The sequence below is a fragment of the Musca autumnalis genome, unplaced genomic scaffold (genome assembly GCF_047663935.1).
Source record: "Musca autumnalis isolate F117 unplaced genomic scaffold, ASM4766393v1 scaffold_3, whole genome shotgun sequence".
NCBI lineage: Eukaryota > Metazoa > Arthropoda > Insecta > Diptera > Muscidae > Musca > Musca autumnalis.
Window position 1 is genome coordinate 36,158,587 of NW_027411866.1, and position 144,179 is coordinate 36,302,765.

Below are 144,179 nucleotides of genomic sequence, written 5' to 3' on the forward strand. Positions count from 1 at the left end.
TTAAATAAAAGAAGAAGAAAAAGAATTAGAGATATGAAAGATTACTTTATTGAAACTGAAAGTTATATTTGAAGGTGTATAAATTCCAAATTTTATTACACATTTCTATAAAAAAAAATTTAAATCATTTAATTCGGAAGATGAAACGTATAAATAACTTTGAAAAAAAAAAAGATTGAACATTTTTCAAATTAATTTTTTAAGCGGGGAATATTAAAAGCACAGAAGACCTAGTTCGATATTTTTTTACCAGATCTCTAAGGGGACCAATTGGACTCACAAACCCTGCAGCTTTCGGGAAAGTAGTCAGCAGCATAGCAAATCCTTGGAAAGGTGGAAAATTGAATCTGGTGAGAAAGGACGAAATCTATCACCGGATACTCAATTATATTTTAATAAAGGAACCAAAGGCCTAGGTACATAAGCTGCCTCGCTTGCTTGTCTTGTTTGCTTCTGATAAAAGAAAAGAAATCCAAAGTGGGCAACCTAGTTCGAAAATTGGCTCGGCCTTCTTTTTTTTCTTTTATCAGAAGCAAGCGTGGCAGATTATGTACCCATGCCTCAAAGTTCTCGGTACATAATAAGAAGAAAATGGCTACCAAGAAGAAAAGGGCGGCCTAGTTCGAAATTGGCTCGGCCTTCTTTATTCGTTAATTTTTATTATGTCAGAAAGGAAGCACAAAAGCAAGGCAAGTAGACTTGGCTGCCTATGTACCAAGGCCTGAAGAAATTCGCCTAAAGTTCGAAATTGATTCGGCCTTCTTTATTCTTTTAATAAAAATAAGCAACGCAGCCTTGCCTGCCTGCTTGCTCCTGATAAAAGAATATAAAAAAAAGTGAAAGTGAAGGGATGGTAAGGTTTCTGAAGGGAGGAGAGAGAGAACGCCACTCTCATTGTTGTTGTAACGTTATATAATATGTTTGTAAGTCCGTTTCTGCTTAATCTGGCTCTGGGTTTATCTCCAATTCAGGGAAAATTTCGAACTAGGTTGCCCTTTTTTTATTCTTTTATCAGAAGCACGGCAAGCAGGCGAGGCAGCTTATGTACCCAGCCCTTAATTGCGATATACGCGGCCAGTTAGAGACTTTAGGACTTTGTTCCTACATTTCAGGTTGTCGCAGATAGTTATGACATGCGCGGACGACGTGAACATTTTGTCGTATGTACCTCCTAGAATCTTTTGGTAGTTAGTGGTCGCAATTTTTCTACCACCGGCCACGGCATTCAACTCATTGCTCGACTCTGCAGTCAATGTGGTGAAAAGAGTGGCCGTAAATTTTGTGGCGGATATTTGAATATTCCTCGGGTGGAAAAAAGGTGTAAGATCAGTTAAATAGGAGTTCAGCCTTTCACAAATGACATCAGGAAAGGCACCTGACGCCAATATCGACTTATTGTTCCTGAATTCCAAATACGACTGGCGTCCACGCATATAATTGAATATTCAGCGTTCCAAATTTGGCCGGAGGGTAGTCTGGTCGATGTCTTCAAACAGCGTGGAGTGCTTCACATTCAGTAGCGGGACCACCCTACCCATTTTCCAGAACGATGTGGATGGCTAGCGCCTGTTTGAGAACTAAAGCGAGATACTCGACTCCCAGCTAATCCAGCTGTATCAGCATTACCTTGAAGATTCCATCAGGGCCTGACACTTTGGATGATTAAGCGTTCCTGATGACATTAGCAACATTATCCATTGTAAATTGTGGTCGTTCCTTCTTTGGCAGGAAAAGATCTGATGCAACGCAGTACTTTTCTCATCGCCCTGTCACTCGCGGGAAGCTTGACATACTGGTTATTGAAATAACTTGCGCTTCTCTTCGGATCAGTCATCATAACGTCGCCAATTGTATCTGCGGTCCTATCTTCCTTCTTTCCAGGATTCGAGAGTGACTTAACCATTATCCGCAATTCATTTATTTCGGGTCCAATGTTGCAACTCTTCAGATGATTTAACTACTTTTTCCGCTTATGTTATGTGTCTCACGTAGGGTAATCGACCAGCAGGTTAAGGCGAGCGGCGGCAGCAGTCTCGGAACGTCCTTTCTGCTACCCAAACATCAGAAGGGTTGGACAGACTAGTGAACTTTCAGAAACTAGACCAGTGCGTTTTTTCAGAGGTAATACAATCGGGCGACCTGCTAACGGAAACAATTATTAGGAGATAGTCTGACCCAAGAGAAATGACGAATTGCCAGATGACGGGATTTGTCAGACCCGGTAAGACGAAATGGCGAAATGTGACACTCTCCCCACCGATAGTTTTCCACGACCAAATGCCATATATTCCATTCATTAGAGCCAGGTTCAAGCGAGATAGGTACGTATTGAACAGACTCGTCCACTTCTGGTGTGATCCTTCCTCAGTACGTTGTAACCATCACTTAAGTGCTGCTTGTGCGGCTATTGCATCTATTACATCTCTCCGAAGTTTGAATCTGGTGGATGCGGATGTGACAGACTGAGCACATCTATATTGGTCCTGGGTGTTCCTCCGTCCCAGCATGGACCAAAAGAAACCGGAGCAGGCATTCCGGGATGTGCTAAAGCAGATTGAGGAGTGTTTTTAATCGATCCGGTAATCAGCAGTGACGCGGTTCTTTGTACACTTGATAATTTGAGAAGTAACACTTTCTTCCCAAGAGCTTGCCACCAGACCATTCCACCATAGGTAAGTTTGCGCAGGACCACGGTTACATACAGCCAGTGTATGATCGGTGGTCTCAATCCCCAGCTTTTTTTTTTTGAATTCAAAAAAATATGCAATACAATTCATCTTGTGTAGCCCCAGCGCTACCCCAATGGAGTTCTTACAGGGGTAGAGTGCCATTAGTCCCTTCTTTGTTCTCCCCTCTACATTTCTTTTCCATGACAAGCGATGATCCAGAATAGTGCCGAGGTATTTAGCTTCCGTAGAAAGTTCCAGGGCCCCGTCCAGGACTGGAGGCTCAAAATTGGGAATTTCTGGGCCCAATTTGCAAGTTGTACTAAGGTTCTTTGCATGAGCTCAGACAGGGTTGGCAGGAATTTGCCACTTATCAGCACAACCACATCATCAGCATAGGCAACCACCTTGATCTTCAGCCGGTCGAAGCACACAAGTATTTCATTTATTCCCAGAAGCCATAGCAGGGGTGAGAGAACTCTTCCCTGCGGAGTGCCTCTGTTAACAGATTTCCTCACGGAACTCTCTCCTATGCATGACTTGATGATTCTACTCTTCAGCATCTCATCAATCCATTCCACAAAGATGGAGGAAATGCCTGTGTTGCTGAGAGCATTGTGGATTGATTCAAGCTTCACGTTATTGAAGGCCCCTTCTACATCGAGAAAGGCCGCCAGCGTGAAGCCTGAATTTTCCATATGCTCTTCAACATGCCCGACCACCTCATGCAAGGCAGTCTCCACTGATTTGCCTTTAGTGTAGGCATGTTGGGATTTGCTGATGTTAATGGGGTTTAATTGTGTTCTAATTTCAAGATCCAGTAACCTTTCTAATGTTTTTAAGAGAAAGGAAGAACGACTAATTGGTCTGTAGTCCTTTGGCAGAGTATGACTTGGCTTCCCCGCTTTGGGGATGTAGGGCACCTTAACCTCCTTCCACAGACCAGGTATGTACGATTACATTAAACAAGCCTTGAAAATTTCTACCAGAATGTGCTGCTTCCAACACACAGAAACGAAACAAATACGAATATGTCTACAGTGTGTGGTTCCGGGTCAATCCGGTGTCGAATACCTCACCGCCGTGGGATTGATGTGGCGATTTTCGAAGGAACTTTTGTAACGAGACCATAAAGAACGGTAGAATAAAATTCGATTAAGGAGTTTCAATACCAGAAATAACTTAAGCTAAAAACCCAGCCGAGGCCTTAAAAGGCTGGGTACATAAGCATCATCGTCGCCTGACTTTCTTGACTTGCGAAGCCAGGCAACGAGGCTGCTTGCTTCTGATAAAAGAATAAAGAAGGCCGAGCTAATGTTCGAACAACGTTGCCCTTTCCTTTTTTATTCTTTTATCAGAAGCAGGCAAGGCTGCTTATAGGCCTGGGTACATAAGCAGCCTCGTTGTCTTGCTTCAATGCCTTGCCAGGAGCAAGCTAAAGGCCTGCGTACATAAGCTGCCTTGCCTGCTTACCTTGCTTACTTCTGATAAAAGAATAAAAAAGAAAAGGGCAACCCAGTTCGAAATTTGTCCGGCCCTCTTTATTCTTTTATTTTTATTATGTCAGAAATGAAGCAGGAAAGCAAGCCAATCAGGCAGAGCAGCTTATGTACGCAGACCTTTACGTATGAGCAGGGCAATACAGACTTCAAAAACTAGGACTTTAGGCAAAATTTTGTTTGACCATTCCATAAAAATTTGGGTAAGGTTTGAAGTAACTATCGCAGGCTTAACTCTCTGAACGGGTGGATCGAAAGATTCAAAGGGTGAGTCAATTGATCATATTCTGACAGGCCGCATACCTGAAACAAGTGAAGTTGATTTGTGTGGAGTTTCAATACCAGACAGAGATATGTTGATGATGGAATCCTAGCACATATGCTCGCTTAAAGCTCTATACTTTCGCCATAGATTTTTTCGGTAAAAGCTTTTTGTTATAGAAAATTTGTCGATAACTAACTACTTTTCGTTATATAAAAGTCGTTGATAACGACTTATCGTTATAGAAAAGTTGCCGATAACAACTTTTTGTTATAGAAAAGTTGTCGATAACAACTTATAGGTTTTTTCGATAACATTTTTTTAGAGTTTTTTTTTTGATAACAACTATTCGTTACAGAAATGCTATGGATAACAACTTTTCGTTATAGAAAAGTTGTCGATAACAACATTTCGTTATAGAAAACTTGTCGATAATAATTTTTCGTTAAAGAAAAATTACCGATAACAACTTTTCGTTATAGATATTTTTTGGATAACAACATTTCGTTATAGAATTTTTTTCGATAACAACATTTCGCTTTAGATTTTTTTCTGCAACTACTTTTCGCTATAGAAAAGTTGTCGATACTAACTTTGCGATATAAAGAAAAGTTGTCGATAACAACTTATGGATAACAACTTTCGTTATAGAAAAGTTGTCGATAATAATTTTTCGTTAAAGAAAAATTGCCGATAACAACTTTTCGTTATAGACATTTTTTGGATAACAACATTTCGTTATAGAATTTTTTTCGATAATAACATTTCGTTTTAGATTTTTTCTACAACTACTTTTCGCTATAGGAAAGTTGTCGGTACTAACTTTGAGATATATACAAAAGTTGTCGATAACAACTTATAGGTTTTTTCGATAAGATTTCTTTTAAGTGTTTTTTGCGATAACAACTATTCGTTTCAGAAATGCTATGGATAACAACTTTTCGTTATACAAAAGTTGTCGATAATAACATTTCGTTATAGAAAAGTTGTCGATAATAATTTTTCGTTATAGAAAAATTGCCGATAACAACTTTTCGTTATAGATATTTTTTGGATAACAACATTTCGTTATAGAATTTTTTTCTACAACTTCTTTTCGCTATAGAAAAGTTGTCGATACTAACTTTGCGATATAAAGAAAAGTTGTCGATAACAACTTATGGATAACAACTTTCGTTATAGAAAAGTTGTCGATGATAACATTTCGTTATAGAAAAGTTGTCGATAATAATTTTTCTTTATAGAAAAATTGCCGATAACAACTTTTCGTTATAGACATTTTTTGGATAACAACATTTCGTTATAGAATTTTTTTCGATAACAACATTTCCTTTTAGATTTTTTCTACAACTACTTTTCGCTATAGAAAATTTGTCGATACTAACTTTGCGATATAAAGAAATGTTGTCGATAACAACTTATAGGTTTTTTCGATAAGATTTCTTTTAAGAGTTTTTTTTTCGATAACAACTATTCGTTAAGCTGGGTACACATTGCCAGTTTTGAATGACAGCTTTGTTGTTGCTTGCTAGTGTGGCCGTTCATTTTTGTCATTCATCATGCAACCACCAAATATTATCGATAATTTTTGTCATTCATCATGCAACCACCAAATATTATCGATAATTGCAAAAAATCGTCATTCAAAACTGACAATGTGTTCTGTACTTTACAGAAATGCTATGGATAACAACATTTCGTTATAGAAAAGTTGTCGATAATAATTTTTCGTTATAGAAAAATTGCCGATAACAACTTTTCGTTATAGACATTTTTTTGGATAACAACATTTTGTTACCGAATTTTTTTCGATAACAACATTTTGTTTTAGATTTTTTCTACAACTACTTTTCGCTATAGAAACGTTGTCGATACTAACTTTGCGATATAAAGAAAAAATGTCGGTAACAACTTATAGATTTGTTTCGATAACATTTCGTGTAGGACTTCGCTAGATATCAATTTTTCAATGTAATCTCCTTAGGTCATAAAAAAGCTCGATTAATTAAATTAATTAAATCTCACAAATAATGGCCTTCGCCCCTAAAAAGGCAAAAACTTTAAAATTTCGTGTTTAAGTTTTTTTGTTCGATAACAACTCTTCGCTGTAAAAAATTTGTCGATAACAATTTTTCATTATAGATGCCGATAAAAACTTTTGACTATAGAAAAGTTGTCGATAACAACTTTTTTTATAGAAATTTTTTCGATAACATTTCGTATTACTATTTTTTCGATAACAACTTTTCTTGTAGACATTTTTTAATAACAACATTTCGTTATAGAATTTTTGTCGATAAGAACATTTCGTTTAAGATTTTTTTCTATAAAAAACTTTTCGTTATAGAAAACTTGTCGATAACAACTATTTATTATAGAAAAGTAGTCGATAACAACTTTTCGTTATAGAAAAGTTGCCGATAACAATTTTGCCTTATAGAAAAGTTGTCAATAACAACTTATAGATTTTTTCGATAACATTTTATCGTATGTTTTTTCGATAACAAAGTTTCGTTATAGAAAAGTTATCGGTAAGAACTTTTTATTATAGTTGTCGATAAAAACTTTTGGTTATAGAAAAGTTGTCGCTAACAACTTTTTGTGATAGAAAAGCTATCGATAATTGTTTTTTGTTATAGAAAAGTTGTCGCTAACAAATTTTCGTTACAAAAAGTTGTCGATAACAAATTTTCTTTACAGAAAGGTTGTTGTTGTTGTTGTAGCAACGCATATATGTTGGTTCGTGTATTATTTCAGTTAACAAGTTCCTCTGTATCCAGACTCAAGAATTCTGCAACCTGGACTGGTTGCGTCCATAAAGAATGAGGAGACAGGTGAGTAGGGTTAGCTGGGCAGTTGAATAAATGCAGAGTATCGTGTGGTCCCAACCCACATGCTGGGCATATGTTGGGTATCGTGGCGTCAACTCTGGCCCAATACGAATAGAGGCGGCTGCATCGTCCGGATCTTAACTGAGCTAAAACCTCTCGTGTTTGCCTTGGCAGCTGGCGTTCTTCTGCTGCGATTAATGGGGGATGGTCTCCAAGTACGGCATTCACACTGTATCTTCGTACTGCTTGCGCAACCATGTTGTTGTGAATGCGATTCAAGCCTGCCTGATAGGCTCGTTGATCTAGAAGTTCTCTTTTATACCTTTGGACCTCTCTCTTTAGATCATGAAGGTCTCTCCTGACGTGCCTGGGTGGGGGAGCCTGTCCATTAAATCGTGACAGGGATGCTCACTGCGGTAACACCCAAGCAGGTACTGCATCGACAACATCTTATTGTGCTGACGCACCGGTAAAACCTTCGCCTCCTCATGAAGATGGTCCACTGGTGTCATGAGGAGGCACCCTGTAGCAGTCCTCAGGGCGGCATTCTGGCAGGTTTGTATCTTCTTCCATTGCGATGCGCTAACCCTTGCAGACCACGCTGGCGCCGCATAGCTTACCACAGACCGGCCTATTGCATTGTAGGTGGTCAACAAGGTTTCTTTATCAGCAACCAGTGCTGCCGGCCAGCGACTTGAGAACCTTGTTCCTACTTCTGATCTTATTGCAAATAGCTGTGGCATCCGCGGACGACTTGAACATGCTATCGAACGTTACACCCAGTATTTTAGGGTAGTTAGTGGTCGGAATCAGTGCACCATCGACCAATATGTTCAGTGGGAGCCTCATCTCAGTCGTCCATGTGGTGATTTAGCGGCAGATATTTTCATATTCCTCAGATGGAAGAACTGCACTAGGTCAGCTATGTAGACTTGTAACCTATCACATATGTCATCGACGATAGGACCCGACGCCAAGATCGTAAAATCATCCGCATACATCACGATCGATAACAACGTTTCTTCATCTTCATTTAACTAAAATATATCTCTAACTCTTTTCTTTAACAAGAACACACGGCAAAACAGTTATTACAATTATTACTACAACTTTGTCCATATTTACATTAGGCAATTTTCCTTGCGGCAATTGTTAGATTGATGGAGAGAGAGTTGAGGCATACGGTAACCCTTTGCCTCTCAACACCCTCTCTTACCAACAAACTGACAATTGCCGCAAGGAAAATTACCTAATGTAAATATAGTCTTAAATGTTTACCTACGTAAACAACAAAATTAAATTTCATTGAATACCCCCCACAAAATATTTACTCACCTCCAATGATAATTGTTTTGACCTCCATGTTCATAACAAAACGCCCACCAACTTAACTGCCAGCAACTATGACATTTCATTTAAAATGAACACCCAATTAATTGCTACTCAAGACGAGAACATCATTGGCAGAAGGTCCTTTATCTTTTTTGGAGCAAGGGGTGGACAATTGTAACAGCTTGTTGCCATGTCTGATGCTTAAGAATTTTAAGCAGCTTTCAAATTCACGAAATTGCGTTTAATTGGAAATAAAACGCTAATGACAAAGGTATCAAATAAAGAAAAACAAGAAGGTGAAAGGCAAAGAAAGGAACGTAACGTTATGTCAAAACATTCGACACTTGTTTGTTATTTAATACAAAACCTTGATGTTTGCTGTTGGTGCTTCTCTGTTGCTGGTATTTAACATTTGAAGGATGCCTTCAATGGTTTCCGCCATTTAAAATGACTTGTTTTGTCTTAAATGGTCCCTATGGAGGTCGCAGAATGACAGACTGTTGCTTTTGAACGAACACACACACACACTTTTATTTACGGTTGTTTTCAAAAGAATAAAGGATTTACAAATTCATGGACATGAAGACAACAACAACTACACAAAATTGGGCTACAGAGAAGAGAATCTAAAGGGCAGGATGCTTAGCTTTTATAGTTGACAAATTTGAGATTTGAGAGATGATACCTTATCGGACATGCATTACCTATGTTAATAAAATGGAGAAACTTTAATGCGATTAGTAGACAGATAACTTTAAGGCCATTAACTAACAAGGTCAAATCAACTTACCCAACTAACCCAAAAACCTATTTTATGTTTGAAAGGAAGCCTTAGAAAATTGCCATATTTCCTTGCCATCAACAACTTAATTAACCTTTCAACTATCACTTCTTACACTACGAAATGAGAAACCTTCCAAAAGTATCAACTAAAATGTATTTACAGGATTACAGCACACATTGCTTTCTTCTTCTCCTCTTTTGCATATCATTGACTCACTTCACTTTAATTAAAATTCATTGCATTTAATTATATTAAATTATTCTCAACATTAAGAAAGTATTTTTGCAATTTTTACTTCATTGAAAAAAGTTGATAATAGTATTAATTTAAAGTTGTCTTTGTCAACTGAATTCCTTTGCATAGTTAAGTGTATTTTTTTTTTTTTTTTGCACAAGGATCCATCCATTCGCACACTCTTTTTCGTTGTCATTTAAGTTTAATGCGTCTTTTGTCTTGTCTTTACAAGGCAAGGAGAAAACGCACACAAAGTAGAGGAAACAACAAAAACTTGTGAAATATGTAGTATGTACTTCCCAGAAAAAGCAAATGCATATGGATGATGAGATTCGCACTACAACATTCGAAATAGCGAGGTAGAGGATAGTCGTTCTACTAGAAAGTGGCCGATAACTATTTTCTCCAAAATATATTTTTGGTATATACTTTTCGTATAGGAAAGTTGTCAACACAGGTATTTTGTATAGAAAAGTTGTCGATAACGACTTTCTTTACAGAAAAGTTGTAGTTAGTCGATAACAACTTTTCATCATAGAAAAGTTGTCGATAACAATTTTCGTTATGGAAAAGATTGGTCTGTTCCTTTACTTTTAAAAATGGTAACAGTGGCAGAAAATGGTAAAAGTGGTAAACTGCTATCATATAAATTGTATGCTATTAAAAGTAAGGGAACACTTTACAGGTTAAAAATGGTAAGAAATGGTAACCTCAGGCTCGTAAAGGAACAGATCAGATGTTGATAAGAACTATTCGTTACAGAATTGGTCTGTTCCAGAACTACAAGAATCTACTATTTTTTACTATTTCTTTCGATAAAATAAAGGAGAAAATGTTATCGTAGTAAAAAATAGTAGCTTCTTGCAGGTTCTGGAACGGAGCAAATAGTTGTTGTTATCGATAACAAGCTTTTCTTATTCAAAAGTTTTCGATAACAACTTTTCGATAGTCCCAATTTACATTGGGCGAGTTTACTTGCGGCAATTGTCATTTTGTAGGAGAGAGAGGTGAGGCATATGGTAACCCTTTGCCTCTCAGCACCCTCTCTCACCTAGAAACTGACAATTGCCGCAAGTAAACTCGCCTAATGTAAATTGGGACTTACAAAAAAGTTCTTCATAACTATTGCTCTGTTCCAGAACCTGCAAGAAGCTACTATTTTTTATTACGATAACATTTTTTCCCTTATGTTATCGGAAGAAATAGTAAAAAAAATTGATTCTTGCAGTACTGGAACAGACCAATCTTTTCATCCTACAAAAGTTGTCGATTATAGAAAAATTTGTCCATTATAGGAAACTTACCGATAATAACTTTTTGTTATAGGAAAGTTCTCAATAACAAGTTTCCTTTCAGTAAAGTTGTCGATAACAACTTTTCGTTATAGAAAATTTCTTGATAATAATAGAAAAGTTTTCTATAACAAAATTTCATTATAAAAAAGTTATCGGTGGTACTCTTCGTAAAGTATAGTACACATTGACAAGCAAAACTGACAGTCATCGAGGTCTATTTCGTGAATATCAAAGCCTAATTGAAAAATTTCTTTTATAATCTCTAAATAATATCGTAAATATTGTATTCAAACGTTTTTAGCTAAATAAACGTTGTTATTTGCCAGAAAATTGTCCTTAAAGTACGTTGACTGTCAGTTTTGACTGTTAGTGTGTACTCCCCTTAACTGAAAAATTGTCGATAACAGATTTAAGTTATAACAAGTAAAAAAGCGTTAAGTTCGGCCGGGCCGAACTTTTCATACCCTCCACCATAAAATGTTCTGAACTAAAATGGAATAATTAGTTTTCATTCTTGTCCCCAACATTAAGTGGGTACGTTAAAATGTCAGATAATGTACATAAAATGCTTCATTCGGGAGGCAATTTTTTATGGTGCATATATCTAACTATGTACATATGTTGACAATTATTGGTGGGCTAGAAATTGGGAGATACCGTTATATAATAATTGTTCCACAAACATCCCAGATGGGACAAGGGAGACTTCTCTCATATCAATGAGTGCACGCCGATTCATATTGGCTCAATGATATGGGACCTACTTTTTATTGCCGAGTCCGAACGGCGTGTCTTACGACACCACTTGTAGAGAAGTTTTTCATGGCTTAAATACTCAGGAAATGTCGCCAAGCATTACCGAGGGGGAATTTTGCCACCGTTGAAAATTTGATGTTGCTTGGCCTGGGATTCGAACCGCAGACCTTCTGAGTGCAAGGCGGACGTGCTAACCATTGCACCACGGTGGCCCCCGTTATATAGGGGTTATAATAAAACATGGACCTATTTTGACAGTTTTTGATGGGAGCCTTTAATTAAATAACTCCTAATTCGGTTAAAAATTGTAGCTAGAATCCTCAAAATACCGAAAATCGGTACATAACGTGGGAACTTCAAATGTCATTAACAGCTAGTTCGGAGGTATGTGAGCTACACGAAAATATGAACTTAAATGAAAAGTTTTTGTTGCAGAATTTTTGTTGGCTTTTAAATTTCAAATCACGGAAAGTTCGTCCAAAAATAAAGCTAAGGTACGGAAAATCGGGAGGTTTGTTTTGGGGCTATACCAAAACATGGACCTACGTTCGGTTAAAAATTTTAAGTAAAATATTGGGGCTATGTTGAAAATTGTTGATGCAGATGTGTGGTGACCACCACAACCTTCAAATGTCAAATTAGCTAAAATTGCCAAATTGACCACTAAGAACTTCAAATGTCAAATTACTCCTAGTTCGGTTTAATATTGTAGGTAAAATTATCAAATTACTGAAAATCAGGAGGTACTTTTATATGGGGGCTTTATCAATACATCGACCTTTCTTGACAATTTTTGGTGGAGAGGTGTATTGACCACTAAGAATTTCAAATGTCAAATGTTCAAATTACAGATAATTCGGTTAAAACTTGTAAACATGGACCTATGTTCATAATTTTTTCGAATATAAGTTTTTTGGTCCTTAGAACCCTAAATATCAAATAAATGCTCTGTTCCAGAACCTGCAAGAATCTACTATTTTTTACTACGACAACATTTTTTCCTTTATGTTATCGAAAAAAAATAGTAAAAATTAGTATATTCCTGCAGTTCTGGAACAGACTATATATCTAATTCGGTCTAGAAATGTGACTTAAATGGGATGGGGGCTATTCCAAAACATGGACCTATGTCCACTAGTTATATAAGTTTATTGCCATTTAAGAACCCTAAATGTCAAATTATAGCTAAATCGGTCTGAAAATGTAGCTAAAAACGTCAAAATACCGTAAATCGGGGTCACCGTTATATTGCGGCTATACCAAAACGTCGACCTATATCCACAAGTTTTGTTATATAAGTTTATTGACATTTAAGAATCCTAAATATCAAATTATAGCTACATCAGTCTGAAAATGTAGCTAAAAACGTCAAAATGCCGTAAATCGGGGGGTACCGTTATATGTGGGCTATACCAAAACGTGGACCGGTATAGCCCATCATCGAACTTGACCTGCCTGAAAACAAAAGACGCATTTTCCCAAAATTTCAGACAATTTTGTTGTAGAGGTGTGGAATGGAACTTCAAATGTCAAATGTTCAAATTACAGCTAATTCGATTAAAACTTGTAGGTAAAAATCACAAAATACCGAAAATCGGGAGGTACCGTTAAGGCCTGCGTACATAAGCTGTAAGCAAGGTAAGCTGGCAATTACCTTGCTTACTTCTGATAAAAGAATAAAAAAGAAAAGGGCAACCCAGTTCGAAATTTCCTCGGCCTTCTTTATTCTTTTATTTTTATTATGTCAAAAATGAAGCAGGAACGCAAGGCAATCAGGCAGAGCAGCTTATGTACGCAGGCCTTTATATGGGGCTATACCAAAACATGTACCTATGTATGTTCATAATTTTTTCGAATATACGTTTTTTAGTCACTTAGAACCCTAAATATCAAATTATAGCTAATTCGGTCTAGAAATGTGACTTAAAACGTCAAAATACCTGAAATCGGGCGGTAACGTTATATGGGGGCTATTCCAAAACATGGACCTATGTCCACTAGTTTTGTTATATAAGTTTATTGACACTTAAGAGCCCTAAATGTCAAATTATAGCTAAATCGGTCTGAAAATGTAGCTAAAAACTTCAAAATACCGTAAATCGGGGGTATCGTTATATGGGGGCTATACCAAAACGTGGACCTATGCCCACAACTTTTGTTATATAAGTTTATTGACACTTAAGAACACTAAATGTCAAATTATAGCTAAATCGGTCTGAAATTGTAGCTAAAAACGTCAAAATACCGTAAATCGGGGGGTACCGTTATATGGGAGCTATACCAAAACGTGGACCGATATAGCTCATCATCGAACTGACCTGCCTGCAAACAAAAGACGCATTTTCCCAAAATTTCAGCGTTCTATCTCCATTTTTGTGGATGCTAGAGTGATTACCACAGACGGACGGACGGACATGCTCGGATCGACTCAGATCAAGAATATATATACTTCATAGGGTCGCAAATGAGTATTTCAATGCGTTACAAACGGAAAAACAAACTTAATATACCCTCCATACTATGGTGGAGGGTATAAAAGTTATCGATGATAGCTTTTCGTTATAGAAAAGTTATGGATAACAATATTCCATACAGAAATGTTGTCGGTAACAACTTTTCATTATAGAAATGTTGTCGATAACTTTTCGTTTTAGAATAGCCGTCGATAAGAACTTTTTATTAAAGAAAACTTTGCGATAAAAATTTTTCGTTATAGGAAAGTTATCGATAAAAAGTTTTTCTTATAGAAAAGTTGTCGATAACAAATATCGAAAATAAAAATATCGAAAGAAACAAAATAATTTCATTATTCCGAGGACGGATTCTTGGGTTAAACCATGGTGGAATAATAAGGTGTAACGCCAAAAACAGCTGATCTTCATACCAGTTGTCAAAATGAGTTATTGTGAATAAAATCACATACAAAATGTAAACAAGCAGTTCACAGTAATGCATTATTGTGAGCAAATTTGACGTTTGACATGATTTGATCATGATGAAATAATAAGGTGGCGTAAAACGTCCAGCTGATTGGTTTCAATCTGTCAAATTTTTTGTTATTGTGAATAAATTGTATGAAAACGTAAACAAACATTTTGACATATTGAAGAACTTTCCGTCAAAAATGAGTTGTTGTTGTGCTACTTACGTGACCTGTTAAATAGATCTTGGATTTGATGTAACACATTCTTATTCCACCACATTTTGCATTAAAAAACAAAATTACAGCCCCAAAAGTATGCTATTATAATTTGGTGTAACTAATTTCGAAATTTCATCTCCCCGTTTTTGCTGTTCCCGCGTCGTTGAGAATGTGGAAAGCGTGCGAATAGGAAATTTTGATCCCATGGGAAACAGTTCGCATGGGAATGTTCAGAATAGGGCTGCTTATCTTTTGAAGAAATGTTATTGAAAACTGTTTTCTTATAGAGAAGTTGTCGATAGCAAATTTTTATTATTGAAAAGGGGTCGATAACAACTTTTTTGTTATAGAAACATTATCGATAACAACTTTTTGTTATAGCAAAATAGTCGATATGAACTTTTCGTTGCAGATAAGTAGTCAATAATTACCTTTCGTCACGGAAAAGTTGTCGATAACCACTTCGCACTACAGAAAAGTAGTCCATAGCAACATTTCCTTAGAGCAAAGATTTAATAGCTAATGTGTACAGCTGTCAGTTTTGAATGACGATTTTTTGCAATTATCGATAACTGTCCAACAATCACAAAATATTTTGTGGTTGCATGATGAACGACAAAAAAGAACTGCCACACGAGCAAGCAACCGATTATTTGAGCAAAGCTGTCATTCAAAACAATGAGAGCGCCATTCAGCGCCATTTTTGTTTAAAGAGAAGTGAAAATTGTACAACTTTTTGGTGTACGGGAACGGGTTTTCGGGTAAAATGTGTAAAAGTCGTAAAAATTGTAAAATCTTTTTAGTTCTGGAACAAAGCTAATGTGTACACAGTTTTAGGGCCATTATTATATGTGTTCTTTTACTATCTGACGGATTTGAAAACGTAAAATAAACCAATTTGGAGGCATTGAAAATATAATTTTCACATTGAACGTTAATGTCAAGAATCTCCTCCTTGAAATTCAATCATCAGTTTTAACTTTAAGTTAAGCGGAACGCTCTAAATCTAAATCGTTCATAATAACTTTTATTTATAGAAAAGTTGTCGATAACAAATGTGATTTATACAAAAGTTGTCCATAACATTTTTGTTTTATAGAAAAGTAGTCTATAACAACTTTTCAAAATGTTCAAAAATGTTCGTTGCAGAAAAGTTGTCGATAACAAATTTTTGTTATATAAATATTGTCGATAATAACGTGCCGTTAAAGAAAAGTTGTCGACAACAACTTTGTGTTATAGAAATGTCGTCGATAACAACTTTTTGTTATATAAAAGTTGTCGATAACATCTTTTCGTTATTGCCTATAGCATATTTTCGTTATAGAAAAGTTTTCATTTTTTGAGAGTACATATTGGGACTACAAAACCCGTAGTATGGTTTCGTCCTGTCAGATCCAGTTCGGATTTTATGGCCTCATCTAAACCAGGATAAAACTACAGTTTTTTGCATTTATCGGACCTTTATCTTAGAAACGGTTAGGAATTTGGTGTATTTGGCAATATTATAGGTCATTTAGATATGACATCATTAGCCGGATTTAGGCATTATCAGGTTTTATTTGCTAAATCCAGCCAAAATCTACAAGATTTCCCATACAAAAATAAATCCTTTTATTGAATGGATTTGTTTTAAATCCGGCATAAATCCTCGTATACAACTCTGTTTTCTGCAACATGTTGCTAGAAAATACAAAAAGTTGCAAGCTGGCACAAGAAACAAGGTAGATGCATCGATGAATTGCTACAGTAAAAATAATTGGAAATGTCAAAATGTTTAAACAAGGCGGAAAAATTAAATTTGTTTTGATGTACAAAGTTGATTTTAATCAAGCAAGACTAATATTTACGATGTCTAAGCAATAAAATAAATCGTTATTTGCTCTTTAGTTAGCATTAGTAGCATAATGTGCTAACATTTTCAATATTAAACAATAAATTTGTAATTTGGCGTATGTTTTCTGATACGAATTCAAATTACAACAACTTCTATTAACGTTTCAAATTCGATCAAATGGGCTGATGCATCTACCTTGGTAATTGTGCTATGAACAAAAATCAGCTGACAGCCATTTAAAACCTCCAAAAGGTATATCTAAATGCAATGAGATTTGTACTGGATTTATAAAAATCCAGTCGAGGATTTATGGCTAGTCTAAATGAGCTATTAGCTGTGTCTTTTTACGTGATAATTAGTAATAATTTTTACTAATGTTGCAGATATTGACAGTTATACAAAGGAAAACTTGCTGAAAAAATGCTTCAGCAACATTTAGTATGTAAAAAGATACACCTATTGTAGCACTAAACTAGTAAAAGTTATCTGTTGAACAAACCACATAAGAAAAACTACATCTAGGACATCAAAATCTATGAAATATAGAAAATTTTACATAATTGCTGAAATTCTGCTCAGTATCGGCTAAACTATTGGGAGTTGAACGAGGTAACCTTTTGCAAAAACATTCCAAATAAAGTTCTCAACAATTCTTTAGAACATTTCGAAACTCTAAACTGCTTACTTCATGTTGTATCAGCGGTAATTTGCGTCATATCTATTACAAAAATTATTTCAAATAAAGTTCACACAAACAGTTTATTCTCGCATTTCGGATTTCACCACATTATTCACATATTTATGAAATCATCGTTGGAAAATATACTGAAAACAACGTGATAGAGACATTTTACAACAACGACATGTTCTGAAGAGTTGTGTCTTACATTTTAGCCAATATTCTTCCAAAAGAAAACATTAATAGCCCATTTACCCCCAGTTTTTGTAAAAAAAATTGTATGTTCTCACACGAATTGTCAAATTTTTTAGATCGATTTACTCGCCTTAGCGCAATTCTGGAACGCTGATTTTTGAATGAGGAATTCTTAACTATATATAGAACAGGTCTACGAAGAATTAGATCTGTATGTCATCTAGGGGCTGAGCTATGGTTGCCCAAATTATTACGAATATAGACGAACGAACAAAAAATAGTTACAAAAACAGGGGGTTAGATATGACTTCATTAGCCGGATTTAGCACATTATCAGGTTTTATTTGCAAACTCCAGCCAAAATCTACCAGATTTCCCATACAAAAATAAATCCTCGTATTGAGTGGATTTGTTTTCAATCTGGCATAAATCCTCGTATACAACTCTGTTTTTGCAACATGTTGCTAGAAAATACAAAAAGTTCCAAGCTGGCACAAGAAACAAGGTAGATGCATCGGTGAATTGCTACACTAAAAATAATTTAAAATGTAAAAATTTGTAAGGCGTCATCAAACCATCTGCTTTTTCACATGTATGTTGTCACTTTTGGAATACTAATACTACAGAACAGCTGATGTCATACATGTTAAAAAGCAAATGGTCTGATGGCGGCCTAAACAAGGCGGAAAAATTGATTTTAATCAACCAAGACTAATATTTACGATGTCTAAAGAACGAAATAATTCGTTTATTTATTTTAGATGGGCAAACTGCGATAAAATAATTCTTTATTTGCTCTTTAGTTAGCATTAGTAGAATAATGTGCTAACATTTTCAGTATTAAACAATAAATTTGTAATTTGACGTACGTTTTTTGAGACGAATTCAATTTACAAAAAATTCTTTTGACGTTTCAAATTCGATCAGATGGGCTGATGCACCTATCTTGGTAATTGTGCTATGCACAAAAATCAGCTGACTGCCATTTAAATCCTCCAAAAGGTATATGAGATATGTATTGGATTTAATAAATCCAGCCGAGGATTTATGGCTAGTCTAAAAGAGCTATAAGAAAAAAAAATAACGGTTCTGGAGATATGGTGCAAAATGTATACAAATTATGGAAATTTTCGATATTTTATAAAATTTGAGGCAGTAAATGTAGTTTTTCCAATTCATTATTTATCCAAATATTAGTCTTGCCCTTACATACATATTTGGTTCGGAGGTCAGATGAAGATTCACATAAGCTCTGTTCCTTTACCTGCCTGAGGTTATCATTTCTTACCATTTTTAACCTGCAAAGCGTTCCTTTACTTCAACAAGCATACAACTTATATGAGACCAGTTCACCACTTTTACCATTTTTTGCCACTGTTACCATTTTTTAAAGTAAAGGAACAGACCAATAGGTTTAAGATATATAGCCCAGAATTGCATTAAAGAGTCAATATTTAGCAATGTTGGCATGATGGGGCCATAAAATCCATGCTGGGGCTGGATTCTTGTTCTATGAAAATTTGAAATGAACAGTTTTCTCCTTTATAAAATTTTTCATTTCACAATTTCATAGAAACAGAATTGAGCCCCTGGATCTGACACAACAAAACCCAACTAGTGTTTTTGTCGTTTGGGTCTGTACTTTCAAAAAATCCTCAGCTCAAAATGTTTGCACAAGGTTACCTTACCCTGCGTTTACACATGACAGGACAGTTGAGTTCATGTATTGATTGTCAAAAACCCAAAACATGCCTGTGTGACGTAGGCGCCCAATATCGTCCATTTCTTTTTGTTTCCTTTCACATATTTTGTTTTTGTTCATGTTCTTTTGTTTCCAACACATTTCAATTATTATCTCAATTTTTTTTATAAAAAATGTCAAAAATTTGTTAACCCGACTGTCTCCGAAAAAATGATGGACAGACAGCTGGGAGACTGCCGACAAATGTACATATGTATGTGTTAGTAAATCAGAGTTGTATTTGCAGACAGTCTGTCTTGTGTAAACGCCTAGTTAAAACTGGTCCACAGTGTTATTGAAAAATTTCTTTATATTTCTCTAACGAAAATTTGTCGATAACTACTTTAAGTTATGGAAAAGTTGTCGGTATCTACTATCGATAACCTTATTTCTCAAATTCCTTGCATATTTTTCGATTTCTTGTTTCTGAAGTTTTTCTACTTTAAGATTCATGACTTTTTCCAACCAGATATCTCTTCCCCCACTGTTATCAACACTTCGTTGCACTACAACACAGGCCCCACAGGAATAAAGCAATCAATACAAAAAGAATGTCTCAATCGTCTTTAACTGACAGTAACAATGCATTCGTTTCAACGAATTCAATTTGTTGAAAAAATTCTTCAAGCCATTTGTGAAATGTTTCTCCCCATTGACATGAAATGCGGATGGAGTATGAAGGTTTGGTGATTTCGTTCGTATCCATTGAATATTTGAGGTTTCAAATGGAAACAAATACTGGCAATTCAACACAAAAACTCATTTCTATGGGGAAATGCTATCTAAAGGCAAAAATAAATAAATTGAAGATGGGTGAGAGAAAATCGACACTTCTTGGAATGGTTTAACTTTTGACAATTAAATAAATTTAAATTGAAATATTTGAGAGTTTAATGAAAGGACGAAGAACATTTTTGGTTATAAAGAATACGCTGTACATTTCAGTATAGAAAAAAGTTTCTAATAACAACTTAGGTTATAAAAGAAAGTATTCGATAACAAGTTTTTAGCTCTGTTCCTTTACGTGCAAGAATCTTCAAGTTTTGCCACTTTTTACTCGAAAAGCGTTCCTTTACTTCAGACACCATACAATTCATATGGGAGCAGTTTACAACTTTTGCTACTTTTGCCGGTTTTACCACTTTCGAAAGTAAAGGAACAGACCATTTGTTACAGACAAGTTGTTGTTGGTCTGTTCCAGAACTGCAAGAATCTACTATTTTTCACTATTTTTTCTGATAACATAAAGGAAAAATTGTTATCGTAGTAAAAAATAGTAGATTCTTGCAAGTACTGGAACACAGCATGTGTAACATGTTTTCGTTGTAGAAAAATTATCGATAACAATTGTCGTTATAGAAAAGCAGTCAATAACAAGTTTTCGTTGTAGAAAATCAAATTTGCTCCCCAGAAAAGTTGAACATGACATAAAACAACGTCTACACGGAGATAGTTAAACCTAATTCCGTAACAGTACGTTTACATTTACGAAAACCACTTGATTTAAACTGTCAATTACATTGCTTAAACGTCAAATGAAATCCAATGGATTTCAGATTAGTTTTCATTTGAGGTAAACGCAAGGGAATTGACAGTTGAAATCCACTCGATTTCGAAAATGTTAATGAACTATTATAGTAAGTTTACATTTACGAAATCCACTCGATTTCAACATTCAATTCCATTGCTTAAACGTCAAATGAAATCCAATGGATTTCAGATGAGTTTTCATGTAACGTATACGCAAAGGATTTGACAGTTGAAATCGAGTGGATTTCGTAAATGTAAATCAAGCATTAGTTCTTAGAGTGATTTCAATGAAATTACATAGATGTTCTTGTGGTCCCGGACCACACTAAAGCGATTTCAATGAAATAAGGCGGTCTTAGATCGAATTCCGTACTAAAGTAATTTTATATATATAATTTCATGAAAGAATTTCATTGAAATTGCACTAGTATGGGCCGGGACTATGGGACTCCATCTAAGAACGCATAAATATTATTTCAAAGAAATCGCTTTAGTGTGGACCGGGGCTTAGAAAAGTTGGCGATAACAACTTTTTGATAAAAAAAAACTTTTGACAACAACTTTTCGTTATAGTACGTTTATATATAACCGGATTTAACAAACCCACTGGGTTTCAGATGTCAATTCCTTTGCGTATACTTCAAATAAATCCTCATTAAGAAGGTTAACCCTGCAACAGGCTATAATATAAACATGGCCTTATAGAAAAGTTCCCGATAAATGTTTTCTTTACCAGAAAAGTTTGTGAGAACTCTTTTCGATGGACAAATTACAAACTGACTCAGGTTTTTTTCAAATTTCAGATGAATCAAATTTAATTGCAACCTTACCTTTTGTGATTAGAAATAACAACACCATTTCCCCTTTGGGTCATTTTAAAGATGCTTCCATTTCCATTTGTTTTATTGTTATCCAATCTCTGTTCAAAACGATACCCCAATTCAGTGTAACTACATTTTGACCACATTAAATTACCATGAATCTTCCAATCCCAGCATTTGTTTGTTTTTGCTAGTTCTTGTTGTGGTTGGTCTTCCTCCTCGCTGTACACCACAATACCCAAACAAAGACTGCTGAAGGTCCATGTTGTGGGTATTCTTATTTGTCAACGGAAATGGGAAAGCCAAAACAAAAACATGAAATAAAAATAGAAAAAAAAACTGAACAAGTTGAATCTATGCAAAATACCATTAGAAACCCAAAGGCCAGATAAACATTTTTCCGCCACAACTTATTTACTATGCAAAGGATGCCAATGTTACAGTTAACAATTCAGTTGTTCCAATTTGAACTATTTTCCACTTGTTTTCAAGTTAAAGAGGTTAGTTCGTAGGAGTAAAAGTTTATACTTAAACGACAATTAAATATTAAATAAAATTTATAGAAGTCTGAAAAGATCTATTAAAGGCCGACGGACAACATTTTACAAACTTTTATAAAATGCTGTTCGATAAAAAACTTGTTCAGTAAAAGAGAACTGAGAAGTACTTCCAAGAACTTGCATATACTTGCGATGTTATCGAACAGACCCAATTATTAGGTCCCCTAAATAAAATATTTCTCTGTTCCAGAACCTGCAAAAAGTACTACTCATGGCACAATAATACAGGTACAACGGCAAAAACAGCTGATTATCACATTAGCTGTCAAAATGCATTATTGTGAATAAAATTACAAACAAAAGGTAAACGAGCAATTCACAGTAATGCGTTATTTTGACGTTTGGTGTGCTAAATGGACCAATTATTGTTATCGATGTAACACCTTCTTATTCCGCCATGCTACTACTTATTACTACGATAACAATTTTCCCTTTATGTGATCGAAAAAAGTAAAAATTAGTAAATACTTGCAGTACTGGACCAGTCTATATATTAATGACTTTTCCCACCCGGATATTGTTGTCGATAAAAATATACAGTTATGCTATGTTCCAGAACCTGCAAGAAGCTACTATTTTTTACTACGATAACATTTTTTCCTTTATGTTATCGGAACAGACCATTAATATTCAATTACTTACCATTTTCCTTCACAACCTTTCAATTCGTAAAGAAAAATCCCAATTTTTCACGTTTATCCATTTTTTTGATTTTGAAGTATTTATTGAAATTAAGTGAAATATTTTGTTTAGTTTGTATTTGTTTTTTTTTACAATTAAATATAGTTATATCGAATTTATTATTAATATTATTTTCGTTTAATTTAATTTGAAATATAATATTTAAAAAGCCAATTGTGTCAAGTTGGAGCTAATTATTTATGTCTATATTTGTTATTTATCGAAAAGAATAATAATTATCTTAGTTAAATTTAAAATATTTAAATATTCATTCATAGCATTACATTTGATTTCAATACTTGTTTGTTGTTACTAGTTAATGGATTTAATTTATATTATACAAGGATATAATTATTGATTAAAAAGTTATAAAAAATTCTTAGGTTTGTGGGAAAAAAGTTGAATTTCCTTTTAATATTTTGTTTGTTTAGTGTAAAATGTATTGATTTTCTAATAAAGGTGGTGCAATGAGAATTAATAAAGTCTAGGAGTGGTTGATATGTTTCTATAGTAAAGGTTGTTGGAAATATATATATATATATTTTTATATAATTTTTCAAAAGAATTTGCCATTTCATGTAATAAGGTTGCCTATAACAACCTTTCTATACAGAAAAGTTGTCGATAACAACATTTGTATTTAGATAAGCTGTCAATTACAACGTTTATATATAGAAAAAGTGTCGATAAAAATATTTCTCTATAGGAAAAATGTCGATAACATTATTTTCATTGAAAAAAGTTTTCGATAACATATGCAAAAGTTGTTGATAACAATATTCATATAAAGAAAACTTGACGATAACATTATTTAAATTTGAAAAAAGTTGTCGAAAACAACATTTCTATGTAGAAAAGTTGCCGATAACAACATTTCTGGGTAGAAAAGTTGTCGATAACAAAATTTGTATTCAGAAAAGTTGTGGATTACAACGTCTATATATAGAAAAAGTGTCGATAAAAATATTTTGTATATAGGAAAAGTTTTTGATAACATAATTTTCACAAGGAAAAGTTTTCGACAACATTTTTTTATAAGCGGGTACACACGATCACTTTTGCCCAAATAATCGGTTGCTTCCCGGTGTGGTCGTTCGTTTTTGACAGTCATCAGACAACCACAAAATCCTTTGATGTTGCTGGACTGTTTGACACTAATCGATATTTCCGAAAAACCGACAATCTAAATTGATCGTGAGTACGCTTTATAAAAAAGTTGTTGATAACATTTATATAAAAAAACTTGATGATTGCAAAATTTCCATTTGGAAAAGTTGTCGATAACAACATTTCAATACAGAAAAGGTGTTGATAACAACATTTCTATATAGAGAACCTAACATGTCGCTAACATGTTTTCAGTACTTAAAAACTGTCGAAATCAACATTTCTATAAAGATACGTTGTCGATAACAACATTTCTATACAGAAACGTTGTCGATAACAACATTTCTATAAAGAAACGTTGTCGATATCAACATTTCTATAAAGAAACGTTGTCGATAACAACATTTCTATAAAGAAACGTTGTCGATAACAACATTTCTATAAAGAAACGTTGTCGATAACAACAATTCTATAAAGAAACGTTGTCGATAACAACATTTCTATAAAGAAACGTTGTCGATAACAACATTTCTATAAAGAAACGTTGTCGATAACAACTTTTCTATAAAGAAACGTTGTCGATAACAAGATTTCTATAGAGAAACGTTGTCGATAACAACATTTCTATACAGAAACGTTGTCGATAACAACATTTCTATAAAGAAACGTTGTCGATAACAACATTTCTATAAAGAAACGTTGTCGATAGCAACATTTCTATAGTACTATACAGAAACGTTGTCGATAACAACATTTCTATACAGAAACGTTGTCGATAACAACATTTCTATACAGAAACGTTGTCGATAACAACATTTCTATACAGAAACGTTGTCGATAACAACATTTCTATAAAGAAACGTTGTCGATAACAACATTTCTATACAGAAACGTTGTCGATAACAACATTTCTATAAAGAAACGTTGTCGATAACAACATTTCTATAAAGAAACGTTGTCGATAACAACATTTCTATAAAGAAACGTTGTCGATAACAACATTTCTATATATAAAAATTATCGATAACAACATTCCTGTATAGAAAATTATCGATAACAATATTTCTATCAAAAACTTTGTCTTTAACCACATTTCTATATAGACAAGTTGCCGATAACAAAAAGTTATACATAGATAACTTGTCGATAACAACATTTCTATAAAGAAGTGTTGTCGGTAGCAACATTTCTATAAAAAAAATATTGTCGATAACAACACTCCTATAAAGAAACGTTGTCTATAACAACATTTCTATAAAGAAATGTTATCGATAACAACATTTATATAATTGTAAAGGCTTTTAAAATAGAAGTAGAGCGGGGAACTAAGCTTTGTCCAAATAATCGGTTGCTTGCATGTGTGGCCGTTCATTTTTGTCAGTCATCAGGCAACCACAAAAGATTTTGACAGTTATCGATATGTCCAAAAAAATCGTCATTCAAAACTTATCATGTGTACGCCGCTTAAGTATAATACACATTGTCAGTTTTGCATGACGATTTTTTGCAATTATCGATAACTGTCCAACCGTCCAACAACCACAAAATATTTTGTGGTTGCATGATGAATGATAAAAATGAACGGCCACACTAGCAAGCAACAACAAAACTGTCATTCAAAACTGACAATGTGTACCCAGCTTTAAAGGATTAGAGTTTTTAAAGCTTTTTGAAGATAGCTACTAGGAAACCTAAATCTACCGATAACTAAATTTCTATATAGACAAGTTGCCGATAACAATATTTTAATATAGACAAGTATTCGATAGCAACATTTATATATACGAACGTTGTCGATAGCAACATTTCTATATAGGAATGCTGTCGATAGCTACATTTCTATGCAGAAAAATGAAAAGATTGCTATATGGGAAAGTTGTCGATAACATTTATATAGTATAGAAAAGTTATGTATATATATTTCCATAGAAAAAGTTGCTGATAAGAACATTTCTATATAGAAATGTTGTAGATAACAACATTTCTATACAGAAAACTTTTCGATAACGATACGAAAGTTCGATATATAGATTGTCGATTAGAACATTTCTATATAGAAAAGTTGTTGATAACAACATTTGTATATAGAGAAGTTGTCGATAACAAGATGTATATCCAAAAAACATTACCGATAACAAAAATTCTAAAGCGAAGCACACACAATCAGTTGTGAATGTCGAGAAAACTTTTCGATAACGATACGAAAGTTCGATATATAGATTGTCGATTAGAACATTTCTATATAGAAAAGTTGTAGATAACGACGTTTGTATATAGAGAAGTTGTCGATAACAAGATGTATATCCAAAAAACATTACCGATAACAAAAATTCTAAAGCTGAGTACACATTGCCAGTTTTGAATGTCGATATTTCGCAGTTATCGATAACTGTCCAACCGTCCAGCAACCACAAAACATTTTGTGGTTGCATGATGAATGACAAAAATGAACGGCCACACTAGCAAGCACCAACAAAGCTGTCATTCAAAACTGGCAATGTGTATCCAGCTTAAAGCGAGGCACACACAATCAGTTTTGAATGTCGACTTTTCCTCTAATATCGATTGCTTGCCAGCGTGACCGCTAATTTTGCCAGTCATTAGGCAACCACAGAGTGTTTGTGGTTGTTGGGCAGTGTGACAGCAGGCGATATTTCCAAAAATCGACAGTCAAAACATTTATATATAGCAAAGTTGTCAATAACTACATTTCTATATAGAAAATTAGTCGATAATAATATCTTCTTACAGAAAAGTAGTCGATAACAACTTTTCGTTACATAAAAGTTTTCGATAATAACTTTTCATTGTTTAAAAGTTAACGATAACAACTTTTAGATATAGAAAAGTTATTGATAACATAATTTCTATATAGAAAAGTCCTTGATAACATCTCTTCCATATAAAAACGTTATTGATAACAAAAGTTTCTTACAGAAAATTTTTCGATAACAAAATTCTCTTACAGAATTTTGTTATCGACAAGGATTTTTCGTTATAGAAAAGATGTCGATAAAAATATTTCTATTTAGAAAATTTATCGTTAACAACATTTCCATATAGAATAGTTGTCGATAACAATATTTCTATTATGCAAAGTTATCGATAGCAACAATTGACAATTTTTCTATCCCGAAAAATTTGTTGTCAACCACATTTCTAGTGGGCAAAGTTGTTATAAATAATTGGTCTGTTCCAGAACCGCAAGAATCTACTAATTTATACAATTTTTCCGATAACATAAAGGAAAAAATGTTATCGAAGTAAAAAAGGTAGATTCTTGCATGTTCTGGAGCAGAGCAAATATTTCTATAGCGAAAACTTTGTATCATTATAGGTCTGTTCCAGTACTGCAAGAATCTTCTAATTTTTACTATATATTTTTCGATAACATAAAGAAAAAAAAATTATCGAAGTAAAAAATAGTAGCTTCTGGCAGGTTCTGCAACAGAGCATTTATTTTAATAGCTTTTTTCGATAAGTTTCCTCTGCGACTGGGATTTTTAGAGCTTTAAATATGACTGAAAGGCGCCTTATTAGACTAGTGAAGGGTAAGGTATTATAGATAGTAAAATAAAATGGCTCACTGATACGATAGAATTCCCTATTCGTTGCTAAAATCTAAATTTTTTTGAAAATTATTCAATTGAGAATAGTAGTGCGATTTTCTAATGGCTATATTACACCATATGCTTTTTCACGTGTATGTTGTCACTTTGGGTATACTAATATAGAGACCAGCTGATGTCATACATTTGAAAAAACATATGGTGTAATATAGCCATAACTAATATTTAAGTTACCGACAAAAATCGTTAAAATTAAAAATAAAATGTCTAAACTTTGGTTTAATCGAAATTATAAGCAAATAAAAATTTCCAGTTATCGATAATTGTCTGTAATTCCGTCGTTAACTAGTTACAGAATCGCACTACAGAATTTAGTAACTTCTTATGTAGCGTATACGTACCGGCAACGCTAATACGCAGTAGTGAACTAAAATTAAGATTAAACTTTCGAAAATGCAATATGGTTAAGCAATTCGAGGGATTTTTTATTGAAAATCTAAAAGTACTTTTTTTTCCTATTTATTTCGTTATTATGAGAGAGTCTTTTAGAAAAGTTCACACATTATATTCGTATTTTTTGATAAATATTTTTTTCATATTTTTTAACCTGTTTTTCTTATCCTGAAGCTAAGTGTATGTTAGAAAAAAGTTTGTTATATTTTATTTAAATTTTGATTACTTTATTCCATATATTTGGTTTTTGTTATTATGGTGTTTCCTTGTCTGGGGTTTTTTTCGTGTTTAGCATTCTCTTGAATTTAAATGAGTTCTCTTCGTTTTTTTTTTCGTTTCATCTAACCTCAAAATTTATTCATATGTTATGGAAACATTCGATTTTGGTGTTGGCAATGGTGATGTGGTATTCTCTTCTTCCTCGTCGTTTTCTTGAGAGTCTTCAGGTTCGCCCAAGGCATGCACAAATTCATAAAAATCAATACGACCATCACCATCTACATCCACTTCTTTAATCATGTCTTCAACTAGAGAGGGCGGGAGTGGGGGAGGAAACAAATATGCAAAAAAAAAACAATAAAAACTTTATTAGTTTAAAGTTGCAGAAAACTTTATTAATATTCTACATAAAGTGCAAGGTCAAGAATATGCAAATATGTTTTTATTGGTTTATAAAGTAAACGGGGAAGCATATTGGGGTGTTATATTCATTGTATGGAATGTACGTATGTAGTATGGTTTTTAGTTTCTTTTCCCTTACTTACTTTCTTCTTCATCTAAATCCTCTCCCAAACATTGTAGAACAGCCCTCAAATCCGAAGCAGTTATATAGCCACGATTATGTTTATCGAATACCCGAAATGCATCACGCAATTCCCTTTCTTCTTGATCAGCCGAAGGGAGTCCAGATTTATCTTCGTATGCCATATTTGAAAGGATATCCACAAATTCCTCAAAACTAACATTCCCATCACCTATTTGAGAATATAAAAATAAGTTATTTATAAAAAGAAAGTACATAACATAAAACTGTAATCTGGAATCTATCAAATATTTAAAATCAAACGATAGGTATGGCGTATTAGTAGCGACAATACTCATACGCCCAATAGACCTGAGAGTTATTATTGCTAATAAACTTCTGATCTTCTTCAGAATTTCCTCAAATATTCTTTAGGTAATCCACGATTATTCTCGGTAGAATGTCTTAAAAAATTGTTCAGGAAATCCACGATTGGGCGACTGAAGCACGTCCTGAAAAATTCTTTTGGAAATTGTTCCACTGAAGAATGTCCTGGAAATTCGTTAGGGAATCCAAGACAATTGACCGGCTGAATGTTTTCTAAAATTGTTGAGCAAAACCATGATTCTTGGTCGGCAGAATGTCTTCTAAAATTGTTGAGGAAATTCACGATTCTGCGACTGCAGCATGTCCTGAAAAATTCTTTAGGATATTCAAAGTTCTTGACCAGTAGAATATCCTGAAAAATTCTTTAGCAAATCCACGACTCTTGACCGGCGGAATACCCTGATAAATTCTTTAGGAAATCCACGATTTTTGTCGGGCGGCATGCCTGCAAAAATTTCTGAGGAAATCCAAGATTTCTGGCCGGCGGAATGTCTTCAAAAATTTTTGAGGAATTCCACAATTCTTTGTCGGCACAATGCCTTCAAAAATTGTTGAAGAAATCCAAGATTTCTGGCCGGAGGAATGTCTTCAAAAATTTTTGAGGAATTCCACAATTCTTTGTCGGCACAATGCCTTCAAACATTGTAGAAGAAAACCACAATTTCTGGCCGACAGAATGTCTTCAAAAATTGTTCAGAAAATTCACGATTCTTGGACGGCAGAATGTCTGAAAAATTCTTTATGAAATCCAAGATTCTTGGCCGGCAGAATGTCTTCTGACATTGTTGAGGAAATCCACGATTCTGCGACTGCAGCATGTCCTGAACAATTCTTTAGGAAATCCACGATTTCCGGCGGAATGTCTTCTTCTTCGGCAGAATGTATTTGAAAATTGTTGAGGAAATCCAAGATTCTGCGACTGTAGCATGTCCAGAATGTCTTCAAAAATTGTTAGTTCTTTAGCAAATCCACAATTCTTGGTCGGCAGAATGTCTTCAAACATTGTTGAGGAAATACACGATTCTTTGACCGCAGCATGTCCTAAAAAATTCTTTAGGAAATCCACGATTTCTGGCCGGCGGAATGTCTTCAAAATTTTTTGAGGAAATCCAGAATTCTTTTTCGGCAGAATGTATTTGAAAATTGTTGAGGAAATCCACGAGTCTTCGACAGCAGCATGTCCTGAAAAATTCTTTAGGAAATCCACGATTCTTGGTCTGCAGAATATCCTCAAAACTTCTTGGGGAAATCCACGATTCTGCAACTGCAGCATACCCCAAAAAAATTTTTTAGGAAATCCACGTTTCTGCGACTGTAACATTTCCTGACAAATTCTTTAGGAAATCCACGATTCTAGGTCGGCAGAATGTCTTCAAAAATTGTTCAGGAAATCTACGATTGAGACCTCACTTTCTAGATCATGAAGATTCCTGCCTGGGTGAAGGAGTCCTATCCACCATATGGTGATTAGGATGGCACTCACGGTAACACCCAAGCAAGTACTGCAACGAGAGCAAGCCAATTTCTTGCTGTACCGGAAAAATCTTTGTCTCCTCATGTAGATGGTCCACTGAAGACATGATGAGGAAACCTTTTGCAGTTCCCGGGCCGACATTCTGACAGATTTAAGTATTTTTCCGTGTTGCACTTATATTCGCGGACTACACTGGCGCCGTATAGCTTACCGCAGACCGGCCTATCGCGTTGTAAGTGGTCAACAAGGTTTCTTTATCTGCACCCCAAGCACTGCTGGCTAGGGACCTTTTTCCTACATCTCAGTTTGTGGTCGGAATTCCAAATGCTCATATACGCAGTCCATGTGCTGAAGAGAATGAGCGGTGAAATGTGGTAAGATCAGTCAAATAATAGGACTGCAGCCTTTCACAAATTACGTTAGGAAAGGGAACGACGCCAAGATCATACAATCATCCGCATAGGTAATCAATCAATCTCAATGTCGTTTGGAGTGGGAGGAATACAGGAGAGGCAGACGTAAAACAGTTCCGGAGATATCACCCAACCTTGGGGAACTCCCTGTTTCACTCTACGGGGCTTTGACTTCTTCTTCCGACTTTCTGACACTGAAGAGAATTAAAGTCTTTGCTATGTGCGACCATATGGAAACCGTTCTGTACGTTTCACCTTTGCTGGCATCATTATTTGGCTTCAGTTTTTCCAGTCTTAGGGCACTATGTGGGTGGCTAGCAACAGTTTAAGAACTTTAGAGAGTTACTCCACTCTCGCCTCATCCAGCTGTTTCAGCATTACCGTCGAGATTCCATCAAGACCGAACGCGTTCCTAATGGCATTAGCAATATCATCATTTGTAAATTGTGGTGGTTCTTCCTCGGCAAGAAGAGATTTTATGTTCTCTTCTCTTCGCCCTGTCACTCCCGGGGTCAGCCAGCATAACGTCGGCAAACTTGACTCAGGGTTCGAAAGTGCCTAAACCATTGTCCACAATTCATTTATTCTGGCTCCAATGTTTCAACTTTTCAGACGATTTAACCACTATGTAGTTCCACTTATGCTCACCGACCAACCTGTTAACTTACGGTGTCAGCTCAGTGACTCTGGGGTCACTGGGTTCGGCTCGACGAAGATCATCATGCTCATTTACTAATTCCCCGACTCTTCTGGGAAATTTGGTCTCACTTCGGGTTTTCGACCTGCATGTATAAAGCTTGCGGCTGCAGAAGTGATGATGTCTGGGAACGTCCTTTCTACTACCCGAACATCAGAAGGTTTTGGCAGAAGTATGAAGCGGTGATTAGTGGACTCTCTTAAACTAGTTCAATTAGCTTTCCCATGAATGAAGAAAGTGCGACGTTCAGAGGTGATGCAATCGGGCGATCTGCAGATGCAGACAATTATGGGGAGATTATCTGACTCAAGAAAATCGACGGGTTGCCAAGTGGCGTAATTTGTTAGACGAGCGACGCGATGTTTATATATCTGACGAACTGTGACAGTTCGGCGGAATGTACACGTTACGTACCACTAACCCGGCAACTCCACCTCGGCACACCTTACTTGCTACCCATATACATTCCATATAGGGGGGTAATTTGAGACAGGGGGGTAATTTGAACAGACTGAAACTAGTACAATCATCTTTCCCATGATTGCTGAAAGTGTGGCTTTCAGGGGTGATACAATCAGGCGGTCTTTTGATGGAGGTAAATATGGGAGATTGTCTGACCCAAGAGAAACGGCGGGTTGCCAGGTAACGTCATTTGTGAGACCATGTGACACGATGGTTATATATCTGGCGAGCTGTCACAATTTCCGCTGATTCTGTCCGTTGTCCGTGCCAAATGTAGAGCTATCAATCTGCTCAGACAGCGCTACACCACTATGATCATTGCCGAGGATTGAATGATGAGCATTTAAGTCCCCCAAGACCAGACGGTTATGGCATTCCAAAAGTGGGCTAATGTTGGGCCTATAGCCTGAAATATAGCTATTTATCGGCGGGATGTATACTGACTGCTACCCCCATACATTCCATGTACGGGTCATTGGAGCTCAAGCGAAATAAGTCTGTATTGAACAGACTGGTGCAATGGGAAAGCTTATCCCTACCTCCACTTCTGGTGCAATCCTTCCTCAGTACGTTGTAACCATCACAACACTGCAAGCTGCAGCTTGGTTTCGACTATTTCCTCGATCTTACCTCGGAGTCCATTGCAATTAAATTGCAAAAAGAATCCATTTTCAGGGATTGAAACATCCCCGGTTGGCGTAAAGTGCTGTGTATGCGGCGGCTGCTGTTAGGACGCCTGCAGGAGAGTCGTGCATTCAGATGACGACGACTCACTGGGGGCTTTGTTCACGCAGCAACATAGTCCCTCACATGGACGAGCCTAGAACAACCCCTGAGATGCACCCACTCCCGCCATATATTGCATCTCACCGAGGTTTGAGTATGATGGTTGCGAATGTGACAAATCGAGCAAATCCATATTGTTCCTGGGTATTCCTCCGTCCCGGCAAGGACCAAAAAAATCCGGAGCAGACATTCCGCGATATGCTGCTCCCATCACAGAAAAACGATACAAACATACAAACATGTGTACACTGTTAATCCGATATCGAAGAGCCTGCCCTGGGGCCTAATTACGATATTCGATTCGATGGAGTATTTGCTCATGAATGAAAAAATTGAACTATGAAAACCTATGTGCTCTTCAAACAACATTAAGAAAGTAGATGGTAAAAATGTGTTTAGTTTTAAACAAAAATTAAAAAAAAAAAACAAAATTATTAATGAAAAAATTTAAATATTTATTGAAATCGTTGAATAATACTTTGGGTAATAATTTCGGAATGAAGTTGTGCTAGAAAAATGTACGACATGATTTATTTTTGTAAAACTTTTTGACATTTTCGTAGTTCGATTTTTTTCATTCACGAGCAAATACTCGATCGAATCGAAAGTCGTAATTAGGCCCCTGGGTTTGTGATTGTTGATTCACTCAACGGAACCATTTTGCTGAGGCCTTTATGCCGAACGTTTAAGGTCAGAACAGAATCAATCGTCGCTTGCTTCCCAGATGTCAAATTATAAAGGAATGCCAGAGCCTCCTAAAGGGGAACGCAGGCGGATTTGCAAAGAGGCTTTGGCATTCCTTTATAATTTGACATTTGGGGAAGCAAGCAAAGCAAGCGACGATTGATTCTGTTCTGGCCTTTATGTCTTAGTTACAGAGTTGTATTGTAATTTATGATGTCCGCTTAAGTTTCTCCAAAACAAAATGAGTGAGCAAAAAGTGTAGTCTTTCAGCCATAGTTATACTCAGGTAATTGAATTGTACATGGTGTCCTAAAGTGACTGCCAATATGGATTGGACACTATTTGACGGGGCTTTAGAATATATACCATTGGTTTATGTAATATAAAGTTGTCAATAGTGAATCTCAGGAGATGTAACAGAGCACTTAATCTCCCTATTGCCATATATTTTCCTAGAGCTCACAGAATGATGTCCCTTAACTTCTTCTCTTAGAGAAAATGTAAGTCTGCCTGGTTACTCAAAAGTTTGCAACAATTTGTACAAATTATTACAGAAAGTTGTCTGTTAACTCTTTTTGTCTCTGTTAACTCTCTGTTCCTCATTGAGAACTTGCGAATATTTGCTGGATAAATTTCTTCTAGTGAGAACTTGCAAGTAACCAGACACACACAATAACTTACCATCAACATCAATTTCCTGCAACATTTCCTGAAGTTCTTCGACACGTGCAAACTGTCCCAGGGACCGCATAACGGTTCCCAATTCTTCTTTTGTAATACAACCATCACCATCTTTATCGAATAGACGAAATGCTTCACGAAACTCTGAAATAGAGGGTAACAGAAAGAAAAGAACAACAAAATTTAAGCGGTTGAATTAGTAAAATTCCAACTAAAGGCCTAGATACATAAGAAATTTCGCTGTCTGACTTACGTTTTTTCCTGGCGTATTCGTACATGAATAGAAGGAAAAGGGTAACATATTTCTAAAATTTCGATACTGGCTTCTGATAAGTTCCGGTCCCCACTGAAGCGATTTCAATGAAATAATTTGAGGAAATTAGGCGTTCTTAGATCGATTCATACTAAAGTAATTTTACGAAATTAATGTAGTTGGGAACTCGATCTAATGACGGCTAATTTCATGGAATTATTTCATTAAAATCGCTCCAGTATGGATCGGGACAAAAAGAATAAAAAGTAAAATAAAAAGAGAAACTGTAATATATTGAATGATGGCAACCCTAAAATTTTTTGACAGTTCATAATCCGCGTTCTCTTCCTTTTGTGACCGGCTCAAGTAAACAAGTATTTTTCTAATGAAAATTTTGTATTATTTTTAAGGAATAACTGTTGCTGTGCTCCAGAACCTGCAAGAAGCTACTAGTTTTTACTACGATAAATTGTTTTCCTTTATGTTATGAAAGCAGACCATATTATTAACTAAATGAATTACTGAAAATAAAAGTTATGTGCCGATTTTTATTGGGCTAGTTTTCTTGCGGCAATTTTTCTCGTTCCCTTTTGAAATTGTCTCTTGCGTTTATACAAGCAATTCTGTTTCGACAAGTTTTGTTTACAAAACATTGGAAATAATGTCAAAAACGAAAAATATAAAAGTAATTGCCTGAAAATTGCCGGTACGAGTTATTTTTTCCACTTCCATACCCCTTACGTGTCTCTCATACAAACTGAAACTTGCCGCAAGTAAACTTGCCTAATGTGAATTGGAACTATGTTAGAAACTTAGTTTGAAATTGCCTCGGCAAGAAAGTCAACCGGTGAGGCTTCTTATGCATCGAGGCCTTCAGACTGACATACACAAAGCAATTCTTAATCGAAGGACCAACAATCACTTGTGTCTTATCTAAAGATAATGCCGATATTTTCACTCTTTTGAGCAGAGTTGAAGCTTTGTCAGTTTTTCTTACCTCTCATTTGACTTTTTGATATTATTCGTCCACTAGTCGCTTCATATGATTCATTTGAGGGAGTTCGTTGTTTTGAAAATTGACGCGTTTTCGTTTTATGTTTATTACCGGTTTTAATCGTTAGTCTAGGCTTATTTGGCTGAACCATTGAAGTCTCTGCGAAATCATCAGCCACTTCATCACGATCAATACCATTTCCCTCATTATCTATATCATTATCGTCATTGTCGGAATCTGTTGTAACACTCTCCTCGTCATATTCCTCCGAATCGTAGTCATTGCCATTTCCATTGTTATACTCATTGTTATCATCATCGAAAACAATATCTTCGGTACATTCTTCTACGGAAGTAACTGTGGTATTAGGTATGTCACGATATAAACGCCGTTGCCTCTGTCCCTCGCCATGTTGTCGCTGTTGTCGTTGATGACCTGCTGCATACAAATCACATGAAGAATCTGTATCAGGATCTGATGCAGTTCGGGGTGTTCGTTGATATCTACTTGGTGGTCTATTACTACTGCTATTGTTACTGCTATCGAATTCTGATTTCTTTGGTGATTGATTACTGCTACTCGAATCAATATTCACGGGGTGGTGTTGGTGTTTCTTTCGTTGGCGCGGTGAACGCCGTCGTCGTCGTGTGGTCGCCGTTATTGTGTTCGATGTTTCTAGTGGCAATGATGTTGGGGTTGCCACTACCACCATTGATGATGTTCCGCCACTTTGAACGTTGTGTGAAGATTTTGGCAATACTTCGGAATCCTCAGAATGCTGTTGCTGCTGTAATAATTGGCTGTTGTCATCTGTACTGCCGCCGCCGCCCGGTGGAAACTTTTCTTCAACATTTGTCAATACTTCAGAAGTGTCATCGACACTTACAGATGTATTACGTGTCTGCAAAAAAGAGAGGGAGAAAAAGAAAAGTAGAGTTATTAGAGGATACCCAGCAGAAAATTTTCTCGAACACATATGAGTGTTTCTTCCATTTGATTCTGATTCAAAATCCTCTGGATTTCTGATAAGTTTTGACGTTTAACAATTGAAATCTATTTCTTGGTCCGCTTCATATCTGATAAAAAGATAAAAGAAGCCAAGCCAATGATGCGTGAACACAGGCCCCAGTGAATTGTCGTCTGCTTTTAGAAGGTCATAGCCGATTGATCTTGGGGACTTTTATGCTCATCATGAGTTAAGGCATTCGGTTCTCGAAAATGACCAGTAGTGCGATTCTCTAACACATTTTTTGAGTTACCGACAATTGTCGGTAATATTAAAATGCTTATAATTTCGGTAACTACCGATGTTTTTCGGTAAGTTAGCGACGAATAAAAAGCAGTCGTAAAGTTCTACCGATAGCAAGAGTGTAGTCAACATTTATTTGAAATTTTCATTCATAATTTTGCGTTTCATTTTTACCGATGTTTGTCGGTAATTCAAAAAATGAGTTAGAGAATCTCACCTCAGAAGGGTATAGTGCTGGTTGTGCAGATTGATAAGTAAACGTTTTTTAACGTCAATGAGAGTGAGAGAGCGTCACAGTTCTGACAAACGACCTGGCAAACCGTAAATTTTCTTGGGTCCCATAATTGGCTCCATTAGCAGACGGCCTAATTTCATCACCTCTGAACTCCGTACTTTCACCACTCATGAGAAATCTAATTGGCCTAGTTTCAGAGAGTACAATAATCACCTCTTCAGAGATCTGCCAACCCTTCTGCTGCAGCCGCTCGCTATATAAATGCTGGCGAGAACAAATTTTCCAGCAGAGGTGACGGGATTGAGCGATTAAGTGACCCCAGAGTCAGGCAGCTGAACAAGTGGTTGAATCATCTGAAGAGTTAACAAGTTGGTCGGTGAGCATAAGCGGAACAAGTAGCTAAATTATCTGAAGAGTTGCAACATTGAATCCGGAATAAATGAATCGAGGTCAACGGTTAAGTCCCTCTCAAACCCTTGGCGCTATGAAGGCCGAAACTCAATCAGCTCGTTGCTTGCTTCGCTTTGCTCTAGTAAAAGAATAAATGAAAAGGCAACCGATTTCGTCTCGGCCGTTCTTTATTCTCCACTCATTCCGCAATTATATAAATGAAGCGAGAACTTTACGGATTTCATTGTTTTTTTTTTTTTTTTTTGCCACCGCCGTCTTCGGATATGCAGCTTCCAAGGTACCTGTACTCGTTCGACACATGAATTCAAGAGGTTTAGTTGTTCCGTGGGTGTAGAGTTTATTATCATTTCTTTGGTATTTGACGTGTTGATTTTAAGGTCCCCTTTTGTTGATTCTCTCGCAAGTTCATTCAGTTGTTGCTGCATGTCGCAAAGCCAATGCGAGAGTTCGCATTTGTCCTCTGCGTAATCCAGCGGTTCCAATCTTTTGTTAGGTTTAAGCGTATCCCACGCAATGATAAACCTAGAGGTAGGTTTATCGTGGTAGACACGTCTTTCTACGACATCGATCGCCACCGAGAAGAGCAAAGGAGACAAAAGATATCTTTGTTTAACACTCGAGATTGTAGTAAAGGTTTTTGACAGTTTGTGACATCTCCAGTTTTTTTAGTTCTTTTCATAATCGACGAGAAGGATATATGGGATAGCGAAGCGGTTATATAGCCTCTACGTCATCCGTCAACCTTCACCTGCAAGTGGCGTACCCTGCTTTTAACAGAGAAGGTAGTGGAGACCGATCATGAGCGGTATAACTCTAACCATCGTGACCGAGTAATAGGACATTTACATATGACCTAATTAGCCAGATTTAGCGCAGTATCAGGATTTATTTGCTAAATCCGGCGATCAGTAGTGCGATTCTCTAACTCATTTTTTGAGTTAACGACAAATGTCGGTAAAATTAAAATGCTTATAATTTCGGTAATTAACGATATTTTTCGGTAAGTAAGCGATCAATAAAAAGTAGTCGAAAAGTTCTACCGATAGCGACAGTGTTGTCAACTTTTATTTCAACTTTTCATTCATAATTTTGCGTTTTAATTTTACCGATTTTTGTCGGTAACTCAAAAAATGAGTTACAGAATCGCACTTCAGATTTCCCATAGAAAAATAAATCTTCGCATTGATTTGGATTTGTTTTAAACCCGGGAAAAATCCTTTTATACAACTCTGTTTTTTGCAACATGTTGCTAGAAAATACAAAAAGTTGCAAGCGGGCACAAGAAACAAGGTAGATGGATCGGTGAATTGCTACAACAAAAATAATTTAAAATATTAAAATTTGTAAACAAGGCGAAAAAATGAACCCCCTGTTTATGTATTTCGAAACAAAAATATGTGCGCATGCAACACAGCCAAACTTTAGTATTGGAAATATTAGGGGTGTCTTTTTACTTACTAAATGTTGCTGAATTTTTTTCAGCAACTTTTCCTTTATTTAACTATCAAAATCTGCAACATTAGTAATAATTATTACAAATTATCACGTAAAAAGACACAGCTATTATTTCCATTGCTTTTGCTTCAAAACAAAAAACAAATTTGAAAAACCAAAGACATTAAAGCCGTGTTCCAGAACTAAAAAGTTTTTACAATTTTTACGACTTTTACACATTTTACTCGAAAAAGCGTTCCCGTACACAAAAAAGTTGTAAAATGTTCACTTCTCTTTAAACAAAAATGACGCTGAATGACGCTCTCTTTAAAAACTTTTTACACGACAAATTTGGGCGAGTAAAAAAATAGTAACATGGTTGCCGGCGTCTGATTGGCTGATACGCCGACTTTGACATTTGTTCCAGTTTTTTTTGACGTATTTTCCATTTTTCCGTTCCCGAACTATTTCAAAAAACTTGTGTGTGAAAACAAATTTTTTGCAGTTCTCTCTTTTACGAGTTTTACTATTAAAAAGTACGGGAACGAAGCTAAATACAACAAGGTAAGACATTTTTTTGCTATCATTCTTCAGTGAATGGCTTTTGAATTTAACATAATGTTATATTACGATATGGTGATATAACATTTTTTTCTTTTATATATTTTTACGTATTTAACCGAATTTACCGATCCAATTGACATAGAATTATTCTTGAATAGATCCTTGAATTTATAAATTTCGTTTCTGATACCATTACATGAAATGTTCCTCCTTGGTTGCGATTTTGAATTAACTGCAACCTGTTAAGGGTAATGTTTCTATACAAAGTTTCGTAAAATTTTTTTTCTTACATGCATTTTGTCTAGTCTTATAGCTCATTTAGACTAGTCATAAATCTTTGACTGGATTTAATAAATCCAGTACAAATCTCATTGCATTTAGATATACCTTTTGGAGGTTTTAAATGACAGTCAGCTGATTTTTGTTCATAGCACAATTACCAAGGTAGATGCATCAGCTCATCCGATCGAATTTGAAACGTTAAAAGAAGTTGTTGTAAATTGAATTCGTCTCAAAAACATAGGCTAAATTACAAATTTATTGTTTAATATTGAAAATGTTAGCACATTATGCTACGAATGCTAACTAAAGATCAAATAAAGAATTATTTTATTGCTTAGACATCGTAAATATTAGTCTTGTTTGATTAAAATCGTCTTTGTACATCAAAACAAATTTAATTTTTCCGCCTTGTTTACAAATTTTGACATTTTAAATTATTTTTATTACCTTGTTTCTTGTGCCAGCTTGCAACTTTTGTATTTTCTAGCAACATGTTGCAAAAAAAACAGAGTTGTATACGAGGATTTATGCCGGATTTAAAACAAATCCACTCAATACGAGGATTTATTTTTATATGGGAAATCTGGTAGATTTTGGCTGGATTTAGCAAATAAAACCTGATAATGTGCTAAATCCGGCTAATGATGTCATATCTAAATGGCCTATTAGTTGTATGTATTTATGTCTTTGACATATGGCTGTGTGTCAGTATGTTTTAACCCAGCAAACCAATCGTACCGACATCGTAATCGGATAGATTTCCGTCAGAATTCGGAACGAAATCGGTAGAAACTCCTTGGGAAATTCGGAAGTCGAATTTTTTTCCGAATTTTCGTACAGATTTCTGAACGATTTCGGAATAATGTCGTATGAATATCGAAGAAAAAAATTTTTCTCTGACCCTTCTTTTTTATTAATTGATCTTTGTTATGCTTTCATAGGAAGATTGTAATTTCGAACGTTTCGCTAATTATTTTCACTGTAAACTTTGTGCACGAATTTGTTGAGTCTATTACCACTAGTTTGAATTATTATATGTTGCATTTATATTTAAAATATTTGAAAATTGTATATGCGAATTTTATAACCAACCATTTTGTTTTTCGACAACACACTAAAATGAAAGCAACCATCATTTGTATATCGATGCCTAAAGGTCTGGGTACATAAGAATAAAGAAGGCCGAGCAAATTTCGGATTAGGTTGCCCTTTTCTTTTTTATTCTTTTATCAGAAGCAAGCAAGGTAAGCAGCAAGCAACTATCTTGTACTCCGTCCGTGCCCTAATTTTCCGCTCAGAATTCTAACTCTACTCGTTCGCCTAATACGAAAGGTAAAATTTTTTGCATTTTAGTACTCTTCTCTTACGAACACACATAAGGCCTGGGTACATAAGCTGCTTTGCCTGATTGCCTTGCTTTCCTGCTTCATTTTTGACATAGTAAAAATAAAAGAATAAAGGAGGCCGAGCAAATTTCGAACTGGGTTGCCCCTTTCTTTTTTATTCTTTTATCAGAAGCAAGCAAGGCAACCAGGCGAAGCAGCTTATGTACGTAGGCCTTTACACCTCAATAGGAACCCCTACTCAGAATTTGAATATTCTAGATTTAGCCGTTTCGCCTCGACTTTTATTCCAGTAAGTCACACAAATGGTATAAATGTTAGTACATTTAAGCACTTTTCGTTACCTTCTACTATGAATTTTCAAAAACCCAGCCAAATCGACGACCTATGCCCCAAGCCTAACTCTCACCCAAATTCTTGAGATCCTGGCTTCCGCGGTTTTGCCTGGGAATTGATTTTCAGTCAGACATCATTACTCAGGTATTAATATACGAGGCAGTTATGAAAATAGGAGTGAATGAGATACGAGAACATATTTTATTAATATTTAGAGTAACGTGACAACATATTTAGATAATAAGTGGTTGCAGTAATAAAATACAAAAATAGCAATCGTATGATATAAAAAAATATATAAATCTAACAGCAAGGAGTTAGATATATACAAAGGTGGTTGTTGCGCGAAGGGAAATTTGTTTCCGACATATCGATCCGAATTCGTACCGAAATCGGTATATTCGAAGGGAAATTAATTTCCGACATTCTCTCCGAAATCGGAACGACATCTGAACGAATTCCCCTATGAAAAATCGTATAGAAATCGGAACGAAATCTAAACGATTTTGCTTCCGAAATTGTTCAGATGTGTGGGACATCCGACATATGGTTTGCTGGGAATGCACACACGCTACAAAACAAAAACATATAAAACACATTTGCTATGTTCCAGAAATTGCAAGAAGCTACTATTTTTTACTACGATAAAATTTTTTCCTTTATGTTATCGGAAAAAATAGTAAAAATTAGTAGATTCTTGCAGTACTGGAGCAGACCAATTATCTCTCTTTCGTACGCTCTTTCTATGCATTCGGGTCGTATGTGTGTAAATTGCCGAAAAACTCGGCACCGCCGTGCCAAAGAAGAACACATTGGGTCTAATGGCTATATTACACCATATATTTTCACATGTATGACAGCAGCTGGTCTGTATATTAGTATACCCAAAGTGACAGCATACATGTAAAAAGCATATAGTGTAATATAGCCATAAATGAGATATAAGGTCTGTACGATAACCCAAAAGTTTGTGCGAATTTGCACAAACTTTTACAAAATACTGTTCGATAACAAACTTACAAAGTAAAAGAGAGAGAATTTGGAGACAATTGTGAGAGAATATTGGAGAGTTTTGGAGACTTTTGTTTACAAGTTTTTGCAAGGGAAATTTTTCTTGTAAGAACTTGCAAGTTTGATCAGCTGATTTAAATTCGAATGTTTTGTGGCGGACGTCTTGGCAAAAACATAAACAAACGTTTGGCTATTAAAATAAATAGATATAAAAAAGGGAACAAATATTAAATAAATTTTGGAAAACGATAATGTAAGTAAAATAACTTATTTTGTAGCTTGTGGTGACTATTTTATTATTTATTTTATTTAATCTTTTTCCGCCAACTTCTTCTTTTTACAAATTGCTGTTCGATAACAATCTGCAAATTTTTTGCTTCGAGAGAGTAAAAATGGTGGAGAGAGGTTACTGAGAACTTGCTGAGTACTTGCAAGTACTTTTTACTTGCGAAGTTATCGTACACACCTATAAAGGTAGAATTACTCATGACATACTCTAAAGCCACACGTTGAAAGTTTCGTATGAAAGTTTCAACGTGTAGCTTTAGAGATAGCCATAACGCCATTAGACCATATCGATCAGCTGATCGAACAAAACCTATGGTAAACAATGTACAGTGCTGCTCAAAACATTTGCAACTCATATGGCTATATTACATTTAATCTAGGGATACGCAAGTCGATTTTCGAGTAATCGATTCTTCGAATTTTTGATTTGAAGAATCTAAAAATCGAAGTCGACTTTTGACTTCATAGAAAATCAAATGATCGTTTTTCTATTATGAGGCCTGTTCGATAACTTCGCAAGTAAAAAGTATTTGCAAGTTCTTGCAACTACTTGCTAGTAGTTCACATTTCTTTTTGTACAAATTTGTACAAACTTTGAGTTAAGATCGAAAGGTCGATTTTTGAGTTCTAGGTAAAATTAAAAGATCGATTTTTGATTTTTAAGTAATAGTACGGTTACATTAGATTTTTTTTGCCTGGTTAACCCACTTTATTAGGATTAATTTGACGTTTGCGCTATGGAATTGACATTTGACACCCAAACCCACTGGGGCATAAGAATCAAAAGATCGATTTTTGAGTTCTAAGTAAAAATCAAAAGATCCATTTTTAAGTTCTAACTAAAAATCAAAAGATCGAAAAGTCGGCTTTTGCATGGTAATACTTATCCACTTGTAGAGAAGTTTTACAAAGCTGAAGTACTCAGGAAATGTCGCCAACTTTACTGAGGGTGTTTTGCCACCATTGAGAAATTTTTGATGTTGCCAAATCTCTCAGAGGTCATCAGCAGATGTTAAAATAGGACTTGACACCGATAAATGTATACAAACCCCTCCGATACATACAGGTCATGGCGGAATAAGAATAATCGGGCCATTTACCACACCAAACGTCAAAATTTGTTGACAATAACACACTACTGTGAATTGCTTGTTTACCTTTTTTATGTAAATTTATTGACAATAATGAATTTGACAACTAGTGTGATAATCAGCTGTTTTTGCCGTTGTACCTGTATTATTGTGCCATGATACCAAAATAGACAAATTTTGGGAAAACAGTTGGTCTGTTCCAGTACTGCAAGAATCTACTCATTTTTACTATTTTTTCGATAACATAAAGGAAAAAATGTTATCGTAGTAAAAATTAGTAGCTTCTTGCAGGTTCTGGAACAACGCAAGTAATTTCCAAGGAAAATTATTTTTTCATAGAAATTTTGCACAAAATGTGTGGTATTGTTATTGGAGTAGTAAAACCGAGTACTTTTCGTCGATTTAAATCAATATTGAAGTTATGAGACTTGAAAAAATGTACTTGATCACCAGGTCGAAAGATAATAGAACTTTTCCCCTTTTACAAATATGTTGAAGTTCTTATCGGACCCGATCAGCTTAAAAAAAGATAACTTTATGTAATCATATGTCTAAAATTTTTTCTAACTTGAAATGTTTTCAATATATGCTCTGTTCCAGAACCTGCAAGAAGCTACTATTTTTTACTACGATAACATTTTTTCCTTTATGAAAAAATAGTAAAAATTAGTAGATTCTTGCAGTTCTGGAACAGACCAATAAATAAAATGAAAGAATAATGGCTTTACCTAATTAATTGCGTGTTGCGTGTGCGTTCGAAAAAATAAAATACATGCATTTGTTTTTGTTGTCAATTTGAAATACATGTATTTTGTTTTTGTATTTTTGAACGCACACGCAACACGCAGAGCTATAGGTTTGGCCCTTAGAAACGACGCTGGAGGGAATTGTTTTTTTAATTTTATTGAAGCACGTAAATATGGACTTACCCCGTAAATAATGTACCGTTATAGGTGCTCGAGGAGAACCCATGAACAATCCGAGACATGTCCTTAAAATCTACAAAAATATTTGCAATTCAAATCCACAAACTACCTCAGAACCATATAAAATATGAACTAGTCATTCCAGTTGCAAATGTTTTGAGCAGCACTGTATGTGGCAATGACATTATGTGATGTCACTACTAATCGAATACATTGAAATAAATTTCATAAAATAATGCGCTCTTAAGACCGAAACTCAGTCACCTCGTTGCTTGCTTTGCTCGCTTTCCAAATGTCAAAATTATTTCTTCACGACGCCGCTTTTTTGGTACCACAAAAAAGTATTTTGCACATTATTAATTTTTCCTCGTTGTATAATTTTTGTTATTATTTATCGTAAAAATTTAATTTAAAATGAAAACAAGCAAGTCACCGCAAAGTTTTGTTGTTAAAATTGATTGGGTGTGTCAAATGTACTGTCAAATATCAAGGCGAATAAGAATTCCAAAGTAAAAAAAAAATTTAACTTCGGCGCTGAAATCTCGCTTCGTTAAGGGCTGTTCTATTGAAAATAGTACAATTTAATTTTTCGCTTTCACTCCAAGATCGAATACCATACTAGTAGTTTAGTGGGTAACTAGATCTAAGAACACCCATAAAGTGGGAAAGTTTTTAGTGCAAGTTTCAGCGTGTGTCATAAGACTTTGGTTCGATCAACTGATTGATATGGCGTTATGGTTATGTCATGACTAATTGTACCTTAAATATTGTCACAAATCACGCATCCTGTTGACGAAGACGACAGCCCCATCAAGCATTTTAGAATATGATGGGTTGATTCCCCATTCCACAATCACAAATTCCCAGTATGTCTATAAATAAAGCCATACTAGAGTAATATTATGAAATTACTGTAGAAGGGAACTCGATCTAAGAACCCCTAATATTTCAATGAAATCAATCCAGTGTGACCATCAACATAGAGATGCAGATATTCTAGGTGATTAAATATTTCCTTTTTTATTTAAGCGGGCTAATTATGGCGCCCAATCTGGCGTTCTATACAGAATAATCTCGATTTATTTGCGGAAAATATATGAAAATTTTGCCAAACAAATCGAGAAAGATGCACTGGGAGCACACACATTTTCACATTATTCCCCACCTGATTTTATTGATTGATGATTCTTTGATTTTATTTAAATTATATTAAATTAAAATGGAGTATTTAATATATCCCCAAAATACTTACCATTAGATGTTTGATTTCCCTGGCAAATGTTGAACCAGTGAAAAAATTATTAACTGCTGTAAAAAGCCGTTTTCCTTCCAACTTGGCGGTCTAAATTGAATTTCGTGTGTTGATAATGAAATGTCCAATGCACGCGCTGCTGAATGATGTGAAACTTAATGCAATTACGGCAAAAAAGAAATGACAGCTAACGGGGAAAAGCAGCAGCACCAGCAAACGAGAGAAGAGAGATTACTGCAAAAAACAATGTTGTTGACAGTTGATGCCGTCGTTTGGTGGAATAAACCGTCAATTGCTTGTTAAACAAATTTACTTAAATGGTTTTCCCCAAAAAACCACGTCAAGCCGCCACCAAACAAGCAACCAACCACTTGATTGTCAATATAAATATTTAACTAATTGTCAACGGAATCTCTCAACATGTGTCTATGGCCTTGTGGTAATAATGTGCGCGTTTTCACTAGATTTTTCACGCTCACAAGCAACAATTGAAGCTGTTATTCTATTCGAATTTTTACTGTTAATAGTTTTTGTTGTAATGCTGCCGCTGTGATTTTTGTTGTGGCTGTTGTTTCTGTGGAACATTGCTGTCGTTCGTCGTCCTGTCATTCAATTTTCATTACTTTTTAACAAAATTTCAATACGACAAATTTATGCACAACAAGGACACACAAATCGCGGGAGGTAGGAGATCCACTATTAACCACATTCACTCGGTTATGTGAAGGTATGTACATATGTAGGTGGCTAGGATGTAAATGTTTACTGTCGTATTAAAAATTTAATTGAATTCCAATTTCACTTCTAAAATTTGGTTTTTGCAGCCAGAACATTGGGTTTTCATTTTTTTTATTCGATTCGCTGGTGTTGGTTGGGTGGATATTTGTTTTCTCCCAATTGAGGTGTTGAAAAATCCTTGACTTGTTCAATTAAGGATTTGCATATTTTTGATTTATTTTGCTTCCGCTATTCACATTGGGAGTTTCTGAAAAGAATTGGAATAAAGAAAAAAAAAAAACAAATTCAGAGGGAAATTAAGCATGTTTTTATTAAATTTAATATTATTTGTAGTTTTATTTGCATTTGTGCTTTTGCCTGGTTAACTTTCTCTACGAGATTTTATTTGACGTAAGGGATTCTGCACAAGGATAAAACGATGTAAGAATGCGATAGTTCAATGAAAATGTTTTTGTAGAATAGAACAGTCGCTTTTTCACGCTTTTCAGGAACTTTTATGAGAAGCATTTGCTGAGAAAAGATACAGTGAGTGTCAAAAATATTCGGTTTTCAATTTCACCAATAATAACACCTCAGTATTTTTGAAGCCCATGCCCAGTATCCAAAAAACCAAATACTTAAAAAAATGTTGGTCCTGTGGCAATTAAAAAGTGTACGTAACATGGATCCATGGCAACCCTATAAGCGAGAATAACAAAGAAAACGTTGTTAACCCTGTTTTCAGTGCGTCAAAAATATTCGGCTTTTGTAACTTTTGTTAAATATTTTGGCAAAAACAGGTCATTATCGAACTTTTTCTGCAATATTTGTATACATTTTAATAACTGGGAACAGAATCTTTGTTCCTGTGTGCACAAATATCATATTTCTTAGCAAATTATCAAAATTTAGGGCTAATGAAAAACGCTATCCTAGAAAAGAGAAAACTGTTTATATTTCATTATAAAAACTGCAGAAATAAAGGGAATTTTTGCTTATTTTTGAATATTTAGTCGAATATAGTTTAAAGAATTTGCAAAAGTCACGAAGACACAGAAATAATCGATTTCGTGAAACACATAAGCCAGCCAAAACAAGGTCTGGGAGGGAAGGTAGAGGAATCTCCTGAAAAATTACGGCTAAACCACCCTTAATTTTCTTGAAATTGGTCACTGAGTCCTAAATGACTTTCAGAAGATAGAAAATGTGCACTTACATTCCAAACAAATCGTAAGGATAAAGCCTTTCATGACCTTGTAACAGATCACACACCATCGGCTTACATACATAACCAATAATCAAGTATAAATTTCGCCTTGATGTACCTTCAAAACTTGATGTACATCAGAAACTTGGTGAAAAGGAGTTAGTTTTGAATGTCTAAGCAGTAAAATCGGTATACCACCAAGTTTCCGGCCTTTCTGTGTACTCCAACACAAAAAGTACAAAGGAGCTTCTAGGAGACATCTATTTATTAATGACATAAGATGTGTTACAAGGCCATGAAAGGCTTTATCCTTACAATTTTCTTGGAAAGTAAGTACATATTTTCTATCTTCTGAAAGTCATTTAGGGCTCGGTGACTAATTTCAAGAAAATTAAGGGCGGTTTAGCCGTAATTTTTCAGGAGATTCCTCTACCTTCCCTCCCAGACCTTGTTTTGGCTGGCTTATGTGTTTCACGAAATCGATTATTTCTGTGTCTTCGTGACTTTTGCAAATTCTATAAACTATATTCGACTAAATATTCAAAAATAAGCAAAAATTCCCTTTATTTCTGCAGTTTTTATAATAATATATAAACAGTTTTCTCTTTTCTAGGATAGCGTTTTTCCTTAGCCCTAAAGCCATGAAAGGCTTTATCCTTACAATTTTCTTGGAAAGTAAGTACATATTTTCTATCTTCTGAAAGTCATTTAGGGCTCGGTGACTAATTTCAAGAAAATTAAGGGCGGTTTAGCCGTAATTTTTCAGGAGATTCCTCTACCTTCCCTCCCAGACCTTGTTTTGGCTGGCTTATGTGTTTCACGAAATCGATTATTTCTGTGTCTTCGTGACTTTTGCAAATTCTTTAAACTATATTCGACTAAATATTCAAAAATAAGCAAAAATTCCCTTTATTTCTGCAGTTTTTATAATAATATATAAACAGTTTTCTCTTTTCTAGGATAATTTTGATAATTTGCTAAGAAATATGATATTTGTGCACACAGGAACAAAGATTCTGTTCGCAATTATTAAAATGTATACTAATATTGTAGAAAAAGTTCGATAATGACCTGTTTTTGCCAAAATATTTAACAAAAGTTACAAAAACCGAATATTTTTGACGCATTTAAAACAGGGTTAACAACTTCTTCTTTGTTATTCTCGCTTATAGGGTTGCCATGGATCCATGTTAATTAAATTTTTTAATTGCCACATGACCAACATTTTTTTAAGTATTTGGTTTTTTGAATATTGGGTATGGGCTTCTAAAATACTGAGGTGTTATTGTTGGTGAAATTTAAAACCGAATATTTTTGACACTCACTGTATATTTAACTTCTAAATGTTTGGAGGGGGACGACACGTTAAAGCAACCAAATGGTGGAAAGACACTATTAAATACGAAATCAGAGAAAAAAACAAGATGGAAAGCATACTTAACAACATAACGCCTTTCAACTACCAACATTAGAAAGAACAACGAATAAAAGCCAAGAAAATTGTTCGCCAATCAAACCAAAAACCAATAGAGTGTCCCATTAAACTAATCCGAAGCAAATAAGGAGTACTACTGAGGGACGATCAAAAGATAATGGCACGATGGAGAGAGTATTTCAACGAGCTACTAAATGTTGATAGCACGCCCGACTGTACCAAAACCATCAAGGAATATCCCTTTTATCAGCCGCAGGGAAAATCTACTCTAGAATCCTAACGAACAGACTTAGGAGTGAAATCGAAGACCAGTTCGAGGATCAACGGTGTGGTTTCAGACAAATCAAGGTACACAAAATTGATATTCACAACGATACAAATATCAGAAAAAAACATCGAATAAAATAAGGAAACACTCTGTTGTTTTATCGACCAAGAAAAGACTTTTGACTCCGTAAAATGACAAGAAATATGGGATGTGCTGGAAAGAAGAAATATCAACAATAATTTGATCGGACAAATAATAAGTTTCTACAACATATGTATATATGTATTTATAGTTATAATGGGCGATATTATAAGAACGTGTAATGAGGAGTAATTTCGAACGTTGAATATCGGGGATTGTAGTATGCAACCTGTCAAAATATCAATGTTAGCCTATGCAGATGGTTGTCAGAGTAAATAAATATGTTCAAGAACTTGCAAGAATCTACAAAATTTTACTACGATAAAAATGCTTCCTCTATGATGCAAAAAAAAAACAGTCAAAATTAGTAGATTCTTGCAGTTATGGAAACACACATTAAGTGAACACCAAATTTACATTGGTACTGAAGCCCTAAAACATGTTGAATATTTTTGCTACCTTGTTGCGGTATTGAGCGAAGGCGGGAAAGCAGACAGGGATCTTAATCGTACAATATTAGCAACTGCAAGTCTCTACTACAGCCTGACCCGAAATTATATAAACATAAGGGAAGTACCAAAGGGTACAAAACGAACAGTTTTCAAATCAATTTACGTTCCAGCACTCACATATGGAAGTGAATCATGGGCACTCACAACTAAAAACCAGGAGAAACAGGAAGAGATAGGGTTAGAAATGACACAATCAGATCTAATCTAGAAATCGAGCTCCTTATTTCCTTGGTACATAAGAATCCTCGCCGTCCGGCTTTCTTGCCTTGCTTAATTTTTGACATAATAAAAATAGAATAATAAAGAAGGATCAGCTAATTTCGAACCTCTTTTTCTTTTATTTTTATTATGTCAGTAAGGTAAGAAAGCCAAGCGGCGAGGCTTCTTATTTTCCAAGACCTTTGACGACAAAGTCGAGAAATACAGTCTAATACACCGTTTGCATTTAACCGGATTTAATAAATCCACTGGGTTTCAAATGTCAATTCCATAGAGCAAACGTCAAATAAATCCTCATAGAGAAGGTTAGCCCGGCAAAAAGCTCTAAAGGCCTGCGTACATAAGCTGCCTTGCTTTCCTGCTTCATTTCTGACATAATAAAAATAAAAGAATAAAGAAGGCCGAGCAAATTTCGAACTGGGTTGCCCTTTTCTTTTTTATTTTTTTATCAGAAACAAGCAAGGTAAGCAGACAAGGCAGCTTATGTACTAACCCCTTAATGTAAATGCCGTTTAAAATGGTTTGGTCATGTTGCAAGAATCTTACTGGGATAAGAAGCAGAGGAAGAAGAAGGAAAACCTAGATGGACACAGTTAACAATATATTAACAAAACGTAATATAGAACCTAAAACTGCGGCTCAAGATAGATTATACTAGAGAAATTTTACAAAAACCTCTATATTGCAATGTAAAAGACGTTCGGAGTATGTTCATTATCGAGATTTATTTCCTAAAACCGGCCACAATCTTATAACCTATTTAGATATAACTTCATTAGCCGGATTTAGTTCGTTATCAGGTTTTATTTGCTAAATCCAGTCAAAATCTACCAGATTTCCCATACAAAAATAAATCCTCCTATTAGCTGTGTCTTTTTACGTGATAATTAGTAATAATTATTACTAATGTTGCAGATTTTGACAGTTGTATAAAGGAAAAGTCACCGAAAAAAATGTTTAAGCAACATTTAGTAAGTAAAAAGACACCTCTATTGAGTGGATTTGTTTTAAATCTGGCATAAATCCTCGTATACAACTCTGTTTTTTGCAACATGTTGCTAGAAAATTCAAAAAGTTGCAAGCTGGCACAAGAAACAAGGTAGATGCATTGGTGAATTGCTATACTAAAAATAATTGAAAATGTAAAAATTTGTAAACAAGTCGGAAAAATTAAATTTGTTTTGATGTACAAAGTTGATTTTAATCAACCAAGACTAATATTTATGATGTCTAAACAATAAAATAATTCGTTTATTTATTTTAGATGGGCAAACTGCGATAAAATAATTCTTTATTTGCTCTTTAGTTAGCATTAGTAGCATAATGTGCTAACATTTTCAGTCATGGTAGAACAAATACAAGGTAAAGTTAATACTACAACACATACAACTCGAACAACAACCACAAAGGAATTTGTTTTTGTTTGTAACGTTACTGCCAGTTGTATTTGTAAACAAAACAAGGAAATGTCTATTAATTATTGGAATTTAAAAAACTAATAATTTTTCATATTTGGTTCAATATTTTGGAAAACATGAACGAAAATTCGTTACATTTTCAATTTTTATGTTTCCCCATCATTCCACTAAATGCATAAATTCTCGCAGAAAGTAGAATTCTTGCAGAAAAGTTTGGGGTCGCTGGAAATTCATAGAAAAAGGAGAAGCTGTTTCAATGTTTTGTTTTAGAAATCAAAGAAGCACAAGTTTATTAGGGCTTTATTTTTTTAAATTTTAACAAAATACCTCACATATTAACAAACGTTGTATCGCCTCTACAAGCGGGGATTAACTGCGCGGCTTATCGTTCGAACTTGGAGGAGGTTACATATCATTGATATGAAGAAGTCTTTCTGGGAAATGGTTTTTTCCGAATGATATATTTTTTTCTCAAAAAATATATGTCCCTAATATACATGGAAATAGAAATAAATGTATAAAATGTCATATGAAATTTGACACTAACGTTACAACCCAGTTTAGTCAGCTGTGTATTGCTGCTACCTTTTCTTATTCTACCATGATTTTCAGTATTAAACAATAAATTTGTAATTTGACGTATGTTTTTTGAGACGAATTCAATTTAAAAAAAAATCGTTTGACGTTTCAAATTCGTTCAGATGGGCTGATGCATCTACCTTGGTAATTGTGCTATCAACAAAAATCAGCTGACTGCCATTTAAATCCTCCAAAATGTATATCTAAATGCAATGAGATTTGTACTGGATGTATTAAATCCAGTCGAGGATTTATGGCTAGTCTAAATGAGCTATAACCCAGGAAAAAGCCAGAGCCCTGTTCCTTTACGTTCAAGAATCTTCAAGTTTTACAACATTTTACTCGAAAAGCGTTCCTTTACTTCAGACACAATACAATTCATATGGGAGCAGTTTTCAACTTTTACTACTTTTGCCGGTTTTACCATTTTCAGAAGTAAAGGAACAGACCACAGAATGCAAACATTGTTTTATAGTACGTTTACAAGTGTAAACGTGGGTTTATTAAATCCGGCTAAGTGCAAACTGGGTATAATTTTGAAGTTTTGCTAGGCGTTTACACACAGACAGTATGCGTGTTCGTTTACTTACAATTTGTACAAATTGTTACTGAATGTTGTTCGTTTACTCTACAGTACAATGCAAAAGACCTTAAGCTGGGTACACATTGACAGCATTCTGCATGACAGTTTTCTTGTTGCTTGCTAGTGTGGCCGTTCATTTTTATTATTCATCATGCAACCGCAAAATGTTTTGTGGTTGCTGGATGGTTGGACAGTTATCGATAACTGCGAAATATCGACATTCAAGACTGACAATGTGTACTGTACTTTAGTCGATTACAAGAAGTTACTGGACTTGTACAAACTTGTACAAATTATTGAGTAAACGAACACACCTAGTACTGGCAAGGCAATAGCAAAGTTACAAACAATTTTCACTAATACATTCATACTTCTTTCATATATATTTATAAATGTATAAATGATTTGTGAAAAAGGTTCGTATTTTTGCTATTGTCTTGCCAATACTGGCATTTGTAAACCCAGGGTTAGGAACTCAGGACAAGCCAGTGTTCTATAACCCTGCGTTTACACATAACAGGACAGTTAAGTACATGTATTGATTGTCAAAAACCGAAAACTTGCCTGTGTGACGTAGGCATCTAGACAACTGCAAAAAGAGTTGTAAAATATGAATAAAAATCGTCGATTTCTTTTTCTTTTTTGTTCACGTCATTTTGTTTTTAACACATTTCAATTATTATCTCACTTATTTTGTCAATGTCAAAAATTTGTTTTGGGTTTTTGACAATCAATGCATATACTAAACTGTTCTGTCATGTGTAAACACTGGGTAAAAGCTATAATAATCAGACAATTGCCTTTCACTTCGTTCGCCCCGCCGTCTCTGACACTTCAACTTGAAACTTGTGACTGATAACAGACATACCACAGTTCAAAAATAAATAACAAGATGTAGCTCAACAACAAAAGAACAAAGCGCTTTTTTATTTAAAAATATGTAATGCGGCGACATTATACCATGATAATAGTTGCTAAATGCCATCACGGCCATTGTGTTCGAAAATTAATCTGTAATTAGACTTTATTAACAGAGGATTGTTGCTGCCAGCGTTGTTGCATAAATTAAATTAAAGTGCTTCGTAATGAAGGTATTTTTTTGCTTCATTAGCAGCTGCTCGTTTTGTCTCCAAATTGAATTGCTACAAAGCTTGTGAGAGATAACAAAGTGGAATGTTTTAAATTTAGTTTAGCAGGGAAAATATTCATGGGATTTTAGGGGATTATGTTTTCAAAAGGTGAAATATTCCCAACAAAAATGTATGTAAATGTGTTGTCAATGTATGTGTGAATATTTTTTGCAGTATAGAAATAAAAACTATTTTGATTTTGGAAATGAAACCCATTCAATCCGATGAATTTTGTTCATTTTCGAAGTAATCAAAAAACAATCATTGAAAATAATAAATATTGTTTGTGGGGAAATTAACAATTTTTGAAAACTTCAACTAAAAAAATGTATCATTTCTGGAATGTGAATTGAAAGAATGCCACACACTACTTATTCTCGCACGTACACAAAGGGTTCATCGGCAGCAGCAGTTTGGCAGTAAATTTATGGGCCGCATAAAATTTTGCGTAATTTCTGGTAAAAGAATAAAAGATCAAGGGCAATAACAAAATTGTCCAGCAAAAGAGAGCGAGTTTGGAGAGATTTTTGGAGAGTTCTGGGACTGAAAACTTACAAATTTTTGCTGGGAAAATTTGTTCCGCAAAAATTTGTAAGTTCGGCCAGCTGACTTTTAATCAGCTGTTCAATGTAAACAACTTGAAATGTTAACGTTTTTGACCAAGAAAATTTCACATTTTTTTCGATTTTAGGATTAGGATTACAGGTTTCAATAAGACAAATGCAATTTTAAAATGTATGTTTTTGTTCCATTTGGTTTAAAATATCAAAAGAAACAAAAACAATTTTCATACATTTTCGGAAACAGCTGACTTTCTAGCAAGTTTTTGCAAATTGTTGTTTGATAACCTTCTGCAATTTTTTTTTTGATTGAGAGAGTAAAATTGCTGAAAATTGCTGAGTAATTATTGCTGGGAAAGTTATCGTACAGACCTAATATAAACTTTTTGGATTATGAAGCAAAATCAGTGGATGTATAGTCCCAATTTACATTAGGCGAGTTTACTTGAGGCAATTGTCAGTTTGTAGGTGAGAGAGGGTGTTGAGAGGCAAAGGGTTACCATATGCCTCACCTCTCTCTCCATCAAACTGACAATTGCCGCAAGTAAACTCGCCTAATGTAAATTTGGACTTTCATTGGACAGCGGAGAAAGTAAACTGAAGTCCGATTGATTTACTAGGCGTTTACACCAGACAGTTTGTCTTCAAATACAACTCTGATTTACTAACACATCCATACATTTGTCGTTTGTCTCTCAGCTGTCCATCAGTTTTTCACAGACAGCCGGGTTGACAAATTTTTGACATTTTTGTGAAAAAGAAGTGAGATGATAATTCGAATGTTCTGAAAACAAAAGAATACGTACAAAACAAAATATGTGAACGGAAAACAAAAAGAAATCGGTGATTTTCATTCATAATTTTACAACTGTTTTCGCAGTTGTCTGGACGCCTACGTCACACAGGCAAGTTGTGGGACTTTGACAATCAATACATGAAGTCAACTGTCATCTCATTTGTAAACGCAGGGTTATTGGAGACTTTTTATAATTTTGCAATGGCTTTCATTTATAGGTGTGTTCGTTTACTCAATAATTTGTACAAAGTTGTAAAAGTCCAGTAACTTCTTGTAATACCCCGGTTACACCTAACCGGATTAACCCAGTTGGTTTGGCTTTTAAATGTCAATTCCATAGCGCAAACGTCAAATAAATCCTCTCGAAGTGGGTTAACCCGGCAAAAAACTCTAGTGTAACCGTACTATAAACGACTAAAGGCCTGCCTTGCTTTCCTGCTTCATTTTTGACATGGCGAGGCAGCTTATGTACGTAAGCCTTAAGGTCTTTTGCATTGTACTGTAAAGTAACTAGGCGTTTACACCAGACAGTTTGTCTTCAAATACAACTCTGATTTACTAACACATACATACATTTGTCGTTTGTCTCCCAGCTGTCCATCATTTTTTCACAGACAGTAGGGAAGACAAATTTTTGGCATTTTTGTAAAAATAAGTGAGATAATAATTGAAATGTGTTGAAAACAAAAGAACATGAACATAAACATAAACATAATATGTGAACGGAAAACAAAAAGAAATCAACGACTTTCATTCAAAATTTTAAAACTGTTTTTGCAGTTGTCGGGACGCCTACGTCACACAGGCAAGTTGTGGGATTTTGACAATCAATACATGAAGTAAACTGTCCTGTCATTTGTAAACGCAGGGTAAACGAAAAACATCCAGTAACAATTTTTAAAAATTTTGAGTAAACGAACGCACATATTTGGTTTTTCATCACAGATATTCAATGGATTTGACAAGTTAAGTGCTGAATGTTTTTTAAAGCCTGTTAGATGTATATTTGGCTTAAGAACTACAAAAAATAACTATTGTGACTGAAATAATATTTAAGCTGACAAAATATCTGCTTTTGTTTGCATACTATTAATACACATTTACAATTAATTTGACAGTTTGATCAGCTGGTCTTTCCGTACCACCTTCTATACGCACCATGATTATAACTTTACAGACAAAATCTCTTTCTCTACAACTATCTCCATCTTATCTAAGCAATCCATCATAAATTGATTATCAAACATTAATTAAGGCGTTGGCGTTTCTTCCTCGATGATAGACAGAACGAAGATGTCTGTGCAAATACTGTCTATATTTAGTACACAAACATTTTACAAAGTGTCATTTATAGTCATCACTTCATTTATTATCTTTCCCTCATATTATGTCTCATTCAATATATTATCCATGGGATGTTATGACCAAACCAATGTCATCATCGACATAGCCCATCATAATTCTTTATACAAAGAAGAAGATGCCACTGAAGTATCACATAAAATATGTGTTCCCTATGATTCATTAAAAATTTAACTATTAGCTGAGTGTCTTAAAAGCTCTCAATATTTTCCTATTGAATGAAGCAAAAATGGTTGAATGGAGATTTTAAAGCTGTCATCTAAAAACTTAGTTCTCGATACATAAGAGGCATAGATTTTTGCCGGGTTATAGACCATTTAGACATGACCTCATTAGCCGGATTTAGCGCATTATCAGGATTTATTTGCTAATCTACCAGATTTCCCATACAAAAATAAATCCTCGTATGGAGTGGAGAAAACAAAAATTGCAAGCTGCACAAGAAACAAGGTAGATGCATGGGTGAATTGCTACAATAAAAATAATTTAAAATGTCAAAATTTTTTAACTAGGCGGAAAAATTTAATTTCCTTTAATATACAAAGTTGATGTCTAAACGATAAAATAATTCTTTATTTGCTCATTAGTTAGCATTAGTAGCATAATGTGCTAAAATTTTCGCCATTAAACAATAAATTTTGTAATTTAACGTATGTTTTTTGAGACGAATTCAATTTACAATAACTTCTTTTGATGTTTCAAAATCGATTAGATGGGCTGATGCATCTACCTTGGTAATTGTGCTATGAACAAAAATCAGCTGACAGCCATTTAAAACCTCCAAAGGTATATCTGAACCAAATGAGATTTCTACAGGATTTATTAAATCCAGTTGAGGAGTTATGGCTAGTCTAAATGGGCTAATAACCTATGTTTTTGAGGTTTTATTTGGCGCCACGGAATTGTCATTTGAAAATGCATTATATGACAGATATTCCCTGGCATTGGAAACTTAATGACGTATGTTTTATAAAGCGTGTTATATGTAAATTGGGCTTTAAATGCATTTTAATCTATACACTTATATTAAGTTTACACTTACGAAATTCACTCGATTTCAACTGTCAATTCCAATGAAATCCAATGGATTTCAGATGAGTTTTCATTTGGCGTATCCGCAAATGAATTGACAGTTCAAATCGAGTGGATTTCAACTGTCAATTCCCTTGTGTACTTTTTGTTTATCAAAAAAGAAGCAGCAAGGCAAGCAGGCGAGGCAGCTTATATACCCAGGCCTTTATAGCTTCAGTTGAAAACGGCTGTACCGATTTGGATAATTCTTTTTTGAAATGTTCGTCATACCCCAACAAAGGTTTTTATGCAAAGAAAATTTGACCACGCCCACTTTTTCCAATATTCAATTTTAATCTTTTATACAAAAAATACTGAACTGATTTTCCTGAAATTGTCAGGGAATGTACAGCGATGGCCCCCGGTGAAAGTAGGCTACATATGTTGTTGAATTTCGGAAGGGGCGGGGTAATTCTCCTATACCCTATTTCTTTAAAAATTCGATATCTATAGGTCTGTACCATGGCACAATAAGAAGTACAGCGCCAAAAACAGCTGATTTTCAGACTAGTTGTAAAAATGCGTTATTGTGAATAAAATCTCATACAAAATGTAAATAAGCAATTCACAGCACTGCATTGTTGTGATAAAATTTGACGTTTGGTATGATTTGATGTAACATCTTCTTATTCCACCATGGTCTGTACGATAACCCAAAAATTTGTACAAATTCGTACACATTTGTACTGAATGCTGTTCGATAGCAAAATTATCCAGCAAAAGAGAGCGAGTTTGGAGAGTTTTGTGACTGAGACCTTGGAAATTTTTGCTATGAAAATTTGTTCCGTAAAAATTTGTAAGTTCGGCCAGCTGACTTTTAATCAGCTGTTAAATGTAAACAACTTGTTTGTGACCAAGAAAATTTCACATTTTTTTTAGATTTTAAAGCGTTGTGGATAGGAATGCTGATTTAAATAAGACAAATGCAATTTTAAAATTTATGTTTTTGTTCCATTTGGCTTAAAATATCAAAAGAAACAAAAACAATTTTCATACATTTTCGGTAACAGATGACTTTCTTGCAAGTTTTTGCAAAATGTTCGATAACTTTCTGCAATTTTTCTTGCTTGAGAGAGTAAAATTCATTGAGAGAGGTTGCTGGAACTTGCTGAGTAATTATTGCTGGGAAAGTTATCGTACACACCTTGCTTGAGAGAGTAAAATTCATTGAGAGAGGTTGCTGGAACTTGCTGAGTAATTATTGCTGGGAAAGTTATCGTACACACCTTATATTAAGAGCAGTACACATTGTCAGTTTTGAATGTAGATATTTCGCAATTATCGATTACTGTCCAACCGTCTTGCGGTTGCATGATAAATGACAAAAATGAACGGCCACACTAGCAGCTTTACCTATCCCTAAAGCCGGGTACACATTGTCAGTTTTGAATGACAGCTTTGTTGTTGCTTGCTGGTGTGGCCGTTCATTTTTGTTATTCATCATGCAACCACAAAATATTTTTAGTTGCTGGATGGTTGGACAGTTATCGATAATTGCAAAAAATCGTCATTCAAAACTGACAATGTGTACTGTACTTAAGTCGACTTTCGATTAATCGACTTTTCAGCCAAAAGCCTAACGAGGGGTACACACGATCAGTTTTGACTGTCAGTGGCCGTTCATTTTTGTTAGTCATCAGGCAACTTTGTTTTTTTTTATTTTTTTTTCCCGACTTACCCCTTGGCGAACAATGCCAAACTTTTTCCTCTAAAAAATTAGTTGTTTTAAAATAATAAAACAACAACAATGGGATTAAGCCAGACTATTTTGAAAAAAAAAATGTATTAGCTATCCCAATAAAAAACGACGCCACCAATGTTCGGTCATCAGGCAACCACAAAATATGTGTGTTTGTTTACTAACTAATATTTTACTAATATTTTGATGTTGCTGGATAGTTTGACCGTTATCGATATTTCCGAAAAATCGACAGTCAAACACGAGTAGTTTTGACTGTCGATTTTTCGGAAATATCGATAACGGTCAAACTATCCAGCAACATCAGAAATCGAGTGGATTTCGTAAATGTAAAATTAGCATAAGAAGGTGTTATATTGATAACAATAAACGGGCCATTTACTACACCAAACGTCAACATTTGTTCACAAATTTTGACGTTTATCTAGTAAATGTTCCGATTATCTGTCATTCCATGCTTACAAAGCTTCATTTGGTCCATGCATTTCCACACAATTGGCCTAAAACGCAAGCAATTCAGAAAAATCGACTTTTTTGTAATTTTCAACTATTAATGAAAAATTTAAACATGCGATAAAATTTTATACCCTAGACAGACGGCAGCGTTAATTTGCATAATAACTGTATTTAATTTTGGCCTGACAGACGACAGTTTCTGCATTTACGAAAGAGCTGATTGCTGTTTTGTTGTTGTTTGCAATGTATTTTTTGTTTTCCTTGTGTCTCAGAGCATGAATATGCTCTCTCCTCCATATGAATATGGGCTCTCTTCTACGGCATTGCCATATTGAAATACCTAAATGCCTTTTAAATGCAGCTCGATTTTGTGCATTAAGAATGTGGATAATGCACGAATTAATTTGAATTAAGGCAGTTAATGCAAATTAACGCTGCCGTCTGTCTAGGGTATTAATCATAAATGTTTTCATATAAGGCCATGTTTATATTATAGCTTTTTGCAGGGTTAACCTTCTGTATGAGGACTTATTTGAAGTATACGCAAAGGAATTGACATTTGAAACCCAGTGGGTTTGTTAAATCCGGTTATATATAAACGTACTATAAAGTTAGGAATTTGTTAGGAATATAGTAAGAGTATTTTCTCAATCAAACACCAAGGGATTGACATGTAAGAATAGACCTATATTACCCTTCAAAGTTTTCGGCACTTTTAAAGGAAGGCATGATTGCAGGAAAACCATACGTATTAGAAAAAAAGCTAGTTTATAAAAAATGCTTAAAAGGTCTCAAAAATATCATTTTCGTACAAAATTTTAAGTTTTCTCTCAAAAAAAAAAAATTCTTGGCGCTAAGTGGGTTAAAAGAATTTAACGATTCAATTTTGAAATTCTACCGTATTTGCAATAGTTTAAGAAATGTAATATTTCCCACAACTTTTTTTTACTAAAAAATGCTTTAATTTCCTTTTAGGGCTGATGTTCCAAACTTTCTTTCCTTTTGTGTGAATTTTTGTCCTGTTTTTTTATTATTTGGATCTTATCTTTTTAATTAGCTGACCATTTGGAGCGTAAAAATACATTAATGGCAATTTTCGGTGTGGGTTTGTGGTGCGGGCGTCGTTCATGTTCTTTTCCTCCTAAAACTCATTTAACATTGTTTTATGTTGTAAAGTGTTTGGCCATTAAGTTTGGTCCAGACTTTTAGATTAAACATTGCAGCGTAACAAAAAACGTTAAAGCTGCCGCTAAAATCCAATTAGTTAAGGGGAAAATGTTGGCATTCTTACATTTAGGAGAATTTTACTTTTTGCCTAATAAATAATTGGGAATTTTAATTTCAAATTTCTAACTAGCAAAGAAATGCATATCTTATGCGCTGTTTTGGTTAATATTAGGTGTTTCTTTTTACTTACTAAAGCTCTGTTCCTTTACGTTCAAGAATCTTCAAGTTTTACAACTTTTTACTCTAAAAGCGTTCCTTTACTTCAGACACCATACAATTCATATAGAAGCAGATTACAACTTTTGCTACTTTTGCCGGTTTTACCATTTTCAAAAGTAAAGGAACAGACCATACATGTTACTGAAACAGTTTTTTCAGTAACTTCTTCTTTATACAATTGTCAAAATCTGCAACATTATTAATAATTATTACTAATTATCACGTAAAAAGACACATCTATTAATTTTAACAGAAATCCTTTTACTTTGTACAATATTGGAACTCACTAGACAGGCTAAAGGCCTGGGTACATAAGCTGCTTTGCCTGGTTGCCTTGCTTTCCTGCTTCATTTTTCACATAATAAGAATAAAGGAGGCCGAGCAAATTTCGAACTGGGTTGCCCTTTTTATTCTTTTATCAGAAGCAAGCAAGGCAACCAGGCGAGGCAGCTTATGTACGTAGGCCTTAACCATGCGTTTACATATGACAGGACAGTTGACTTCCTGTATTGATAGGCGTCCAGAAAACTGCAAAAACAGTTGTAAAATTATGAATGAAAATCATCGATTTCTTTTTGTTTTCCGTTCACATATTTCGTTTTTGTTCATGTTCTTTTGTTTTCAACACATTTCAATTATTATCTCACTTATTTATACAAAAATGTCAAAAATTTGTTAGCCCGACTGTCTGTGAAAAAATTATGGACAGCTGGAAGACAGCCGACAAATGTTTGTGTGTGTTAGTAAATCAGAGTTGTATTTGAAGACAAACTGTCTGGTGTAAACGCCTAGTAAAGGCCTGTGTACATAAGCTGCCTCGCCTGCTTGCTAGATGTATCAGCCAACAACTACAACAAAAGCTACCAGTTCAGTACTGTGAAATGTCAAAACTTTTTTCCAAATAAGGCGATTCACACAATTTTTTCAACAAAATTTCACTAGGCATTAATATGCACATTATTACAAAAATCCATCAAAAATTTAAAATTTTTCATTTAAAGTTTTGTGTTTTCAATTATAACAACTTTTTTGACAGCTCACAGTACATCACATAAGCTACCTCGCCTGCTCGCCTTGCTTTCCTGCTTCATTTCAAACATAATAAAAATAATCGAATAAAGACGAACTGGGTTGCTATCAGTTGGAAATTGGCTCGGCTTTCTTTGTTCAAGCAGGCGAGGTAGCTTATGTACTCAGGCATTTAGTGCTGCATGTCTTTGTAAACTTTTATCCGTGGCCTCTAAACGCCATACGCATTAGAGCTCTTTGCCTATACGTATACGAAATGAAATTGTTATTTGAAATCCAGTGGATTTATTATATCCTTTTATATGTAAACGTACTATAAGAACAAAATCTACTTCTTCAAAGAAACGTTAAACATCACAAATATTAACCCAGATATGCCCATTGCTTGATCGTGATCATTTTAAAAGTATTTTTATATTATTTTAGAAGCAAATGTGAAATAATAACAGTATGTTTATATGTTTTTTAAAAATTGTTTGAAAAAAGTGGTTTTTGAGACCACTTTTGGACACAGGGTTTTATCATATAACTGGGAGTTATGGGACACAAAACATTTGACATATAGTCCAAAGACACCTTTTCGGCATCTAGTTAACGTTTTTTCGTAGTAGGCTCCACATCGTGTATGTTTTCGTTATAAAACTTCCCAATAATTAATCGGTCATAACGCAAATCATTGTAAAAACTAAGCGATAGGTGGCAGCTTCGATGAACTAGACCTCAAGACTCAAAAATAGTAGCTCAAAATAATGGAATCACATAATATCCCAAGAGCTACAGATGTGTACTGAGTATATCACCAAGATAAACGGTACTTTGATAAACATAACATATCAAATTAGCAAGAATTTTGTGTGTCCTATATATAGGACGTTGGGCATATCTGGGTTAAAAGAAAAATAATTATTTCTTGGCAAACATTATCAACATTGTTTCCGTTCTATAAATAAAAAATTGCTGCTAAAAAACGTTCTGTCACCGTGAATCTTAAATTCCTCAAATGTGGTCCCTCTACAAGAAAAACAAAGCAAAGAACACATTAATCACCAGCTCAGTAATTATGAGAAGAATTTGTCATCAAGAAAAAAACTGTACAAATTTCTTAGAAGGACAACTGGACATTGAAGATGACTAATACAAAGGATAAACTTTTTTTAGAAGAATACAACAGTGTGGTGCTGCATTTGTAATTTTGCTAAGTAATGGTATACATTTTCCGTTCCAAATAAACCCAATAAAAATGATATTTTCCTCCAAACACCTTATCTTAGAACAAGAAAGAAAATGGATAGTTTAAATATGAATAGAAGTTTTAACTGAACAAATATGCAAAAAATTTAACACCCGACGAGTTTTATGGAATTACTTAAATCCTTTTTTTGGAGCGCGTAATACTATGTTTACATTTACGAAATCCACTCGATTTCATCTGTCAATTCGTTTGTGTAAACGTCAAATGAAAACTCATCTGAAATCGATTGGATTTCATTTGACGTTTGAGCAATGGAATTGACAGTTGAAATCGAGTGGATTTCGTAAATGTAAACATAGTATTATTTCAAGATACATACAGTGGCACAGGTAAGAAAGTATACGTACACCATACAATAATGAAGTTTAGGCTAAATCGTTGGGTTCTTTATAGCAACAAGTGCACTGTGGGGTTCCTTGGGGACAAAATAACCATAATTACATAAATTTGCATTTTAGTTACACTAACTTAAGGAAACACATTGGGATATGTTAATTTGTTTTGTATTAGGTCAATTTAATACATTTATCATCGAATAGACAAGTTTTTACGTATTTTACATGGCAGGGGATGACATTTCCCCGCTAAGGCTCATTTGAAAGCGATTTTCTATTTTTCAAGGCTTCTAACTATAGATCTTTAACGAAAGCTCCCATTTAAAATACTCATATCGTTTATTTTCGGCATATACTTGCCGACTGGAGTGATAAATCGTGTTTTTTCTTCCAACAAAGATCTTTGTATACTAAAAAAAAATCTCACCTTACTGCTATGTTCGTTAATTTCCGATGCTCAGATGAACAATAAATACATTCGGAATGTCGGAATGATAACCCCGGACCATTCTATTCTTGACGTTAGTTTATGTACAAAAAAATCATGGTGGAATAATAAGGTGTAAAGCCAAAAACAGCTGATCTTCATACCAGTTGTCAAAATGCGTTATTGTGAATAAAATCACATACAAAATGTAAACAAGCAATTCACAGTAATGCATTATTGTGAGCAAATTTGACGCTTGACATGATTTGATGTAACACCTTCTTATTCCACCATGAGAAAAATACAACTTGTAGCACAAATCCCCAATAATAGGCCTGTTCGATAACTTCGCAAGTAAAAAGTGTTTGCATGTTCTTGCAAGTACTTGCAACTACTTCTCATTTCTCCTTTACCCTGCGTTTACACATGCCAGGACAGTTGACTTCATATATTGATTGTCAAAATCCCAAAACTTGCCTGTGTGACGTAGGCGTCCAGACAACTGCAAAAACAATTGTAGAATTATGAATGAAAATCGTCGATTTCTTTTTGTTTTACTTTCAAAGATTTAGTTTTTGTTCATGTTCATTTGTTTTCAACACATTTCAATTATTATCTCACTTATTTTTACAAAATATGTCAAAAATTTGTTAACCCGGCTGTCTCTGACAAAATGATGGACAGCTGGGAGACAGCCGACAAATGTATGTATGTGTTAGTAAATCAGAGTTGTATTTGCAGACAGACTGTCTTGTGTAAACGCTTAGTTACTGAACAAGTTTGTTATCGAACAGCATTTTGTAAAAGTTTGTACAAATTTTTGGGTTATCGAACAGACCTAATGTTTTTAAAAACTATTTTCAAAGAAAAGTGCAATAAATAGGTCTGTTCGATAACCCAAAAGTTTGCTCAAATTTGTACAAACTTTTACAAAATGCTGTTCGATAACAAACTTGTTCAGTGAAAGAGAAATGAGAAGTAGTTACAAGCCCAGCAAACAATTTTGGAAGTTGTACATGTGGAGTTATGATTTCATTACATCCTTCGATTCAGTCCATACGGAGTTATGAAAAATGCACTCCGTTGGATACATTTTATAAGTACATACTTGCTTAAAGATCCCTACAAACAAGCCAGTTTGAAATCTCTACCCGCCGCTGGCAAAACAAAGAAGAGTGTATAAATTTCTAAGAATTTGTTATAAAATAAAGAAATAAAAACTTAAGTTGCGAACATTTTTGCGGTAATTCACGCGACGGAAATTTTTCATGGAGTGAAGTTGGAGTCCATGTCGAAAGCTGAACTAGTGACGGGAAGGCAACATAAAAAATAAAAAACCTTTTGGATGATGAAGCAAAATAAAGCTTGGATTAAATGGAGAACGGTGGAAGTAAGCTCAATTGCGATTGAATTTAATGGAAACTTTTTTAATTTGTGTTTATATATGGTCTGTTCCTTTACTTTTGAAAGTGGTAAAACCGGCAAAAGTAGCAAAAGTTGTAATCTGCTTCCATATGAATTGTATGGTGTCTGAAGTAAAGGAACGCTTTTCGAGTAAAAAGTTGTAAAACTTGAAGATTCTTGCACGTAAAGGAACAGAGCTATAATAAAGTTCTTTGTATTCTTGTTTTAGACAAAAAATAAGTGCACTTTATTTATTCTGGGATATTTTGCAATGGCTTGCATTTTTATTGCATCTTTAGACTGATTAAAAACACAATCCTAAGAATGCATATAAATTAAATACAAAGCTCAACATCAAAAGCCGTGATTTGGATCGAAAATGGAGTGCATCCTAGCTGTGTGCTGTGGTAGCAGAATGGAGTGCATCCAGTTTGACATTTATCGATATTTCCGAAAAATCGACAGTCAAAACTGATATTTTATACTTTGGTAGAATAATACAGGTACAACGGCAAAAACAGCTGATTATCACATTAGTTGTAAAAATGCCTTATTGTGAATAAAGTTACATACAAAAGGTAAACAAGCAATTCACAATAATGCGTTATTGTGAACAATTTTTGACGTTTAGTATGGTAAATGGCCCGATTATTTTTATCGATATGAAAACTTCAAGAACAAACTTAGCATCACTTACATTTTTTCACGCGGTTGTTTTCAACGCGCAACGCGTCGCACAACGAAATGTATATGCCAAGGCCTTTAGGTCCGACTATCGATAGTTTTCCAGCTCTAGTGTCGAGGCCTTAACTAGGCGTTTACACCAGACAGTTTGTCTTCAAATACAACTCTGATTTACTAACACATACATACATTTCTCGGTTGTCTTCCAGCTGTCCTTCATTTTTTAGAGTTGGGTAATCTAGTTCCTAGTTCCTTGTACTACTTCCAAAACGTATGAGTAACATCATGAAATATAACGTGTGATAGTAAGTATACGCAGTTTGTTCAAAGAACAAATGTGGGCCATTGGAACTGCGAAGTGAACAAGATAGTTCCATATAGTTCCTTTGGCACAACTCTATCATTTTTCCACAGACAGCCGGGTTAACAAATTTTTGACATTTTCGTGAAAAAGAAGTGAGGTGATAATTCAAATGTGCTGAAAACAAAAGAATATGTAAAAAACAAAATGTGTGAACGGAAAACGAAAAGAAATCGATGATTTTCATTCATAATTTTACAACTGTTTTTGCAGTTGTCTGGACGCCTACGTCACACAGGGAAGTTTTGGGCTTTTGACAATCAATACATGAACTCAACTGTCCTGTCATTTGTAAACGCAGGGTAATATGAGAAAGTCTGGCTAATACAGGACATTCCATATATCAGACATCAATCTAAGATCCAACAACAACACAGGGCAATAGCATACGAAGTGCTTATATGCGGCGCATTTTATTTCTTTTTGATACAAGTTTGCATGTAGTATTTAGCATTGAAAGAATTCATTAAACAAAATTCAAGCACAAAAAATCTTGGCCGTTGCGATATATAACCCCTTTGTTTTGTCATTCGCTTCGTCGCTCTTTCTTCATAATTACAGATTCCATCTGAAAAACAATCAATTATTAGTGATTGTTAATATCATATTAAGAGAAATACAGTATGCAAAGTTCATATTCGTACAAACTTCAAAAATTAATAAAATCGTTATTAATTCCATGTTTTATATTAAAATATGATACAATTAATGGGGATTACTATAACGAAGAAAGATTTAAAAAATAACAAAACAAATTTTTAATTAATTCCATCATTTAGGTATAGATGGCGCCTGTGTGGGTGGCAAAGTTCGTATTCGTACACCTAGAAGCACTATATATTTGTGGTATTTAAGTATTTTTGAAGCAAAATACCACCAATTTTTTTTGTTTTCTTCTTATAGAGTGTCTTTGCTGTAGAAAAATGTTAAAATAACGATAATTTAATCAAATATTTTGCATGAACAAAAAGTCTTACGAAAATCCGAAATACGTAAGAAAAATGTGATAGATGCGATTAACTATGGTATTTTATTCTCGAATGATGGTATGGTATGGTATTTTATTCTGCAACAATATTTGAGGTCTCCTAGGAAAATAAATGTTGTCAGCGTTCGGAAATGCAACGAAACGTAATCCCGGCTAAGGTAACGTAAAGTCATTTTTGGTTTCTATGTCGTAAAAATCGCAAGTTCTGTTTTATATTTGGCATAAAATGTATTGGAGTACATGGTAGAATAAGAAAAGGTAGCAGCAATATACAGCTGACTGAACTGGGTTGTAACGCTAGTGTCAAATATCATATGACATTTTATACATTTATTTCTATTTCGATGTACATTAGGGACATATATTTTTTGAGAAAAAAAATATCATTCCGAAAAAACCATTTCCCACAAAGACTTCTTCATATCAATGATATGTAACCTCCTCCAAGTTCGAACGACAAGCTGCGCAGTACATACCCGCTTGTAGAGGCGATACAACGTTTGTTAATATGTGAGGTATTTTGTTAAAATTTAAAGAAATAAAGCCCTAATAAACATGTGCTTCTTTGATTTCTAAAACAAAACATTGAAACAGCTTCTCCTTTTTCTATGAATTTCCAGCGACCCCAAACTTTTCTGCAAGAATTCTACTTTCTGCGGGAATTTATGCATTTAGTGGAATGATGTGGAAACATAAAAATTGAAAATGTAACGAATTTTCATTCATGTTTTCCAAAATATTCAACCAAATGTGAAAAATTATTAGTTTTTTAATGTTGTTTTCATTAAATCAAGCTCGAGGTCATTTGTTATTAATAATTTTTATTTATTTTCGATATTTCGCAATTTCTTGAATTGCATCTTCAGGAATTATGATCTACAACAAAGGTAACAAATATAGAAAAATATAAAAAACATGAATATCACAGTAGTTTAATAAGCTATAACAAGAAAAAAAAAACATATTAACAGTTCGCAATAATCACGTAAAAATAAAAAAATAAAACAACACAAGCATTTACTTAAAGCTAGGGTAGCATCACTACCATCGTCTTCTAATGTAAATATTGCACTGACTATTTATTTGAATATTGCGATCTCCTTATGTTCTTAGCTTTGCTAATTAAACCTCTGTAAGTCGATGGTCAGACTAGCAAGGTTTCTTGAAACCAATTTCGTTAAAGTTTCTTTTCAAGTTGCGTTAGTGTCCACACACGTTAATGTGAAATTTAAGATTTTTGCGTGTCCTCTTTATTTTACCATTCGCGTTTGTTGTGTTTCTCATGCCAATAAAAACAAAAAAATACATAAATAAACCAAAAAACAACACAAAATAATTAACATTAATAATTAAATTAATATTAATAGTTAAATTTTCACTATTTCATTAACTGTTTTTATTAAATCTTTTTATGTTTGTTTTGTTGTTAGCGTTTGCTTGAGAAAATAAAAATGAAAGAAAATGGAAGAAAAACTCTTGCAACGAAAAACAAGAAGAGGCAACATAACAAACACAGAAAACCATGTACATGGGTTTCACTACTTCATACCCCTCGCCTATAAACTTGACGGCGCCATGTTGAAATCGTGCTAGTCTGACCATCGACTAAGAACGTTTTCACACGATAAGGTTTGCCTGCTCAAAAATGCGTTGTCCGTTTTGGTTCTCATTCGTAAATTGTGTCAGTGTTGAAACAAAATGTGGAAGTGAACGAAAACGTACATAAAGTACCATACTGTTACGAATGTAACTGATAGGTTTATGTTAGTTTAGTTTAATTTCCGTTAATTTAAAAATTTGAATTGTAACGTAAAGTTTTTATTACGCAGTTACTTTATTTAAGCAACAACAACTACCATGTAGAACTCTCTTCATCATTCTAGTCGTTACATTACCTTTTGTTAATGTTCTTTTGTTTGTTTTGTTTTGCAACAATAATGTAATTATCGTTTAGTTCCTACTTCTTGTATTTCGTGTAGTTGTTTGTTGTTGTAATTACGTCATTACTGTGCTTGTCTACTTGTATGTATGTGAGTATGGTTGTTCGCTTAGTGCGAATGTGTGTCTGTGTGTTCGCTGCACAGATTCGAGAGGTTGCCATATGTTCTAGATATTTCTAGACCAAGGAGATTTTGGGTATAAATAGAGTAACGAATGGCAACATTGAGTTGAGTTGTGTTTTAAGCGTTGAACTGAACAGATCGGTTAAAGAATAGCTGCGTGCTAACTAGAGACTTGCTGTGTGCTTAGTAATTGAAGTCGGTTCTGAATAAGAGTAATAAAGTAAATAAAGCATTGTAGAAACGTAATCTAAAACGAACCCTGTTTTATTTGGTACAAATCGTACTGGGGAATAAAACAACGTCTACACGGAGATTAGTTAAATCTAATTCCGTAACAATACATACAACACTAGCATGTAAGATATTATCTACCTGTTTCATCATATTTTTTACAAATAAAGGTGTTCTTCAAAACATGACTTCTATGTACCTGTTAATAACAAAGGTATTTCCCTATTTCATAAAAATCTTTCTTGAAAAATTTACGCTGGTAACGCAGGTATCATCTTGCCTTCAGGTGGTAAGAATTATTACATTATTTTTTACATGGCATGCGCGCATGAGGCAACAATTTTAACAACGCATACATTTTACCCTATTTTATGGGATTCACAAGAATTACTTTTTTAATTTTCAAATACAATACACACATAAACCTTTTTGGTACATTTATGTAAAACCGTACTTCTTTTTGTTCAAAAAGTACGCTTGTATAAAATGACTTCAAAAACGCAACACTAGATGTGAAAATTACGAATGAGAGTCAAAACGGAAACCACGTTTTTGAGCAGTCAAACCTTATCGTCTGAAAACGTTCTAACAAAGAGCACTGTTGTCGACGTCGCTTTTGAAGTTCATACGCCTTGTTGTTGGTACATTGAGAATATTGGTATGTTCCAGTACTACACATTTCTACACATTTTTGCTCCGATAACCGATTTTTCCTTTATGTTATCGAAAAAAATAGTAAAAATGTGTAGAAATGTGCAGTACTGGAACATACCATATGTAACATCTCCATCGTGTATCGTTTTTTGTAGTGAGATTCGTTTCCTACTACTGTCGCTCTCTCAAAATTGGGTTGGTGGCAATGGTGCACAAGAAGAGAATGCTATTTTGGGTTTTTGTATAGGAAAGAGAGTTGTAGTTATCTTTTTCGTAAAGACGCGTGCATGGCTGGTTGGTGGTTATGTTGTGCACAGTGGGTCACTAGTGCGGTTTTGGGTTTTTCGTGATGATGTCGTAATTTTAGATCTGACTTGTGTGCTGAGATTCTCGTTTTTAGCAGTGTTTATAATCCAAAAATCTTATATACAGAGTACTCACAATAAGCGATGAAGAATTCCACCAAGAAAACATACTCAAAATCAAGAATATTCTACATAAAAATAGTTTCCCAAGAAATTTAATAAACAGTCTTATAAAAGAATATACACAAAGAGCACCAAATGAACAAAATATAGAAGAAAAAACCAAAAAAATATACAAATCCATAGTATATGTACCAAACATATCTGAAAGAGTTGCCAATTCTAATATTTATGACAATAACAAGTATACTATAGCACACAAATGTTACAATACACTGAGCAATCTATTCACAAAAACCAAAACAAGAATAGACAACATGGAAAAATCTAATGTTGTATACCAAATACCATGTGGAGGTAATGACAAAGAAACATGTCAACAACAATACATTGGTACAACAAAAAATAAACTAAAAACGAGAATCTCAGCACACAAGTCAGATCTAAAATTACGACATCATCACGAAAAACCCAAAACCGCACTAGTGACCCACTGTGCACAACATAACCACCAACCCAATTTTGAGAGAGCGACAGTAGTAGGAAACGAATCTCACTACAAAAAACGATACACGATGGAGATGTTACATATTCTCAATGTACCAACAACAAGGCGTATGAACTTCAAAAGCGACGTCGACAACAGTGCTCTTTGTTACAGAGGTTTAATTAGCAAAGCTAAGAACATAAGGAGATCGCAATATTCAAATAAATAGTCAGTGCAATATTTACATTAGAAGACGATGGTAGTGATGCTACCCTAGCTTTAAGTAAATGCTTGTGTTGTTTTATTTTTTTATTTTTACGTGATTATTGCGAACTGTTAGTATGTTTTTTTTTTCTTGTTATAGCTTATTAAACTACTGTGATATTCATGTTTTTTATATTTTTCTATATTTGTTATGTAGATCATAATTCCTGAAGATGCAATTCAAGAAATTGCGAAATATCGAAAATAAATAAAAATTATTAATAACAAATGACCTCGAGCTTGATTTAATGAAAACAACATTGTATAACAAAAAGGTCGAAGAAAATTCAATATTTAACAATTAGTTTTTTAAATTCCAATAATTTATAGACATTTCCCTGTTTTGTTTACAAATACAACTGGCAGTAACGTTACAAACAAAAACAAATTCCTTTGTGGTTGTTGTTCGAGTTGTATTTGTTGTAGTATTAACTTTACCTTATATTTGTTCTACCATGATTGAAGTATAAGAATAGGGTTTCGAAAATCTTGTTCTGTCAAGACATATCGGAAATGACGAGAAAAAATATATAATTAAGGGCGAAAATTTCCGCGAAAATAATGCATTTACTAAAAAGTGGTTTTCACCGGGCTGATTGGGTCAAAGTGGTGATGGAATAAATAAAACTAATTTATTTCATGTTCAACTCAACGTTTCGTTGGCGACTTTCCAACTTCTTCAGGAGTTTTTATTTGAAAATTAATTAGTTTTCTATCGCATTTCCAATAAGTATTATTCTTAATATGTAAAAAAAAAACGGGACTTCACAACACAGATTTGTATAATTTAGAAAAATAATTACTAGTAATGTATAAAAAATATTGCAGCAAATCCTTAACCTAAATCACAGAACTGTATAAACTATACAGTTCTGTGATTTAGGTTAAGGATTTGCTGCAATATTTTTTATACATTACTAGTAATTATTTTTCTAAATTATACAAATCTGTGTTGTGAAGTCCCGTTTTTTTTTTACATATTAAGAATAATACTTATTGGAAATGCGATAGAAAACTAATTAATTTTCAAATAAAAACTCCTGAAGAAGTTGGAAAGTCGCCAACGAAACGTTGAGTTGAACATGAAATAAATTAGTTTTATTTATTCCATCACCACTTTGACCCAATCAGCCCGGTGAAAACCACTTTTTAGTAACAAATCAATACGGTCATAATATCCAGAAAATAATGCATTTCTTTAATAGGTTAACCCACGTTCTTTCTTGGCAAATTTACTGAATTCTTTTGACATTTATGCATTAATGTAGGACCGTTTGGTAAAGAAATATAATTTTCTACAAATAAAAATCAATGTTTTTGCAATTTTATCAATCCTAACCCTCATGATAGTAAGCGTAAAATTTCAGTCGCACGGAGACAGTATAAAGACCTTTACAGTTTAATTGTTCCTCATAATTTCTCACAGTTTTCGATATAAAATGATTTTCGAAACCCTATTCTAAAACTTCAATTCATTGTGTGCCAAATATCAGAGAGAGATATTGCGATCTTTACGACGTAGAAACCAAAACATGTCTTGGCGTTGCCTTAACCCGGATTACGTTTCGTTACATTTCGAACGCTGACAACATTTATTTTCATATAAGACCTTGAATATTATTTCAGAAGGACTGCTATTAGCTATTTCCGTTCAAAATTCGAGAAAAATTTCCATAGTTAATCGTTTCTATGACATCTTTCTTAAGTATTTCGGATGTTCGTCCGACTTTTTATTCATCCAAAATGTTTAATTAAATTATCGTTATTTTTACATTTTTCTACAGCAGAGGCACTCTAAAAGAAGAAAACAACAAAAATTGGTGGTACTTTGCTTTAAAAATCCTTAAATACCACAAATATATAGTGCTTCTAGGTGTACGAATACGAACTTTGCCAACCACACAGGCACCATCTATACCTAAATGATGGAATAAATTAAAAATGTATTTGCTTATTTTTAAATCTTTCTTCATTATATGTTCTGTTCCTTTACTTTTGAAAGTGGTAAAACCGGCAAAAGTAGCAAAAGTTGTAATCTGGTTCTATATGAATTGCATGGTGTCTGAAGTAAAGGAACGCTTTTCGAGTAAAAAGTTGTAAAATTTGAAGATTCTTGCACGTAAAGGAACAGAGCTATAGTAATCCCCATCAATTGTATCACATTTGCATATAAAATATGGAATTAATAACGATTTTATTCATTTTTGAAGTTTGTACGAATATGAACTTTGCATACTGTACATACCGCTAAAAACTCTTTGTTAAGAAGAAATGTAGTTGAAACGTTAACATTTAAAAATCTTAAGGCCTGCGTACATAAGCTGCCTTGCCTGCTTACCTTGCTTACTTCTGATAAAATAGTAAAAAAGAAAAGGGCAACCCAGTTCGAAATTTCCTCGGCCTTCTTTATTCTTTTATTTTTATTATGTCAAAAATGAAGCAGGAAAGCAAGGCAATCAGGCAAGGCAACTTCGCCTGGTTGCCTTGCTTTCCTGTTTCATTTCTGACATAACAAAAATAAAAGAATAAAGAAGAAGAGGCCAAACTAGTTCGAAATTGGCGCGGCCTTCTTTATTCTTTTATTTAATGTTATGTCCGAAATGATGCAGGAAAGCAAGGCAACCAGGCGAGGCAGCTTATGTACTCAGGCCTTAACTCATTCGCAGTTCGTTCATACAAACGACCGGTGTCCACTGAACTATAGTGTGAACTAGGTCGTTCAAACGAACTAGATTTTAACAACTCTACTAAATTAAAATCAAATTTCAAAGTCTACCTAAAGCGGGTACACACCATCATTCAAAACTTACAGTCAACGTACTTTTATGAAAATTTTCTGGCAGATAAAAACGTATGTTTAGCTAAAAATGATTGAAATACAATATATAAAGTATTATTTAGAGATTAGGAAAGAAATTATTATTCGATGACTGTCAGTTTTGTTGGTCAATGTGTGCCATGATAAACGAATACTTGCCGATCAGAAGGGTGGGAATATTAGCGAACAAGTCTCTCGTGAACATTGGGGAAGTTCCCTAAATTACGAAAAAATATACAATTATACAAAACAAACTATGTCGTATCAGTTGAGAACATTCTTTTGACGTAGTGAATACATTGGACGGTGAAATAAACGATTCATTTATCAATGTACATATACTGAGTGAAAAACTGTACTTTTTTATTAAAACAACAAAAAGAAAAATTGTCTACTCATTTGCCAAACACACAGCATTGATTACCTTAAATATGAAAGCCAATAAAGATTTAAAACTTAGACGAGAATCGTTGGCTATATGTCGACTAAATGGTATGTAACAGAATGTGTAAAGATATGTATTTGTATTTAAATAAACTGAATATTGGCGGGGCCTACCTACATCAGTTTTATAATCTCATCATGATGCAATTAATAAGGTGAACCAGTAAATACAACAACAAGACTATTTTGATTAGAAGTATTTCAAGCAGTCAACACTTTTGTTTACGTGTTCATCCGATTAAATCACAATAACCAAGGCACATTTAAATACGGTAGATGCATGAATTACAACAGCTAACAAATTTACAAAAACAACATTGTTGTTATTGAAAATTAAATGTCAACGAAATAATTTGAATAATAGGGTCGTTGTTAAAATTTTCTCAGAAAAAACATAAATACATTTTGAAAATCCTCTAAAATAGAACAAATTTGAATCAAAATGTAAATATGCATATAGGTCATTTATAAATATATATAGGTCATTTTTATTACACTTTTAGGATAAAAAAGTATTTTATGGTAGCAAATTTCGAAGTTTAAAATTTCATGGGTAGACCCTATTACATTTTGAAAATCAAATTTACAAAAAAGTAAAAATTGTCACTTCTACCTTATATAAATGAGCCTTGACAATAACAATGAATGGTTGAAATCAGTACGATTCTCTAACACATTTTTTGAGTTACCGACAAAAATCGATAACATTAAAACGGAAAATTATGAAAGAAAAGTTCAAATAAAAGTTGATAACGCCGTTGCTATCGGTAGAAATATACGACTAATTTTTATTGGTCACTAAATTACAGAATAATATCGTTAGTTACCGAAACAATTTTTTTTTACCGATTTCTATCGGTAACTCCAAAAAAGTGTACGAGAATCGCGCTACAGGCCTCGGTACCAAGATCTATTTACAGGTCACGTAACTAGCACAACAACAACTTTATTTTGATCGAAATTTCTTCAAGCTGTCAAAATGTTTTATTACTTTTTAATATAATTTATTCACAATAACAAGAAAATTACAGGTTGAAACCAAGCTTATAATTGCATCATGCCTCGGTACATAAGAAGCCTCAAGGCCTGGGTACATAAGCAGCCTCGCCTGCTTGCCTTGCTTCATTTCTGACATAATAAAAATAAAATGCTTTGCTTCTGTTTAAACTACGTTAAAACTTATAAATATTATCAATTATATGTAACATACCGCCTGTTCCTTTACTTTTGAAAGTGGTAAAATGGGCAAAAGTAGGAAAAGTTGTAAACTGCTCTCATATGAATTGTATGGTGTCTGAAGTAAAGGAACGCTTTTCGAGTAAAAAGTAGTAAAACTTGAAGATTCTTGCACGTAAAGGAACAGAGCTATGACTTCCAGCTCTGTAATCATCTTGTAAATTTGGCATCATTGTGTACTTATTTCTTTATTCCTTTTTCTCCTTGTCACTTTTATATAAACGTCAAATGTAAATTAATAAAATTCGGACTCTTTTATCCACGGCCACCGAAGGAACCACAACTCAGCTCTAAGGGAAGTAATAAAACACTAATACAAAACTTACTTGGTATTTCTTTTTGTTCAACCCCGCTAAGGTAATCATTAGCCACACTTCGACGGCTTTTGTAGTGATTCTCCTATCTCTGGAAATTGCGTGCCTACTCTTTTCTCTACCAGGTTTTAAAGTTTTCAAACAGTACCAGAAAGTACCCTGCAACTTTCTTCAGCTTCATTTCTGATAAAATGCTTGAGGCGTGAAGTGTGTCTCAGAACATAACATCGATAACTTCGCAAATAATAAGTACTTGCAAAAACTTTCTCTAAACTCGATCTCTTGTACCGAACAACTTTGTTATCGAACAGCATTTTGTAAAAGTTTGATATCACACTTATTTTTACAAAACTGTCAAAAATTTGTTACCCCTACTGACTGTGAAAAAGTGATGGACAGCTGAGAAACAACCGACAAATATATGTACATATGTGTTAGTTAACCAGGGTTGTATTTTAAGACAAATTATCTTGTGTAAACGCCCGGAGTGCCACCGTGGTGTAATGGTATGCACGCCCGCCTTGCACGCAGAAGGTCAGTGGTTCGATTCCCCGACCAGGCAACATCTAACATTTTTCAACGGTGGCAAAATACCCCTCAGTAATGTTGGCGACATTTCCTGAGTATTTCAGCCTTGAAAAACTTCTCCACAAGTAGTCTCTTAAGACACGCCGTTCGGACTCGGCGATAAACAGTAGGTCCCATATCATTGAGCTAATATGAATCGGGGTGCACTCATTGATATGAGAGAAGTCTCCCTTGTCCCGTATGGGATGTTGTGGAACAATGTTTTTTTAACGCCTAGTAAGCAAAAGAGTCAAAACACATTCAGCGAAATAAAAACATTCCATATCTACCCACGCATGCAATGTGGAGACGTAATTTTGTTACAATTTTGCTAGTGTGGACGCACAAAGTAAATGGCGTAAGGAAAATCCCCAATATTGCACATATTAGCGACTACATAATGATGGAAAATTTCATGTCATATGACATTTACATATAGTGTATACTAACGCTTAAGGCCTGCGTTCATAAGCTGACTTGCCTGCTTACCTTGCTTACTTCTGATAAAAGAATAAAAAAGGAAAGGGCAACCCATTTCGAAATTTCCTCGGCCTTCTTTATTCTTTTATTTTTATTATGTCAAAAATGAAGCAGGAAAGCCAAGCAATCAGGCAGAGCGGCTTATGTACGCAGGCCTTAATTCTTCTTTTATCAGAAGTAAGCAAGGTAAGCAGGCAAGGCAGCTTATGTACGCAGCCCTTTAATGTTTCTACTTTGAAAGTTATTTCTGATAAAAGAATAAAGGCCTGGGTACATAAGCTGCCTCGCCTGTTTGCTTCTGATAAAAGAATAAAGAAGGCGGAGTCAATTTTCACACTAGGGTTACCCTTTTCTTTTTTATTCTTTTATCAGAAGCAAGCAGGCGAGGCAGCTTATGTACCCATTTTACCAGTAGTGGGATTCTCCAACGCATTTTTTTGTTATCGACAAAAATCAATAAAATTAAAATGCTTATAATTTCGGTAATTAACGATATTATTCGGTAAGTTAGCGACCAATAAAAAGTATTCGCAAAGTTCTACCGATAGCAATAGTGATGTCAACTTTTATTTGAACTTTTCATTCATAATTTTACGTTTTAATTTAACCGATTTTTGTCGCTAACCAAAAAATTCCCTAGAGAATTCCACAACAGAACTATAAGCGAATAAAGCGAAGCAAAACTTTATTCTATTTTTCCCGTCTCATAGAAAAATCATTTAATTCTGGTTTTACTAAACTGATCTTTTTTATCACATTTTCCTTCTTCTTCTCTTCTTACAGATATAAAAAAATACATTTACATAAATTATCATGAAATGCTGGAGGACGATCCTGATTTATTTTCTAGGTATTTTCACTTTATACACGATAAAAGTTCCGTAATTAAAGCCATAAACAAATATCAAGAAAATCTATTACATATTGCATGCAAAAGAGATCAGACATGCCATTTAATAAGATCTTTAATAACATGCGGTTGTAATGTCATTAAACAAGATATTAATGGTCGTACACCGCTACACGTGGCTCTAAAGTTAAAACAATATTTATGTATTAAAGAATTTCTAAAAATGTTGCAGAGTGATACGATACTGCTACCCAACTATATAATGGAAAATCTTCGAAAACTTTTAACAATATATAATCGTGCAGGCTACACAATCATTCATGAAGCTGTCATACAAAATGAACCCGACATTTTAAGGGACTTATTGAGTATATGTCAAAAATTGCATATTAATGTTTTGGATTATGAAGTGCTGGGTAGTGGAGATTCCATCTTACATCTGGCCATTAAACAGAAGAGTTCAAAAGAAATCGAAAGTGTTATCATTGATTTTATACCGAAGATCTTGAATGTATGTAATTATGGTGGTATGTTGCCAAAGCAATGTGACTCTAGCCAAACAAACATCTGTTGAATAAATGATAATTATGCCTAAGTCGAAGGTCACACTAGCGCTGTTTCAACATGGCGACTTCGAGTTTATAGGCGAGGGTTATGAGGTAGTGAAACCGCTGTACTCGCTAGTGTGACCAAGGACTAATGTAAACCTAGCTGATACAATTAAGAGACATTTTCGTGGCTTAACACAAAAAAAGAAAAAAAGGTATAATATTATTCCGAAAACACAATCAATGTTTCAGTAAAATTTTGCATAATTTCGGATAAAAGAATAAAAGACAAAGGCCAACAAAGTTGGAATTTTTCTTTATTCTTTTACCAGAAATGACGCAAAACTTTACACAAACGTTTATTGTGTTTCGGCTTAAGTCAATCATAATGAATTGATTGAATTAACTGAATCAAAAAAAAAATAAATAAATAAAAATACAAATATTTTGTATTCCCGTATACAATAACCGTTTTTTATTTCATATTTAGACTTGATCTTTGCCTTAAAAGCCTAGGTACATAGGCTACCTCGCCTGCTTGCATTCCTTCTGAAAAAAGAATAAAAAAGGAAAGGGCAACCTAGTTCGAAAATTGGCTCGGCTTTCTTTATTCTTTTATCAGAAGCAAATTAAAGACATAATAAAAGTAAAAGGCAGTAAAGGTGTGAACATAATGAAATACGCCGCTTTTCCACGCTCAGTTTCATGTAAAAGACTAAAGGCCAAGTACTACCTAATTCAAATGAATTAGGCTGCATTTGAATTAGGTAGTACTTGGCCTTTAATTTTTTACATGAAACTGAGCGTGAAAAAGCGGCGTATTTTAATCTGTTCACACCTTTAAAGGCAAGGCAGCTTATGTACCCAGGCCTTTAAAGTTCTAATAGAAACTTTGTTTAATGCAACGGCCTTTTAATGCTAAGTTTACATTTACGAAATCCACTCGATTTCAACTGTCAATTCCATAGCTCAAACGTCAAATGAAATCTCATCTGAAATCCATTGGATTTCATTTGACGTTTAACCTATGGATTTGACAGTTGAAATTGAGTGGATTTCGTAAATGTAAACCAAGCATAAGTCGCATTTGCATCAAACAGGTTTAAATATCAATGTGTCATTTAAGTTGTCAATTCTGTCAAATAAATTACGTATTTGACTCGATTTAGGTGCAAGTGTAACATAGTAAGTACAATGTTGGTATTCATGGTAGAACAATATAAGGGGGATCAGCATCACCAAGTTCCCTTGTCACATGTGTGTGTAGTGTTTGTGTTGTATTTGTGTTTGTTTCTCATCCCCCCTTTAATTGTGCATCCCCGTGTGCTTGGTGGTAGGGTTGGAACCGGCCCTGGGAAGAGTTCCACGAGCTATGCTGGCCACCACCAGAGCAGATACTAGGCGGTATGTAACAATATGGTCCCAGCTGACTGAACTGGTCTGTAACGTTAGTGTCAAATTTCATATGACATTTAATATATTTATTTCTATTTTCGATGCACATTAGGGATATATAGGTTTTGAGGAAAAAATATATCATTCCGAAAAAAACGTATTTCCAATAAAGACATCTTCATATCAATGGCATGTAACCTCCTCCAAGTCCGAACGACGTGCCGCACACTAACACACCGCTTATAGAGGCGGTAAAACATTTGTTAATATGTGTGATATTTTTTTGAATTTCAAAAAATAAAGCCCTAATAAACAAGCGCTTCTTTGATTTTAAAAACAAAAGATTTTCAATGAATTTCCAGCTATACCAAACATTTTTGCATGAATTCTATTATCAGTGAGAAATTATGCATTTAGGGAAATGATATGGAAACAATCAAATTGAAAATGTAACGAATTTTCATTCATGTTTTCCAACATATTCAATCAAATGAGAAAAATTATTAGTTTTTTTTAAATTCCAATAATTTATAGACATTTCCTTATTTTGTTTACATATACAGGTGACACTAACATTACAAACAAAAACAAAATTCTATGTGGTTGTTGTTGCGTTGTATTTGTTGTAGTATTTACTTTACCTTATTTGTTCTAGCATGGTTGGCATTATAAAGTGTCGTAAAACGGCGGCTTGGTTGGTTTATTTTATTTTTGTGAGGAAATTGTATGAAAACGTAAACAAACATTAGGGCAGCAATTTTTCTCGTTCCTTTTTAAACTTAACTCTTGCGTTTATAAATGCCAATTCTGTTGCGACAAGTTTTTTTTCAAAACAATGAAAATAATGTCAAATACGAAAAATATAAAAGGAATTTCCGTTTACTCAATAATTTGTAAAAATTTTTACAAGTCCAGTCAGTACCTTCTTGTAAACGGCCAAAGTCTTTTGCATTTTACTGGAGAGTAAACGAACAACATCCAGTAACAATTGGTACAAATTTTGAGTAAACGAACACACATATAGTAACATGGTTGCCGACTGCTGATTAGCTTGTAGGCCGACTTTGACATTTGTTCCAGGTTTTTTGACATTTTTCCGTTCGCAGAGTTTTTGAACAAACTGGCATGTGTATCTCATTTTTCACAGTTCGCTCTTTTACTACTTCTACTACTGAAAAAGTACGGGAACACACATATTAATTAATTATTAATTATTAATTATTATTATTATTATTATTATTATTATTATTACTATTATTACTATTATTATTATTATCTTTATTATTATTATTATTATTATTATTATTTTTTATTGATAAACAAAATGTTTGTTCTAGATCTGCAGGAATCTACTAATTTTTACTATTTTCACGATATTATCAGTTTTGACTGTCTGCTTTGCTCAAATAGTTGGTTGCTTCTAAAGCGGTGTACACACGATCAGTTTTGACTGTTGATTTTTCACAAATATCGATAAATGTCAAACTGTACAGGTACACACGATCAGTTTTGACTGTCAGTTTTGCTCAAATAATCAGTTGCTTGCCAGTGTGGCCGTTTATTTATGTCAGTCATCAGTCAACCACAAAATATTGTGTGGTTGCTGGACTGTCAAAACTGATTGATTTTATGTATCGATTATTGATTCGGTTTTAGGTGAAAACATTTTTATCGAAGAAATGATCAATAGATAACTCTTCTATCAAACAGACTTTTATTAGAAAACTGTTATCGAATGGATTTTATATATAAAACTGTGTTATGGAACATATTTTGTATATAAAAGTCTGTTATCGAACAATTTTTTGTATAGAAAACTGTGCTATCGAAAAAAATTCAATTGAAATTCTGTTATCGAACATACTATCATTAGAAAATTGTTATCGAACAGATTTTCTATATAAAGCTGTGTTAAGCGAGGTACACACGATCAGTTTTGACTGTCAGTTTTGCTCAAATAATTGATTGTTTGCCAGTGTGGCCAATGGCCATTCGTTTTTGTCAGTCATCAGGCACAACATATTTTGATGTTGCTGGACAGTTTGACAGTTATCGATATTTTCGAAAAATCGACAGTCAAAACTCATCGTGTGTACCCCGCTTTAGAGAAAATTTTTCCATGAAAATGTGTTATCGAACAGGTTTTTATATTGAAAGTTGCATTATCGAACGAACTTATTTAAGTACAGTACACATTGTCAGTTTTGAATGACGATTTTTTGCAATTATCGATAACTGTCCAACCGTCCAGCAATCACACCATTATTCAAAACCGAAAGTCAGCGACTAATTTTGAAGTAATAGGAATTCAGGAAAAAGCAGGCTCTATTGATTGTTTTCATTTAAACCTACCTCTTTACTTATACCATGATTTTTAAGTATAGTACACATTGACAAGCAAAACTGACAGTCATCGAGGTCTATTTCGTGAATATCAAAGCCTAACTGAAAAATTTCTTTTGTAATATCTAAATAATACCGTATATATTGTATTTAAAAGGAAAATTGTCCTAAAAGTACGTTGGCTGTCATTTTTGATTGATAGTGTGTACTCCCCTTTACTATTTTTTTCGATATCATAACGGATAATTTGTTATCGCAGTAAAAAAATTGTAGATTCTAACAGGTTCTGGAACAGAATTGCAACTTAAATTCACTGGATTTGTTCAATCCAGCATAGTCTAAACGTACTGTAAAGTGGATTGAATAATGAAAGAATTTTATATAGCTATGATATGTCTTTAAGCCTGGGTACATAAGCTGCCTCGCCTGGTTGATTTGCTTTCCTGCTTCATTTCTGACATAATAAAAATGAAACAATAAAGAAGGTCGAGCAAATTTCGAACTGGGTTGCCCTTTTCTTTTTTATTCTTTTATCAGAAGCAAGCAAGGTAAGCAGGCAAGGCAGCTTAGGCCTTCATTCTTGTTTCTATGAAAGAACTATAGTCAGTGGTTATGACAGACGATTATAGTACGGTTACCTTAGAGTTTTTTTGCCGGGTTAATCCACTTCATGAGGATTTATTTGACGTTTACGCAATGGAATTGACATTTGGGCTAATCCGGTTAAGTGTAACCGGGGTATTACATTCATATGTGTTTCTTCGACAAATTGAAAAAATCTTTGTTATGATAAGTTTACATTTACGAAATCCACTCGATTTCAACTGTCAATTCCATTGCTCAAACGTCAAATGAAATCCAATGGATTTAAGATAAGATTTCATAAGACAATTACCTGGAAGTTAATAGAGTTTGTTTAGTTAAAAATGTTTGAAATACAATATGTAAAGTTTTATTTATCCACTCGATTTCAACTGTCAAATCCATATGTTAAACGTCAAGTGAAATCAAGATGAGATTTCATTTGACGTTTGACACCCCGGTTACACTATTGAAGGTTAACCCACTGGGTTTAATAGATCCAGTGGGTTAATCTTTGCTGGTTACACTTAGCTTTTCGAGGATATAAACTGTCAGCTGATGTTTGTTTACATATACATACAAAATAACTAATAAAGTCGTGTTTTACACTTTTACAATTTCTCGTATGAGATATCGTCCCCTCTTTGCTCATATTGGTATATTTTACACACAGGGATACATTTTTTATCATGGTATCAAGCGTACTTTCTGTTAAAAAAAGTGTCTAATGTAAAAAAATAAATAATTTAATGATTTTCAAATAACTTTAGATTTAATCTCATGCGACCAATCGTAAACCTGTAAAACACGACAAACTCTGTTGCAAAAACAGTTGCAACTTTTGGTACTTTTTGAGTAGAGTTGGATTTTTTTCCACAAATACCGAATACAACACTGTACTTTTGGTGGATTTGTGCCGGATTTAAAATAAACCCAGTCGTGAGAGGATTTAATTTTTGTATGGCAAATCTGGTCAGATTTGACCAGATTAAGCAATAAATCCTCATGAAGTGGGTTAACCCGGCAAAAAACTGTAGTGTAACCATGGCATGACTATGGAATTGACAGTTGAAATCGAGTGGATTTCGTAAATGTAAACCAAGCATAAGAAAGACATTTTTATCTAGACTTTGATATTAACGAAACAGACCTCGACGATTGAGAGTTTTGTTGGTCAGTGTGTTGCTTTACACAAATATGTTTTTTGCAACGATTATTCATTCGGTTTTGGGTGAAAAGATTTTTATAGAAGAAATTGTCTATATAAAACTCTCTTATAGGACAAACTTTCATTAAAAAGCTGTTATCGAACAGATTTCTATGTAAAACTGTGTTATCGAACAGATTTTTCTATACAAAACTGTGCTATCGAACCTATTTTCCATCGAAAACTGTGCTATCGAACAAAGTTTCTATTGAAAATTCTGTTATCGTACAGACTCTTATTACAAAACTTTTATCGAACAGATTTTCTATATAAAACTTTGTTGTCAAATAGATTTCCTTTAGAAAACTAATTGCGAATAAATTTTGTTAGAATTTATTATTTATTCCTCATTCTGGCATATGTGACTTTCCTTTTAAAATATTCATATACACTCCATGTCGATGAATGGCACTTGAAGTGATTCTTTGAAATTCATACATACATTTGTCTGAATGAAAGTTCAAATATTTATTTATGTGGCATGAAGCTGTCTATCTGTATGTGAGCATAACAATATGAAAATGTAAATATTTTATTCTTGGTAACAAATATGTATGGGTGTGTGGATGCAGGAGAAGACCATATTATATCGTACTCTGTGACATTTTGTTGTATGTAAATATTTACATAACTTAAAAATACTTATGTAAATATGTATATGGAAGGAAACATGAAGATTGTTATTTTTTTCTGTTAGAATTTGAGACATTATTAAAAACACTTGGAGTTACCGAAGAGTTCATGTTAAGTTTCATAGATAATTGAATTTTGAAGTACTGACAAAACAAAATTGCAATTATTTCTAATAAAAATTTATGAGTATTTTTTAATATATTAAAATCTTTAATATACAGATTAATATAATTTGACTCTTGTCTGTTGGAATGTGGAAGTCGTATATTTCTCTCTTATGTAAGGGTTTTTATTTAACGGACCCATATTAAAGATGAAGAGCTGTTAAAACGGCTTTTATGGGTACTTAGCACGATATGTTTTTTACATATTGGTTGTCACTTTTTATATGCAAAATGTATACGCAAAGTGACAAAATATATGTAAAATAACATATCGTGTAAAGTACGCATTAGACTATACACATATATGATGATTAAATAGATAATAGCTCCTTAAGACTAGCCATAAATCCTCGACTGGATTTAATAAATCCAGTACAAATCTCATTGCATTTAGATATACATTTTGCAGGATTTAAATGAGAGTCAGCTGATTATTGTTCATAGCACAATTACCAAGGTAGATGCATTAGACCATCTGATCGAATTTGAAAACGTCAAAAGAATTTTTTGTAAATTGAATTCGTCTCAAAAAACATACGTCCAATTACAAATTTATTGTTTAATACTGTAAATGTTAGCACATTATGCTACTAATGCTAACTAGAGAGCAAATAAAGATTTATTTAAATCGCAGATTGCCCATCTAAAATAAATAAACGAATTATTTTATCGTTTAGACATCGTAAATACTACTCTTGGTTGCAACTTTAACTTCGTTCCAGAACTAAAAAGTTTTTACACATTTAACACATATTGAAAATTTTTTCCCGAAATGCGTTCCCGTACACCAAAAAAGTTGTAAAATGTTCACTTCTCTTTGAACAAAAATGGCGCTGAATGACTCTCTCTTTAGAAACTTTTTACACGACAAATTTGAGCGAGCAAAAATGTGCAACAAGTTTGCCGGCTTCCGATTGGCTAACACGCCGACTTTGACATTTGTTCCAGTTTTTTTTTTTGACGTTTCTGTCATTTTTCCGTTCCCGTACATTTTGGAAAAATGTGTGTGTTGGACTCATTTTCAATAGATTGTTCTTTTGACACTTTTATCATTAAAACAGTACTGGAACGAAGCTTTTGTACATCAAAACAAATTTAATTTTTCCGCCTTGTTTACAAATTTTTTACATTTTAAATTATTTTTAGTGCAGCAATTCACCTATGCATCTACCTTGTTTCTTGTGCAAGCTTGCAACTTTTTGTATTTTTTAGCAACATGTTGCAAAAAACAGAGTTGTATACGAGGATTTATGCCAGATTTAAAACAAATCCACTCAATACGAGGATATATTTTTGTATGGGAAATCTGGTAGATTTTGGGTGGATTTAGCAAATAAAACCTGATAATGTGCTAAATCCGGCTAATGAAGTCATATCTAAATGGGCTATAATACCCCTTTTGCACATAACCGGATTTAATAAACTCACTGGGTTTCAAATGTCAATTCCATAGCACAAACGTCAAAAATCTTCATAAATAAGGTTAACCAGCCAAAAAGCGTTAATGCAAACGCTGTTGTATCTCGATTTATTTGACATAAACATATTTGGCCTCTTCCAGAACTGCAAGAATCTAATAATTTTTACTAGTTCGATATCATAACGGATAATTTGTTATCGCAGTAAAAAAAAATATATCATACGGATAATTTGTTATCGCAGTAAAAAAATTTTAGATTCTAACAGGTTCTGGAACAGAATTACAACTTAAATCCACTGGATTTATTCAATCCAGCATAGTCTAAACGTACTGTAAAGTGGATTAAATAATGAAAGAAATTTTATAAAGCTATAGCTTCGTTCCCGTACTTTTTAATAGTAAAACTCGTAAAAGAGAGAACTGTAAAAAAAATTTTCTCACATAAAAGTTTTTTGAAATAGGTCGGGAACGGAAAAATGGAAAATACGTCAAAAAAACTGGAACAAATGTCAAAGTCAGCGTATAAGCCAATCAGACGCCGGCAACCTCTTTACTATTTTTGCACGCTCAAATTCTTCGAGTAAAAAGTTTTTAAAGAGAGCGTCATTCAGAGCCATTTTTGTTTAAAGAGAAGTGAACATTTTACAACTTTTTTGTGTACGGGAACGCTTTTTCGAGTATAATGTGTAAAAGTGGTAAAAATTGTAAAAACTTTTTAGTTCTGGAACAAAGCTTAAATTTTTATTCTTGTTTCTATGAAATAATTATAGTCAGTGGTTATGATAGACGATTATAGTACGGTTACATTAGAGTTTTTTGTCGGGTTAATCCATTTCATGAGGATTTATTTGACGTTTACGCAATGGAATTGACATATGAGCTAATCCGGTTAAGTGTAACCGGGGTATTACATTCATATGTGTGTCTTCGACCAATTAAAAAAAAATCGTTGTTATGCTAAGTTTACATTCACGAAATCCACACGATTTCAACTGTCAATTCCATCCATTGCTCAAACGTCAAATGAAATCCAATGGATTTCAGATAAGATTTCATTTGACGTTTAAGCAATGGAATTGACAGTTGAAATTGAATGTAAACCTAGCATTAGTTCCTAGTCCCTTAAACATTATTCAAACATTTATGATCCTTGCAGTGTTTGCCAAGGTTTCTATTACCTACTACATGGCGTTGTTGACTTTTATGTTTATTTTGTAATATAACGGTACATTAGATTTGATGAGATCTTTCAATGTTTATTGTTCCCCAACGAAAAAGATGTCGAACATTCACAAGTTCAGACCACGGAGAAGAGATAAATACTTTTGCTTACAAAATGATTAGTAACAATGTATTTATGTACATGTAAATATTCGTTATTGTCCTAGGATATTGGTTACAAGAATCCATTAGATGCACATACAACAAGCACACGCATGTTTGTGGCCTGACCATTATATACTAAACCACAACAATGGACTATTGTTTTTTTTTCACATGAAACCAAAGCACCAAAAGAAAACGCATTATTTAAAACATTAACAAACACGAGTACCTGTAATGTTATAACATTTTCATTGTTCTAGCACGTTCAACTTATTTTATGTTAGAAACGTGTTGTCCATACATAAAATTATATATTAAAATCCAAGGGAAATTACATTTCGTTTTTTTACATCACATAATCATTAAATATGTAATTGAATATTGTACAAAAAAAATGTATATTAAAAATTTGCAAATTGTTCCCTGTTTGTTATTATATAATGAGGTATTAATCGCATTTTGGAGTGAATCGAAATATGTAATGAGATCATGTAATACTATTAAACATAATTTTAAAAATTTTAAAGGTTAAGGCCTGGGTACATAGCCCTGCGTTTACACATGACAGGACAGTTGAGTTCATATATTGATTGTCAAAAACTCAAAACTTGCCTGTGTGACGTAGGCGTCCAGACAACTGTAAAAACAGTCGTAAAATTATGAATGAAAATCATCGATGTCTTTTTGGTTTTCCGTTCACATATGTATATTGTTTTTGTACAAACAGCTGGAAGACAGCGGACAACTGTAGGTATGTGTTAGTAAATCAGAGTTGTATTTGAAGAAAAACTGTCTGGTGTAACGCCTAGTAAGCTGCCTCGCCTGCTTGCCTTGCTTTCCTGATTCAATTTCGTGACATAAATAATAAAAGAAGGCCAATTTCGAAGTAGGTTGCCCTTTTCTTCTTTACTCTTTTATTTTTGTTATGTCAGAAAGGAAGTAGGGAATCAAGGCATGCAGGCGAGGCATCTTATGTACCCAGGCCTTTATATTGGAATTTTTTGCCGTGTCTTTTATGCGGATTTATTTGACCTATATGTAATGGAATTGACAATTTAAATCCACTCTATTTACTAAATCTAATACAATATAAACGTATTGTTATGGAATTAGGTTTAACTAATCTCCGTGCAGACGTCGTTTTATTCCACCAGTACGATTTGTACCAAATAAAACAGGGTTCGTTTCAGATTACGTTTCTACAATGCTTTATTTACTTTATTACACTTATTCGGAACCGACTTTAATTACTAAGCACACAGCTTGTCTCTAGTTAGCACGCAGCTTCTTCTTTAACCGATCTGTTCAGTTCAACGCTTCAAACACAACTAACTCGCCGTTGCTGATTCCACCTGTATTTATCCCAAAAACCCCTTTTCTAGAGTTATCCAGAACATCTGGTAACACCCCGAATCTGTGCAACGAACACATATGGTCTGTTCCTTTACTGGTAACAGTGGCAAAAAATGGTAAAAGTGGTGAACTGCTCTCATATAAATTGTATTTATTCTAAAGGGGAGTACACACCATCAGTCAAAACTGACAGTCAATGAACTTTTGCTACAATTTTCTGGCAAATAAAAACTTTTGTTTAGGTAATAATGTTTGATATACAATATGTAAAGTCTTATTTAGAGATTTGGAAAGTAATTATTCAGCTAGACTTTGACATGAACAAAATGGACCTCGATGACTGTCAGTTTTGTTGGCCGGTGTGTACTATGCTTAAAGTAAAGGCACGCTTTGCAGGTTAAAAATAGTAAGAAATGGTAACCTCAGGCAGGTAAAGGAACAGAGCAATAGACGCACATTCGCACTAAGCGAACAACCATACTCACATACAAGGACGAAGATCAATACAAGTGGACAAGCAGACTACTGACGTAATTACAACAACAAACAAATGCAAGAAATACAAAAGTAGCAAACTAAACGATAATTACATGATTATGGCAAAACAAACAAAATCACATTAATAAAAGGTAAAGTAAGAACTAGAATGATGAAGAGAATTCTACATGGTAGTTGTTGTTGCTTAAATAAAGTAACTGCGTAATAAAAACTTTACGTTACAATTCAAATTTTTAAATTAACGGAAGTTTAACTAAATTAACTTAAACCTATCAGTTACATTCGTAACAGTGTACTAAAGCTGAAAACACATCCAACGTTTCAGTAAAGTTGGGCCTCATTTCTGATAAAAGAATAAACAGCAATTGATTGAGTTTTTCTTTATTCTTTTATCAGAAATGACGCCAAACTTTACTGAAACGTTGAATGTGTTTTCGGTTTAACATATGTTCATATGTAAGGGATATTTAAGTGTTCTATGTCAAAGGTCACACTAGAGTGATTTCAATGAAATAATTTCATGAATTTAGGCTTTCTTAGATCGAGTTCATCACTACAGCAGTTTCACAAAATTACTTTAATATGGAACTCGATCTAAGAAAGCCTAATTTCATGAAATTATTTCATTAAAAACCCTCTTGTGGGGACAGGGACATGTCGAAGATCAAATTTTCGGCTAAGAAAAGATCTCCAATTCTCTCTATTTCCCAGCAAAATTTGACGGAAGGGGTTCTTTGCGATGACGTGATTTCATGTCATCTTTTGCATTGGTTCAAAGGAAGTCGTGAAAGATCCGATCTTTTCATTAGGATTTGAACCAATGCAAAGGAAGTCGTGAAAGATCCGATCTTTTCATCAGCATTTGTACCCATTCCATCGATCCAATAGAGATGATGTTTGTGTTTTTATTTACACACCTGTTTATTTTCATTTTGGTATGTTCCAGTACTGCAAAAATCTACTAATTTTTCCTATTTTTTCCGATAACATAAAGGAAAATTGTTATCGTAGTAAAAATAAGTAGATTCTTGCAGTTTCTGGAACAGACCAAAGTTGTTAGAACTGTCGTCGTGATGTTGTCTTACATTTCCTGCATATCAAACAACTAAAACTTCTAAACAATTGGTATTATATGAAGTCCCAACCATCGAGCTAAAAATAGAATCGGACTGCACACATTGCTATATTAAAAGTTCCCTTCTCTGTTCTAAATCTGACATAGAATGAAATCAATCAAATCTCGCTTCTTGGAATTTGAAAAAAAAAAGTCCGAAACGAAAAGGAACAAGAATCTGAAAATAAAGAAGAAACTACTTTTGGAATGAAACATTAAAAAAAAAATTAATTAAGCATAAATGGTATTTTCCATAAAAAGTCTCTCCTCCCCGTTCGTTACATTTTGTTCTTAGAGATCCCTAAAGCAAGCCGGGTTGTAGATCTCTACATATTTCCGTCACTAAACAAAAGAGTATAAATTACCAAAATGTTGTTATAAAATAACAAAATTATAAAATAAAAGTAATTTACGAAATAAAAATACTTAAAGGAGTGCATTTGGAGTCCATGTTGAAATCTGAACTGGTGATGGGAAGATACTTGAAAAAACCTTTTCTAAGATGAAAGAATATCAGTTGCGGAGAACGGAGGAAGTAATCTTTTGCGTTGCAGCGGTGGTGATAACATTGCAATTTTGGATGTAAACTTTTGAAAAACTAAACTGATAAATTAATTGTAGCTATTTCATGAATTCGTTTGAATTAATAAAGAGTTTTGTTTTTCATGAAAACCATATTTCAATACAGCATTTCCATTTTCCAAACAAGACATGAAAATTTCATGCCAAAAGGTTGGTGAAAATGACATGCCAAAGCATTGGTTAAAATGACATGTCAAAGCATGGGTGAAAATGACGTTTCAAAGCATTGGTGAAAATGACATGTCAAATCATTGGTGGAAATGACATGCCAAAGCATTGGTGGAAATGACATGTCAACGCATTGGTTAAAATGACATGCTTAGGATCCAGAAAAGAACGTCATCTTTTGGGGTCCACGCTCATATAAAATTCATCGATGAAGATGCTAAAAAGATGACATGCTAGATCACTTGCACCCATGATTGAATGTCATCTTTGGCATCGAACATTTTGCTGGGTTTTGCTTCGCTCTGGATTACCGCGCCTTTTCATCTCTTCATCCACTTGTTTGCGCCATCTATTCCTTGGCCTACCAATTCTGCGTGCACCGCCAAACGGTTCGTATTTATGCGCCTCTTAGCGGGTTCATCTTCACCCAATCTTATGATATGGCCTAGCCAACGCAATCGCTGCATCTCGATACGTTTAACTATATTGATGTCGTTGTATAGCAGATACAGCTCGTGGTTCATGCGACGTCGATATTCACCGTCAACGCACATTGGTCCGTATATCATTCGAAGAATTTTTCTCTCAAACACACCAAAAACTGCCATGTCTGCTTGCGCAAGTACCCAGGCTTTATCAAAAATAACGCTCTAATTTTTGTTTTTATATGCCGTTTACATATAACCGGGTAACCCAGTTGGTCTGGGTTTGAAATGTCATTTCCATTGTGTATACTTCAAATAAATCCTCATAAAGGAGGTTAACCCTGCAAAAAACTATAATATAAACGCCGTATTAAACTTCTTACTTAAACCAAAGTAGCATCTGTTGGCCGATACAATTGTTCTTTTTATTTCACAACTGATGTCGTTTGTTGTGTTTACGGAGGTGCCGAGGTAGACGAAGTCTTTTACTACCTCAAAATTATAGGAACCAACATCCCCACATATGGTCCGAGGTCAATGGATGCATTGCGCGTCGACACCATCAACTTGGTCTTCTCACCGTTTACCGCCAGACCAACTTTAGCAGATTCTCCGAAGGCACACAAAAGGCTGTCTCCTTGCCTGAAACCTCTTTTGGTACAAAACTCTTCGGAGAGGTTCTTTCCTACTTTAACTGAGGATCTCGTGTCAGTTAAAGTCTTTTTACAAAGCCGGATGAGCTTTGCGGGGATACCAAATTCAGACATGGCTTGGAATACCTTTGAACGCAGCGGGCTGTCGAAGGCTGCTTTACAATCGACAAAAAGGTGGTAGGTGTCGATATGCATCTCTTGGGTCTTCTCCAGGATTTGCCGCAGTGTAAATATCTGGTCAATGGTGGACTTGCCAGGTATAAAGCGGCATTGGTATGGTCCAATTATCGTTCGAACAATATCCCTGACACGATCTTGTAGGCAATAGGGAGTAGACTTATGCCCCTATAGTTGGAGCATAAAGTCTTATCTACTTTCCTGTGGACGGGACACAGGTTGCTCAGGTTCCAATCGTCGGTACGTGTTTTTCCTCCCAGATGGAGCTAACTAGCTGATGCATACACCTTATCAGTGTGTCGCCTCCGGTTTTAAACAGCTCGGTTTATAGGCCATCAGCTACTGCTGCCTTATTATTTTTCAGCCGGTTTATTGCTTGGTTTACCTCTTCTTGGCCGGGTGGTATACATTCAATACCATCTTCTGGAATTGGATCTGCGGTATCTTCGTCGTCTTCGCTGCTATTGGATACCAACAGTTTTGAAAAATGTTCTTTCCATATCCTGAGTACACTATCTGTATCAGTTACCAAATTACCTTGCTGGTCTCTACAGGAGGATGTGCCTGTACCAAAGCCATCAGTTTGATGCTTGACTCTTTGGTAGAATTTTCGGACTTCATTCTGTCTCCTGTACACACTCCCGCTTTTCCATCTCTCTCTTTTTCCAGCGGAAAAGACGTTTCTCCTCTCTCCTTTTCTCCCGATACCTCTCTCGTGCGCTACGCATTGCTACTGATTGTAAAGTAGCCCTATATGCCGCATTTTTCTCTTCGGTAGCAGCAAGACACTCCTGGTCATACCATGGATTCTTTGGAGAAGGTCGCTGGTATACAAGTACTGATTTTGCGGCTGTTTGCATGGAGTGGACAATATTTTGCCATTGTCCTGATATGTTATCTGGACGAGGAGTGCTTTGATTAAGCAGTTGGGGCAGTTGAGTGGAATATGCTGTGGTCATCTGTTGTGATTGCAGCTTACCGATGTCCAACTTCCGTGTTGTGTCTGTTCGCACTTTGTTTGCTACGTTTTATCTGGTACGCACCTTGGCTGCAACAAGGTAATGGTCCGATTCTATGTTTGCACCTCAGAAAGATCGTACATCCAACAGGCTTGATGCATGTCTTCCAACGTGATCAATTTGATTTCTTGTTCTTTGATCTGGCGACAGCCAGGTGCCCTTATAATATCCAAAGTTTGAGTAAAGTTGGTCGTCATCTCCGATAAAAGAATTAAATAACAAGGGCAACATTGCTCGAATTTTTCTTTATTTTTTGAAATGACGTCTAACTTTACTCAAACTTTACTCACACGGTGAAAATTTCCCTAAAACTATTTCTTCAATTCTCTTTTGAACTTTCACAACCATCTACACGCAGAAAATTTCATGCGAATGTTTTGATTGTATTTTTTTTACTTTACATTGTCATTCTTTCTCTATTTTTTATTGGATATCAAAAATTCAATACAAACCTTTCAAAAAATATCAAATAACATTGGATTTCTACAAAAAATACATAATTATAAATAAATACGTGTGTATGTTACGAATAGTCAACAAAACAATTTCAGAACATTTGCAATGGCGTACCCAACCTCTTGCTCTTCTATTCTACACGTACTATTAAGAAAATTTGTTTCATCAGGCTCTTATGTAAACGTACCCTAACTCAGATAAGAAATTCACAAACATGTATTGTGGTGGGTGAGTAATATTTTCAATGAAAGCACATTACTCATTTTCTTACATGTTAATGATTCATATTTTACAAAATATTACGTAATTAATTAAAAATGTGATTGAATACTAATCATCACAATCAAGACACCCAACTATTTTAGATGGAAAACTTTATAATTACACTAAATAAAACACATGTTTGCCCAGTGCCTGTGATTTACACAGGCCCGTAGAATTGTGATTATACATTATTTGCCAAACCGCACTTATTATTATCACTCTCTGAACAAATGACAAGCTAAATGGAAGCTAAAAATATTCCATTGTGTGGTTTTATTTATCATTTTTAAATATTATATTGTAATAGAATAACTTACGTTTACAATTCACCATGCATAAAAATTATTTTTGGGATTATGATTACTGCACACTTTTTTGAGTTCTGGGAAGAACTAACTTTCGGTTTTTTTTTTTAATTAAAATATTTTCTAATTTTTCATAATACCTAACTTTTCTCATCTTGAAACGGATTAATCTCACACCATTACTCATAAAAGATTTGTTGATATTCAAATGACAAAATTAAAATTTCATAAAGTTTTAAAATACTTCTCACGTACTATATGACGTATACGTGCTACCCACACTCATACGCCATGCTAATGGGGGATGGCGCCTTATGGATATGCTATAGTATTTGCGTGTAGAAAAACGTATTTTTTGTGTAAATAAAACAAAATTATGCCTTTAAATATTTATTACCTTCAATTGATATACACTGTAAATGTTTTATTTCATATGCCATAAAGAGAATTTTTATTCGTGTTAGTGTTTTAAATAATTTATATCGTCATCTCGCCCCTCTCAGTCTAAACCTGTTGCCATACATATGTATGTTGTTGCTGCTTATTACCTATAAATCCCCTTAATATACAACATCTGGTGTTTGTGCAAATTGTTATACAATGCCACAAAAATTATTGAAATTTCAATTATAAAAAGCAAATAGCCAAATGCCAAGGAATTTTAAGAGGCATTTAATACATATCAACTTTAACAAGGATAAAGTTAATCACTCTGACAAAGTTGTTTTCGAAATGAAAATACGGATTTATATAATAAAATATTGCAATGATATTTCGTAATGGATTTAAAATAATTATAAAGAAATTTAAATCAGTGTAGATAACAGAAAACAAACTTTGATGACAGAAAAATGTTTAACTGTATTGGTCTTCTTTGCTCGAACCTTGCCGTGCATTTACAAAGGAGTTTATGTACTGATTGTCGAAAACCCAAATTTTGCATGTGTAACGTAGGCGTCCTGACTACTGCAAAAGCAGTTGTAAAATTATGAATGAAAATCATCGATTTCTTTTTGTTTTCCGTTGACATATTTTATTACTAGGCGTTTACACAAGACAAATTGTCTTAAAATACAACACTGATTTACTAACACCTGCATACATTTGCCATTTGTCTCCCAGCTTACCATCATTTTTTTCACAAACAGTAGGTGTAACATTTTTTTATATTTTTGTAATAATAATTAAAATGTGTTGAAAACAACAGAACATTAACAATAATTTAAGAACTGTTTTTACTGTTTTCGGGACGCCTACGTCACACAGGCAAGTTATGGGTTTTTGACAATCAATACATGCACTCAACTGTCCTGTCATGTGTAAACGCAGGGTTATTATTCATGTTCATTTGTGCTCTGTTCCAGAACCTGCAAGAAGCTACTATTTTTTACTACGATAAAATTTTTTCCTTTATATTATCGGAAAAAATAGTAAAAATTAGTAGATTCTCGCAGTACTGGAACAAACCATTGTTTTCAACACATTTCAATATGGTCTGTTCCTTTGCTTTTGAAAGTCGTAAAAGCGGCAAAAGTAGCAAAAGTTGTAATCTGCTTCCATATGAATTGTATGGTGTCTAAAATAAAGGAACGCTTTTCGAGTAAAAAGTTGTAAAACTTGAAGATTCTTGCACGTAAAGGAACAGAGCTATAATTAGCTTCGTTCCCGTACTTTTTAATGGTAAAACTCGTAAAAGAGAGAACTGCAAAAAAGTTGTTCTCACACACAAGTTTTTTGAAATTGTTCGGGAACGGAAAAATGGAAAATACGTAAAAAAAAACTGGAACAAATGTCAAAGTCGGCGTATCAGCCAATCAGACGCCGGCAACCATGCTACTATTTTTTTACTCGCCCAAATTTGTCGTGTAAAAAGTTTTTAAAGCGAGCGTCTTTCAGCGCCATTTTTGTTTAAAGAGAAGTGAACATTTTACAACTTTTTTGTGTACCGAAACGCTTTTTCGAGTAAAATGTGTAAAAGTCGTAAAAATTGTAAAAACTTTTTAGTTCTGGAACACAGCTATTATCTAATTTATGTTTACTAGGCGTTTACACAAGACAAATTGTCTTCAAATACAACACTGATTTACTAACACATACATACATTTGACGGCTATCTTCCAGCTGTCCATTATTTTTCACAGACAGTAGGGTTAAAAAATTTTTGACATTTTAGTGAAAAAGGAGTGAGATGATAATTCAAATGTGTTGAAAACAAAAGAATATTTACAAAAACAAAATATATGAACGGAAAACAAAAGGAAATCGATGATTTTAATTCATAATTTTACAACTGTTATTGCAGTTGTCGGGACGCTTACGTCACACAGACAAAATTTGGGATTTTTACAATCAATACATGAAGTGAACTGTCCTGTCATTTGTAAACGCAGGGTTAGACAAAGTTAGCAAATCAGGGTTGTATTTTAAGACAAATTGTCTTGTGAAAACGCCTATTGAAATGGCAATTTCTGAAAACTTACTAGGCGTTTACACCAGACAATTTGTCTTTAAATACAACTCTGATTTACTATATTTTGGGGAAAGACACTAGTTCTTTTCGTTCCAAATAGTTCCGAGACCGAAATAGTTCAACTAATCTTTCACTTTCATCGTTCTTTTTGTTTCCTTTGTTCCGAGACCGAAATGTTTTCTTGGTTTGGTGGATGAATTGACATAAAAATAAATTGCAGCGTATAAACAGCAACGACGAAAGATCGACGTAGGCGTTAAATTAAAGGAACGAGAAGAACGAAAGGAATTATATGAACAAAGGAACTATATAAATGCAAGAGCTGGATATAGTTCCAATAGTTACTCGTCCGGAATAGTTCCGTGGAACTAGTTCGTTCCGGAACTACGTCTTTTCAAAGTAATTTAGACATCGCCTATGTAAAGGGTATAAAGGAATATATATGTCCCATAATAGATTGGTATGTTCCAGTACTGCAAGAATCTACTAATTTTTCCTATTTTTACAATATCATAAATGAAAAATTGTTATCGTAGTAAAAAAAAGTAGCTTCTTGCAGGTTCTGGAACAGGCATGATGTTTCTACGCAAAAATTATCTAAAACGATGTTTTATGCAAAATATCTTTGACTAGCCGAGTTTTACGTGATACTTAAAAGATGTTTTATTTACAAAATAATTTCAATAGTATTAACAATCTTCAATAACAGTATTTCCATTAAAAATCTGTTCAAAAATAACATATTTTCATATAATACACTTTTATAAGTATAAGGTTAACGTAAACAAAATTTAAAATTATTATAAATCAAATGGTTGATTGTACAACTCAGAGAATTAATAATGTAAATAGAATAGTCATTGCATACTTACAGGCGCTTAGAAAAAATTCTGCAATAATTCCAGCTGTTTGTTTAGACGTGTTTCAACAAACCATCAATGAAAACAATACAATTAAACGTCATCGTTTAACGATGAACGACAAAACGACAAACAGTAAATAGAAAAAAATATTAAATAACAATAAATCAATTAATCACTTTAACACTTATAATAACACACACATACACTCTTCATGTATATTACATTTCGCTTCTCATTAGTTCTACAATTGATTGTTATTATTGTCGTTTTTGTTTGTTTTTTTCTTTATTGTTTATTGTAAACTATATTAGTTACAAATGAACATAAGGAGGAAAAAAACGATGTTAAAACAACACTTCATCTTTATCAAATTACATGAATCTCGGTACACACTTAACACACTTGGTGTGAAGATAAAAGGGAAAATATCACAACCGTCACAAGTCGCTGGCTGTAATTACATCCGCACACACACACACATGCTGCGATATACACGTTAAAGACTCTAATTACAAACACCTAAACTCATTTAATTAATTGGTGTTCTTTTCTGTGATTTGGGTTAACCAAAGAGAGTTGTGTCATGTACTCACATTACCTACTTCGTTCGCAGCAGAGATCCATCATAAGTGGCCAAAGAAAAAAATGAAGAATGAAAAAAGAAACAACATCCGCAACTCTGCAAGAGCCATATTAAGGGGCAGCATTGCCGTTTTGGTTCACTTTCGACCAAAAAATTAGTCAATTTATTGAATTTTGTTACTATGCCACTGATCCGGCTCGAAGGATCTATGTGATTGCAAGCCAAGACAAATTGTCATTTTGTGAGTGATAGTAGTCCACTGTTTTATTTAATCGAAAACTTTTCTTAATAACTAACGGACAACAATCAAGGCCTCGGTACAAAAGAAGCATCTCTACCTGGTTTTGTTTTACATTTAACATGTTTTATAAAACGTGCATCATTTAAGTTGTCATTTCCACACAATAGCTTCGTTCCAGATCTAAAAAGTTTTTACACATTTTTCACATTTTTCACCAAAATGCGTTCCCGTACACCAAAAAAAGTTGCAAAATGTTCATTTATCTTTGAACAAAAATGGCGCTGAATAGCTTTCTCTTTAGAAACTTTTTGCACGACAAATTTTAGGCGAGCAAACATGTGCAACATGTTTGCCTGCTTCTAAATAGTTGATTCGCCGACTTTGACATTTGTTACAGTTTTTTGACGTTTCTGCCATTTTTCCGTTCCCGTACATTTTGGAAAAATGTGTATGTGAAACTCATTTTCGACAGTTTGCTCTTTTGACACATTTATCATTAAAAAAGTACTGGAACGAAGCTAATATCTGTCAAATAAATGACGTAAACTCCCAAAACACCTGTTTAAGTGCAAGTGTAAAATGCGTTCTTGTTCGAAATTGAATCGGCCTTCTTTAATTCTGGTTTACATTCGTCATCAGTGGGTACATTTGTGATATAAAACCCCTTTCCTAAAAAAGTACCAAAAGTTGCAACACTTTTCACGTATCACAATAATCAAGGTAGATGGCGAATTACTGACACAAAAAATTAATGTCAAAATTTGTAAACAAAATGAAGAAATTAAATTACTTTGTTACAATGCTAATTTTTCATTGCGTATTTCATGTTTTTTATGTATTTTTCATTTTTTCATTTTTAGCAAATGAGCGAAATGTCAATAAAATGCCGGCGAATTAATATATGTCATAATATGTCAACATTTGTAAACAAAATCAATTCACATTGGCTCTTAAATTTGCAGCGAATTTGCTTCGACCAATCAGAACCAGATGTTTGTTTACATTTCACAATTACAACAATTTGTTTTGACATTTCATGTTCAATCAGCTGGCGTAAGTCGCCTTCAGTGTGCCTTGGTTGCAACACTTTTCACGTATCACAATAAACAAGTTATGCCCGGTGTTATCAAGTTGGTGTAATAACACGACCGTTTTCGACCCGGTAACGTTACCTATGGATTGAAATTATGAAATTTTGCTTACACGGGGGATATCTATAAACTCATAGATAACTACGCGTAGAAATTACGGGCATAATGGTGCGGTCACACTATAGTTTTTTGCCAGGTTAACCCACTTCGAGAGGATTTATTTGACGTTTGCGCTATGGAATTGACATCTGAAATCCAAACCCATATCAAAATTCGTAAACAAAGTTATAAAAAATTAAATTACTTTAGCTGTGTTCCAGAACTAAAAACTTTTTACAATTTTTACGAATTTTACACATATTTCTCGAAAAATCGTTCCCGTACACAAAAAAGTTGTAAAATGTTCACCTCTCTTTAAACAAAACAGTGCGGGAACAGAAAAATGGCAGAAATTGCAAAAACTCTAGAAGAAATGTCAAAATCAACGTATCAGCCAATCAAATACCAGCAAACAAGCTGCGGCCAAATTTGTATAGCAGAAAATGTTATTCTGCTCCATTTTTGTTTAAAGAGAAGTGCAAGTTTAGTACGGCAACGCATTTCTAGAACGGGGAAAAATTGTGGAAGTAGTACTATTTTGCAAGTTCTGGAACACAACTTTATCAATCAAAAATTCTAATTTTGATGCTTCAACGATAAAATATTTTTTTGTACATTTGTTAGTATTGTACAAAGGAATTATGACACATGATGCCTGTTCCAGAACCTACAAGAATCTACAATTTTTTACTACGACGTCAATTTTTCCTTTATGTTATCGAAAAACTAGTAAAATGTTGTAGTTTCTTGCAGTACTGGAACAGGCCAATGTAAATATACGCAATTTTACGATGAATTTCGAAATTAAGCAGTAAATTTCTATATTGTCGTATGTCCCAATTTACATTAGGCGAGTTTACTTGTGGCAATTGTCAGTTTGTAGGTGAGAGAGGGGGCTGAGAGGCAAAGGGTTACCATATGGCTCACCTCTCCCTCCATCAAACTGACAATTGCCGCAAGTAAACTCGCCTAATGTAAATTGGGACTATATTTTCAACGACAAATTAAATTTGCAAAAACTTGTTTTGAAAATTCATGTTCGATCAGCTGCACATATGCATCTACCTTGATTATTGTGACATGTTTGAAATCTACAAAAAAATAAGTGGAAACAACGGGGTGCATTTCAGGATTTAGTGAAATCCAGTAGATTTACATTTTACATATAACCGGATTTAACAAACCCACTGGGTTCCAAATATCAATTCCTTTGCAAATACGTCAAATAAATCCTCATTAAGAAGGTTAACCCTACAAAAGGCTATAATATAAACATGGAATAATACCCTGGTTACACTTAGCCGAATTAACCCAGTCGTTTTGGTTTTCACTAGAGTTTTTTGCCGGGTTAACCCACTTCGATAGGATTTATTTGACGTTTGCGCTATGGAATTGACATTTGAAATCCAAACCCAGTGAGTTAATCCGGTTAAGTGTAACCCGGGTATAAGTGCAAACGGGATATAATAGGTTTTAGGTTGTCAATTCCATAGATTATATGCCATATAAATAGGTTATTTGCCACAAATACTTGTTTTAGGTACCATTTTAATTTGCAGTTGCGTTCCAGAACTAAATTTTTACCACTTTTTCACATTTTGTGTTCCCCAAGCCATAACAAAGCACCTTTTACGTAGGAGACGTTCAACATTTTTACCATCTTTGCAACTTTTGTTATTTAAAGACTTACGGAAACAGCGTTCACTATTATACATTTTTTGGACGATTTTGAAGAAAAAAACTTTTGGTACAACAATTATATCCGAAATGGCATCACTATCCGAAGGAAGCTGGGCATAAAGAACGATTGTTTAAATGAAAAAGTCCCAGCGTAGAAGAATGTTAAGGACTTTATCATGTAGGTATATAAGACAGACAATACAGTTTGTAAGGCAGGCTCTTGTGTGTTTATACGTGCGTGTATACACTCACAAACATAAGGTTTATTAAAGATTAAAAGGAATATTAAGGATATTAAACATTTGAATTTTCAAGACTTCAGTTTATGTAAAGCAATGTTGATTGTCTGTGTAGCACTAAATTATTTACAATATTGTCTTTCAGTTTTTATAGTTTTTTATGCAAAAGTATTACTCATTTAAGCATCTTTATATACCACTGGTTGTTATTCCAAAAGAAAAACACAATTTTTATTAGTTGTGCAACATCAATTATGTTATATACTGTTTAATTTATTTATATAAGTATCTCGTATGTGTGTACAAATGTGTCTTTTAATCGTTCACAAGTAACACTTTAATTCGTTAGAGATTTATTACTTAAAACAGGAAGAGGAAGCTAATTTTTTCACTGTTGTTTTGTTTTATTTTTTTACTCTAAGTTGAAACAACTTCCGTTTATCTCGAATATCCACGCGCTTTGTTTGCTAAACTTTGCCAAGTGTTTAGATTCACAGTTACAATAATACTGATGCTGCGAACTTAAACATCTCAATGACATTGTCCTTTTTCTGGCATCGACACACAGCTATCTTTGTAGGCGTTAATATTTCTCTCTTTTTAATATCTCTCTCGGAGAGGGGTAATAATCTGCGCAGTAGTTGTAATTGAAATAATTGCAAAAGTAAATTGAAGTTGCTACACAACAAAATTGCATCTGCTTACTCTCTTTTGCAATTGCAACTTCCAGGATATGGTATCAATAAACGCATAACAAAGAATATGGGTCACAAATTTTTGTGATATATCCCTAGTTGATATAATTGAGACACATAGTAAAAGGGAGAGGAACATATTCAGCAAGCTTGAAGGTGGTGATGAAGACGAAGTAAGATGCATAAAATGAAAATCAAATGCACAAGTCTAACCAAACTGTCCCGCACATTGCAGCGAACATAGAAAAGTATATGTTTAAATTACAAAAGACCTGTGTAAAGGCCTGAGTACATAATGGCCTGGGTACATAATGGAAAAGGGCAACCTAGTTCAAAAATTGACTCGGCCTTCTTTATTTTTTTAACAGAAGCAGGCAAAGTCTGACTACATAAGCTGCCTCGCCTGCTTCATTTCTGACATAACAAAAATAAAGAAGGCCGAGTCAGAAATGAAGCATGCGAGGCTGTTTATGTACCCAGGACTTCAAGGCCTATGTACGTAAGAAGCCTCGCCTTTTTTGGTAGCATCAAGCATTTTCGATCAAAATTAAATTGTTGTTGTTCCATGAAAATTTGAAATGAAAAATATTTTCTTTATATTTTTCATTTGACGCTTAAGGCCTGGGTACATAAGCAGCCTCGCCTGTTTTCCTGCTTCATTTCTGACATAATAAAAATAAAAGAATAAAGAAGGCCGATCAAATTTCGAACAGTGTTGTCCTTTTCCTTTTTATTATTTTATCAGAAGCAATCAAGGCAACAGGTGAGGCAGCTTGCCTTACTTGATTCTGATGCGCCTGGCTCCCTTGCCTTGTTTCATTTCTCACACGATAAAGGCCTGGGTACATAAGCAGCCTCGCCTGATTGCCTTGCTTTCCTGCTTCATTTCTGACATAATAAAATTAAAAGAATAAAGAAGGCCGAGCAAATTTCGAACTGGGTTGCCCTTTTCTTCTTTGTCCCTGTTTATACACACACCTCTGTACTGGCAAATTCTGTTTTGTTTCGTTTTTCTTCGTATACAACCTGAAGTTGGCTGCAGATTTGTTTTTGCATTTTCTTTCATTTTATTTTCTCTGCCGAGAAACAAACAACAGCGGAGACAATTGGAAAAAAACCATTTGGAGGAAAAACTATTTTTTTAAGCAAAAACAATTCGAAATAAGTGGAAATATCAAAATTAAAATGCAATTCAAGGGTTCCTTTAATAATTAATTGTTTATCACACACGTCCATTTTTACTTTTCATTACAATTTTGCCTTGGCTTTGTTTTTGAACGGCGCAATGAGAAAATGAGTGTGAAGAAGAATAAGAAAAATTATAAAATTGACACAAACATGATTTCCGTGTCTAAACAACAAGGAAATTTTAAAAGAAATTGAGAAGAAAAATTTTCTTTCCAGTTTGAATGTCTAAACACGGTCTTTATGTGTATTGCTGCAATAAAAAATTTTAATATCAAAATTCTGTAAAAAATTTGAAAAAAAACGAAATAGTTTGTTACAGAGTTAAAATTTCATTGTGTTTCTGTACTTTTTTCATGGTAAAATTAGCAAAAGAGCAAAGTGTCAAAACATAATTTCCTATACAAATATGCCCAAACAGTGCGGGAACGGAAAAATGGCAAAAACTGCAAACACTCTAGCAGAAATGCAAAATCAACGTATCTGGCAATCAGATGCCAGCTAACAAGCTGCTAGTTTCTACTCGGCCAAATTTGTATGACAGAAAATGTTATTCTGCTCCATTTTTGTTTAAAGAGAAGTGCGAGTTTAGTACAGGAACGTATTTCTAGCACAAAACAGGAAAAAATTGTGCAAGTCATACTATTTTGCAAGATCTAGAACACAACCTTTATTAATCAAAATTTTTAATTATGATGCTTCAACGATAAAATATTTTTTATTTGTACCAAAGCATATTCATGGTGTAAAGTGTGTTGCAGAACAGCTTTAGGTGTGTTCAATACACGTCAGGTGCAGATGTGAATGCTAGAACATGCCCGAATATGATGATCAGCTGTTTTTAGCGTTGTACCTTTATTATTGTGCCATGGTTCTATGTCTTTGGTCGTGTTTAATCAATGTGTCAAACAATTTGTTTTGTTAAGTATACCCAACATTGAATCCTTATGAAGAGAATTTCGATACATATTTCGTTTTGTGAAGATTTACTTGGCTGAAAAAATGTTTAACATTTGCTGACGAATGTGGTAATACCTACCATTATCTTCTTAAATGTTGTTACGAATGTAACTGATAGGTTTAAGTTAATTTAGTTTGATTTCCGTTAATTTAAAAATTTGAATTGTAACGTAAAGCTTTTATTACGCAGTTACTTTATTTAAGCAACAAAAACTACCATGTAGAATTCTCTTCATCATTCTAGTTCTTACTTTATCTTTCATGAATGCGCTTTTGTTTGTTTTGCCTAAATCATGTAATTATCGTTTAGTTTGCTACTCTTGTATTTCTTGCATTTGTTTGTTGTTGTAATTATGTCATTAGTGTGCTTGTCCACTTGTATTGATCTTCGCCCATGTATGTGAGTATGGTTGTTCGCTTAGTGCGAATGTGCGTCTGTGTGTTCGTTGCACAGATTCGAGGTGTTACCAGATGTTCTGGATAACTCTCGAACAGGGAGATTTTGTGATAAATACAGGTGGAATCAGCAACTGCGAGTTAGTTGTGTTTTAAGCGTTGAACTAAACAGATCGGTTAAAGGATAGCTGCGTGCTAGCTAGAGACAAACTGTGTGCTTTGTAATTAAAGTCGGTTCCGAATAAGTGTAATAAAGTAAATAAAGCATTGTAGAAACATAATCTGAAACGAACCCTGTTTTATTTGGTACAAATCTTACTGGGGAATAAAACAACGTCTACACGGAGATTAGTTAAATCTAATTGGAATGTTCCTTTACTTTTAAAAAATGGTAACAGTGGTAAAAATGGTAAAAGTGGTGAAATGTTCTCATATAAATTGTATGCTTTTGAAAGTAAGGGAACACTTTGCAGGTAAACAGTGGTAACCTCTGGTAACCTCAGGCACGTAAAGGAACACGACTAATATGAACTATCAACACGTACAAATGCGAAATAAATTTTCTAAATGTTCGGGAACGCAAAAATGGAAAAAACGTCAAAAAATGTGGAACAAATGTCAAAGTCGGCATACAAGCCAATCAGACGCCGGCATCCATGTTAATATTTTTTACAAGCTCAAATTTTAAAGAGAGCGTCATTCGGCGCCATGTTTGTTTAAAGAGAAGTGAACATTTTACAACTTTTTTGTGTACGGGAACGGGTTTTCGGGTAACATGTGTAAAAGTCGTAAAAATTGTAAAAACTTTTTAGTTCTGGAACAAAGCTTGTATATAAAAAGTGACAACCCATATGTAGAAAACAAATCGTGTAAAGTACCCATTATCTGTAGTGGAATTCTGCAATTTTTTGAGTTACCTACAAAAATCGGTAAAAGTAAAACGCAAAATTATGAATGAAAATTATCAATAAAAGTTGATAACACTGTTGGTATCGGTAGGACTTAGCGACGACCTTTTTTGGTTATTACGTTACCGACAAATTTCGTTAATTACCGAAACTATAAGCATTATATATATATATATATATATATATATATATATATATATGTGTGTGTGTATGTGTGTGTATATGCAAAGTGACAGCACGTATGTAAAATAACATATCCAGCCCAATCATGAATGAAAATTTCGTGCGGAATTTCTCTCGTATCTTTGCTATCAGAAACAAAAAATCCGCACGGTGGAGAAAAAGTAGGTATCGTGAACGCTTACAAACATGTGTTTTCCTCCAAAAAAAAATCTCCCTTGCAAAACTGAAGGGAGTTTACAAAAAATCTTAGTGTTTTCTACAAACTTTGTACAAAACATGCAAAATAAACACTTTTGTTGGGATTTTAAACTAAAATATTTTACTTGTGTTTGGAAATTTATTAAAAATTGAACAAATTTTACAAAATAACATCACTTTGGAAACTCAGTCACTCTCCACTTTTTGTACCGTTCAACGATGGGATGAGAGAATTTTGGACATACAAAATTGTTGCACAACAATTATTGAAAAAACACTGGATAAAAGCATATTTTCCATTATTTTTATTTTAGAATTCGTATTTTTCAATTTTTGCCATTATTTAATTAAAAACTCTCGTTTCTAAAACATTCATGATAGTGTCAGTTCCATAGCACAGTGGAGTCAATTGCACTGTCTTCTTAGAAATTTCCAACCACATCTGATGTTTTTCATAATTAGTAACATCTTCTGAATGTCTTTGATGTATAAAAGTGTAATTTATTTGATTAAATTTGTTGATTTTGTCTAAAAACACACATAAAATTGTCTCTTTGTTTTCACAACAATTAGGGCAAACAAGGTATGAAGAAGACCCTTCAGTGCTGCCAAATTCAATGATTATTTTTCTCACATTATTCATGATAGGAAGAATGTTCTCTCGAGAAAAATCTATTCAGCGAGAGTTGTGTTAAGCAAGAATATTCATGATTGGGCTGATCGTGTAAAGTACCTATAATTGAAAAAAGGGAATACGAACAACAATCTTCCCTAATAATAGCTCATTTAGACTAGCCATAAATCCTCGAGTGGATTTAATAAATCCAATACAAATCTCATTGCATTTAGATATATATTTTGGAGGATTTAAATGGAAGTCAGCTGATTTTTGTTCATAGCACAATTACCAAGGTAGATGCATCAGCCCATCTATTCGAATTTGAAACATCAAAAGAATTTTTTGTAAATTAAATTCGTCTCAAAAAACATACGTCAAATTACAAATTTATTGTTTAGTACTGAAAATGTTAGCACATAATAGCTTTGTTCCTTTACTTATTTAATGGTAAGGGTGGTAAAAGAGAAAAGTGTCAAAATTTCTCTTTCATGAACATTTTTACCAGAAAAGTAAAGGAACGGAAAAATGGTACATCTGGCAGCAATGTCAAAAAGAAACATAAAAAATCAATTTTCGTCTTTTATTTCACAGTTTCTAATTTAGTTTTGTCAGCGTTCAACTTTTTCTTCTGTTTTCTTTTCAATTGTGAAATAATCGTCAAACAAAAGTCGAAAAATCAGTTCTGCCATTTTTTACCTGCAGAAATGTTGCTGGTAGCCTGTGGTAGAAGAGAAAGCCATTTTCGCTCTCTCTCCACTCTCACTCTCTTAAAAATTTCTTCCAGTTTTGCCACTTTTCGGGGTTAAGGAATGCTTTGCAGGTTAAAAATGGTAACAAATGGTAAAAATGGTAACCTCAGGTAAGTAAAGGAACACAGCTTATGCTACTAATGCTAACTAAAGAGCAAATACAGAATTATTTTATCGCAGTTTGCCCATCTAAAATAAATAAACGGATTATTTTATCGTTTAGACATCGTAAATATTAGTCTTGGTTGATTAAAATCAACTTTGTACATCAAAAAAAATTAGTTTTTCCCGCATTGTTTTAAAATTTTTACATTTTAAGTTATTTTTAGTGTCGCAATTCACCGAGGCATCTACCTTTTTTCTTGTGCCAGTTTGCAACTTTTTGTATTTCTAGCAACATGTTGCAAAAAGCAGAGTTGTATACGAGGCACAGAATAATAGAAAACACATCAAGTCATCTGAAAATAAATAGTTTTTGTAAATAATAGCTCATTTAGACTAGCCATAAATCCTCGACTGGTTTTAATAAATCCAGTACAAATCTCATTGCATATAGTACATTTTGGAGGATTTAAATGTCAGTCAGCTGATTTTTGTTCATAGCACAATTACCAATGTAGATGCATCAGCCCATCTGAAAGAATTTGAAACGTCAAAAGAATATTTTGTAAATTGAATTCGTCTCAAAAAACATACGTCAAATTACAAATTTATTGTTTAATACTTCAAATGTTAGCACATTATGCTACTAATGCTAACAAAAGAGCAAATAAAGAATTATTTTATCGCAGTTTGCCCATCTAAAATAAATAAACGAATTATTTTATCGTTTAGACATCATAAATATTAGTCTTGGTTGATTAAAATCAACTTTGTACATCAAAACAAATTTAATTTTTCCGCCTTGTTTACAAAATTTTTACATTTTAAATTATTTTTAGTGTAGCAATTCACCGATGCATCTACCTTGTTTCTTGTGCCAGCTTGCAACTTTTTGTATTTTCTAGCAACATGTTGCAAAAAACAGAGTTGTATACGAGGATTTATGCTAGATTTAACACAAATCCACTCAATACGAGGATTTATTTTTGTATGGGAAATCTGGTAGATTTTGGCTGATTTTGGATTTAGCAAATAAAACCTGATAATGGGCTAAATCCGGCTAATGGTGACATATCTAAATGGCATATAACGTTAGTATTCGTTGATTAGCGCAGTACCAAAGTTGACACTTTTTTATGTAAAAATAAAACAGACTGCTGTGCTGTAAAATATACAATTTTTGTTGTATTGCGTCGCTGCATAAATATACAGAAGTGAGGCCAAAGTTATTATGAATCGGGAAGCTGTTAATGAGTACTTTCATAATATTTACAAAAAGAACGATGAATTTTGTAAAACTAGCGTAATAAAATCAATGTTTTTATATATATTAAAATTTATATTTTACAAATATTTTTTAAATACACTTAAACTTTTAAAGAAATGTCCAAATATGTCTACCTCCAAATCGAATTTGGAAGATAGCAGGGGGTCTGTACTAATAAATTCAGAAGTCAAATGGTGCTCAAATTTGCCACAGTTAAAATAAAGTGGATTTTTCTATTTTAAGATGGGAGAATTTTTTATAAATACTTGTTGTGACTGTACGTAGTATCCAATTAAAATAGAACGGTAATACCCACATCTATCAACCGATTTTCCTTAAAATGCATATTTAAGGGTTTCAGAGTGTAGAAAACAAGTATGTAGATTTTTTTTTTTTTTTTTTTTGAAAATAGGTACCGTCCGATTTTAGATATTTCGTGGATTTTAGCGACACTTTATGACCGATTCGGCTGAAATTTGTTATTTTGACCTCTTGAAAGATATGAATCCTTCGTACCAAAAATTATTAACATAGGTCAATGTTTTGGTTTAGACCCCACACAACGGGACCACCCTGTTCAACAAATTTTGGCAGTTTTTGGTCATTTTGGTCCATAAAACGTAAGAATTGCTGTTTGTACACATTTATTATAAATAATAATTAATTTCAATACAAAATGGACGTTGAAATAGTTTTGGCCAGAAAATTTGGATTTGGGACCATTGTGCACTAGAGTAATTTCAATGAAATTTTGAATTTTTTGTGAAAAACGTATAATTTCAAGAAATTAGTATGAAACAATCCGATCATTTTAATTTACATTGTGCCTGTTCGATAACTTTGCAAGTGAAAAGTTTTTGCAAGTACTTGCAACTACTTCTCATTTCTCTTTTACTGAACAAGTTTGTTATCGAACAACATTTTGTAAAAGTTTGTACAAACTTGTACAAACTTTTGAGTAATGGTACAGACCTATTTTCTTTTACTTTTATGTCAATATTTCAGTGAAATAACTCATAGTGTGAACCGCCAAATACATACGGAAATTTAACACTTGCCACATGTTTTGCTTCTTTGTTTAAGAACCACATTTTATTTAAGCACAACACTCAACATACCCTTCAATCAATTTTTGTTTTTAACTTCTTTCTTCTATCTCAAATTGCACATTCCCTTTGTTGCTGCTTTCTAAACTTTATAACCTCCTTGTTTTATTATTATTTGGAATCCAGGAAATGTTCAAGAAAGTGGTAGTAGGCATATCTGGAGGAGTTGACAGTGCCGTCAGTGCATTTCTCTTAAAAGAGAATGGTAAATATGAAGCAAATAAGTAGTAAACTGAAAGCTTTCATTCATTACAAGCAGTTACATGATTGTTAATCTCTTAATCTCACTATGATGTATTGCTATTTCCGTTTCATTGTTGATTATTTGAAAGGATATGCGATTTTTATTGGTTTTAACCCTTTCAGTCAATAATAATTTCTGTCCATATTTCTGGTTGCTGCCGAATAAAATCAAAAAGTGGACTGGGAGGATTAAACATTCTAAATTTCTATAGGTTTCAAAGTCCTGGGCGTGTTTATGAAAAACTGGGATGAATTTGATGAAATGGGAAGATGCTCCGGGGAACAAGACCTACTGGATGCTGAATATACCTGCAACAAGTTGGGTATTGAATTGAGACAAGTGAATTATGTCAAGGAGTATTGGAATTCGGTGTTTACGTAAGTTTCATTGGATCTATGATTAAAGAGACCGTAGTTATTACTTTTTGTATTTTTAGGAGTTTCTTGGAAGACTATCAAATGGGTTTAACACCCAATCCGGATATTTTGTGTAATAAACATATAAAATTTGATTTATTTTATAAACATGCTCTGGAACGACTACAATATGATGCCATTGCCACGGGTCATTATGCCAAGACAAATTTTGGCGCATTTTTGGAAAGCTATAAGGAGCATGAAGGTATAGAATAAACAATTTTGTAATCAAATAAACATAATTTCCTACAGTTACTTTTAGATGTCCGTTTACTCATACCAAAGGACACATTTAAGGACCAAACATTTTTCCTTTCGGGAATCCACAGGGAAACCTTGAGAAAGACGATGTTTCCCTTGAGTAATTATTTGAAATCTGAAGTTAAGGAAATGGCAAAAAAATGTGGCTTAGAAAGATTAACCCAAAAGAAAGAAAGCACCGGGATTTGTTTTGTGGGTAATCGAGATTTTAAGGAATTTATTAAGGAGGTGAGACATATGGAATAGTTATAGTATATAAAGTCATTAAAATATAGAAACCTTCTAAAGGTTTCCTGTATATAAAATACCTTCTGAATGGTTACTATGAATGCACAAGCTAACCTGAAGGTATTTAATAGATAAAGAACCTCCTGAACACCATATTTTCAAATTAAATATTTAACAGACTTTATTCATTCTAGTATATTGCCTCGAAGCCTGGAGATTTTGTGGACATTGATAGCAATGCAGTGGTCGGCCAGCACGAAGGCATACACCAATGGACTGTGGGACAACGTTGTCGCCTAAAATCATTTCGTAAACCCTATTATGTGGCACAAAAAGATGTTGCCACAAATACCATTTATGTTGCCTATGGTCATGAACATCCCAGCCTTTATGCAAATCATATCTACGCAACAAATTTAAATTGGTTGTCTTCCCAACATCCATTTGAAGTGGAAAACGCCGGTTCCCCGCTAAAATGTCGTTTTCGTTTTCAACACACAAAACCTTTAGTGGATTGTACAATATATCGAAAATCATTAGATAATACGAATGATGTTATTGTCGTATTAGATACACCCTTAAGAGCTGTTACACCCGGCCAATATGCAGTATTTTATAGTGATACAGAATGTTTGGGTTCTGCAAGAATTGTTGAGGCCTTGAATGATAGTGGAAATAAGTATGTGGAGAAATTAAAAAGTATTTTGGAAAATTCATGACGGTTGGTAGATGTTTAATTTTTTTAATTGTAAATAAAAGTTAGAATAATTTATAAAAATTTGTTAATAAAATGACTTACCTACATACATATGTATATTGCTCCAACACGACAACAGATTTTAATAATGGCAGATTTGATGAGTTTAAAGGCAGCTTTGATGAAGACATTTGTCAAAATTGTGAGTGGTCTCTAGCCACTTTACCCTCTTATACTCGCCTGACGACTTCAAGAGTAAGTTCCCTAACTCTTGGGTAGGGTCCGTACGAAGAAGCTCATTCACGCTCACAGATCGACCCGAAACCTAAAGCGTTGTGCCCAGCGGTTGCCACCAAGCTATAACAATAACACTCATTTGCTAATTTCGGGTATTCGACCAGCAGTTATGTAGCAACAGGATGCAGCGGTGATGATGTCCCGGAAAATTCTCTGAGCTACCCGTGGATCTGTGGGATTGGGTAGCTCTCTGAAACGGTGATTGGTACATTATGTGAACCCCTGACAATATGAAGCCAGATGGTCTATTATCGGAGATGATGATCGGAAGATGGTCTTAGCCAAGGGAAATAACGGTTTACCAGGACAAAATATGGAGCTTCAGGTCATTGCCTAGAATGGAATGCCACAGCTTATGGTGATCATTGAAGTCCTTAGAACCAGAGGGTTATTGCTTTCCAAAAGCGAACTAATGTCCGGCATATAACGCAAGGCACAGTAATTCATCTTCTTGTTGTTTATGTCACTTGTCCCTCCTTTAATGTTGGCAGAGAATGTCTATCTTTGATTGTGTGGAAAATTGTATCATCTATTCCTCACGTATGTTAGGATAGAATAAAAAGTGAAGAGTAAAAAAAGGAGGGCATCATTGAAAGTTAGAGGCAGGCTCGTTACTTGATTTCAGGCCAATTTAATATTTTCTTCATTGAAAGTGTTGAGGTGCAGGTTCTTGTCGCTCCTAAAGTTAAGCCTTATACGACTAGGTCCTTCAGAGAAGTAATTGCTAAATGTGGTAGATTTGAGGAATTAAATTTTATCTGGTGCTGGTTTGGGTATCGGTTGGTTTTAATGCGCAATTTTCTAGACGGTCTGGTGCGCAATTTTCTAGACGGTCTGGTTATCCCGAGTTGTACTCCATATGTTGGAACAGCAAAGGTTGGACCCATCTATAAAATCTTCTTTTAAAAACAATCTTTCAAAATCCTTGAAATTAAAAAAAAAAAAACAAAACAACAAAAATTATGATGATATAATGATAAATTTGTAAATGTGTGGTTTGTGTATTTTGTTTCGATATATGAATATAATATTTTGGTTCTTAGATAACATTAAAAAAAAAACTTCTTATATACTATTCTATTAAATTTTGTAGTTATTTTTCTTATTTTACAAAAAGTCCTATATGTAAATATGTTAACAATTTGTATTGAAGTGTGTTTGTCTGTTTTTAGTATTACATTTTTTTTGTTTAAACTAAACATTAATAATATTGAAAAATTATAAAAAATCGTTAATATTTTCAAGAGTCCTAAAACACATTTATATCGAAATTCTTTTATAACAAACATCTAAGTTTTCATTATTATTTAGTTGTTGTTTTTTGTTAGTCTATAATTAAACTTAAGAAGACACATGAAAATGGAATACATAAATATACTAACAACTATGTCTAGAAGCTCAAGCCAAAAACAATAACATAACCTATCCTAACTATCTTAAAAAAAGACTATTAACTCAATTCGAAAAACTCAAAACTATGTTAGCAGCACGGTCAAGGCATCCAAAAACCGCGTTAAATCATTTTGTCGTATTTGTATGAGCGATGACTCAAAATGATCCTGTAAAATGGCGGCATTACATTTCTGAGCAGCCTGTTCAAACGCCTTGCCAAAGAAATTTTTTGGTGAATCTTCACGTACCGGCGGTATACCGACCAATAGGCATAGACCATGCTCCGCATCTATGGGACAGCTGGCAATCAATGGCAAATCTGGTGCCTGGCGACTACGCGACACAGCCACATGACCATGCAGAAGAAATTTAGCCAACATTGATAAACCATAAGGATAGGAGAAGAATGTGTTTTCCTCATTGAGTATATAATAGAAAAATGATCCAGTCGAATGGACCTGATGAGCTTCTAAACTACTTTGTACTTGTTTAAATATGGCTTGATGCAACAGCTTGGAACCCTCAATGCCAGCATTAAGTATATCCTTGTGATTGCGTCCCAAACCATCCAGGGCCTCTAAGAAACAATCTTCAGGAGTTTTATCTTTTTTCACCGATTCCAATATGGACAACAGGGCGTAGACATAATCGGCCGCCGAATAACGATTACGATAGCCATAATGCAGGGTAAATGAACCATAAATTACATCTGGTATGCCATACTTTTCAGCCAATCCCTCAACCATGGAATAGAATTCTTGTTTCAAAACCAAATCCATTGAGCTAAAGGTTTGGCGGGCATGTATCAGCGGCAAACCCATTTCAACCAATAACTCATGCAACTTCTTTTCGCCTTTAAGAGTCCACAGTTTGAGTTTACAAGCAACATACATGGAATAACGCATTGATTCGGTAACACTCCAGTGGCGATATAATACCAAATGCAAATCATTTTCAAAATTTATTTTCGATGCACTCATATTACTTTGGTCGTTGACTTTGTTGGTGAGACGCGACACATGAGATTGTATGTTATCAATTTCCAGAGTATAGGCACTACTTTCAATTTTTCCCAATATCAGTTGTTCGGTAATGCCAACAATGGCCCACCACAGTAGATCCATATTATCTTTGGATAGTTTCCAAGCCAGTTCAAATATAGCCAGGGCTGAGGAGCGTCCATAAAAACTATATTGGGTATATTCAAACATTATGCGATCTCTTTCGTTTTCCCAGGCACGCCGCTGACGCTGTTTAAGTATGCGCTGTTCATGTTTTTCCATGCGGCTAAGTTTTTTGGGGCGTTCGGCTCGTGCATTGCCATCTTCATTCTCCGCATCTGATTCTCCGGCACCACTGTCGTTTATCTCGTCTTCATCATCTTCTTCATCCTCATCTTCGGATTCACAGAAAATCGATTCAAATGGTGGTATATTTTCCTCGGCGGAGGGATCACCCAAAATGCAGACCTGCAAGGGAGAAGAAAATGTAAAATTAAAAAATGTCATAAAAAAGGGAGCGCTACGACATTTCTAAAAAAACTTTTTCCTTCCACTTGAATTTCAGGGCAATTTGTGGCCACGAGCAGTTCGTGCGGCTTCCTTACCTAAAATTTTAATTCGGTCTTCTATGAAGTTTCTAGAATTTTAATCTCTGAATACAGCCATTGAAGATTATAGGATATTGAGTCCTAAATAACGGCAGTCAAGAAACTAAGATACCGAGTACCGCATCGCGCCCTGCTGCCATATTAACCATGCTACCATGTTGGACTTTTTCCAAAAACCAATTTTATGTAATAATGTAATAAAAAATAGTGAATCAAAAACTCTCCGATTTTTTTGAAATCTGTTTCCATAGGTAGATATTGTTAGGCTGATCATGGGTATGTATAATTTTCTTACGGGACTGACCCGGTTATCGGGTTATATGACCCAAAAGTCTGTCCAACAAGTAGTCATACGATGGAATTGGAATGGAATGAAATTTTCAGGTGTTCAGGAGATATAGCCCAAAACCAATTTTTGGACCCGGGTTTTTCCATAATTCTCTCAAAAAGTGGAAAATGGGCCCATTATGTGTGCTCGCAAAATGCATGCCAGATTATAGCTCTCAATTTCACCTATACGTTGTAACACCTTCTCTGGACTCAGAGATATGACCCTTAGAATCTTGACAAACCGGCTCTGTTGGGCTCATTTCTTTACATTATAGGTGCCTACGGAAAATTTTAAAGTTCTAAATTTATCAAAATATTATTATAAATTATAAATTTTTATTTAAATAGCCGGCCGTTTTAGAGACCTTCTCCTATGCACAGGTGCAAATCTCGGGAACGAGAACAACATTTTCTTTTAAATCATAAACGTTTCTCTAAATATCCACTCAGAAAAACCGGGTTGTAAAGAATCTAAGCGCCATATCTGTGGATCCAAAGAAGGTACTACAACATATTGCACCATTTTGGAAAGGTTGAAGTGAGAGCTATAATCTGGCATAAATTAAGCGAGCAACCAAAATGGACTTTCGGTTCAATAACCGAGCAAACGGGTCCGTCCCCCAAGAAAATTATACATTACCGTGATAAGCAGAACAATATCTACCTCTGGAAAAAATTTCAAAAAAAAAATCGGAGAGTTTTTACTAAACTAGAGTTAAGCCTAAATAATTAAGGATATTCAAAATCTTAATTTCCACTTTCAATATCCTTCGATATTGAATTGAGAAATTGGTGATTATAGCGCCTATTATGTTCTTAAATTGGGGAAGGTGCTGTTTTAGGTGGTTAGCAATTTGAGAACCGATTTGGATGGTTTTGGAATTGACAACCCCATCGTTCGTTTTTACCCATATGGCGGACGGAAAAATCAAAAACTTAAAGAACAGGCTTACAACAAATTCATATACGTCACTGGAATGATTAGATTAGCGGATTAAATTTGACCTTATAAACAAATCAACTGACCCTACGACCATCAAACAAACATTTACACACGCACTTTCACACAAACACATGTCATTTCATGCGGAAAAAAATAATTCTCACCTGGCGATCACTGTATATATTACAAACATCTAATGGACGATGCGAATCACAGATAAAAAATGTTACATCTTCTTCAGGTTGCAACAGTTCCACAATATCAACACATCCACCACAATTCAGTAGCAAAACAAATTTTACATCACCCTGATGTTCATTATAGGCTCTTTGCAGACCAGCCAATCCCATTATGGGCACCACGGAATACAACATATGTTCATACTTGAAAAGGGCTTGCAAAATTTTACTGGCACAAATAGCATCAATGTCATAATTGACAATTATTAAAATTCTTTTGCCAATCAGACGACTATAAAATTCTCTTAGATCTTGGACAAACATTTTCAGTTGATGGATGGCTGAGTGCGTGATCTCCGCGTTTCTTTTTGTGGGTTGTTTCTTTTTTTCTATAAAACACTCTCGGCAACGATAAAATCGAGTATCTTTTTCAATAGGACATTTAATCGTAGTTTAACGCGTTTCTTGTAATTATTTTTACATTTTTTGTATTGTGATTATGTTTATATTTATATTTGTTGCAATAAAAGATGGTTTGCGAAAGATGTTTTTAGCGTTTTTAGCGCGGGAAGCAAATTACAAAGCTGCGTGCTTACAACGCCGTCATGTAAATAGGGATCTATGAATATCGTAAATAGGGATCTAATAATATTATTCAAAGAAATAGAACAACTAATAGGCCATTTAGATATGACCTCATTAGCCGGATTTAGCGCATTAACGGGAGCTCTGTTCCAGAACTAAAAAGTTTTTACAATTTTTACCACTTTTACACATTTTGCGTTCCCGTACACAAAATTTATATGAAAATCGTTTACGACTTTTACAACTTTTACCACTTTATAAAGTACGGGAACCGGCCAAGGATTTATATGCGATAATCTACCTTATCGTACGGTTACACTAGAGTATTTTGCCGGGTTAACCCACTTCATGAGGATTTATTTGACGTTTGCGCTATGGAATTGACATTTGAAACCCAAACCCACTGGGTTAATCCGGTTAAGTGTAACCGGGCTATTACTCCCGGTCCACACTAGCGTGAATTTCATTAAAAAATTGCATAAAATTAGGCATTGCTCATTAAATGATATCGTTTTACGAAATCCTAGAAACAAATGAAGTGTATTTACAACTGTTTTTTTTTTTTTTGCGTCATTTGCTTACGCACAAAATCGCACATACACACGGATACAATAACACATACACACGCACGCAATAATTTTAATTCCGAAAAATAAAAATTTCACAACACTAATGTTTACCAAACAACTTGACTTAATTCTAAATTAAAAAATAACTTTTGCAAGTTTTTTTAACCATTTATTTACACTTTTGTCTTCGTTTGAGTATTTTTGTTTTTCTACAACACACACAAACAAACAAAGACATCATAAAACAGTTGCATTTTTTGGTAGTTTATAACTAAAAACGCAGGGTTGCGTATAATAGTATAGTGTTTTCGTACGTTGTTTAGAATAAATGACGCAGCTATCGTCATTTATTTTTGTATGGTTAATGGCGCAAAATGTTGCCTGTTTTAGCAAATAAATGACGAAACAGCCCTAAAACCTGTTTTTCGTGCTAATGTAAAAAGGACATTTGTTTACATTTACGAAATCCACTCGAATTTGTGGGGTGCGCCTCTTAAAGGTTAATTCTTGTGTAATAAGAAGAAGAATGTATGAATGATAACATTCATCATTTGGAAAAAACAGCTGTTTGTATAACAGTTGACAATTCTGACGTAAAGGGGGAAATAAAAGAAAAACAAAGAGGGAAAGGAGAAAATGATTTGACAGGATGATCTTTCCTGCTAAAAAAAGGCCGGAAGATTTGCCCTTTTTGGATTTACCTTTGAAGAAGATTGGATGTGTGGCTCCAACCAACTACCATGAAAAATAATAAGACAGTTTTTTTTTGGTGACGAAGAACTTTATTTAAAACTGAATATCAAAACATCCAGTAATTTTTTCTGAAGTGAAAAACAACACACAAAATACAGCATTTAAATAACATTAAAAGCCTTAGAATGAATTTAAACAAAATAAACCAAGCTTAAGGCTAAAAGATAAAAGAAACTTAAAAATGAATTCAAACAAAAGTAAAAACACTTAAAAGCTAAAATAAGAGGACTTAAATCTAAGCCTAAAAATAAACCTAAAACTAAAGAAAAGACTTAAAACCAAATTTAAAACCAAATTATTCTAAAACTTAAAGCTAAACAAAGTTAAAAAAAGAAACAAATCCGGATCGAGAAATCCAGCGAATTGGAGCCACACCATCACCCATCCAGTCCAACGAGGGAGGCGCAGTTAAGCTTTGCCGTCCGGCAGGCCCTGGTATCATCCCCAATAGACCTTTTACTTCCATACTCCGGACAGACCGACGGACGACAGCAACATAGTTAAATTCCGTGGTTTGCATAAAAAAAGAAGAAATAAGTGTTAGAAGGGGTAAACAAAGGTATTGGGGTTTCATATTACTCACCTCGTTTTGGTGTGCAGGTACTCTGAACTGAGCTCAATCCAGGGTTAGGTTTCTGCTGCTTTTTAGTTTTGGTCGCTCTAATGTATGACGGCCTTTCGTCTTTGTTTGTCCTTTCCTGAAAAAGAAAAAAAGGTAAACATCGTTAATATATAATCCGGAATATAATTATAAGGCTAAAACTTTGACATACTTACGTTCACATTGGGATGAGCCCGCAGATGATAATCGCTGCTGCCTTCAATATTCCTGGCGTATAATATTGCAGCCTGAAAGAGAAAAGAGATTAGAATTGCTTCATAAATCATCATAAATCTTTTTTTTCCATTCCATTAATTATATTCGAATAGTAAATTTATATTTCAATTACGAGAATGAATATGTATGATTTCATTTGATATGTTTTTTTTTTGCTATTTACTAGTATATCCCTTTTGAATGATTTCCTGTACATCAAAATATAGAGATCAATAAACATGTACTACTTTGAATTGAAAATGGTGACAATGTCTTCGGCTTAAAGCCCTATTAAAAAGGTGGTGGGAATGGAATAAAACGGTAAGTAAAGGGTCAAACCTGGGACACGGAAGCAACGGAGGGTGGGCTATCTCCTGGTTGGTCAGCCGCCAGGAGAGCTGTTTCGATAGGCTAAGATAAGATAGGTGAGTTCAGCTGTTAAGATTTGATTTAGGCTAGTTTTTTTCTATTTATAAGCATATTTCAGGCTTTCCCTTTTTATTTACCTTTTTGTCAAGACCGGTATGATTAATTTTTTTGTTGTTCAACCGAACTGTCTGCAAGTGGCAAGAACCACCCCTCATCCGGCGATCCATAGCCGCGCGAAACGCCAGCATACCGGCAACGCCACTCAAAACACAAATCTAGCGATTTTTCGTTCACTTTAGAACCTCGGTTGCTACAAATTCAACTGTAAATTCCTTTGCGTATACGTCAAATGAAAACTCATCTGAAATCTTTTGGATTTCATTTGACGTCTGATCAATGGAATTGGAGTTGAAATCAAGTGGATTTCGTAAATGTAAACATAGTACAAGTTTAGTCCTTTTATTATTTGTTACATTTGCTCTGTTCCAGAACCTGCAAGAAGCTACTATTTTTTACTACGATAACATGTTTCCTTTATGCTATCAGAAAAAATAGTAGATTCTTGCAGTACTGGAACTGACCAATTATTTTAAATCCACGATGTACATAAAATAATTTTAACATACCATTTAATGAATCATGAAATTGTACATTTCATACATTTCGTACATTTTCATTCCCTCCATCACTATTATTTTTTGCAACGCCGCTAAAAAAATGGTGATGCATGCATCAAAAGTCGCAGCGTGTGTACTCACAGAAAATTAAAAACTATGAAATAAAAGACGAAAATTGATTTTTTATGCTTCTTTTTGGCATTGCTACCGTACCTTTACTTTTCTGGTAAAAAATGGTCATGAGAGAGCAATTTTGACACCTTTCTCTTTTACCACTTTTACAATTAAAAAAGTAAAGGAACAAAGCTTATGCCAAGCATGGTATAAGTAAGCCCCGGTCCACACTAGCGTGAATTTCATTAACAAATTTCATGAAACTAGGTGTTCTTAAATCGAATTCCCCACTACAGCAATTTTATAATTTTACTCTACTATGGACGTCGATCTAGAGACGCATAATTTCATATCAAAATTTCAGTGAAATTACTGTAGTGCGGCCCGGGACTAATGTCCAATTTACATTAGCAACTTTTTCGTCATTTGGAGCTGTTTCGTCATTTATTTGCTAAAACCGGCAACTGGTCTGTTCCTTTACTTTTGAAAGTGGTAAAACCGGCAAAAGTAGCAAAAGTTGTAATCTGGTTCCATATGAATTGTATGGTGTTTGAAGTAAAGGAACGCTTTTCGAGTAAAAAGTTGTAAAACTTGAAGATTCTTGCACGTAAAGGAACAGAGCTAACATTTTGCGTCATTTACCATACAAAAATAAATGACGATAGCTGCGTCATTTATTCTAAACAACGCACGAAGACACCATACTATTATACGCAACCCTGCTTTTTCGTCATAAACTACCAAAAAATGCAACTGCTTTATGATGTGTTTGTTTGTGTGTGTTGTACAAAAACAAAAATACTCAAACCATGGTACAATAGGCCATGGTAGGCCACAGCTAACAGCTGATTACAATTTTTTTTGTTATGGCTTAATCTGTCAAAACAGTGTTGACATGCAGAGTTGATATTTATTATTGATCAAAAAATTCAACTCTGGTTTGTTTTCATTTCAACATTTCGTTCTTCTTCTTCTTTGTATACTCATCCGTTATCATTCATCAAAACAATTTTGACGTTTTACGCCATAGCGACAGGGTTGTATTTTTTGGCGATTCTCATACCTGGCCTACCTATGAATTATTGTACCATGACTCAAACGATGACAGAAGTGAAAATTAATGTTTAAAAAACTTGCAAAAATTATGTTTTTTTTTTTGTTTTTAGAATTTAGAATTCGTTTGATGAAAACGCATACTTACACAAATAGGAACAAACAATAGAATAATATAAGCTGTGTCTTTTTACGTCATAATTTGTAACAATTGGTGTATCTTTTTACTTACTAAATGTTGCTGAAACAATTTTGTTCAGTAATTTTTCCTTTATACAATTGTCCTTAATACAATTTTAAACAATTGTAATATTTTGACAGTTGAATAATGGAAAAGTTGCAGTACAAAATGTTTCAGGAACATTTAGTAAGGCCGCAATCAAACCATCTGCTTTTTCACATGTATGTTGTCACTTTGGGTATTCTAATATACAGAACAGCTGATGTCATACATGTGAAAAAGCAGATGGTCTGATGGCGGCCTAAGTAGAAAGACACATCAATAATTTAATTACTCCAGAACAAAAATATTAAATTTAGATATTTTAATTCCATTCCAAATATTGGAATATGTTATGTTGATGGTACGGCCATTGACTTCTAATTCAGTGAACTATTGAGCTATTAGCTCTGTTCCTTTACGTGCAAGAATCTTCAAGTTTTACAACTTTTTACTCGAAAAGCGTTCCTTTACTTCAGACACTATAAAATTCATATGGAAGCAGATTACAACTTTTGCTACTTTTGCCGGTTTTACCACTTTCAAAAGTAAAGGAACAGACCAATTATGAATAATGAACTATATCAACTGATCTAGTTCATACGCACTTTTCAAAGAATCATTCACAGCCAGTTTCTGTATGTCGAAAGAAGAATGTGTGCGAATGAAACACGTCCAAACTCTTGTGTGTTTTTCAATTTTTTGTTTGTTTTGAAGCAAAATCAAAGGTAAAATTATTTCGAAAACTATAGTTTGGGCGTGTTTCATTCGCACACATGCCTCTTTCGACATACAGAAACAGGCTGTCAGTTGAACTAGTTCGTTCATGAACTATACAACTCTAGTAGTTGTGGAACAGAGCTCTAGTTCACTAGATTTAACAACTCTTGTCGTCAATTCACTTTACATAATGCAATGTTTAGATTTATAGTTTAACTACTAGTTTTTTATTTATGTTTTAATTTTTATATGTTCTGTGTTGTAACTAAGTTTTTTTGTCCCCTATTTTTATCTTTTACATTATTTTTACATCAGTGATTAAGAATTGTATTAAATGTTTGTATGGTACGTGTGTTGAATGAATTGAAAATTGGCGCCGAAGTTTGAGCCACCATCCAAGATAGTATTGAATCCAATACATCGTTCGTGTCCATTGTTACTTTCACATCCAAGATAGTCTAGTCCATTGTTTGTTACTTTGCTACTTTTAAAATGGATTTCGATTTATTTGAGCCTGATGAAGATGATGATATATTGTCTATGGTTAATATTGAACCCACGCAAATGCCCAATGATTGTGTGGTCAATGAAACAATACCGGAGTTTCATTGTAACGGCGAAGATTCCATGAATTCTCAATTCTCCACGGAAAGTTTTGTTAAAAATGCTTTTTTGCAAAGCTATTGTAATTCGCGTAGCAAAGCCATTGATGAGGTAACGCTGACAAAATATGATTTTCAAAAAACGAATATGAATTGTGGAGCAGTTAATACATTCGTGTTTGGAGAAGCTTGGTAAGGAAGCTAATATTTAAATTATAAACAATGACTTATAAGCATTATTTTGCAGTATGAATGTCCAACATATGTTGGCATGTTTACAGGGCTCCTTGCCAAATCAGGACGAACAATCTAACTACTTGAGGAGACGTCATATTACACTGTTACTTCATCTTATACTACAGAGCACTCATTCGGAGCAATGGATTTTTCTCAAGCCCCATCTTAGCCGTTTCAGGACCTTACTTAACAACTGCATACAGTTGGATACCTTGAAAAGTATATACTTTGCCAATAGCTGCAAGGGTAATGACTGTAATATTCCAGCTTATCATTTACTCCATGGTCTGTTGGAGTGGAAGTTTTTAGATTTGTGCATTTTGCAAAAATATGATACCATAAATGATGAAAAAGGCATTCATGGAAAGGATACAGAGGATAATAAGAAGGCTTGTAATGTGTTAATCGCACAAATGGAGAATATTATTGATGTTTTGCTTACATGTTCCATATATCTGTTTGCCAAGAAACGTTGTGCTGAATTGTTGTTTACATCGCCATTTCCATGCACTTGCATCAAAGAAATGTGGCTTCTAATGCAGTTTTCAACTGAAAAGTGGGATTTGAAAACACCGGAAGGAGAGCCTTTGACCTTTTGGTGTTTGTTTAACAAAGCAATGCAGAGAATGAAAGGCAATATGGGTAAGTTTTATTAGAAATACATCGATTAAATCAAAACTGATGTGATTTTTTCCAGATAAATTCACCCTTACCAACCTCAGCTATTGTGAGTTCTTCAACTGGCTGCAATATGCCTTGGTGCGGTTACATGGCTATCGTTCCAATGGCCAGTATGAAGGAGCCAATTACACCAGAGCCACGGCTGAGCAGGCCCAAAATTATGAGTTTTTTGAGCGTATAACGCAACAGTTTCTCAATGCAAATCCCAATGAGGAACAGTTGCGTATTTACATTGGTTTGCAGACCCCCATATTGCTTGAATGGTGGCCAGCCAAAGTTAATATTGCAATGGTATTGTGGGAACATTTCCATAAGAAATTGAATTCATCATTTTTCATTGCCGGCTCAGCACCCTCGAATTTGGCAGTGGCCTGTGCCAGTGGCCGGGCCTATGTGGATAAATATCGTTCGCTTCTGAGTAAACCACCTGATCCGAATCTTAGTAGTTACACGCTTTTTGTACTGCTAATGGGTAAAACTTTGCAAAGGTTATTGGGTAGCCATACCCAACATCAGGCCCAAAAGTTATTGGGTCGCATCTACACCAAGTTTAGTGCCCAAAAGTTCTTGGCACTTAATGAGACGGGTATACATCATTTGATAGAGTTATTTTTGGTTTTGGCTTTATGTGGTGATTTCAGCGATTTATCGGGAAAGCTGAAAGATAAGCTGCTCTCCATTGCCTTGGAAAAAGTAACAGGCCCGAAGCAAGTAGCCGTAACCAAGGGTCATATGGCATTGTGGATATTGTATGCTGAGCATCAATATGATTTAACCGACTATATTAAGAAGGTACTGCAACAACTAACCACCATACGTAACGATTTGGCGGTGTCTAAAATAATTGCCGATACCCTGCTTGATATCTTCGACTATGCCGATACATTTCAAAGGGGAGAAAGTTTATTGGTGGGTTCATGGATACCCAATTTTCTGAATAATTGCACCCCAGTGGAACAGGAACGTACGCTGGAGGCTTTGCACATGATATTTGTAAAAATACAAAATTGTGAGCAACATTTTCTGGAGATTAATAACGACTTGATGCGGGCTTTAAATACCTCCATTCTGCCCTTTGTTAAACAGCAATATGTCAGCAATTTTAGTCATTGGTTGCCCGTACTTGCATCGGACTTTTGTGCCCATTCTTTTGCTGTTACAGATACACAAAACTTCCAGAAGTTATTTTCCTATTTCACCGAACAACAACCCACCAATCGTTATGCTGTAACCCAATTTTTATTGCAAGTACTTGAATCTGATAGAAAATCTCTGGTGGATCACACAATCATCATGCAAATATGGCTAAGAAGCCTGGTATTGTTGACGGCCAACAACGAAGATGTCCTTAAGCTAACGAAAATTGTGGTCAAATTATCCGAATTCGCCTTTATGACAAACATCAACGATGAAGATGAGTTACTCAAGGCAAAGGAGCCATTGTGTATATTTGTTGCCGCCGTGGGTAAAACGTATGAAGCCACCATAGACTTTGGCAAACGTTCGGCGATTGCCAATAATTTTAATGGCTACATAAAGAATTTTGAAAAATGGTTGAATCCCGACTTAAAACTGGAAAAATCCGAAGTAACATTTCGTTTCTTTAGCTTCATAGCCATAGTCATTTTCAATTGCCCCACAATTGTTTATAGCAAATCCAAAATAACCTGCTTCTTTCATGTTGCATTTACGCGCTATATTCTACCCACCAGCATACAAATGGGCAAACCTCCAGAGGGTAAATTGGCTCAATTTGTACATAAAATATGGCCCGTCTTAGTGCAGGGTATAGGACGCTTAAACTTCAAATCAGATGCTTATATAACTAAAACTCTAACTGACTTAATACAAAAGTGGACACCTCATTTTAAAATCTCCACAAATCCGAAGCAAGTTGCCCGTCCCTTTATCAATTGCCTGCAAAGTGATAATCAAGACATCTCTTTATTTGTTTTCGAAAAACTCACAGCCTTATTTCTATCCACCCAACGTAGACAGGCCGATCCAAATGCTTGTCTTGTTATTACCATTTATCAGGAAGTTGTGGATGCCATATCCTCCTCGACTGGCAATGATGAAAATGCCACTGGAAGACTTCAAACATTCCTCAAAGGTTGTAGCTTAGCCACCCTGGAACACATTATGATGGTAGATGAAATTGTTCCCAGCCGCCCGCTGTTGCTGGACTTATTTAGACGCATTTTTAACAGTCCTGTTTATCAAAACTCCATTGCCATACAGGAATTGATAAGAGAACATCTGCGCATCTTAACCAAGAAACATTTATCCTATTGTACATTCTTTTATTTTGAATTACTCACGAAGCTATGTTCAATATCGTGGAAAGTGGTAGATGACATTTTACCCTTTCTAATGGAAGAAATACAAATTGTCGAACAAAAACGCGGTGGTGGAGAAGATAATCGTATACGTAGCTGTTTGCAGAAACTTCAACAAAATATTCGTTTGTCTAAGCAGAAGTTAGTTTAAAGGATTATGTTATTTAAGAAGTTGTTTTTTTTTTTTTTTTGTTAAGAATAAATTTTTTTTTACAAACCTAACCTCAATCTGGATATTTTTCCCCTTTTTCACGATTCGTGAACTCAATTCAATAGTTATACTCCTTGGCAAATCAGGATGAACAATCTAACTACTTGAGAAAACGTCACATAACCTTCTTTCTACATGTTATACTACAAAGCACTCATTCAAAGCAATTGATTTTCCTTAAGCCCCATAGTATTTTCAGAGCTGAAAAAAATTATAGAAAGGATATAGAGGATAACAAGAAGTCTTACAGGGTGTACTCAAGTGGAGAATGTCTTCGATGTTTTGCTTGCATGTTCCACATATGTTTCCCCAAAAACGCAGTGCTGAATTCTTTACTTCGCCATTCCCTGCACTTGTATTAAAGAAATGGACAAGTGGGATTTGGGGGAGCCTTTGACCTTTTGGTGTTTGTTTAACCAAGCAGTGCTGAGGATGAAAGGCAATCTGAAAAAAAAATATTTGCTTTACAAACCTAACCTCAATCCGGATCCACGATTCGTGAACCCGAATCAATAATTATCCCATTCTCCTTTTTGGAATCTTTTACGGCTTTTATCAACAAATTATATGCAGATCTACATATATTTGGGGTTATGGCCCAAAAGGGTCCGCACATTCGGCGCGTTGAGCGCCGCGTTACAACAACCACATGAAAACTTCAAGAACAAACTTGGCATCACTTACACATTTTTCATTTGATTGTTGTTTTCAACGCGCGACTCGACTCAAGCCCCCGGCACATACGGTCCGTTGTGCGTCGCGTCACGCGTTAAAAACAACAACCACATGAAAAAAGTGTAAGTGATGCCAAGTTTGTTCTTAAAGTTTTCATGTGGTTGTTGTAACGCGACGCACAACGGACCGTATGTATTTGGCCCTTCACAACGGACCGTATGTATTTGGCCCATATGTGCTTAAGGCCAGAACAGAATCAATCGTCGCTTGCTTCCACAAATGTCAAATTATAAAGGAATGCCAGACCCTCTTTGCGAATCCGCCTGCGTTCCCCTTTAGGATACTCTGGCATTCCTTTATAAATTGACATTTGGAAAGCACGTTTTGCAGTTTTTCTAAAAATATTTGGGTTTTTAATAAATTTTTAAATTTTATATTTTTTCTGTCATAATTAATTTATTTCGATAAATTCTCTCATTTGTTAGAGATGGGACATATTTTATCGTCGTTCTGAGAGTAAAGTATAGTACACATTGACAAGCAAAACTGACAGTCATCGAGGTCTATTTCGTGAATATCAAAGCCTAACTGAAAAATTTCTTTTGTAATATCTAAATAATACCGTATGTATTGTATTTAAAAGGTTTTTCGCTAAATAAAAGTTGTTATTTGCCGGAAAATTGATCTAAAAGTACGTTGGCTGTCATTTTTGATTGATAATGTGTACTCCCCTTAACTCAAATTGAACAATGTACAAAAATCGCTGTTCATTCTCAAAATTTTGTATGGGAAATGAAGTAATTATATCGTAATATGGGGTCGAACAACGAATAGAGAGCGAATTACCGTCAGTCTGAACTAGAGTTGTATAGTTCATGAACGAACTAGTTCAATTGAACGATTCATTGAATAGATCGTATGAACTAGATCAGTCGATATAGTTCATTATAGTTCACTGAACTATAATCAGTCGGCGACCGTACGATCAACGAACGAACGATTCACAATCTAGTTCAACAAGTCGTTCACATATGCATAAAGTTACTCCGTCGTCAGTGTTAAGTGATGCCTTCGTAATGTGATGAGTTTGTTTACGTTTTGGATTAAGGTACAATGAATAGCTATTCGAAAGTGAAGATTTCTTCAAAAACTCAACAAATTCCACATATTCCCATATTGAATGTGCCTTGTTCTGGATAGAAAAAGAAAAGAAACACACACGCACAAAGCTTTTTGGCATTGACAGTTTCTACACACACAACATAAGATTTTTGCAATTGTTTGTTTCTATTTCGTGTATGTATGCGTTTGATTGAACGATTATGATCCGAATGAATGAACTGGATAGTGAAATATGAACTATATTACTGAACTAGTTCAGTTAAAAGAGCTGAACTATTGAACTAGATTCTTCAAATGAACTAGATTGTACCACTCTAGTCTGAACAAGGCATAACAAAGTAATTTAATATTAGGTCTGTACGATAACCCAGAAGATTGTACAAATTTGTACAAACTTTTACAAAATGCTATTCGATAACAAACTTGTTCAGTGAAAGAAAACTGAGAAGTATATATATATATATATATATATATATATATATATATATATATATATATATATATATATACATATATTTTATATTAAATTCTATTCTTTTGATTCATGTTTTCCATTCTGATGTTTCCAATACATTTTTAAAATTTTCTATTTTTTTATTAATGAAGGAGAGAGACCTGCCAAAATATCTTTTTGGTATACAGACTTTCAGCAGGTATTGCACTTAACAACTACGAAGCTACGTGTTTCTTAACGTCGAAAAAAGTTTTTTTACGCATGTAGCAAGCAAACAAGTATCACTTTGTTTTCTGATGCATTCCCATGATGTGATTTTGTTAATTTTGTAATTAAACAAAAAATATATAATTAAAATGGATAATTATCGAAGGTAAGTATATACATATAAGCAATAAATAATAGCAATTATGTACAAAAATGTTTTTTATTAAAAGTGATTATAGCTGGAGATACGAGCAAAATATTGCTTCTCACAACAAGACTGCGTAATGAACCAGATTTCTTTTTATTGTGTTTATCATTCACGCACTGTGATAAATTTAAAAAAATGTTCAAACGATCGCACAAATTTCGTTCTTTGTTTTCCCTATTAACATCTGTCAACTGTTCCACATCGTCAATGTAAACAATGTTCACAGTTGCATTGTTGAGTAAAATGCATGAGTGTGCAACTGAAATATTTTAACAAAGTTAAAACAACACAAAGCAAATGACGATACGGAAGCTAGCTTGATTTCGATTTCGCTGAAATCACGAAATGCGATGATTTCATTTTTGTATGCGAAATCATGATAAATTTTGCTTGATTCCTCGCGAAATCACGAAACGACGCCAAAAGTAAACCAAGCATTTGTCGGGTTAACCTCCTCTCTAATGGCCCGGCACATACGGTACGTTGTGCGTTGCGTCACGCGTTAGAAACAACAACCACATGAAAAAATGTAAGTGATGCCAAGTTTGTTCTTGAAGTTTTCATGTGGTTGTTGTAACGCGACGCACAACGTACCGTATGTGCCGGGGCCATTAAGGTCGAAACAGAATCAATCGTCGCCTGCTTTGCTTGCTTCCCAAATGTCAATGATAGACAGACGGCAGAGTTAATTTGCATTAAAAATTCCTTAAAAAGTTAATTTACCCTGACAGACGATAGTTTCTGCATTTATAAAACAGCTGTTTGGATTGTTTGTTTGCACCCATCAGACCATTTCATTAAGTTTTACAAAAGTTCGCCAAAATATGCGAAATAAATATACTTTCTACCATTGACAATTTCACCACGATAATGCAAAAGTATATTAAATTTATCCGCGATATTTTTGAGTCCTTTTAATATTAAAAAATGTCGCAAGCTCTAACTAGGCGTTTACACCAGACAGTTTGTCTTCAAATACAACTCTGATTTATCAACACATACATACATTTGTCGTTTGGCTCCCAGCTGTCCATCATTTTTTCACAGACAGTAAGGAAGACAAATTTTTGGCATTTTTGTAAAAATAATTGAGATAATAATTGAAATGTGTTTGAAAACAAAAGAACATGAACAAAAACAAAATATGTGAACGGAAATCAAAAAAGATGTCGATGATTTTCATTCAAAATTGTACAACTGTTTTTGCAGTTGTCAGGACGCCTACGTCACACAGGCAAGTTGTGGGATTTTGACAATCAATACATGAAGTCAACTGTCCTGTCATTTGTAAACGCAGGGTAAAGGAACATTTGAAGAAGATATTATTTTCGATATGGTGGGTGGGTAATGAAATGCTATTCTATTCGAGAAAGACCACTACTTATTTGAAAGAATCGCGAAATTTTCTGATTTGTTTTCCTTTTTTATTTTCTTAAACATGGAAATTTGACAAAAGACAATTGATTTTCAATGCAAATTGTGTCTCAGAGCATGAATATGCTCTCTCTCCTACATGAATATGGGCTCTCTTTTACTGCATTGCCATATTGAAAAACCTAAATTCAGTTTAAACTTCCTTCGATTTCATGGTAGAACAAGAAAAGGTAGCAGCAATACCCAGCTGACTGAACTGGGTTGTAGTGTTAGTGTCAAATTTCATATGACATTTTATACATTCATTTCTATTTCGATGTACATTAGGGACATATATTTTTTGAGAAAAAAATATATCATTCGGAAAAAATCCATTTCCCAGAAAGACTTCTTCATATTGTTACGGAATTAGATTTAACTAATCTCCGTGTAGACGTTGTTTTATTCCCCGATACGATTTGTACCAAATAAAACAGGGTTCGTTTTAGATTACGTTTCTACAATGCTTTATTTACTTTATTACACTTATTCGGAACTGACTGTTATAGCTAAGTACACAGCTTTACTTTACTTCTTTACTAGTCGATGTTTACACTTCGGTATAAAATTCACAACTGCTCACTGTTTGGCCGGAATCTCATACTTATACCCAAAATCTCCTTGGTCTAGAATTATCTAGAAATCTGGCAACATCTCGAATCTGTGCAACACACAGACGCACATTCGCAATAAGCGAACAACCACATTCACATACATACATGGGTGAAATACGAGTGACGTAATTACAACAACAAATTTAAGAAATAAGGAAGTAACAAACTAACAATAATTACATGATTGTTGCAAAACAAAACAAACGCACATTAATAAAAGGTAAAGTAACATCCAGAATAATGAAGAGAGTTCTACATGGTAGTTGTTGTTGCTTAAATAAAGTAACTGCGTAATAAAACTTTACGTTACAATTCAAATTTTTAAATTAACGGAAATTAAACTAAACTAACTTAAACTTATCAGTTACATTCGTAACATTGCCTCCCGCTTAAGCCTGTTCGTCCCGAATAGGCACAGTTCCCTCTCTGTGGTATGGGCATTGGTAACACACTGCCTCCCGCTTAAGCCTGTTCCTCATGACCTGGCACAGTTCTCGTTCCATAGCGGGCCAACCGTTCTAGATGTACCACCTTCATCTTTGATCTAGGGCTGTCGCTCTTCTGTATGCGATACACGACGTCATTTATTTTTGTGACTACCTTGTAGGGGCCTTCCCAGTGCGTTTGTAATTTGGGGCATAGTCCTTTTTTCCGTTGTGGGTTGAACAATAGTACCAGTTGCCCTTCTTGGAACCCATCAGTATTTGCCGCTCGATCGTACCTCGCCTTCATGCGATTGCTGACCATTTTTATCCGATGGCGTACTGCATCGTGGACTTCACTGAAAGAGTTTTGACTGTTTTCATCGTTATCAATTTCGGGGTTTGGTGTCGCACCGAAGATCAGGTCACCAGGCAGCTTCAATTCATTCCCGAACAAAATTTTGGCTGGGGTTCGAGATGTGGAGTCATGAATGGCCGACCTATAGGCTAGTAGGAATTTTGGAATATGCTCATCCCAGTCTCTTTGGCCGCTATCTACCACCTTTCGTAGATGCTCTTCCAGGGTGCGATTAAATCTTTCCACCATGCCATCTGATTGTGGATGCAGGGGCGTCGTCCTCGTTTTCTTGATTCCGTAGGTGTCACACATTTCTTTGAAGATCGCTGACTCAAAATTTCTTCCTTGATCGGAATGAACCTCGGATGGGACACCATAGCGACAAATCCAATTCTTGCTGAACACATCCACTATTGTCTTGGCTTCCTGGTTGGGAATGGCATAAACCTCTGGCCATTTGCTGAAGTAATCCATGACCACTAAGACATACCGGTTCCCAGAGTCGCTTATTGGAAACGGTCCAGCCACATCCATTGCGATTCTTTCAAATGGAGCTCCTGAATTATACTGTTGCATGTGGCCTCGACTCTTCCGGGTTGGACCTTTAGCTCTTATACACCTCTCACAATTGGCAATCCAGTCTGCGATGGATTTCTGACAGCCGACCCAGTAGAACCTCTGCTTTATCTTTTCAGCAGTCTTTGTCACACCAAGGTGTCCCCCACTTGGCCCATCGTGAAACTCTGACAAGACATCTTTTATTTTGGAGCCTGGTACGACAATCAAGTTGCGGTGAGTTTTTCCATCGTCGCTCTCCCACTTACGATGTAGGCACCCATCTATTAGAAGTAGACTGTTCCACTGGGCCCAATAAGATTTCAAAAGTGGGTTTTCGGGCGCTATTTCTTTGCGACTAGGGCGTTCGCCCGTTTCCATAGCAGAAATTATTTTGCCTAGGGTGCGATCTTTTCTTTGTTCCGCCGACCAATCCTCGCCGGATTCAACCTGCAGTAGCCGGACATCGACGATACTTGCTTTGGCTTCAGCCTTCGAGCAATGTCTACATTCAATTCTGCATGGCCGACGAGACAGGGCATCAGCATTACCGTGTTTTCCACCTTTTCTGTGCTCGATACTTAGGTCATAACTCTGAAGCCTCTCGATCCAGCGGGCCAATTGACCTTCCGGGTTCTTAAACTGGAGCAGCCATCGCAGAGCGGAATGATCGGTTCTTAGCAGGAAGGGCTGTCCATACAGGTATTTGTGATAGTGTTTGATACTCTCCACAACTGCCAGCAGCTCTCTCCTCGTCACACAGTAATTCCTCTCAGGCTTTGACAATGTTCGGCTGTAGTACCCGATGACTTTCTCTTGGCCGTCTATTTCCTGGGAAAGGACACCACCGATCCCGTATGCACTGGCGTCAGTGTCCAACACAAACTTACCGCCGGGTACAGGATACGCCAAAAGAGGGGCTGTGCAGAGCATGTCTTTGAGTTTTTGGAATGCCTCTTCCTGATCGTTGCTCCACAGAAATTTCTGCCCTTTTTGAGTCAATCGGTGTAAGCTTGCGGCAATGCTGGCAAAATTGGGGACAAACCGACGGTAATAGGTACAGAGACCCAGAAAACTTCGCAGCTCATGGAGGTTTCGAGGCTGCGGCCAGTCTCTGACGGCTTTAATCTTCTCGCTATCCGTCGATATGCCCTCCGTCGTCACATGGTGCCCCAGGAACTTCACCTCTCGCTGGAAGAGGTTACACTTCTTCGGGTTAAGTTTTAGACCCGAAGACGATAGCTGCTGGAGTACATTCCTTAAATTCGTGAGGTGTTCGTCGAAGGTCTGTCCCATGACTATGATGTCATCCAAGTATATAAGGCACGACTTCCACTGCAACCCTTTCAGCACCCGCTCCATCAGCCTTTCAAAGGTGGCCGGGGCGTTGCAGAGCCCGAATGGCATGACATTAAATTGCCAGAGACCGCCGTTAACGCCAAACGCTGTCTTTTCCTTATCTTTTTCGGCTATCTCTACCTGCCAGTAACCACTCTGCAGATCGAGGGTAGAGAACCATGACGTCCCGGCTAAGGTGTCTAGTGTGTCATCAATTCTTGGGAGCGGGTAGCTATCTTTCTTGGTGACATCATTTAGTTTTCTGTAATCCACACAAAATCTGGTACTTCCATCTTTCTTCTTGACCAGTACTACTGGGGAACACCAGGGACTCGACGATGGTTCGATCACACCACTCTCCTCCATTTCGCTTATCAACTTCTGGACTTCGTCCCTTTTCGCCAGTGGAACACTTCTTGGGGCTTGTTTTATTGGTCTTGCGTCTGCCGTGTTTATTTCATGTTTCACCACCGATGTTCTTCCTTGATGCCCTTTTGTAGACGCAAAGGTAGAGGCATGTTTCCATAACAGCTGCTTGGCCTTGTTCTTCTCGGAAGGTGATAAGTTGTGTGTCCACTCTTTGATGTAACAATCGAGGTGCTTCTTCTCCATGGCTGCCGATTTTTCGGTGTTATTTTCCAAATTGATTACAGCTTCAGCCGGTGTACATTGCCCAACATCGGAAAATTGACAAATTTGTTCTTGTTTGTCTGACAGATTCAAAACTCTAACTGGAATCAATCCATCATCGTTGCTTTTCACCAGGGCATTCGCTATTAAGATGTTACTATTTTTGTTTTCTGCTGGTCCCACCACCCACAATTTTCCGACTCCACAATCTCCATCCATTGGTACCCATATCAATGTTTCGGCACAAGGCGGTATAATCTCTGGATGCTCCGTAGTCAGACGTCTAATAGGTGTGTTTTCCTCGTAACCCATATTTAATGGAATTTCCACATTGGACCATGTCATCACACGTTCTTTCATATCCAGATTAAGACCAAAGGCAATCATAAAATCTGCGCCTATTATAACTTCGTCTACGATATCAGCAACTATAAACTCGTAATCGACCGATTTATTGGCAATAGTAAGTCTCACGGTTATCTTTCCATGTACTGCCGCAGGCTCCCCTGTTGCTGTGCGCAGTCTGACTCCATTTAGTGGCGTTATCTTTCCCTTGGCCAGATCTGATCTGATGATGGACTTTGATGCGCCTGTATCCAAGGTCAGAATTCGCTTGTCGCCATTGATATAACCAGTTGTTGTAAGGTTGTGGTTTCTCTGTTGTACTATCGCTATGGAGATTGTGGGGCCGTCGTCGATGGGAGCCAGTTCACGCCCCGCTGGACTGGCTCGATTTAATTTAACGGTGACTCATTTGCAGAACGTTGAGCCACTCTTTTACTTTCTTTTGACGGGGATGGTGACGATGACCTCGATCGCTTGCGCTTCGCTCTACATTCACGCGCAAAATGACCCAGTTTGTCGCAATTGTGACACCTGCCCTTGGCCTGAGTTGGTGCTGCCGTATACCTTCCTTTTAATAGCCGCTTCATTGCTGCCTCGATCTCGTTAACACGATATTTGGGTTCATCGAACTCGGTATCCAGTTTGCGGACCTTGTGAGTCTGGGGATTGGTGATTATTCTTGCCGTCTCTTGTGTAAGGGCGTACGACACGGTTTCAGCAAATGACGATTTTGGTGACGCATACGCTGCACGTTTGATCTCGGCGTCACGTATACCATTCACAAATGTTTCGATTTTCATACGGTCCAACAATGGATGGTTTTCTCCTGGATACGTCATTAGCACCAAACGTTCTACTTCCGTTGCGAAGTCCTGTAAAGTCTCATTTGGCTTCTGTACTCTTCCCCTTAATTCCATTAGGTAGATGTTTTGCTTATGCTCGCCACCGTACTTGCGTTCAAGAGCAGCCATTATATCTCCATAACTGTTTCTAGAAGCGGCGGGAATACTCTGTAATACGTCAGCAGCATCACCCTTCAATGCCATAAGGAGTGATACCGCCTTTTCGTTGTCGTTCCAAGAATCTCTAGCAGCCACTGTCTCGAACTGTAATTTGAACACATTGAAAGAGGTTGAGCCGTCGAACACAGGAGGCTTGATTTTTAACGTGTTATGAATAGCTCTCACTGGGCCACCTTTGATTTCCAGTTCCGACATTTTCTTTTCTATGCCCAGAATCTTCTCATCTTGAGCCAGAAATTTCTCGTCAACAGACAAAATCTTTTTATCCAACTCTTTAATTTGTACCTCCACGTTTTCTACTCTCTTTTCAATCACCATCGTGATGTTCTCGAGTTTCTCGTTAATAGTTCTAGAATTTGCCTCTAATTTCTCTTCCATGCCCTTAGCGATTTTTCTAGAGTTCTCTTCTAACTTTTTATCTAATTTTCTGGAATATTCTTCACTCTTTCTGGAATTTTCTTCCATTTTAGCATCTAATTTCTCCATCATTTTACTGGAATTTTCTTCCATTTTAGCATCTAATTTCTCCATCATTTTACTGGAATTTTCTTCCATTTTAGCATCTAATTTCTCCATCATTTTGGAATTTTCTTCACTTTTCTTATTCATTTCCTGCATAATCATAGCCAGCATTGATTTCAAATCGTCACCCCTGGCAGCTACCGATGAAACTTCCTCAACAGTGGATTCGCCCTTTGTCGGTAACTCGACTTCCTCCTTACCATCGAACTCATATTCATCGATGTTCATTCCACGGCGCTCGAACTCTTCCAACAAGCGTTTTTGTAGTTCGGCCTTGTTGCCAGTAGAACACAACTCCAACTTACTTAGCTCCTTCTTCAAGTCTTCCACTCGTAGATCCTTAAACTTCATTGTAGGATGATCGTAATCTCACTTCCTGACACCAATTGTTACGGAATTAGATTTAACTAATCTCCGTGTAGACGTTGTTTTATTCCCCGATACGATTTGTACCAAATAAAACAGGGTTCGTTTTAGATTACGTTTCTACAATGCTTTATTTACTTTATTACACTTATTCGGAACTGACTGTTATAGCTAAGTACACAGCTTTACTTTACTTCTTTACTAGTCGATGTTTACACTTCGGTATAAAATTCACAACTGCTCACTGTTTGGCCGGAATCTCATACTTATACCCAAAATCTCCTTGGTCTAGAATTATCTAGAAATCTGGCAACATCTCGAATCTGTGCAACACACAGACGCACATTCGCAATAAGCGAACAACCACATTCACATACATACATGGGTGAAATACGAGTGACGTAATTACAACAACAAATTTAAGAAATAAGGAAGTAACAAACTAACAATAATTACATGATTGTTGCAAAACAAAACAAACGCACATTAATAAAAGGTAAAGTAACACCCAGAATAATGAAGAGAGTTCTACATGGTAGTTGTTGTTGCTTAAATAAAGTAACTGCGTAATAAAACTTTACGTTACAATTCAAATTTTTAAATTAACGGAAATTAAACTAAACTAACTTAAACTTATCAGTTACATTCGTAACAATATCAATGATATGTAACCTCCTCCAAGTTCGAACGATAAGCCGCGCAGTAAATCACCGCTTGTAGAGGCCATACAAAGTTTGTTAATATGTGAGGTATTTTGTTAAAATTTAAAAAAATAAAGCCCTAATAAACATGTGCTTCTTTGATTTCTAAAACAAAACATTGAAACAGCTTCTCCTTTTTCTATGAATTTCCAGCGACCCCAAACTTTTCTGCAAGAATTCTACTTTCTGCGAGAATTTATGCATTTAGTGTAATGATGTGGAACCATAAAAATTGAAAATGTAGCGAATTTTCATTCATGTTTTCCAAAATATTCAACCAAATGTGAAAAATTATTAGTTTTTTAAATTCCAATAATTTATAGACATTTCCTTGTTTTGTTTACAAATACAACTGGCAGTATCGTTACAAACAAAAACAAATTCCTTTGTGGTTGTTGTTCGAGTTGTATTTGTTGTAGTATTAACTTTACCTTGTATTTGTTCTACCATGCTTCGATTTTGTGCATTAAGAATGTGGATAATGCACGAATTAATTTGAATTAAGAAGGTTAATGCAAATTAACTCTGCCGTCTGTCTAGGATATTAAGAATTTATTCGTATACCTGTTTTTGTAAAAAAATGTTTTTGAAACGAATGTTTTGTAACAAAACGAATTTGTTTTAAATTTGGTTTTTATAAAAAATTTAAAAGCATTCGTCTGATTACGAACATTGAAGATTTTTTGAATTGTGTTCATTTTGTTATTTGTGGCAGGCAATCCCAAAAATGTTCAATATGCAGAAAAATTTTAAAAACAATTTTCATAAAAATGTCAAAAACCAGCTGACTTCCGAAACGTCAGTTGCTTTGTATTCGTGCATGAAACTAGGGGTTCTTATATCGAGTTCCCCACTACTGGCAATTTCATAAAATTACCCTAGTATGGAACTCGATCTAAGAACACCTAGTTTCATGCACGAATGCAAATCTACTGACGTTTTGGAAGCCAGCCACCATATTAGGAAGATGTTCATATTTGTCCTGCACGACCACGTTGGAATAATAATGGGTACTTTACACGGTATGTGTTTTACATATGAGTTGACACTTCGCCCATACAAAATGTATATACAAAGTGACAACTCGTATGTAAAAAACATATCGTGTAAAGTACCCATAAGGTGTAACGCCAAAAACGGCTCATCATCATACCAGTTGTCAAAAAGCGTTATTGTGAATAAAATCGCATACAAAATGTAAACAAGCAATTCACAGTAATGTATTATTGTGAGCAAATTTGACGTTTGACATTTATTCCACCATGTGCACGAAGCTATTTTACATGTATGGCTATCTAAAAATGTCTGCAAGTAATTTTTCCATCATATGGATGTGTTTTCAGCGAAATTCTGTAACAATCAACAAATTTCAGTTCAGAATGATTGGTCTTTCCCTACGTTTTTTTTTTTTGTCAAACGTTTTCGAAGCAAAACTATATATATATCATCAACGGCACTCCTATTATATACCATTTCGATTTTGCAAATCGAGTCGATTCGGTTTTCATCACATACCCGATAATCATTTTATATCCAATAGTAACATAAATAACTTCTGCTCTGTTCCAGAACCTGCAAGAAGCTACTATTTTTTACTACGATAACATTTTTTCCTTTATGTTATCGGAAAAAATAGTGAAAATTAGTAGAATCTTGCAGTTCTGGAACAGACCATATATTAGAAATTTAACTTAAGCGCTAGGCACATACGGTGCGTTGAGCGTCGCGCTACAACAACCACATGAAAAATGTGTAAGTGATGCCAAGTTTTTTGAAAAACAACAATGTGGCTGACGCATTAAGCGCTCGGCACAACGGTGCGTTGTGCGTCGCGGTACAACAACCACATGAAAAAAGTGTAAGTGATGCCAAGTTTTTTGAAAAACAACAATGTGGCTGACGCATTAAAGTTAAACATAATTTAACTTTTTTGGGACAACGGGTGTCCCAACGTGTCACTAAACGGACCCTATGTGCCGAGGCTTTAAAGTTAAATATAATTTAACTGTTTTGGGACAACGCGTGTCCCAACGTGTCACGAAACATACGGTCCGTTGTGCGTCGCGCTTTAATAACAACAACCACATGAAAAAAGTGTAAGTGATGCCATGTTTGTTCTTGAAGTTTTCATGTGGTTGTTGTAACGCGTCGCTCAATGCGCCGTATGTGCCGCGGCCTTTAGAATGCGTATTATTTCGTTTAAAGGGTAATTTTTTCCATTTTTTCCTAAAAATATAAGAAACGTTTAAAAATTAGAATAGTTGATGTCCTACTTATGGGCAAGGCATATTCATATAAGGTAGAAGTGACAATCAGCTGTATTCTTACTTTTTTTTGTAAATTTAGTTTTCAAAATGTAATGTTTGGTTTACATTCGGCGTCGTTTCGTGATTTCGAAGGCGTTTCGTGATTTCGCGCGGAATCACGAAAAATTTATCTTGATTTCGCATACAAAAATGAAATCATCTCATTTCGTGATTTCAGCGAAATCAACATCGAAATCACAGTACACATGATATACAACCCTGTTTTTGCCTAAAAAAGTACCAAAAGTTGCAACACTTTTCACGTATCACAATAAACAAGGTAGATGGTCAATTGCTGCAACAAAAAAATTTAGTATCAAAATTTGTTAACAATGTGAAAAAAAAATATTAAATTACTTCGTTACAATGCTATTTTCATTGTGTTCCCGTACTTTTTTAATGACAATGTTAGAAAAAAGAGCGAATTGTCAAAAATTGTTTCACCATACAAATTTCTTAAAAAATACGAGAACAGAAAAATAACGGAAATTGCAAAAACTCCAGCAGAAATGTCAAAATCAACATATAAGCTATCGTATTTAGATACTAGGCCAAAATTGTATGGCAGAAAACAGGAGAAGATGGTGTTATTCGTCGCTAGTTTTTTAAAGAGAAGTGCAAGTCTTGCTAGATTTCGGTGTACGGGAACGCATTTTTAGCACTAAACGGGAAAACTACTGCAAGTAGTACAATTTTGCAGGTTTTGAACACAACTTTTATCTATTTAAATTGATTATTATGATGTCTCAACGATAAAACATTTTTTCATTTGTTAGTACTATACACAATTAATACGGTATATATGTAGGTAATTTTACAATAATTTTCGAAATAAAGTTGTAAAGTTCTATATTGTCGTATATTCAATTTACAACATTCAATTCTTTGAAAATTCATGTTTCATCAGCTGTACATATGCTTCTACCTTGATTATTGCAATATGTTTGAAATCAACAAAAATATTAGTGTAAACACCGGGGTGTATTTCAGGATTTCGTGAAATCCAGTGGATTTTGGAGCAAAAGTGTAAACTTGGCATAATAGGGTCTATTCATGAAATTTGAAACATCGAAATCTGCTACCATAAAATACAGCTTTTCATCCTAAACGTATAATAAAAATGACCTACGAGAGTTATGAATTCTTTATATTTACATTTTGCTTCAAATTTGTTCTATTCTAGAGGATTTTCAAAATGCATTTATGTTTTTCCTGAAAAAAAATTTTGGAACGACCCTATTATTCAATATTTTCATTGACAATTAATTTTCAATAACAACAATGTTGTTTTTGTAAATTTGTTAGTTGTTGTAATTCATGCATATACCTTATAATAAATATACCTTTCTTATGGGCTTTTCATTTTAAAATAAAGGGGAGTACTTTTCGACAATTTTCTGGCAAATAAAAACTTTTGTTTAGATAATTGGTCTGTTCCAGAACTGCAAGAATGTACTAATTTTTACAATTTTTTTCGATATCATAAAGGAAAAAATGTTATCGTAGTAAAAAGTAGTAGCTTCTTGCAGGTTCTGGAACAGAGCAAATAATGATTGAAATACAATGGGGGTTATCATTAATTAAATTTCCCCGTGAGTTTTGTCTTTCCGCCGTTGCAAACTTCTTCATGTACCTCCCACACAAAATTTGGCACGTCCCGGATCGTTTTGATTTTCTTTGCAACAAGTTCTTCTTGTGAGTTCTGTTACGGCGGCGTATTTTTTCAGGTCAATACTACTTCTGGGTAGCACGTAAGATAACCCTCAAAGAAAGAAACGGATTTGTCAAAACTTTGTAAATCGTATTTTTTCTTACAGACACGGATTATGTCCTTATATTGACTGCATCGGACGACTCTTTAGGGTAGTTTATGGACTCGTTTGTGATCATTTTAACTTTTTTTCGGGGCAATTCCATACTTCGTTGGAAATTGACCCAAAAACTAAAAACTCCTATAGACGTGCGAAGAACTGTGTTTACTTCTTTCCTTTGGGTTCGAAGCTGACGGCACAGCTGACTTTTAATAAACATTTGTATACAGGGTAATATTCTTAAAATTTATTTGTTTTTATTTTAATATGTATATAGACAATATTTAAATTCTTATGCAAAGAAATAAACATGATGTACATAAAAAATACATAAAGTAGAATATTTTTGTTTCTATTTTCTATATCTTATTACAAAGGACCACCAACCATGGTGGTATGCATTTATTGGAATAACACATTTTAAAGCCAAAAGTGTTTTCAAAAAGGCATTTCGTTTTCGTCATTAGGAATGTAGCATAAAAATGTAACTATTTTTTAGGACATTTATGTATTTTTGTATATATGTATAAGTATGTATAGCGTTTTTTAGAAATATAATAATATTTTTGTTTTAAATTATTGTAAAAATTAGAAATTCGTTTATTCGAGGAATGTTTTTCTTTTTTTTTTTTGTTTTGATGGGGGGACAAAATGTGAGCAAAGTTTAGCGTTTACGAATATTTCGTTGTTGATATGAGCCTTGGGAGGTTATAAAAGTGTCACTAATATAAAGGCACTTTTTTCCATTTTCTTTAATAACTTTAATTCTTATAAAATAGCTTATTGTTCTCATTTACTGAAAATTATGTGTATGTGAAAACATTTGTATATAAATATGGGGAAATGGGGGTTTTATGATTTGACTGTGTGTGTTCTTTTTCTAATTTCATACTTTCCCTTTCTTTTCAACGGCACTTAAAATATATATAAAATAAAAAATACACATATTAATGATTAATAAAAAACTAAAACCTAAAACATATAAATGCCAAATAAAATCATAAATTAAAAATGTTGTTTTAAAATAAACAAAAATGTTATAACACTGATTAGTAATAATAAAAATAAAAATAAGTAGTTGTAGTACTGCCGATATAAATACATTTTGGGTAATAAAAACAATACTTTTCGGGTTAAGAACTAGAAGAAGAAGAATGGGGGAGGGAATGTTTAATTTTTTTATGCCATGAACAAAATGGCAGAAATTAAGTAACTGTAGTGCAAACCAAGAAATTAAGATTTTCCACCTAATTTAATGTTGCCTTGAATTACGCATTAACGGTACCAAGAGAGATGGAGGCCCCGCTTGCCTTAAGAACGGATGGGCCAACAGTTCAGCAGCCGTTGCTCTTTGTGCTGGATCCCGTACCAGCATACGATCCAAAAACGACTGCAGACGTGGTGAAACCTTGTGGGCATTTTTAAGATTTGGTGGTTGCATATCACGTATGCGACGCATTGCTTGTAAGGGGGGCTCATT

The 144,179-nt window shown here is 34.6% G+C and overlaps 5 protein-coding genes and 2 long non-coding RNA genes across 11 annotated transcripts in view; 4 read left to right on the plus strand and 3 right to left on the minus strand.

The window, feature by feature from the left end:
• Positions 1 to 28,091: 28,091 nt before the first annotated feature.
• LOC141396590 (uncharacterized) lies at positions 28,092 to 104,894 on the minus strand. 4 transcript variants are annotated; one of them, XM_073972161.1, is made up of 7 exons: positions 103,140 to 104,894; positions 98,856 to 98,888; positions 45,970 to 46,954; positions 35,551 to 36,448; positions 34,301 to 34,444; positions 28,739 to 28,948; positions 28,092 to 28,501 (listed from the first exon to the last, which is right to left on the minus strand). In XM_073972161.1, the coding sequence occupies exons 3-7, from the start codon at positions 45,970 to 45,972 to the stop codon at positions 28,329 to 28,331; spliced, it is 1,428 nt and encodes a 475-aa protein (XP_073828262.1). In that variant the 5' UTR covers positions 45,973 to 46,954; positions 98,856 to 98,888; positions 103,140 to 104,894; the 3' UTR covers positions 28,092 to 28,328. The 4 variants fall into 4 exon arrangements, with proteins under 4 accessions (XP_073828262.1, XP_073828263.1, XP_073828265.1 ...); XM_073972162.1 differs by having other exon boundaries at positions 102,977 to 104,894; XM_073972164.1 differs by lacking the exons at positions 98,856 to 98,888; positions 103,140 to 104,894 and adding an exon at positions 99,440 to 100,007.
• On the plus strand, positions 75,170 to 79,894 carry LOC141396592 (uncharacterized). Its single transcript, XR_012411195.1, has 2 exons — positions 75,170 to 75,482; positions 78,815 to 79,894. It is a non-coding gene; the product is annotated as an uncharacterized lncRNA (long non-coding RNA).
• Positions 104,895 to 111,123: 6,229 nt separating the features above from the next.
• On the plus strand, positions 111,124 to 113,121 carry LOC141396591 (mitochondrial tRNA-specific 2-thiouridylase 1). Of its 2 annotated transcripts, none has more exons than XM_073972165.1 (5): positions 111,124 to 111,352; positions 111,603 to 111,768; positions 111,828 to 112,012; positions 112,070 to 112,296; positions 112,491 to 113,121. In XM_073972165.1, the coding sequence occupies exons 1-5, from the start codon at positions 111,277 to 111,279 to the stop codon at positions 113,013 to 113,015; spliced, it is 1,179 nt and encodes a 392-aa protein (XP_073828266.1). In that variant the 5' UTR covers positions 111,124 to 111,276; the 3' UTR covers positions 113,016 to 113,121. The 2 variants fall into 2 exon arrangements, with proteins under 2 accessions (XP_073828266.1, XP_073828267.1); XM_073972166.1 differs by having other exon boundaries at positions 111,198 to 111,352; positions 111,514 to 111,768.
• A 1,129-nt stretch (positions 113,122 to 114,250) lies between these two features.
• Positions 114,251 to 118,342, minus strand: Cdc45 (cell division cycle protein 45). The gene is made up of 2 exons (XM_073972160.1): positions 117,729 to 118,342; positions 114,251 to 116,151 (listed from the first exon to the last, which is right to left on the minus strand). Exons 1-2 carry the CDS (start codon positions 118,065 to 118,067, stop codon positions 114,766 to 114,768), a joined length of 1,725 nt encoding a protein of 574 aa, XP_073828261.1. The 5' UTR covers positions 118,068 to 118,342; the 3' UTR covers positions 114,251 to 114,765.
• Positions 118,343 to 123,705: 5,363 nt separating this feature from the next.
• Positions 123,706 to 127,641, plus strand: LOC141397128 (protein MMS22-like). Its single transcript, XM_073973054.1, has 3 exons — positions 123,706 to 124,354; positions 124,410 to 125,041; positions 125,097 to 127,641. Exons 1-3 carry the CDS (start codon positions 124,053 to 124,055, stop codon positions 127,568 to 127,570), a joined length of 3,408 nt encoding a protein of 1,135 aa, XP_073829155.1. The 5' UTR covers positions 123,706 to 124,052; the 3' UTR covers positions 127,571 to 127,641.
• A 14,257-nt stretch (positions 127,642 to 141,898) lies between these two features.
• LOC141399543 (uncharacterized) lies at positions 141,899 to 143,040 on the plus strand. The gene is made up of 2 exons (XR_012411865.1): positions 141,899 to 142,639; positions 142,706 to 143,040. It is a non-coding gene; the product is annotated as an uncharacterized lncRNA (long non-coding RNA).
• The window catches only part of mbt (serine/threonine-protein kinase PAK mbt), a 5,440-nt gene continuing 4,185 nt past the window's right edge, over positions 142,925 to 144,179 (minus strand). The window contains exon 4 of the mRNA XM_073978517.1: positions 142,925 to 144,179. This exon is cut by the window's right edge and continues 246 nt beyond it. Coding sequence (XP_073834618.1) covers positions 143,952 to 144,179 — 228 coding nt within the window. The 3' untranslated portion in view covers positions 142,925 to 143,951.

Coding starts and splice junctions, on each gene's coding strand:
- LOC141396590 (XM_073972161.1), bottom strand. Junction 28,949..34,300: donor GCAGGAAATTGATGTTGATG/GTAAGTTATTGT, acceptor ATTCTCAAATAG/GTGATGGGAATGTTAGTTTT. Junction 28,502..28,738: donor GGATTTAGATGAAGAAGAAA/GTAAGTAAGGGA, acceptor CGCCCTCTCTAG/TTGAAGACATGATTAAAGAA.
- LOC141396591 (XM_073972165.1), top strand. CDS start 111,277: ATGTTCAAGAAAGTGGTAGTAGGCATATCTGGAGGAGTTGACAGTGCC. Junction 111,353..111,602: donor ATTTCTCTTAAAAGAGAATG/GTAAATATGAAG, acceptor AAATTTCTATAG/GTTTCAAAGTCCTGGGCGTG. Junction 112,297..112,490: donor TTAAGGAATTTATTAAGGAG/GTGAGACATATG, acceptor TATTCATTCTAG/TATATTGCCTCGAAGCCTGG.
- Cdc45 (XM_073972160.1), bottom strand. CDS start 118,067: ATGTTTGTCCAAGATCTAAGAGAATTTTATAGTCGTCTGATTGGCAAA. Junction 116,152..117,728: donor ATATATACAGTGATCGCCAG/GTGAGAATTATT, acceptor TCTCCCTTGCAG/GTCTGCATTTTGGGTGATCC.
- LOC141397128 (XM_073973054.1), top strand. CDS start 124,053: ATGGATTTCGATTTATTTGAGCCTGATGAAGATGATGATATATTGTCT. Junction 124,355..124,409: donor TTCGTGTTTGGAGAAGCTTG/GTAAGGAAGCTA, acceptor ATTATTTTGCAG/TATGAATGTCCAACATATGT. Junction 125,042..125,096: donor GAGAATGAAAGGCAATATGG/GTAAGTTTTATT, acceptor GATTTTTTCCAG/ATAAATTCACCCTTACCAAC.